Source organism: Zootoca vivipara, chromosome 4 (genome assembly GCF_965207765.1).
Source record: "Zootoca vivipara chromosome 4, rZooViv2.hap1.1, whole genome shotgun sequence".
NCBI classification, from domain to species: Eukaryota; Metazoa; Chordata; class Lepidosauria; order Squamata; family Lacertidae; genus Zootoca; species Zootoca vivipara.
The window spans coordinates 67,405,760-67,528,901 of NC_142587.1; the positions used below are offsets into that span (position 1 = coordinate 67,405,760).

General features: G+C 42.0%; 3 protein-coding genes and 1 long non-coding RNA gene across 8 annotated transcripts; 2 read left to right on the forward strand and 2 right to left on the reverse strand.

Annotated features, from left to right (window-relative positions):
• Positions 1 to 750: 750 nt before the first annotated feature.
• GUCA1C (guanylate cyclase activator 1C) lies at positions 751 to 45,238 on the forward strand. Of its 3 annotated transcripts, none has more exons than XM_088668986.1 (4): positions 751 to 954; positions 41,340 to 41,489; positions 43,162 to 43,249; positions 44,994 to 45,238. In XM_088668986.1, the coding sequence occupies exons 1-4, from the start codon at positions 751 to 753 to the stop codon at positions 45,122 to 45,124; spliced, it is 573 nt and encodes a 190-aa protein (XP_088525112.1). In that variant the 3' UTR covers positions 45,125 to 45,238. The 3 variants fall into 3 exon arrangements, with proteins under 3 accessions (XP_088525112.1, XP_034971774.1, XP_088525113.1); XM_035115883.2 differs by lacking the exon at positions 751 to 954 and adding an exon at positions 6,888 to 7,079; XM_088668987.1 differs by lacking the exon at positions 751 to 954 and adding an exon at positions 16,373 to 16,570.
• Positions 45,239 to 46,758: 1,520 nt separating this feature from the next.
• LOC148685982 (uncharacterized) lies at positions 46,759 to 53,043 on the reverse strand. 2 transcript variants are annotated; one of them, XR_015949856.1, is made up of 3 exons: positions 52,821 to 53,043; positions 49,448 to 49,608; positions 46,759 to 47,312 (listed from the first exon to the last, which is right to left on the reverse strand). It is a non-coding gene; the product is annotated as an uncharacterized LOC148685982 (long non-coding RNA). The 2 variants fall into 2 exon arrangements; XR_015949857.1 differs by lacking the exon at positions 52,821 to 53,043 and adding an exon at positions 51,886 to 52,053.
• Positions 53,044 to 53,237: 194 nt separating this feature from the next.
• Positions 53,238 to 76,896, forward strand: HJURP (Holliday junction recognition protein). 2 transcript variants are annotated; one of them, XM_035116661.3, is made up of 13 exons: positions 53,238 to 53,472; positions 54,870 to 54,936; positions 56,488 to 56,546; positions 59,470 to 59,497; positions 60,765 to 60,820; positions 63,757 to 63,811; positions 65,378 to 65,439; positions 66,173 to 66,283; positions 66,791 to 66,863; positions 70,153 to 71,699; positions 73,300 to 73,363; positions 75,197 to 75,284; positions 76,240 to 76,896. In XM_035116661.3, the coding sequence occupies exons 1-13, from the start codon at positions 53,341 to 53,343 to the stop codon at positions 76,343 to 76,345; spliced, it is 2,448 nt and encodes an 815-aa protein (XP_034972552.3). In that variant the 5' UTR covers positions 53,238 to 53,340; the 3' UTR covers positions 76,346 to 76,896. The 2 variants fall into 2 exon arrangements, with proteins under 2 accessions (XP_034972552.3, XP_060129666.2); XM_060273683.2 differs by having other exon boundaries at positions 70,156 to 71,699.
• Positions 76,897 to 80,129: 3,233 nt separating this feature from the next.
• TRAT1 (T cell receptor associated transmembrane adaptor 1) lies at positions 80,130 to 91,819 on the reverse strand. Its single transcript, XM_035115803.3, has 6 exons — positions 91,679 to 91,819; positions 85,075 to 85,191; positions 82,647 to 82,683; positions 82,109 to 82,179; positions 81,588 to 81,646; positions 80,130 to 80,500 (listed from the first exon to the last, which is right to left on the reverse strand). The coding sequence occupies exons 2-6, from the start codon at positions 85,187 to 85,189 to the stop codon at positions 80,237 to 80,239; spliced, it is 546 nt and encodes a 181-aa protein (XP_034971694.2). The 5' UTR covers positions 85,190 to 85,191; positions 91,679 to 91,819; the 3' UTR covers positions 80,130 to 80,236.
• Positions 91,820 to 123,142: the final 31,323 nt, after the last annotated feature.

Sequence of the window (123,142 nt, forward strand, 5' to 3'; positions counted from 1 at the left end):
TCAAGACCGGTGTTATGTGGTCTTGGCGGCTGCTCCCAGTCACCAGTCTAGCTGCCGCATTCTGGATTAGTTGTAGTTTCCGAGTCACCTTCAAAGTTAGCCCCACGTAGAGCGCATTGCAGTAGTCCAAGCGAGAGATAACTAGAGCATGCACCACTCTGGCGAGACAGTCTGCAGGCAGGTAGGGACTCAGCCTGCGTACCAGATGGAGCTGATAGACAGCTGCCCTGGACACAGAATTGACTTGCGCCTCCATGGACAGCTGTGAGTCCAAAATGACTCCTTCAGTGGCACAGTTACCCCATTCAGAACCAGGGAATCCTCCACACCTGCCCGCCTCCTGTCCCCCACGAACAGTACTTCTGTCTTGTCAGGATTCAACCTCAATCTGTTAGCCCGCATCCAACAACTCAGCAACATCTGCACACACACCGAAGACAGCTGGGATCATTGTACAATGCTCTGTACAAATACACAGAGACATGGTACTGCTGTATTCTGGTTGAGGAGAGACTGCCACCCACTGAGAAAACCTTTCTGTATTTAAACTGGGTACTGAAGGTAATCTGTCTAGGAAGTTATATATACATAGCCTATTTCTGCAGTAAGCTGTAAAGAGGTTTACGGTAGCTCGTTCTTTATATGACATGTTGGCGTTCGCATGGTAGCTATAAGCAAAGCAATTGCCACTGGGTAGTGAAATCACTTGGATGAAAATATACTAAAAACAAACAAACAAGGATACTTGGAATGTTGGACATTATGGGTGCCAATGGGTCTGCAGATGACATTGATGCTTTGGAAATTCACCACTGGTACATAAAGTTTATGAAGGAATGCCCATCTGGACAGCTCTGTCTACATGAATTTAAATCAGTGTTGGGTCTACAAGGACTCACTCCAGAAGCCAATAAGTATGTTGAGCAAGTCTTTCATACTTTTGATATGAATAAGGTAAGGCATAATTATCTTCTACATTCGCATTGTTCTCTCTGTTAGTACTTTGGCTATAAAAATCACCTTTAAACAACTTTGAATACGCTTCAAAATGTATCTCGGCATCATACCGTTTCATTGAATGCAATGCTTAGAAATGAAAGAAATACCAATTTATAGTCCATGTTCTTTTGAAAACCCAGCTTCTTACTTGACAATTGCATTTCTGTGGCTCCCTGGGGAATATGCTAGACATCAAGTACTTTCTAATCAAATCATTTAAACTCTGTTCAGTCATTCCTAGGAAACATACCCATGTGACAGAGAATGGATGTGGCTTATCATATGGAATATAAAAGTGGTGTTGGGTTTTTCTTCTGGAATTTTGCACCATGGTGTTGAATGACACATTTATTAGATTGCAAAAGAAAATCAGTTGTTATCAGTGGCTGGTGCACTTAGAATACACAGTAGTTTTCCAATTTTGTCTTAGTTTTTCACCAACGGTTCTATTGTTCCATTTTAAAGGCGATAAATTGAGGCAAAAGGGTAGGGATTTGCGTCGACGATACCCAACTAATTGTTCGCCTAATGTGGATTTAGCTGTCTAGCCTGTATTTGAAAGTCGGTGTAGTGGTTAGAGTGTTGGGCTAAGACTTGAGAGACACAGGTTCAAATACCCACTCTGTTGGGAAGCTCACCAGAGTACTCATCATTCTCTTTCCATCGCACTTAGTTCTCGGTGTTGTTAGGATAAAAAGAGGAAACCACTTCATGCTCCTTGGAAGGAGGATGGGATAAAAATAGTGTAACTTTTAGTGGGTTGATCAATAAACATTAAAGGTTTCATGAAAACCACACATGCTTTTCCAGTAAAAACAGACTAGCAATGTTTCAGACATTGCAGTCTTTATGTGTGCTCCCAGCATGTGTATTCCATAGTGACAGAGATACATCACATGCATATCTCGTATACACCATTGGCATGATCCAGTCCCCGCTTTGTGTCCTTCCAAAGCCTTCTGGGATGTGCTACTGCTGCTTTGCATGTTCCCTGCCACCAGGCCCACCCCTTTGCCTCAGCTGCCTTCCCACAAGGACAGCTCTCCAATCACAGAGGGATGCTGATGGGAAAGGAGGAGGAGGCCTGGAAACTCCTCTGCAAAACCTGATGAGAAGGGAGATGGAAAGAATACAAAGTGAGCCTGGATTGTGTCCAGTGTGTCCACGCTGCAGGCAAGCTGCAAAGGGCTCTAGTTCCCCGTGACTTGTACGCATAGTGTTTAAAAGGCATGTTTACATCTCATATGCTTAAGGCAAGGCAATCACTCCTTTTTTGGCCCATGGACCACCCTGAGCTTGAGCCAACCCTTTGGGAGTCATTTGCTAGTGGCCAAGAGTGGGCATGTCCACCCCACACTCATGCACATTCTCACATGCGAGGACACACACAGGCACAACCCAGCTCCTCTGCTGATCCATGTTCATCGTCCCCTCTCCACTTACTGAATGAACTATCTGATGACTGGAAAAGGAGCAACTGCATATCCTTCAAGGGACTTACTATTTTTGTGGCAATCACTAAAATTGAGGGAGGCTTGGGAAGCCACAAAAATGTAGGTGTGTGGTTGGGTTTGTACATGACTCAGGCCCTCAAACAGCGTTAGCTACCCCTATTCTTCGGGGCACACCACGGTTTTAATTTGATGACATGTATAACAGTGCTCCTAGAACTTTTAAGTTGGTCGGTACTTGAACATAACAAAAACCATTGCAAAATGACTAGAGTCACAGCAGTGGTAAGGAGGCACTAACAGCTGTCACATCACCTGAGCGTTCTTACATGCACTTTGGGTGGAAGAAAGTGGTGCACAGTTGAGGAAGTGATGAGAAACACGAGGAAGCAATAGTACAAATCATGTTCTCTAGTATTCTTTTCAACTCAATGAATAGTTATAGGGATGGTGCCCATCTCTAGCAAGCAGCTAGACCAGGCATCCCCAAACTGCAGCCCTCCAGATGTTTTGGCCTACAACTCCCATGATTCCTAGCTAACAGGACCAGTGGTCAGGGATGATGGGAATTGTAGTCCAAAACATCTGGAGGGCCGAGGTTTGGGGATGCCTGAACTAGACCTGGCAGACCTAAAACCTAGATCCATATTAACAGATTTTTCTCTGGTCAAAGATTGTAGTATATGCAAGGGGGTGGTGTTGGGACCTGGCAGCCTTGGGCAGGTGCAGGGCCTACTGCTGTTACCTGCTCTGGACTCCTAAAAAAATAATATGACCTTGCATTATGAGCATCGTCCAGTGGCTGCATCTAGCCACACTTTTAACCTCCAACAATGCCCATGCCCTGAGGCATTGTGGGAAACTCAAAAGCTGACTCGATCCAGCCACCTGGTGCTGCTTGGCATGCTGCTACCATTGACAGGTCAATCTGCCATGCCTTCTGATGAAGGGCAGAGGTCCACCAGAGGAAAGTTTTCCCCAACCAGGGAAAGGCTTCAATGGGTGACAGATTATCTGTCAGTTTCCATATGGAAGCTCAATGGACTCTTTTTAGCTATCAATGGCTACTAACTAGGATGACTATATGCTACCCTCCACTGTAGGAGGCAGTATGCTTCTGGAGAGGAGAGTATTGTTGAGCTTAGGTCCTACTGGTGGGTGTCCCATAGACATCTGGTTGGCCACTGTGAGAAACAGGATGCTGGATTAGATGGGGCCCTGGCCTGATCCAGCCGGCTCTTACATTCTCGTGAATTTCAGAGCAGTTTTGTTCTTCAGTGATGTATTTTCAGGCCCACAGGCAAAGAGACATCCCAGCGCTCCCTTGAATCTCACATACCAGGGAATGAATTTGGAAGCTTCTGCTTGGAAACGGAGCTGTGGCCTATTCAGAATTGTATAATCGAACAGGAGTAAAACCAAATTTCTTACATCTCAGAAGAGAATGCAGCTGTCATTCTCTCATTGGGGAATGCAACTAGCCCCGAAACTGCTTGCCTTCTGGTCTCATCTGTTGACCTCCAAAGGGCAACTGCTGCAACATTTAGATCGGGCATCCCCAAACTTCGGTCATCCAGATGTTTTGGACTACAATTCCCATCTTCCCTGACCACTGGTCCTGTTAGCTAGGGATCATGGGAGTTGTAGGCCAAAACATCTGGAGGGCCGCAGTTTGGGGATGCCTGAATTAGATATTAGGAAAATGAAGAGAAGGGGCTCTCCCTTCCCTCTGATAGACTGGTGTGATTATCAAGGGACAGGGTGAAGCTGTTCCTGTTGCTCAGGAGAACTCTTTGTACACCTTTTAAGGCCAAGCAAATCTTTTCTGCTGAAGAGTAAAGGGGCGTTTATTGGCGCCCAAGGCTCTGTATTATTAGTAATATTAGGCAGCCATCAAGACCCCAGCAGGATCTGCCACTAATGCCTTTTCTGGGGATGGAGGGAGGCATTGCTCCAATTGGCACCAAATAGCTAGGGCCGGAGCCCACCATTTTAATATCCCACAATGCTCCTGATCTAGTGCCATGCCAGGGCTTTGTGGGGAATTTAAATGGCAAGTTTCCTGATTCACGGGCCTATTTGAAATGTAGTTTGCAGTGTTGAACAAAGGGGGAATGTTCCAGAGAGAGAATAAAAAACTCGCTAAATTTGTGCAAGCCCATAAGCACCCTCATGCTACATTCTTATGTATATTCTTAGGTAAGACCCACTGTATTCAATGGAAGTTACATTAGGGTAAAATAGTGTGTGTTTGAATTATGGCCACAGGAGAAAGATGGAGAAGAAATGTGATGCAGGATTCCCCCGCCCCCTCAACATTGATGGACCATCCCAAAATGTACAGCACTGCACCTCAGTACAATCAACAGTGGCAGCCGTTTCAGCATAAATGAAGTATGCGGCTACTTCAGCATAATCTAGATTCTAAGGTTGCTGAATCATGAGGCCCATACAGCATCACCATTCATAACACTGATGATGGCACATCAAACACGCATCTACCCCCATACATATATTTGTTGGTACAGTGGCTCATAGATCAGGCAATCTGAGGGAATACAGATACTAGCTCATGAACCAAGAATATGTCTGCATGAGAGCAATTAATTTTGTTGTGAAAACCGCGAGCAGCCACCCCACCCACCCCCACCCCCATGCTTAGGGATATTTTGTGGTGCGGTGGCTCATAGATCAGGCAATCTGATGGCAAAATAATCATTAGCTCAATAACTGATAAGTGTAAATCTGGCACGAGGCCAATGAATTTTGTTGTGAAAACTGTGATCCAGATAAAATCAAATGAATCAGATAAAATTAATTCCATAAAGCTTAAAGATTGGGAGCCCTGCTGCGTCTTTCTTATTACCTCTTTGACAAATTAATGAATCCTCTTCCAAGAAGTTATATGCTTAATATCTTTTAAGGAATAGGAAGCTGCCTAAATAGAGGGAACTGAATAAGAGCCAAGTTTGAACTGAGGTGGAAGTGGCACAATAAACTACCCTCTTAGTAGCAAAGAAACCATTTGCAATGCAAGTTAAGGAAATAAAGGGCAGAATTCAATACAAGGTGTTCACTTTTAAGATCCAACAAACAATGCTATAGAGTAGAGCACGAGAGGCAGGAGGGCACCAAATTTTAGCATCAGTCCTGGAAATGGGATGCTAGATTAGATAGTTGGCGAAGCGCACTGAGACTCTTCCTCTGTTCTTTTGACACATGTTTGTAGGGATGTGCTGGTAGAGTTTGGTCCTTTGTATAACATAGAACACATCCCAGCATGTCTCAAATCTTGATAGGCTCCCACATTCTCCTAGAGCCCAGATTGTTCCAAGCACTGAATCACACCAAATTGAAATCCAGCCCCTGGCCAGGTGAACACTGCCAGCTGGGTTACAGGCTGTCAGCTACTCAGCTGGCCAAAAGCAAGGTCCCAGGACTGCCCTTCTCAGGACAGAATATATATTGGTGGAATCAGCACATGGGATACGAACTTAGGCATATTTAAGGAGAAGAAGGGATACTGTTAACACACGAGCTACAGTTATTGGGAGGCAAAGAGCACCGCTGGTTGCTAGCACATTTTACGGTCAGTGTTAGAAACAGATATGAAAGCTAGGAGCTACACCTTAAACTTAGGTTATGGACGCCACAATGGTGTGTCTAGGCACGATTTATTATAAGAAGAATACAAAGCTGAAAATGAATGAACTGCAGCTAAAATCTTATGTCCATTTTTCACATGGTCTAGTCCTCATCTGAAGACTGCAAAAAACAAAGTCATAGTTCCCCTTGCCTGCCCCCCTAATATTCTTATGAGGGACTCTTCTCCAGTCTTCAGGGAGTGGCTGAAAGTGGGGAGGCAGGGGAAAAAAACACCCTCCTTTTCTTCCAGCAGTGGCAGTTTTAATCTGAAATCTTTGCCTCAGTACTGCACCCTGAGCTCAGAATCTGCTCGCCTTAATGAAATTCTCTGTTGCAAAACACTCCTAGAACAATGGGAGTTTTTGAACACTGTTTACAGTGGGCACTTTCAGACCATCACTGGGGCAACCAGTTTTTTGTTCCCTGCCCATGCAAAACATTGCATAGGACATCTAATGGTAGATGGTATATCAGTTTCCTTTGAGCCTGAATGATGCCCCCTTTTGACAATGTACCAATTTCATAGAGAAGGACTACTGCTATTTTTGTAACTCGATGGGAGTGCACCTATCGATGAAATCCACCCATATTAAAATGGATTGCTGCAGGTAATCCCACTTGGCTTCTATTTTTACTCAGCCTACCTTTATAATGATCTGTAAGAGGTTTACAATAGCTATAGGGTTTGTAGTTTCTTTGTGTATCCCAGTTGGATGAGAGCCATTGATAGCGAGGGTAGATGCCTGTGTAGAAGCACTTGAGTGAGGAGAAGGACAAGCATCTTACAACAAGATGGGTGGCAATGAATCAATCGAGGAGATTGTTGCTATGGAAAACCATCACTGGTATGCAAAATTCATGAAAGAATGCCCGTCTGGACAACTCAGCATGTATGAATGCAAGAAACTCCTTGGACTTGATAACCCAACTGATCAGGCAAATACCTATGTTGAGACAGTGTTTAATATATTTGATTCAAATAAGGTAAGAATTATTTCTAGAGTACATTGTTTGTATTATATTGTGCATCACTTATATCTTATTTTTGAATTATTTTAAATTCTGAATAGCTCACATTTTATTCTTGATTCATATTCAGATTTACAATTTCTTTTAGCAATAACTGAAATAACCAGAGGCAGTAAAGAATCTGCGCCAGTTTAAAACTTTCTAAACATGGTGGCAGTAAACAAAATATTCTGCAGCATTTCTCCTGATATTTTGGGGTTTATGACTCATAGCATGCACTGACGTTTTATTTTGATAGCCATAGAATGGCATTTTTCAGCAACCATGCTGAAGATAAAGAAAATTCTCAAATGAAGGTAATTTAATAAAATGTTATCAGCATTTCTTAAAATAGTAATTTTCATTGTGTCTTCTCATTTTATACATATCCGTAAGAATATAAAAACAGCCCAGCTGGATCAGACCAAAGGCCCATCTCATCCAGCACCCTGTTCTTAAAGTGGGAAGCCAGATGCCTATCAGAAGGTCCCAAACAGGATTGGAGTGCAATAGCACTCTTCTCATTTGAGATTCCCAGTGACCGTGTTGGTAGAGCATAGATATTGTGGCTTGTAGCCACTGATAAGTCTTATCTTCCAGATCCCTTGTAAAGCCATCACTACCCCTTGTAACACATTCTATAGCTTAACAAAGTGCTGCTGCGTAGTGATAGGCTAATCTGTCAGTTTTGGATTCTAATTTCCCCCCATTCAAGTTCAGTTTTTCACATCTTTTTGTGAATTTTTGTTGTTGTTGTTGGGGGAAAAAAATCTTCATGAAAATTCATCAGAGTTGTTGGGTGAATTTCTCCTAATATAATGCATTTTGTATGTTATTTTTTTAAAGACTATTTTTAAGAATATCTGGGTTTTAGGCACACCTTGCCTAGTATATGCATATTTGTATACATGGTTTGGAGAAATGTACTGCAAAATTTGGAGAAGGGCACATTTTGAAGGGCAATTACATTTCAGTTTTTCTATGGTTTCAGGAAGCATAAATGAGGTAAACTGCTGTTAAATGTGAACTGAATCACATTTCCTCCACCGCCATCTCCAGCGCTATGGGAGTGCTTCCTTGAGTCTGTCCCAAGTCTTTCTCTACCCATATTCATTGGATGATTCCAGGCTCTAATATTATGAGAGAGGAAGAGAAACAATCTCTCTGTTCAACTTCTTCACTCCGGGCATAATTTTATGTTCCTCTATTATAGAAGCATAGGAAACTGCCCTATACAAAATCAGACAATTGGTCCATCTAGCTTAGCATTGTCTAGTTAACTGGCAGTGGTTTTCCAGAATTTCAGACTGGGGTCTGTCCTAGTCCTACCTAGAGATGGCTTGGGACTTCAGCATGCTATGGCAAACACTCCCCAGACATTTTCCTCATACCCTCTTTCTAAACTAAAAGAAGAGGACCAAATATTGTAACTCTTCCTTATAGGGAAGTTGCTCCAGATTTGCTTCCACATTTCTTTATATACGAGCTCAGTTTCTTTCCTAAAAACATGACTGCTTACAAAACTTAAAAGCAGCAGTGTCTTCCAGAAGCAGACACATAGAAATTGTAGGAACTGGAATCAAACAATATTTTTTAGAATAGGTAAAGGTAAAGGGACCCCTGACCATTAGGTCCAGTCGTGACCGACTCTGGGGTTGCGCGCTCATCTCGCATTATTGGCCGAGGGAGCCAGCGTATAGCTTCCAGGTCATGTGGCCAGCATGACAAGCCGCTTCTGGCAAACCAGAGCAGCACATGGAAACACCGTTTACCTTCCCGCTGTAGCGGTTCCTATTTATCTACTTGCTTTTTGACGTGCTTTCAAACTGCTAGGTTGGCAGGAGCTGGGACCAAGCAACGGGAGCTCACCCTGACACAGGGATTCGAACCGCCAACCTTCTGATCGGCAAGCCCTAGGCTCAGTGGTTTAACCACAGCGCCACCTGGGTCCATTTTTTAGAATAGCCATGCCTGTTTTGGTGAGGTATAAGATAGCAAACTGCAGTACTCGATCTTTGAAGATTCAGGGCCATGGACTGAGAGCTATGCAAAATAAATAGTTCCTGTGGGCTGTTTCCACAATTCCTATTCAATTTATGGAGTTTTATACATCCAGCAATTTGCAATCTGTTGCCTGTTTTTTTGTTTAGAAAATAATAGGAATGTATGCTGTGACTGACCTTTGCAGATTGTGTAATGCGAGAGGGCAAGCTTTAAAAGGCAACAGAATGACTTCATATGAAGCTTTAGTACTAGTAATCCATTCATTAAATGTCAAAACAACATAACATGTGACTTCTGTGATTGGATTGCCTGACTTTTAAAAAAGATCTTCCCAGGGGGCAGACACTGGGAAAAAGTGCTTAAACCTTCCCTGCCATTTTACTAATATGCATATCATGAAATAGTCATGATAAATAGGATAAATAGCTTTTGTGTGGGTTGCTATTGTGCTGAGGGACTAACAACAAGTTTGGAGGAGGAGATTTAGATCAACTACAGATTTGGCCTCCCTGTTCTAAATAATGAATCTACACTCAAAGTACCTGAAACTTACTTTTGGCATGGAAATTCTAATGAAAAACTCTTCTTAAAACGAGCTTCGTCAATAAGCTTTTCACAAACTCTTGCTTCTGACCTTCTCCAATCCTTGCACATAAATGACTGTACAATGTCTCAAGGGTAAGGTTAGTACCATCCTTTGCTTCAATCTTCAGTCCCCACCCCCCATAAAAGGACAGGACTCTTCGTTTCCTTTAGTTGGCTATTCAACCAAAGATGGACAAACTACCCCAGAAGAAGCACAGAGCAGTGGCTCTGTGAAGGGCAAAATATGGTATACAGTTTTAAAATAAATATCTACCATTATCTCTAACCTAAGGAGAAACATATAAAGCACCACTGGTGAACTGTCATGAATAGACATATCTCTCATGTTAGTATTATTGTGTTGTTAATAACAGCAACCTTCTCTTCACCAGAAAGGTTCCAGGGCAGGTATCAAATAGAGAAGGGCATTTCCTCAGCATAGGGCAAAAGTTGTGCAATGAGGGTGCCAAATGCATCTCTGTGGAGAGGGAATTCCTCAGCTCAGGGGCTGCCACAGAGAATTCCCTCTTGTGCAAGTCACTCCTTTCAAAACCCAAGGGTGGATGAACTACCAAGAAGGCTCCGTCTGCTGATTTCTACATGAAGGAAACTCAGGCTTGTTGCTGCCCCGCTGGAAGGAACTTGGAAGCACCCAACACCATTTTCAAGTAACTACAGGCACACACTGTAGTTAGTTTAGCTAAGGTTTTGTACAAACAAGCCGATTTCAAACAATGGTTTCCGACGCTGGCTTGTTCAAGTAAGCCATCGTTAAAATTAACCTCAGTTTCCAGTTTGGATTAAACCATCTATGGATAGTTAAGAAGCAAAACTAATGTTTCCAACTTTATCCATACGGCTACTCCAGAGCAATGACAGGGGAGTCCCACCCAACATGCTTTGACTCCAAATGAGATTTTCCATGTGAAGAATTTAAGAAGAAAACATGCACTTCTACAAGTATATTCTGAATTTAGGCATACTATGAATGGGGAAAGGGTTTGCTTGGTAGAGAAGCTTGTGTAGTTCCAGCTTTTTTCAATACTAGGCATAGCATTTTTCATTCGCCCAGGACACCTAGTGATGTTTTGTTAGATTCTATCGTCTTTATGCCTTCCTGTTTCCTACTGATTTAACATTTTAATATGGAGCTTTGTTAATGTGTTTTTACTGTATTTTATTCTTCTATTAACATAAACTACCCTAGGAGAATTTGACAGAAATGCCAGCATGAGATTTTACATGCACCTTCCTACATATGTAAAAATGTAAAAGCTGTTACTGAGCAGCCTCCATTGGAGGATTTGTAGTGTCACATCACAGTCCTGGATTTGAATAAAGCCAGGGTGGGGAAAGAGAGCGTAACAGAAGGCAGGTTTGGCAGGTTTTAAAATGAGAGTTTTAAATAACAGCAGAAGTTTGAATAAAGTAGGGATGGGTGGACACAGGGAATCTATGAAGATATGGCAGGCTTGGGTAAGGCTGGGTAAGGTGTAAAGGATTGGGGTTGGCAACTGAGGTGGCCAACATTATTTTTGCAAATATAACACACAGGAAAGAAACATAGTCAGCTGATATTCACACACAAAATTATTCCATCAATCTTGACTTCCACACATAAAATAGGTAGTCCTTATATCCAAACATGATTGATGACCATAAGCTACGTGTTCAAATTGTTTGTTCTTCCAAGCTTGAAGTATAAATCTCTTTGCAACCATAAGACGGACATTTTTGTTGTCCATCTGCTACGGTAGTCTCCACACCACAAGAATATAATTTGAGAGTGCATGAACATCCTCAAAGCATTGCTTTTTCTAAAACAGAGTCAATCTGAACAATAATTTCTGACCAGAAAAAGAACAGCACAGGACATGCCCAAATCATATGCTTCAAAGAGCAGAATTATATTGTCAGCTTCTCTCTGAACTAATCAATTTCTTCTTAAATACACACTGTGGAGTCCAGTATACCCAGAACATCCATTTTTGTTAAGTTGGTCTCCATTTTAAATAAAAAAAAATTAAATATAGACGCTAAAGCAACTTTCCATTGATTAGGCTGTATGGACCCCTCTAACTCCTTATTCCATTCATCTCTAAGAACCTGAACATCCAACTTAGAACATTCCAATAAACATTTATAAACAACTATTGTGGGTTTAGCTTTCTGCAAATATCCAATTATTTCCTCCAGCAATATATGAGATGCTGAGGCAACTAAAAGCTGATGATCCATAAATGGGCACTAATAGGTGCTGCAGTTGAAGATAATACCACTCAGCCCAAGCAGGTAAGTGGTACCTAAACAGCAGCATTGAAAAGAAATAAAATTATCCATCCCATCCAACCAACTAACCGATCAAAGGTACAAGGAGTTAATTTATCATGAGAATATTGGTCAAAATGCAACTGATGAGACATTATATGCCATGCCTCCCTAGCCACTGAAACTACAGGCGGAAAAGAAAAATTATAAGAGTTTGGATTTGATATCCCACCTTTCACTCCCTTTAAGGAGTCTCAAAGCGGCTAACAATCTCCTTTCCCTTCCTCCCCCACAACAAACACTCTGTGAGGTGAGTGAGGCTGAGAGACTTCAGAGAAGCGTGACTAGCCCAAGGTCACCCAGCAGCTGCATGTGGAGGAACGGGGAAGCGAACCCAGTTCACCAGATTACAAGTCCACCGTTCTTAACCACTACACCATGCTGGTCCTTTTCTTCTTATTTCTGTAGACCCTAACAACATCCATCCATAAAAGGGTGCCAAATACATCCTTACCAAAGTTTATACACATGAGGGTATTTGCAGACAAATGAGGCTCACCAAAAATTTGTACAAGGTAAAAAGTATGCTTCAAGGTATAAACAAAGACCTTAAAAATTAAATCCTTCCAATATTGACAACTAAAGCTTTTTTAAAAAGAGAGAGAGAGAGGTCTCCCAAGCAAGCCTCTGAAATGCCCCATGAAATTTGAGAAAAGACACTTGGGGCATTCATAAAGAAATATCATGAAGCACATATGATCCATGGACAAATATTCATCTTATTCAGCCTCACCCCAAATATGAAGTCCAAGAAACACCCATGTTTTCAAACAGCTTTCTCTGTCAAGCTATTTAGAATCAGTCTAATCATGGAGAAATGCCTCTTGGAAACAAAATATAGTCAAACCTTGGTTCCCGAACGTCTCCGTTTTGGAACGTTTCAGCTCCCGAACGACAAAAACCCGGAAGTGAATGCTCCGATTTTCGAACATTTTTCTGAAACCGAACATCTGACACTGCTTCCGCTTGAGTGCAGGAAGTTCCTGCAACCAGTTGGAAGCCACGCCTCAGTAGTCGAACCTTTTGGAAGCCAAACAGGCTTCCGAAGCGGATTACATTCGACAACCGAGGTTTAACTGTAACTTAATCTGTTATAATCTCTAAGTTTCAAAAAAAAATATATGCCAATTAGCATATAAACTAGATATATTAATTATGCCCCCTGACATTAATTCAAATGTTAAGCAATTAATTGTATAGCCAGAAATCACACAAAAATTATCAATTCTATTTAGTGCAGGTATGGATGATTTGGGCCTACTGATAAGTTACAACAATGAATCTGGATATCCACGGTGTTAGATTCCACTTGTTCATGCATGGAGCCATGAATCTCCATTCTTCCGAAGGCTCCAAACACAAATCAAAGATCAACGGAGAGGGAAGCCCTGACTCCTGCCTTTCTCTAAACCAGCCATGCTGAAGGGAATCCCATTTATCCTCACCTGTGATTGGGGAGACAGGTACAATATTATAATCCAATTAATAAATTCCTGAGGAAACCCAAATTATAAAAATAACTAGAAAGAAACAGCCAATATATTTTGTAAAATGCTGTTTCAGCATCGAGGGGGGTTGGGAATCAAAGCCGCATCATTTCTTTCACTCTTTAAAGCCACCGGATTTGCTACTAGTCTTAAATTATGTGCACCCTGACTTTGGCAAACAAAGCCCACCTGATATATCACAACCTGCAAGGTGCAAGCAAGGATTGCTAGTAACATCTTGGCATCTACATTAATTAAGGAGATTGACCTGTAATTTGCACTATTACCAGATTTGGGAATAGCAATATAAACATCATACAGTGAAGATGGCAGAGTACACATTATGTTAAAGGGAGGGGCAAAAAAGAGACTAAAAGAATTTTGTCCTGGAAGAGGGCATAGCTAGCAGTCCACACCAAAACAATTAGCTACTGGTCACTCCACCACTGCCAACCATACATACTAAAGGTTAATCCTGCATGAATGTAACACTCTCTGAGCTGAAAGTCCTTCCCTTTAGCTCAAGTGTGTAGAATCTCATTATCCTTCTGTGTTTTTCTATACAGTATAAGCAGCTTTGGGACCCACCGGGTGAAAAGCAGAGTGTTACTGTTTAAAGTATATTAATAGCTGTATATAGTTAGTTACTTAGCAATGGAGACAGTGCATCTGCATATATTCACTCTCATCTTTTTTTAATTGAATTGGCATATTGCAGGACCAAGCATTTGGGGCGGGGGGGGGGGGTTATAGGGCTAAGCCCTGGTGAGCCTTGCTCAGTGAACCTTTGCTTTAATAGCATGAGCAACCATGGGAATAGTACAGCCTCTAATTCAGGTTTCCCCTTCTTTCTGGATAAGCCCTCAACTTTTGTGACAATTAGTTTGGGGAACCAAATCAAGACATGATTTTATGGATCACCAGAGTATATGGGACCACTCAAACTAGGTACAGTCAGAGTTCCTTGAAAGATCTGCATGTATCCTACAGTACCGGTATTTCTGATCTCAATGGCAGAGATCCCTTTCCTTGCCCCCCAAAACAGCAAGGGATCAAATCAGCATCTCACTTCTCCTGAGCTTCTTCCAGATTGGAAAAGGCTCAATCAATATTTGATAAAGGGCATTATCAACATTTGCTGAGCACCAGTCTACACAGGGGTTGAATTCATAAACCCAAGCCAGCCGAAGACATTTTGCTGCCTGAGGCAAAGGAAAAGACTTTCACCCCAAATCTAAGTGGATGTAGGAAATCCATCCAATGGAAGCCCAAAGCAACTTATAAAACATGTGTGGTGAACTTTTTTCAGCCTGTGGGCCACATTTCCTTCTGTACAACCTTCCAAGGCCACATGACAGTGATGGGTGTGTACAGAAGCAGAAATGGGTGGTGCAACAAATACAAATTCTACTTTAGGCTCCGTTCTACATAGACTCCTTTTTATCCTCCAGCCAGATAAGCAAGAGACGTTAGCAGAGTTCAACAACACTTTTCAGCCAGGCACAAACACACAGCTGTCATGTTCTGGTGGGTGCCCTCAGGCGGTGGGGTTCCAATTCGCATAAGACTCTTACCAAAATACTCGCCAACGAGGACAGGGTTACAGATGCAACACAGTTCAGACAAATTAAGGTCAAGCACAGTGTATCGGTCTTGATCCAAAATCCAATCCAGACATAAGGTCAGGCAGGAATCCAAGGTCAATATCACACGGTGTTCAGGCAACATACAGGACAGTAAGCAGGGGACCAGACTCTGCAATGAGGAACCACAGGTCTCTGTTTCCAGCAACTCAAGAAGGAAGCATTATATACCCTTCCTGGGCCACAACCTAACCATAGCTGTTGGCAGAGAAAGGATTTTGGTGATTCCTTACTCATGAGGAGACACTTTACTCATGAACTATGTGATAACTCTGGGTTCATAACACACACTATGTTGCTGTTCTTTGGCTCACTGTTCTCAAGGACTGTGGCTCTACCTCCTTTGATAGCTCCAGTGTTCTTCAGCAGGTCTCATTCCCTGGGGTCTTCAAGGGGATCCTCAGCAGTGGGTCCAGGAGACCCTGGCTGCTGCTCCTCAACCTGTGGGGAGCCTTGTTCATCCTCTGAGGACTTTGTGTCTAGTATCAGGTCAGGACTAGGCATGGCATCAGGATGTGAACCAGGACCAGTGAGGGGTATGGCCTGGAGATTTTGGGGTAGCCAGGGAGAGTTCCAAGGACCAGACAGAGAGGCCCAGGGGGGCCTGCATTTGGCTCCCAGGCCTGATGTTTCCCACCTCTATTATAGTCCCTAGGGATGTATCATCTACCCAAAGTTGTTCTCAGCTTCGCCTTCTCAGTCTTTCCTTTATCACTTCCTCCCCGGTCACTACCAGCACGTGCTCATCACCCACTTGATCTTTTTCTTCTTAGTTACCGCATACGTGGGACCTATCATTCACGACTGCTTAGAGATTGGCTTTTTGCCAGGAATAGCTCCCAAGGTCCTGTGTACTTGTTTGAAAGCTTGGTAACCTTTTGGGGCAGGTGGGGTGGGGTGGTGAGATGCCTTCACTAAAATTGCAATGTGCCATATAAGAAGCCTTCTGACACAAACAGATTTTCTTTAAATGTATCCCGAGAGTGGATCTGTTTGCTGTAGATATGTTACAGGACTCTTCTGGTTTAAAACAGGGGGCTGAAGGTAATCTTACTTAAGTTTCTATTATTACTTAGCCTTTGTGCCCCCATCGTGTAAGAGGTTTAGACTAGTTGTCAGTACGTACAGGGTTTGTGTGTGTGTGGATAGAAGCCACTGAAGATGAGAAATGAGATAGATGAATAAAACACCGGAATTTAGGATACTTACTGTGTGCTACGCAATGGGCGTCAATGAATCATCACCTGCGGAAGATATCCTGAACCAAGAGGCCCACCACTGGTATACCAAATTTATGAAAGAGTGTCCATCGGGGCAACTGAGCCTGCATGAATTCAAGGCGCTTCTGGGTCTCACTGGTTTGAGTCCACAGGCAAATCATTATGTTGATCAAGTGTTCAACACATTTGACTTAAACAAGGTAAGCCCAATTTTATACCTTGCTGCTAGGGTAGCTACCATTTAAATGCACTCTGAAAACAGCAGAATAGCTCACAGGCCTATGCTGTGAAGATAGTATTTTGCTATGCTCATTCTGGCTGCCTCTAAAAGCATTCCTAATTATTGTCATCGTCTATTTATGTGGAAGCATTTAAAACATAGACATGCCAGATAGAATAGAATAGATGATAGATAGATAGATAGATAGATAGATAGATAGATAGATAGATAGATAGAGGTAGATGATAGATTGATAGATTGATAGATGATGGAAAAAAGAAAGAAGCCAGTTTGAAAATTATGTTAACCATATATATATTTATTTCCCCAGTTAACCATTATCTCAATTGCTGGCAGTTGCTTCTATAGTTTGAAAGCACTTTCAAAATACTCAAGAGTATATTAGCACAATTTCAACCCATAGAGATAGGAAGAGAATTATTATTTTTTTGCTGTCCAAAAAGGGAATTGAAGCACTGAGCAAATGCTGCATGACCTGCCCTAAGCCTTGCTGAATATCTAGAATCTTAAACCCTACTCCATTAAAATTAATGGGAACTTCACAATTGGCTTATAAAGAAACAGGATCGTCTAGTGTCTTTTATTCACAAAACTGAAATCCTATTTGAAGACCCCTTTTTTCTGTTTGTATTTCAATTCAGTCCCACTGGCTGTCAGGTCAATGCAATCTTCTATAAGATAATCAAATTTCTAACATGTCATTAAACCACGAGAAACTGTATTATTACTGAACATATACAGCATTTTCAATAAGCCTTCCACAAGCCATCCGTTTATTTTTATTTTTATTTTCTGCTTGTCTGCACTCATTGCAAGCTTTCTTTCCAATCAATAGTTATGGCATTGTTTACTCCCTATATAAAATATTAAAATGAAAATAAGTTATTCATTAAACACCACTGGCTTGAATTTCATAACATAGTACTGGAATAATAACAGCAACTTACCTGCCTTTAACAATAGGATTTCATAGAGGCACATATATGCAATGGGTGTCGTATATGTTAAGAAAATCAAACCCTTCTTTTCACCAGTCTATTGACTCCTAAGTCTGCTAAAATCAGAGGTTATATCTTGCTCATTGGTCATATACAGACTTGTATTCAATGGCGTCCAACTGCTGTTAGATGGCACTTTGATCCAGTCAAGGTTTCCATCGGTAGAATGGGAAGGGGGGTAATTTCTCCCCTGATTTTCCTCTTCCCCTTGAAGCCCCCCGAGGCCCCTAATGTGATCCAGAGGATTGGGATTGGAAGACCCTTCAGAGCAGCTTGGAAGGTGGTGTAGGAACGGCAAGGGGATCTCCCTCCCCAGACCTCTGCTGCTGGATCAAGTAGCTCTATCGGCATATTCTTATTCTTATTCTTATTCTTATTACTTCTTAGTCAACCTTCACTATGATGGCTCAGGGTGTGCTATAGCAATTTAAAAATACAATCTGAAAATCAGTTTTTATTTGTTATCGTGGTATGTATTTTAGGGTTTTATATTATAAACCACCCTGTGATCTTCGGGTGAAGAGTGGTATAGATTTCTTTTTTTAAAAAAACAATACCAAAATAGTAAGGTGGTCCTAAAAATATAGATCAGGTGTCAAAGACCAGGGTAAAGGGGTGTGTCTTCAGCATGTGACAGAAACTGCATCAGGAAGAAGGTACCAGGCATACCTTTGTGTTACGAGAATTCCACAAGGTCGGGACTGCCACTAAGTCTCAGGCTGCTCCCCTCCTGCTGATCTTAACAGCCAAGAGGATTGGTAGGGATAGAGACAGTCTTTGAGGCATTGGGGGTCTAAGCCCAGTATACCTGAAGGAACGTCTCCACCCCCATCGTTCAGCTTGAGGTCCAGCTTCTGGCGGTTCCCTCACTGCGAGAAGTGAGGTTACAGGGAACCAGGCAGAAGGCCTTCTTGGTAGTGGTGCCTGCCTTGTAGAACCCCCTCTCATCAGATGTCAAGGAAATAAGCAACTATCTGACTTTTAGAAGACATCTGATGGCCCCCCTGTTTAGGGAAGTTTTTAATGTCTGATGTTTTATCGCTTTTTTAACATTATTATTATTATTATTATTATTATTATTATTATTATTATCATTAATTCTGTTGGGAGCCGCCCAGAGTGGCTGGGGAAACCCAGTCAGATGGGCGGGGTAAAAATAAATTATTATTATTATTATTATTATTATTATTATTATTACTATTATTAGTCATTTAAGGCTTTACACACAAATGTGGGGAGCTTGAATTGGGCCCAGAAAAAAAGTGTGCATGAGTTGGATGCAACCCTTTCTACATTAATTAAGCAAGATACACACTGCACATTGACACTTTCCCCCACTATCATTCCCCATGCCTGTGTCTGCCCCACACCCCTGAAATTGGCTCAGAGGATCCCAGGAGAACCCCTAGAACAGCACTTTGGGAGAGGGGATGCGGATAGTTCCCTCAGAAGGCTGGTATGCTTGCACTAATAGAACATTTGTAATAGCACAATGCTGTATTCCACCTACTAGATTTTGCTACTCTGGATTTTATTTGTAAGTTTTAAATTGCCTTTAAATTTTCTCTTCCCGCTTCTCTGTTTAAAGTGATTACATATATACTGTATATATAGCAAATTCTAGTAAGAGATCACCTGTGTATCCAAGAGAACGGTCATGGTTTCAAGAGCTAGAGCAGTATGTGATGGTATTGTTGTTTTCCTCTATTCTGAAATGCAAATGGAAATAAAAAGCCATTGGAATAGCTTGAGTAGTCCTATAATTAATTCCCCAATCCTAAACAATTTAAAACAAGGAGCTATTGGAGGTTATGAAACAAAATGACTGCATAATGTGTTTTATTTAACATGGAACCCTGGGGCACCTAATGCCTCCCAAATTGAGCATTGCATTCAAGCTCACGATACACATTCACCTTTTACAATGGTTTAGGAGATTTCAAGAGTGATTCATCCCTGCCGTTCCTTCAGATTGGGGCAATCCATTTATCAGCATGTACCACTGCTTTACTGATGTTCCATGTGGTATTCCACCTCAATAACCATTTCAAAACAGCCATAATTTTTTATTGGCCTCCAGAATAAATTCAGAACAGAAGTGTAAGATATAGATCAAAATTAAATATGTAAGCAAATAAATCTGCACAAGAGCATATCCAAGCTGCCAATTCAGTTACTACACCAGGTGCACATGGTTAGCGCACTAAACCAAGAAGCCTAATGGCCAAATGCGTGATCTGGAAGATGGGAGATCCTTAGTTCAAATTTAATCCTGGCTAGAAACTCACTAAGGTTGTGTACACACTACAGTTTAATCTAGAATTGAAGGAGACTGGGTTCTTGTTTTTTCTACATGGTCCACACTCAATCCAGATCTGCTGCATATTTTTTGCTCCTGAAAAGTGCATCTTGAAAAACTGGTTTCACTCTGAAAATAAAAGCTCATCGCAGATTGAGTCTGCATTACCCTGCAGTGTGTCCAGTTGAAAACAGATGTAGCTGTATACCAAGATCACAATCACTACTTCCTTCTTCATTAACACACATAATTGTATTTGTATGCCACCTTTAGAAGTAAAATGATGCTCAAGGCTGCTTACAACATGAATTTTTTTTACATAATTACAAACATAACAAAATTAGTCATAAACAATCAATAGAACATCAAACCAAATTAATTTCCACATAAAGCATAAGATTTAAAATAAAGATACAAAAATTCAGTATCAATTTTTTTAAAAAAAAAAACCCTCCAGAAAACTCCTAAACAATACTCCAACACAAGATTCTGCTCAGCAGCCTCATCTTTTGTAGCTGGAGTCAATCAAGGCCCCACCCTCCCAGGCCAGGTGGGGAATGACCTACAATGCAGGGAGCAGGTCTTCTAGAACTCACGAACAAGATGGGGCATGTGCAGGAAGGAAAATGTGTGAATGACCTAGTCAAGGGGAGGGTTTTCAAATGCATATCAAGTAATCACACCCCTCCTTGTGGGTGATAGGATCTAGAATCAATCTAGATTGAAAGCAACATGTTGGGGCTAAGCATGAATGATTCCAGATTGAGAGAAAGACCTACATTTTTGTGCAGACAAAATGTAATCTGAACTTAACAATACTGCCTTAGTTTACACGATAGTTGTAAAGACTCTTGAGATAATGTTTGGGAAGTGCTTTGAGCACTTTGGAAAACTGTGATGGAGTGGAAGCGGGGCAGGTATGACTGACAGCTTGAACCAGCATTTGATTCACTGCTGTGCTCATCTGTAAGTTCAATTATAAAGTTGGGAAGAACCCGCTGAGAGTGCTCTTTATTGAACATCTGTGTTCATCCTTGACTTCTCTTGTCAATCTGTGCAAACACCCAGACAAGCTCATCCATAAAAAGTGGCATACCCTAGCTCTCTCTTTGTTTATCTTAAGTTGTTCCTGGTTTTCCATCAACCACTTAGGGAGCCAAACTAACTGTGCTGTTTTGCATCCTTACATTTCATGTGCTGGTGTTCTAAAATGCAGATACCACTAGCTGGGTACATGCCATGATCCCAGCAGTTACCAGAACACCGAGCTGGAAGCCACAGTGCTACCAGCTAAGGAACCAAACTAGGTTCCTGCCTCCGAGGTTGATGAATGTAGAGCATCTGAACACGAGGGTGGCAGACAGAAGCCCATTGGCCAGAGCACCAGTGATCCATGAACCTGAGCCAATACCCTCCCGTCTGTCTTCCCCCAAGCCTGAGAAGCCAAATGCCTCCCGGAGTCCCTCATCAGTCCAACAGTGCCAGGAGCATATCAGACAGGAGGCAATACAGCAAAGGAGCGGAGCCTTTCTTCAGGCCACAGGACTGGCCCCTTAAATAGACTCTGCTTCTCCATAAGGGGGCAGATCCTGAAAGGAATGGACTGAGATACAGAGATACAGAAGAGCTCTGTTACTTTCCAACCCATATCAGAGCAAGTTGTCCACTGGGAGCTCTCCATGGTGCTGGAATGACTGGCCTGCTTTGCTGCTCTACCTCATGGGCCCCCTACACAGGACCAGGACTGAGGTGATTAATGGGATCACAGCAGGCATGGAGAGAGAATCTGTTCAGAAAAAATGTTGCCTGCTTTTCTGAAGCTAATATTGGCTTGGAATCCCCCCCCCAATCAAATACCAGCTTCAGGAAAGAGATTTTCCTTAGGCCCACATGGGAGACTATAGTTAAATCCTCCTCCATGTCTATCACAATCACAATAACTACCACCCTCCAGCTGATACTATTTGCTTTTAAACAATTCTTGCACATTTATTGCAAAGACACGTTTAACTTCACATCTGCGTTGGCTCTCAGGGTGAGAGAAACAGAGGTTTCTATATGTTTATTGAAACTGACTACCTTGCTAATTGTACAATTGATGTACAGTGCTCCTCAGCAATTTCTTCACTTGTTTACCTTACGGGTCTGCATTTTCTGTTTATTTACATGCATGTCTGATTTTATGTCACTTTCCAATTTCCCCTGAAATAAGCCTCTTTCTCTTGAATAGGAACTTTGCATGCAGGTACTTAGATTCAGTAGCATTGTTTCGAAACGGGCAGAAAGCAGGCAGGCAAGCAAAGAAGGCATGATGCTGGTCACATGACAGCAATGGGACCAGCTCAGGATCCATGGGCTCCCAGGCCACCTCAGCCTTTTCCTGTCCCTAGTAAATCCCTTCAGGGCTTTTTGTAGGCTGCTGCCCAAAGGGTCCCAAGCAGTGGTACTCCTGCCTGCACACCCATTAGGTGGGCACAATAGGGAATTCCACACCAGTGGAGAGATGTTGGCATCATTTTGTGGGTGGAGGCTAGCAAAGACTGGTGGGCTGGGCAAAGGGACACCTCAACTCAACCCAAACTTCCTGCAGCCCAGTGCAAAGGGGCTTTGCATTGCAGCCAGAGTGTTCAGGGCATTTCCTATAGGTTACATATCTCAGTAATCTTTACAACAGTTCCAAGGTCCATGCGGCTGTCCATCTCATCAGAAAATGAGAAGTGAATGAAGTGATGGAGGACTCCCGTGCCATGCAGAAACATAATTTTGCAATAATTTAAATTGTGTGGGAAGCCTCCACGAATGCAGGAAGATCCCCGCTTCAGAAGTCACCCTTCAGCTCAGTGATGGAATTGCAATTTCAGGGCAGAACTAGCATGTTTATCACCACATCTCCCCATTACCTAGGGTTGCCATATTTCAAAAAGTAAAAACCAGGACACCCCGGCACCCACCAGCAAAATGTGGAATTTGCTGTTTAGAGGAACACTGTCTATTATCTTTCCCACATCACAGATGGAGGGCTGAAGATGAGAGAATAGCAGCATGTCAAAAGTAAGCTAGGAAGTTCATGACTATAGTGAGACTTGACCAGGAGACTTCCTTTTTAAAAAATTTCCAACACATTTTGCCACCTATAACTAAGACTGCAATCATATCTCCACCTACCGAGGAGTAAGCTGTTTTGAACTCAGTGGGACTTATTTCTGAGTAGACATGTACTGGATAGCACTGTAAGGTACATAATTATCCATTGCAGTTTAATACCCTTTCCTAGACCTAGAAGGAACCAGTTTCAGATCACTGCATAGATGAAAAGGAAACTGAAATACACAATAAACATTAATTTAGAAACTGTTATGTAGCACTCACAGAAACCAGAAAGCCATCTTAACAGAACACTTTCGAGTAACAATGCTTTCTCTATTTATTTCAATTAGCTTTCTGTTGTTTTGCTGCTTGAAGTCACTCTGGGGCAATTTCTGCTTAAATTACCTGCTGATTCCAATTAGAGGTGTTTAGCATGCTATTAAATGCCATGTACAGCTCATAAGCTGCACTGCCTACCACAAATAACAAGAGCAATAACAACTTTCTATGCTATCTTTTCTTCATATGGCTAACTTCACATGTACTAACACTTTGGGGCAATAAGGAAAGTTAAGTTGAAATTGATACTTGTGAAATTACAAACTTGCAGCTCCAGTATTTGCATAGTGTTTTTACTCTTATTAACAATTATAAGAGCAAACACACATTCAACAAAGGGTTTTCCCGGTTTATAATATTCAGATTGTGCTGAACCGTGTGCAGTATGTGTTAATACATTCAACACATTGCTACGGTAGTTCTTCTATTTTAGCCATGATGATTGGGGCTGATAGTTGTGTTCCAAAACATCTGAAGGGCATCAGGTTAACAAAGGCCAGGAAGGCTAAGGTTCGTATTTCACGTAAAGGGTTTGACCAGTCCAACATCAAAGGTTTATTCCATTGTATTCATTTTCTGCCATATTTCATCCATATGGTAATTGCCCTGAAACCCTCTGTTCTTTCTAGGCTATGGTTAAAATTCAGTCCCAAGGACCCCTCCAGACTAGTGTTTTGTGTTGTTGTGGTTTTTTGTTTTGGCAAGTCTATTCTGCAACATGGAAATAAGCATTAATGGTGGATTTATACAGGACAATCTACATATCATTGCATTTTCATAGTCCTGCAATGCTTCCACAGTGTCACCATATTATTACCGCCTGGAGGGGCACTTTGGCAATACAGTGTGACAAAAGCAGGAGGGGGGGAAACAATCGGAACATTTGTGGTTATAAAAAGTTACAGGATTTCAGCTGGAGGTTACAGGGCCTGCACTAATTCGAAATGAAGCAAAATGTCCTCTCTGAAACTCTGACAAGTGGTAGAGAAATCTTTAAAATAAGATAATGTAGAAATTATCGTATTTCATCCCTTGCCATTCTTCTCCTTTCGGCAAACTTCTATTCCTATCACTTTATATCCAGTGTCAAGGAAAGCTTCACCTAGGGAATTTCCACCTCTCCTTAGCTGTTGTTGTTGTTGTTTAGTCGTTTAGTCGTGTCCGACTCTTTGTGACCCCATGGACCATAGCACGCCAGGCACTCCTGTCTTGCACTGCCTCCCGCAGTTTGGTCAAACTCATGTTCGTAGCTTCAAGAACACTGTCCAACCACATTGTCCTCTGACGTCCCCTTCTCCTTGTGCCCTCAATCTTTCCCAACATCAGGGTCTTTTCCAAGGATTCTTCTCTTCTCATGAGGTGGCCAAAGTATTGGAGCCTCAGCTTCACGATCTGTCCTTCCAGGGAGCACTCAGGGCTGATTTCCTTAAGAATGGATAGGTTTGATCTTCTTGCAGTCCATGGGACTCTCAAGAGTCTCCTCCAGCACCACAATTCAAAAGCATCAATTCTTCGGCGATCAGCCTTCTTTATGGTCCAGCTCTCACTTCCATACATCACTACTGGGAAAACCATAGCTTTAACTATACGGACCTTTGTCGGCAAGGTGATGTCTCTGCTTTTTAAGATGCTGTCTAGGTTTGTCATTGCTTTTCTCCCAAGAAGCAGGCGTCTTTTAATTTCGTGACTGCTGTCACCATCTGCAGTGATCAAGGAGCCCAAGAAGGTGAAATCTCTCACTGCCTCCATTTCTTCCCCTTCTATTTGCCAGGAGGTGATGGGACCAGTGGCCATGATCTTGGTTTTTTTGATGTTGAGCTTCAGACCATATTTTGCGCTCTCCTCTTTCACCTCCTTAGCTGTACAGGTATATGATTCCTGCTGGAAAATGGGATGGCAACTATATTGGCTATTTCCTTGTCCCTTCTTCTTGTGTTTAACTGCATACATGCCCAGGGACAGAGAGCTACTGGTGCTCTGTTGTCTCGGTAGAGAAAGAGAAAAGAATATGAGCCACGGGGAAAATAACTATTCTTGCTTTTTGAGGCTTATGCAAAAGGAAATACAATCCCTAGGGGGTACTCCAATATACAGCTATGTTACAGGTTGTTTTTCCCTTTCTATTGATTTAAATACTGTATGTCTGCATTTATTAGAAAACTTTCTGCAGAGTCTGCACACAGAAGCCACTTGGTGTTTCTATTTCTGATTAGTTGTTATAGTTTAGATTTTGTGATGTTTCTTTTCTCCTTTGTTGAATTTTTGATTGGCTAGATTTGTTATGTAACTTCAGAAAATAACAAAAAGTAATAATAATAATAATAATAATAATAATAATAATAATAATAATAATAATAATAATGCAGTTCCTGCAGTGGTGCAGCTGAGGCTGGAGCTCAGAGCTAGAGTCTGTGGGAGCTAGAGTCTGTGGCCCTACAGCCCCCATCCTCTGAAAAAAAAAAATACCACCAGATTTTAGTGACAGCAGCAAACAAGTCCAGCATCAGCACTTGAGCCAACATGGGCATGCCAACTGACCCTAGTCACCACAGCATCCTCTCTTTCTATTCTTAAAAAAATTATAATCCAGGACTGCTGGCCGGTTAGGTAAATGGTGACAAGAGGCTTTGAAAATAATTATATTTTCCTGCAGCATAATAATGCTTCTTGACAAATACCATATATTCCGGAGTATAAGACAACTGGGTGTATAAGATGACCCCCAACTTTTCCAGTTAAAATATAGAGTTTGGGATATACTCACTGTATAAGAAATATGACCCGGCGTATAAGACGACCCCCGACTTTGGAGAAGATTTTCCTGGGTTTAAAAGTAGTCTTATACGCAGGAATGTAAAGTAATGTGCCTAGCATCAGGGCAGCAGAAGCAAACACCATTTTATTTCTTTAGTCATGACTGTGCTTGAACGGAGTTTAAAATGTGATGCTGAATACGCTCAGAGTTTTGTTTTAAAAAAATCAGGGGTGGCAAGCTGTTTTTTTGTTTTGTTTTGTTTTTGCTTTCACTAATCAGGACTGTAGAAACCTCTGTAAACACTGGAATAGCGAGAGAAATGTTAATTGTCTGCTACACAACGGTGAATACACATGGTGATCTAAAGGGCCTTTCTCATATGAGGGTCTAAAACTACCCAGCTGCACCATTGAGTTTATGTGCTTAAATCAACTTTCCCCACCCCACTTGGTGATCTTCAGATGTGGGTGGTTGGTCTTGCTGGCTCTGGCTGATGGGAATCATAGTCCAAAACATCAGGAGGGCACCAGGCTAGGAAGCATTATTTAAATAAAAGATATAGTCTGAACTGAGTAGGAAGTGACAAGCTTCAAGGGGCAGAAGGGAAAATCTAGCCTAGTGTTTTCTTTGCAAATTTGCTTTGGATCAAGAAGGGGAGACTTAGCATCAACAAACACTGAATGAATCAAACTGCTGCCCAACTCCACCACACCCCTTGGAGAACTTTTGTAGGAGTTGCCATGCCTCTCTGTAGCTGCAGCCCATGTCTGCAATCAGCCTCCATGTGTTAACATAAGTCTTCTAAATGAAGATATTTATCGCAGTTGGCATCTGTACTGGATTTGAATCGATTTTATGTCCGTGCTGTTGGTTTTAAATGGTATATATGGGCAATCGAACCATGCAGATCGTACTCAGAAGCAGTTTGTCTGAGACTGCAATCTTACGCACCCCTACCTGGAAGTAAGTTCCACTGAAATGGATAAGACCATGATGTTAGCGACACAGGGGCTGTTCACGTTGTGCTGTCCATATATACAAGGAGTCTGCCACATGTTCAGCTGTTTGTGTAAATGTACACCCTGGTGTACACCCAGTACACCTAGCTGGTGTACACCCAGTACACCTAGATTGGACTTCTCCAAAATGTGGACTAAAGAATCAGTGATGGCCAACTTGGAAAGCTTTAAAAGAGTATTAGAGGGCATAAGGCTAACAGTGGCTACTAACCCTAATGGTTCTGTTCTACCAACACTATCAGAGGCAGTATGTTTGTGAATGCCTGTTGCTGGGAATCACAAGTGAGGGGACTGCTGTTGTGCTCAGGTCCTGCTTTCAGGCTTCCCATAGGCATCTGGTTGGCCACTGTGAGAACAGGATGCTGGTCTAGATTGGCCATTGGCCAGATCCACTAGGCTCTTCATATGTTCTTACATGCGCTGGTGCACACATGCAGGAGATACCCATGTATGATCACAGGAAGTGCTCTACACATCAAATGAAGACTACAGAATGCAATTACCAGATGGTATTTGGCATTACAGCTATATCAGTTTCACATTAAGTGTAGAAAAGGAAATGAACATAAAAAGGTGCATTATGTTTCCAGGTATGGAACAAACATATTGGAAACCGTGGCACTTCTTTAAAGGGGATGAGCAGGATTTGGCAGTGTGATCATTTAGTTGTACAATAATCAATCCTTCTCAACAGGGAATTCTGGGAACTGTAGCTTCATGAGAGGATCAGGAGTCTTCTAACAACTCTCAGCACCCATAATAAACTACAGTTTGCAGGATTTTTTGTGGGAAGCCACGGCTGTTTAAAGTGGTATGATACTACTTTAAATGTATAGAGATGGGACCTTTGTCAGAGTGGGCTCAGTAACCTTTACAATGGCTTAACTGGATTATGTATGGGATCAGTTCAGTGTGAACCCTTCAGGTCTTTTCCTGGTCTGAAGTTTTGCTCTATTGATGCATTAGTTTTATTTTAGCGTCAGGGTTGTTGGCCACTATGGATTGTCCTCAGTCAAGACTTAGATAGGTAGATAGAAGCATTCTTTCTTTTGTTTCTTCCTGGTGGTTTCAATTCATTTATCCACCACACTGTATGATCTGGCTCTATATCAGCAAGTTGCTGAAGCATTAGCTGGCTCTGTAGGCTGACAGAAAGATGCAATCTCTCCTGAAAGAGAGCCAGGAAGCCAAGGAGGCACCAAGGACAGGACACAGCAGGGAACAGTTTTACAAGATTGGGGTGGGTGTTCAGGTAGGTTGGGATACCAACCCTCTCCCTGAAACAACTAGTGTCAATAAGGAAGAAGAGCAAGAAGAAAAATGGTTGTTTTGTTTTTTTCCTAAAACCCACCTAAAATTACCAAATCTAGGGGGACCTGGAGAGGGCTCAATAAAATGTTTGAGGGCCAAATATGTTGGCCACCCCTGTGCTACAGCTGTGGCTGATGGGAGTTGTAGTCCCAAGCAGCTGGAGGGCACCAGGTAGATGAAGGCTACTGAACACAACATGCTTCCTTCCCCCAGATACCACTTCTGATCCTTTTCTACCTCCTCCCAGTCACATTCTGATCTGTCTTCTCCTTTGCACCCACCTTTTGATACTCTTCTTCTTTTCTCCTCACTCCAACATGATGATGAGAATAAATTGGAGATCTGCACGGGCACAGGTCTGCAGTGTGTCTGTGAGCTTTTTATAGCAAACCACCATGCAGGCCTTCAATCTGTGCACAGATGACTACGTAGAAGAGGTTTGGGGTGGTACCTGCTGCCACCACCCCGATCTTCACCACTTTTCAAGGTTTTGCCTGCACAGGGGCCTGTACATAGATACCCAAACCTCTAAATTCCGTGTGCTCTATCTGTGGTGTCCATTTTTGCAGGGTACAGGTTATGTTTTCAAACCCTAAACATCTAAGGATGGATGCTCACCTCCTTGTATCTTTGGATCTTGAAACTATAGCTACATATTCACCATACATTTAAAATACATTTCTCCCCCCAAAAAAGAATCATGGGAACAGCAACACTTGCTCTGGGAGTGGTGAGCTACAGTTCCCAGGATTCTTTGGGGAGAAATAATATGCTTTAATTGTATGATATGTGCATAGCCTATGTCTCTATGGATTCATAGGCTATTGAAGACAAAGAGACAGATTGAAGACAGAGGACTTATACGTTCTGTCATAGTACGGAAGATGAGAACAACTGCTCATCTAGTTCTTTTTTTTAATAATGTATTTATTAAAGATTTTCTCAAACAACAAAACATACAAAAATACCAAACACACAAAGAAGATTACAAAACATAAAAAAGAATACAAAAAGAATACAAAAAAGAAAAAAATGCAAAAATGCAAAAAACAAAAATTCTAACTATAACCCTTATTTCCAATCTATTGACTTCCTCATTCCACCTCCTTCTGCGATTCTTTACATGTTCTCCGTAGTAAACTCTAAATCTTATATAAATTCTACTTATTACTTTAACTATACCTTAATTCTTTAATCTTTTATATCTTATCCTTTTATATTCTATCTAGATCTTACTTCTTAATTTAATTGCCCTTAACTTCTACCAATACTTATTTCACACCATTGTATTATCTACAACTTCTATTTTATCTCCCTCACTTCCACTAATTCTAATCTATTATACATTTATTCTTTAAATAAATTTTAAATTTCTTCCAATCTTCTTCCACTGCTACTTCACTCCGATCCCGAAGTCCCTCCCTTCCCCGAAAAACATTTCCCTGGGTGTCCCGACCAGTCCCTTAATACAATCCAGTTTCAGACCTTTTTAATCCATCCATCAATTAAAAACCAATAGATCTTTCATCCCACACCAACTCTCTTCCACTCCAACCCATGCTGCTCTCCCACCCTCCCATTCTGTTGTACAAATTCTTCAACACATCTCCTGCGCCTCTCATTTTTTGCACCTTCCATCCCCACAACTTGTCCATTGCATGGATGGTGCTCCCTTTCTGCTCATCTAGTTCTAATTCAGTCTGTCCCATCTCTTTACACCAGTGTCCTAGCTAAGGCCCTGCTAGAGGATATGATTCCATTCATAGTCAATTTCTCTCCTAAACAGGTGATGACATATGGGCACTGATCTTCCCTATGTCCAATTTATCATCCATCGTTTACCGTCTGTGTTAACACTTCAAACTACCATTTCTCCAGGATATTTGAAGCTACCACAGACACTGCTAAAAGGCATTTCACTACCTGCCCAATGCAGGTTGTTCTCTGCTAACTTCAGTGAGGTCAAGGAGTACCTCACCTTTGTCTGATGTATTTATTTTATTTAAGGCCCTTCTTCTAAGCCACCTTTCCAAATCTAAACATCTTCCCAAAACAGAATTCAAATTATCATTTAAAAAGGCTGTGTAAAACATTGAGGTTCGCAATTAAAATACGAGCAGTAAAACCATTTCATTTCACGCCAGCTACTGCATCGTAACCCCAGTTCACAACTACTGAAGGTCTACAGAAAAGCATGTTCCAGGCAAACTGAGGTTCTTGCATCCCAGCTCTCATGAGACTCCTCAGCTGGCTAGACTATGCCTTTAGTCTGGCTCTTTGTGAGCCAGGCCACCATTTCTGGAGCTCATTTTCCAGCAGTATTAGGAAGAAAAGAAGGCTTTTCACCCAAATACATCTTTGTGTTTATAGTGGAAACAGAGAGACTTCAGTTAAATTTCACATAGTACTGTATGTTCAATTTCCCTTTCGTTCTCATCCTTTGGTATATGTTTGTTGGGGGCACTTAATAATACTCAAGTGTACAATCTTCAGCACATTTAAATGCTATCAGAAACATTGGCATTAAAAGGCACATCTTTAACAGCACATTTGCCCAGCATTGTTTGCAATTAAAAATAACAATAATAACAATGCGGTTTTGTAATTTGGCAACAAAGCTAGATGCCCAGAGTCTTGCCATATCTAGGAATTGCAATCCTGTGGAATTTTTATATTCATTCCGATAATCTCATTTTTCAAATAAATTTGGTAATGAAAGGTGAGATTACTTTTTCTAAGCTGTCGGAATCCAGCCCTTGGCCAGACCTGATATTAACCTCTTCCCACTATCTTGCTGATGCTTCTTAAGAAGTGTTTTAAAAGGCAGAGGGGTTGGCTTAGTGGTCTAAGCTTTTGGTTAGAAATGCCCAGACTGCCTGGAAGACTGACAGGTTTATAAGCTTCATGAAGCTGTGACTTAGCTTTTCATCCTTTCACTGTAGATAAATGATATACGCTGCGATAATGGAGATCATTTAAAAAACAGTAGCCCTGCTGGGGTTTTTTAAGCAAGGTAACTGGGATGGCCAGAATTCTACTACAATACGCAGTCTATTTAATGATTATTTATTCTAGGGCTGCACTTAATATATGCTGGTTCCAATGTTAGCACATTTTTAGACTTGTTTTAACTTATATTAATCTATATTTTTATATTGTTCTCATCCACCCTAGGATCTTATGGTGAAGAGTGGGTAATAATAATAATAATAATAATAATAATAATAATAATAATAATAAACTTTTAATTAGTACTATTATATGTAGCTGATCAGAGTAGTAAACCGGCTGAACATTTGCATTCCAGGGAACACCTTTTTTGTTCCCTGGATGCTACCTAACCTATTTGTAGTGCTCATTTGAACCTTCTCCTTTCCTCCCAGAACCCTCAGCATCATTTGCCCACACTGTGATTTAATCTTGATTGTGGATTTGGTTTTATGAGCACCTGTGACTTTATCACATGTGGTTTCATGACATCAAATAACATCATGTGAGATCACAAGAGCCAACACCAGGTCCTGATGAGTCAGAGGACCATGAACAGGATTTGAGGGCAGTGCTAATCCATCGCTTGCCCATGTGGGCATATGGGAAGAAATAAGCGCTGTATCTAAAACAGGCATGAAGACTCTTTGGCCCTCCAAATGTTGCTGACCTGTCATGGACTGGCCAGATGCAGAGGTGTGGTGGGAGGCACCAGCTGGGGAACCCCCCAAAGGAACCTCCAGGAGAAGAAGGCTCAGAGCCAGGGGATTGGTGGTGGGAAGACGATGAGTGGTCAGAGGGAGAAGACTGGGAGGAGGATGAATTGGCAGCAGAAGATGCAACAGGGCTTAGTGAGCAGGAATAAGTTGGGGCAGAGAGCAGTCCTGATTCAGAGGCTGGAGAGGAGGTGGGGCAGGAGACAGAGTTGATACAGGCTGCTGAAGAATCCAAGGAGTCTCCCCTTCCTGGTGCGACCAGCTCCCCTTCCATCCTGGTCTCAGAACCCGAAGAGGTATGAAGAGATCAGAGCAAAGAGAGACAAGACAAAGGAGCCTCAGGTTGCTGGGGGAGGAATCTTAGAGAGCGGTGGGAAGGCAGAGACTTTCAGTCCTCACAACTGCCTCACTGGGGCAAGACCTACTGGAAAGAGTTGCTGTGATTACTAGGCCTGCACTGTCTTGGTTTCTTTGAATAAAGAGTTAATTTCACTGACACCGAGTGTTTTGCTGCGGACCTGCTCCGGACTGCAGCTCCTGACAACTACAACTTCCATCATCCCTAGTCATTGAGCCAAGCTTTCTGGGAGTTGTTGTTCAGCAGTTGGAGAGTCAAAGGTTCCCCACACCTGATCTCAAGAAAAACATCTCAAGATTCTTAAGCTCTGAGCAAGCAATTCTTTCTTTACAGGTGGGTATGGACTTTTATCTTATAAAACCTGAAGGCAAGAGCCTAAGGAGATCCTGTTCTGGTCTTTCCTGCCCCACCGCCCCCCTGCAGTGCTAAGAGCAGCTGTGAGTGGGCTGTTTACATTAGGGCCATGGGAAGAACCCCTTTCCCCACAAAAAAAATCACACCCGTCTTCTAAGCAGTCTCAGTGGGATCGCCTGTGCTGTGTATCAGTTTCGGTTAGGCCACCAGAAGGGAAAGAACTGCAGTTTGAACTGGGGATTATCAACCCTACTCTAAATATAAAAGGATAACAGCCTTGTTAAGCTTCCAGTGCTTGTTACCTAACCCTTGCATAATCTTCTAATCTCACATGTCCCATTTTGGTTTTTTTTATGGGCACAACTGCCTCTGAAGGCTGTGAAGAAGGACAGTGGGCTTTGAAGGACCGTGGCTGCAAGTAGTGGGGTTGTTCCTACCCAATTTTACATCCATTTTACAAGGGTTTCTTTCTACAAAAATCCCACTGATGGTCACAGAATGTGCACCCGAATGTGGCAGGGAAAGCGGTAGCTCTTTCTGGGATTGTCCTTTATACACACATCCTATGACATGTAGCATCCAATCCCAAGACCGTACATATTCCATGATGCTGCAGTCCTACTGCAGAAATGCACAACTAGCACAAGGTGCAAATATCTCGCCATCCTGGGAAGCTAGAAAAGGAAAGTTGATGCCTTCTTCCTCTTGCATGAAGAATTCTCCAACATAGACACCTCCTCTCTGCATATCTCCAAGCCCCCTGTATATGGATTGGATCATCCCTCGAGTTTTTAGCCCTCAAAGATGTAACAATAAGCTTGGAAGTCTATGGGCAATACTTGATGGAAGATCAGGATTCCATTCGGATGGCATGAAAGCCTTCTGAGCATATGGACATGTTGTTGCCACCTAGTGGTCAAAAGGCAGAATTTGGAGTTTCTGTCAGAATTCTGTAGTGACAGATTTGTTTGACTTTGTACTGTGGGCTTATCCACACTTCTACTCTCCTGCTGCTTCCCCAAATGGGGGAAACCATTGCCATTTGTTCTGATGCGGGCTTTCCCTTGGAAAGGAGCGAGTCAAGGGGGAAACTGCTTGACCCTATGCTTTTTAGGCACACCACAAGCAGAAGTGTGGATAAGCCCTGTGCCCCAAAATTATGATGTCTTTCTCTCTCCTTGTCATTCTCCATCAGGCTAGGGCTGATGGGAGCTGTAGTCTAAAAACATCTGGAAGGCGCCAGATTGGGGAAGGCTAGGGCAGCCTCTTGCCTGAAGGTTCCTGGAATGGAAGCCCCAGAAGAGGTCTCAGAGCATGGAAGGGATTGTTATCTTCATGAAACCACAACTGTAGAAATTCTCTGAACAGAGAACGTTGAATCAGATACAGTGGTACCTCTGGTTATGAATTCGTTCCGGAGGTCCGTTCTTAACCTGAAACCGTTCTTAACCTGAGGTACCAGTTTAGCTAATGGGGCCTCCCGCTCCCGCTGCGCCACTGGCGTGCAATTTCTTTTCTCATCCTGAGGTAAAGTTCTTAACCTGAGGTACTACTTCCGGGTTAGCGGAGTCTGTAACCCGAAGTGTTTGTAACCCGAGGTACCACTGTATAAAGATCTGGTGCTCAGGTATGTGCTTCAGGCCCTGCCCACTTATCTGCACATATTCTTCCCCTCCTCCTTTCTGTGTTTGCAATAACCATAGTTTGCCTCGGGCTCCCAACCATAGTTTCAAACCATGCTCCGAGATTGAGAAAAAAAAATGAATGGTATAAGACTGAGCTGCTTGTTTGTTTGTTACATGATTAAGGTCCTCTTGGACAAGCATACATCGTATTAGGAATTATTGTACTTCAAATGACTCCATTTTCTTTTCCTAATGTTTCTGTGATTATCTGCAACTTTTTTCTCCATTTTGGCACATCTGGGTGTTTATATAGGATGTTTTGATGCCATTTTACTATATGCCATTGGATGTCATGTTACCATACATGTCTAATAAAGTTTGGTAGTCTGTTTTCAAGGGTTGAGTTTTTTTCTCTTTTCTGGTCACTTTTTTGGTCTTCAAATTCGTGTACTGATGCATGCTTTCTGGCCCAGTGAGATCACCTTCCTCTCCTTAAATGTAATTATATAAAAGATAGACTTATATAGTGCACTTTTATAAATACCGACAAATCACCAGTAATGTCCTTCATGAATTTGGCTGAACCTCCTATTTAGCCAGGTATGTTAATAGCCTTGTAAGCCTAGGGCTTGCCGATCAGAAGGTTGGCGGTTCAATTCCCTGCGACGGGGTGAGCTCCCGTTGCTCGGTCCCAGCTCATGCCAACCTAGCACTTCGAAAGCATGTCAAAGTGCAAGTAGATAAATAGGTACCGCTCCGGCGGGAAGGTAAACAGCAGGCAGAGGGCCTTCTCGGTAGTGGCACCCTGTGGAATGCCCTCCCACTAGAGGTCAAAGAGAACAATTACCAGACCTTTAGAAGGCATCTCAAGGCAGCCCTGTTTAGGGAAGCTTTTAATGTTTGATGGATTTCTGTATTTTAGAATTTCTGTTTTTTTGGAAGCCGCCCAGAGTGGCTGGGGGAACCCGGCCAGATGGGCGGGGTATAAATAATAAATTATTATTATTATTATTATTATTATTATTATTATTATTATTATTATTCCATGCGCTGCTCTGGTTTCACCAGAAGCAGCTCAGTCATGCTGGCCACATGACCCGGAAAAACTGTCTGCGGACAAACGTCAGATCCCTCGGCCAGTAAAGCGAGATGAGCGTCGCAACCCCAGAGTCGTTCGAGACTGGACTTAACTGTCAGGGGTAATTTACCTTTTAAAGCACCAAATACTCTTTTTTTTACAATTACTGCACTGAAAATAGGTAGTTATAATTTGAATATACAGTTGTGAGATTCTGGAGAACTAATTTGTTTCAATGCCTTTGTCCAGAACCAGGTTTATCAGACTAATGAAGGAGGGCCAGGAAGGTTTGGAAGGCTATATAAAATGGGGGACATCCAGCATAGTGTAGGCCAGGAGCCACTTGTGCAATGCAGTTTTGGCTTCATCTCTCCACCGCCCCGCCCCCCCAGCCCTCTCACACTGGCAGAATTGCTAATGATTGTTGGGGGCCTCCAATTTTGAGGTTGAGGGGTTGCTACAAAGAGGAGAGCAGAAATCCCATTTCACAAGTTGGTGGACAGCATTGGGAGTCATCCTATGTATCGATAAACTTGTTGACATGCTACAGCTTAACGATCTTAGCAGAAAACTGCGAGTAATTATTCTCCAGGAAGAAATTGTTCAGCACCGTTTCCCATGTTTACCTATATCTATAGGGACAGACTTAATAGAACCTCAAAGATGTGGAGAAACCCTCAAACACACCTTTTCATTATAGTGAACTGAGCGGAAACATAGCGGAACCCAAATTATTCACATTTTTGTGGGTTTTTTTTATTTAAACCAAGAGGTGGCTTCCTTTTTTACATATCAAGAAGTGCTATTTGTTTTTGTCCATACTTTGAATTGTCCAATCCTGCACTAGTGCTCAGTGACAAATGAATTCTTTCCCCCATCTAACCCCTGCCCTTTTCTGTTTGGGCATTTATTCATTTCCAGCAATTTCTTGTTTGTTTTTGTCATGATGCTGGGTAATGACAAGAGTTGTTGCAAGTGTTGAGGTACAACTCAGCTTCGAACTGAAGACTGGTGGGGCTGAATGGGGAGAAGGCATATAGAGAAAGGAACCTCCAAGCTTCCTAGACTGCCCCTTTAACCTCTGTAACCTTCCCCAGGGATGGGCTTTGGTAACATGGCAAGCTGAACGAGAGTAAAATTTGGTGCCCTCCCTAATATTTCTTATTTTCACAATAATTCCTTTCAGTAGTTGCTTTTTATGGATTTCAGTAGATACACATATAAAAATAGGTTTAATAATAATACTAATATTTTGCGCTCCCTCAGCTTGGCACCCTGTGGGGGGGTGCACGGCCCTAAATCTCTCAGCTGTCTTCTCTCAGGTGTTGGACTGATACTCTCGGGGGTGGGGGGGGCATCCACTTCTTTCCCCCCTTTGGTTTCTAGGCACAGGTTCAAGGGCGTACCCACCATGCGGCAAGTTAGGGCAGCTGCCCTACTCTAGAAGCAGGGCTGGTGGGCAGAGGCGGAGCACAGCCCGGCGGAGCGCGAGTTCGCCATTCCCGCCGCACCGCGCCGCACCCTCCCTCCAGCTCCCCGGCGCGCCCTCAGGCAAGGCCAAGCGCGGCGGGGAACCAGGGAGCGCGGCGCGGTGGGCGGGAACGCCGAACTCGCGCTCCGCTGGGCTGGGCTCCGCCTCCGCCCACCAGCCCTGCTGCTAGGGAGGGGCACAGCCCGGCGGAGCGCGAGTTCGCCGTTCCCGCCCGCCGCGCTGCGCCCTCCCTCCAGCTCCCCGTCGCGCCCTCTGGCAAGGCCAAGCGTGGCGGGGAACCAGAGAGCGCGGCGCGGCGGGCAGGAACGCTGAACTCGCGCTCCGCTGGGCTGGGCTCCGCCTCCGCCCACCAGCCCTGCTGCTAGGGAGGGGCACAGCCCGGCGGAGCGCGAGTTCGCCGTTACCGCCCACCGCGCTGCGCCCTCCCTCCAGCTCCCCGTCGCGCCCTCTGGCAAGGCCAAGCGCGGCGGGGAACCAGAGAGCGCGGCGCGGCGGGCAGGAACGCTGAACTCGCGCTCCGCTGGGCTGGGCTCCGCCTCCGCCCACCAGCCCTGCTGCTAGGGAGGGGCACAGCCCGGCGGAGCGCGAGTTCGCTGTTCCCGCCCACTTTGTGGCCCCTCCCCTTCCATGCCTTGGCCCCTCCCCTTGCCCCCCCCTAGTTTTGATCCTGGGTACGCCCATGCACAGGTTAATGATTTCTAGGCATAGGCCCAAGTAGGGGTCTGTTTGGGGTTTTTGTCCTGATCCTTTCCCTGGGGAAACCCGCTGTTTACCACTGAACTGGAACAAACATCAATCAGGTTCCAAGTCTAAAGGGCTGTGACACAGAAAATTAAGCTAGCTTGTTTTCTCCTGCTCCAGAGGATAGGACCCAAACCAATGGGTTCAAATTAAAAGGAAGGATATTCTGACTAAATCTCAGGAAGTGGAATGTTAGTGGAATGGATTCCCTTGGAAGGTAGTGAACTTTTCCCTTTTTAAGCAGAAGTTGGATGGTGATCTGTCATGGATGCTTTAGGTGAAATTCCTGTATTGCAGAGGGTTGGACTAGATCTTCATGGGTTCTTCCAACTCTACAATTCTATGATTTTATGTGGCACAAATGGAATGAAGGGCTTGCTGATCTCATTTCTTATTCCACCCTTCTTCATCACCCCCTTGGGTTGAGGAAATATCTTTGTGTGTGTCTCCTGCTGAGAACAACAGGCATCCTCTTTAGATAGAACTAGGATCCACTTTATCACACTTGTATTTCCTTTAATAAATTCAGCTTTCTTATTTTCCAAACAGAGAGTCTAAGTGAGATTGCATCCATAAATAAAGTGTGCTCCTCCAGCAGAGATTCAGTGTTCAGTTCAGGCTTCTGCTGATGCATCCAAATTCCATCAGTAACAGCATCCTGTTTTGTTATGTAACATCTTACTAGTTTGGGCGCCTATTTTATGCCTCATTGTAGTGAAATTAGACACTTGTTCTGTCAACCCATCAAGGCGGCAGCGGGACACAGGTCTCATCCCTATGACTTTCCAGAGTTCCCCTGACACACGTGTTTTATTTTGGAAAGGGGAATTAAGTGTGAAAAGTGTACACAAAAGCAGGCCCTCTGTGCTGTGAGGAACCTTGGTCAAATGGAGTTCCCAGAAGTGTAGAGAGCAGAGGCTGGGAGGCAAAGTTGGCTGGTGTATGAAAGTTGCAGTAGGCTGGTGAATGTGGCTTCACTGCCCACTCCATGTGAACATATGAAGAAGGTTCCTCCAGAAATGAGAGAAACCTAAAGCAAAACTATATGGGGTCTGTGCTGAATGTAAACATCCTTCCTGGTCTTCTGAATCACTTAGTTCATTCAGCATAGCTTTTGAGCCCAAAATCAGCTGCCATCAAACATTTTGAAAAGAAATGAATCTGTCTTTAATAAGGATGGGTTTCATAGAATCGTTGAGTTGAAAGGGACCCCAAGGCTCATCTATAGTCTAACCCCCCTGCAATGCAGGAATCTCAACTAGATCATCCATGACAGATGGCCAGCCAACCTCTGCTTAAAAAACTCCAAGTCAATGCCATGCCATCTAGACTGTGTCACCTATGATGGACCCTGTCAACTGTGTGGACTGCTGAGGAGAATGTGTGGAAGGAAGTAGCAATGCATTGGAACTGTGGTGATCAACAGGGCTGAATCAAGCGCCCCACGTGGATGTACTGTCTAAGAAAGGTCTGCAGGTGGTCATAACATAAAGGCAAGGGTAGAGTCCACAGCAAAGTACACTGTCACTCACACAAATAATCCATAGGAAGCTACAGTGTTGCTTTACTTACTGCTTATCTGTTTTTAATGCTTATCACTTCTTTCCAATCATACTGCAACAATGACACGTGAGAGATTTGTAACTGTTTGTTGTTGGGGGTTTTTATTGTTCAGCAATTCACAAAATAAGAAAGAAGGCAATTGCTCAGTGAATGGAAAAGCGAGCAATGTATTTTAAACTGATATACTGGAGCAGTGATTTAACCCAGAATTTCAAGATCAGAAATAGGAAACCTGCCCTGCCTCCGTCCCCCAAATGTTGTTGGAACTTTGTTAGACCAATGGTCAGGGATGGTGGCTGAAAATGGTATCTCTGTGTCTGGATCCTCCACTACCATCCATTAGTAAAATCTCATTCAGCATACCACAGGGTGGAAGTTGTAGTTCAACAACATCTGGAGACATAGTCTGATCTAGATGGCATAGCCTGCTGGCCCCATCTGCCTTTTATTCTTTGTGGAACATGCTGCTCAAAGACATGAGTGAGATATCCAGTCCACACAAAACAGATGCTTTGGCATTTACTCACTTTCAGCCCTCTTAAAAATGCTGTTTCTTTTTGGCGTGATGATGTAACTGTTTCAAGCACTGGGGTGCGACTCAGCTGGTATTGAAGAATGATAGGGTGAGGAGATTCTCTGTCTGAAACTCTGGAGAACTGCTAGGCAATCCTGAGCTAGATGTACCAATGGTTTGCCTGCACCGTTGCAGGTAGTGCTGACCCAGGACACCAGCATAGGTCAGCCTAGGGTGAACACCTGGAATGGTGGAAAGCCAGGGACATGCTATGTCCACCACCCAGATGCCCCCCTGGACTCAGGCATGGGCACAACCCCTCGCAGGGAGGCACCTTCCTGTGTTCCATTCATATTGCCCACTGTGCATTCAGAGAGAGAGAGAGAGAGGGAGGGAGGGAGAGAGAGTGTCATAAAGCTATGTGGGGTAATCTTGCCCTCACTGCCAATGCATTCAATGGCCATGCCCCCTTGCCATCTGTGTGTCTGGATTCTCTGGAAAGCATGATGTACACACATAGCTCCTGATTGAGCCATGATCCCCTCTCCACGTAGGGCATCTCTACGTGCACCAAACATAAAAGCATATAGATCTTTTTCTCATGCACACCAAACACATGGGTGGGGGCAAGGCTTGACATGTGGCCTTGTGATACACAGCCACACCCATTAAGATATGTGTGCTCCCAACCTCTGCATAACAAGGTGAGGAAACACTGGTTGGTGACATCAGGACACAGGCTAAGGGACTTGACACAGGGCTGCCAATTTTGCAATGAACAGCTCTACTCCACGCAGTGGCATTTCTGCAGTTCATCTTTTTTTCTTTTTCAGACTCTATGGACACTCTGAAGCAGTAGTACAGAGAGAGAAATAATCCTTTATAAAATAAAAAAAATCAATGCAAATAAATAAAACAGAACTTTCTTTTTTTAAAAAAAGTCACAAAATATTGCAGGCATGGGGAAGATGCAGGAAATAGCATCGCTCATCGACAATGCCATCAGAAACTACATTTGACATGACGATGGCGATAGCAACAACTGTTTTTTCCCCTCGAAAATAAATGTTAATTCTTGGGGACAAAATATTGCAGTGTGATTGTTTAGGAAATGTGGTATCCCTCCAGTAGAACTGCCAGGTATCCGACTCCCAACAAATGAGTAACAATAGTGCATTTCTTGTGTGAAAAACCAATTGCCTATGAAGTCTCCAAGAACAAAAGTTTGATTGTTTATACAAGAAATAATCACTGAAGAGGAAAAGAGAGTATCTTAATGTCACCAGTAAGGACATGCCCTTATGTGTTAAAGCTTTTCTGTATGAACAGATATATTCACATTTTTTGAATGCCCTGGGGGGAATTTCAGTGTAAGATGCTATCAGTTAAGCTTGTATTCTCTTTGTAGCAGACCAGCCACTTATTAACATTATTGCCAGAATAAATTAAGGGATATACATGCTACAAACTGATCTTTCTTTCCTTCTTTAGGATGGGTTTATCGACTTCTTGGAATTTATAGCTGCAATAAATCTGGTTATACGAGGAAAAATTGACCAAAAATTGAAATGGTATTTTAAACTCTATGACGCTGATGGGAATGGAACTATTGACAAAAAAGAACTCTTAAGCATATTCACGGTAAGGGAATGGTATATGTTAGCATATATTTGCCATGAAGCGTTTTGTGGGAAATCAATTATTTAAACCTATTGATGTTTTGGCTGTAGTTCACTGCCTGTTTCAGTCATTATCTGGCTAGACGGTCACTCACGGCTTCTCTTTTGTTCCAGAAATCAATGGGAAAGGGGAACATGGGTCTGCAATGAGATCTCCCTGTCCCCAATGTGGTGAAAGAGAGGGAATTATACGAGGCTGGTGCCGGAACCTGGCATCCTTGGGTAGCTGTCAAGGCCCACTGCTGATACCCAAGCTAGGTGCCTCTGAACAAAGGTTCTGAACTGGCACTCTCAGCAGATCCATGTGGTTGGATTTAGTTTCCCACAATGGCCCTTCCTTAGCATGTCCCTGTATCAGCCTTCCCCAGCCTGGAGCCTACAACTCCCAACAGCCCCAGCCAGAACTGGGGCATTGTGAAAATGTCATAAGTACATTAAACTGAAAAAAGAGCTCCCTTCCACTTTTCCCTTCCATAAATTCTGATAAGTACATGAAGATTAGAGTGTAAAATGAGCCGCTGGATCAAGCCAATGACTCATCTTGTTCAGCATCCTGTTCTCACAGTGGCCGACCACATGTCTGTGGGAAGTCTAAGAGCTGGACAAGAGCAGCAGTGTTTGAAACTCTAGGGGCATTTTGCAACAGGGAATTTCATTAGCGCGAGCAGTTTCGGAGCTCTGGGAGCAGTACTGCATGTAAGATTTCAGAAAGAAGAAAAAACTGCAGAGGGGAAGGAAAGAAGGACCGTTTTTTGCCTCCCCACTTCCAGCTATCCTCTGAAGACTGGAGAAGAGTCCATCTTAAGAATATTAGGGGGTGGGCAGGGCAAGGAGTAGACCAGGAGAAAAATGAACATAATACTTTAGCTGCAGTTCATTCATTCTCAGCTTTGTATTCTTGTTATAAAAAAGCGTGCCTAGACATTCCGTTATTGCGCCCATAACCTAGGTTTAAGGTGCCATTTAGCTCCTAGCTTTCATATCTCTGTTTCTAACACTGATGCACAACAGTAGTGAAGATAGATAATAGTCAGTATGGCTATTAGCGTAAAGCCTGTTTTCCTGTGCAATGTGAGAAATACCTACTGTATAAATTTTTATGATGCTTAGGATTGTGTGTGTGTGTGTGTGTGTGTGCAGTGCTTTTTTCATACCCCTAAACTTTTTGTGAATCTAAGTTTGGCCTCATTAAGGGGCAGTATTTCAATGAGTAGGAAAATGAGAGTACCCCTAAACATTTTTTAATAGAAAAAAGCACTGTACATATGTATATATGTAAATGATGAGAAAAGTTGCTTAAGCTTCCACACCATGTACATACATATAAAATAATCCTTACTTTAAATGACATGGAATATTCTGAAAGAACAGATTCTCCAGGGCAGGATAAAAATGTAGCTGAGTTTAAGAATAATCACGTGTCCCGACAGGATCTTCAATGATATGCTAATTGGATCTATAATACTTTAGGTTCTGTTATATTAATTTAATTTACAATCCTCATTACTGAAGATTTCCTGGAGATTATGCCTGCTCCTGCCACCCACCCCTGCCTCAGATGCTGAGCGAACCAGCAGCCATAAATTCTATTCACATTATGACCTGCTGACATGTTTGCATTTTCATCCCTTCAGGCCATTCAAGCTATCAATGGCAACCAAGAATTAACTCCAGAAGAATTCACAAACATGGTATTCCAGAAGATAGATGTTAACAATGACGGTAAGATTATGTAATTTTTCAAGCGTGGGTCCAGTTTGGGGCAGCCAACCTCTCAATCACTTGGCGTCATGATGACAGCTGTGTCAGCAATTGGGTACAGTATATAAGCATTGTGAACCTCTTTCAGGACCCTGGTGGGTGGGTGGGTCATGTTTTGTAGTGTTAATGTAACTTCTGTTATTTTCTATAATTAAAACCAAGCTAAAGATTTATTTTGCGTTCTCTTAATTATGCACAGAACGTGTAGTCTCCTCAGCATGCTTTCTGCAGCGCAGCTACTCAGTTTAAACTTCATAACAGTGTAGGTGTTTCATGTCTGCTTTGGATCTAAGCCAAGTCTGACGCTGGCCTGCACTTTGCCTGCTACATCACACTAGTTCTTTCCATTCCACCTTATCTCTGCATGTGCAGCGCAGGATTCAGAAATGCATTAAATGCTCTTACCAAATCACCTGCACTGTACAAAGCAAAAGGAGTATCTGATGCAGTGGCTTTAGTATACCTGAAGGAGCGCCTCCACCTCCATCGTTCTGAGGTCCAGCACCAAGGGCCTTCTGGCGGTTCCCTCATTGCGAGAAGCCAAGTTGCAGGGAACTAGACAGAGGGCCTTCTCGGTAGTGGCGCCCGCCCTGTGGAACGCCCTCCCATCAGATGTCAAAGAGAAAAACAACTACCAGACTTTTAGAAGACATCTGAAGGCAGCCCTGTTTAGGGAGGCTTTTAATGTTTAATAGATCACTGTGTTTTATTTTTCTGTTGGAAGCCGCCCAGAGTGGCAGGGGAAACCCAGCCAGATGGGTGGGGTATAAATAATAAATTATTATTATTATAGTAAAAACATGCATTAAGGGGGATTTTAAAATACTACGTGGCAATGCAATGCAAATGGATTTTGATATTGTCATTTCATTATTCTTGTAGTCGCTCCAGCTGGTGATTATTGATGGAGTAAAAGCATGTTACTGTTATATTTAACATGTCTACTTTTAAAAAACTTTTATTTTTAAAAGGTGTACAATGCAATATAGACAATGGGCTTTTTATGCAACTCATATAATCAATTTATTTAACTAATTCTACACTCTAATATTAGAAATATCTGAAATTTAAAACCAGCCATTTCTCTTATTGACTTTTATGGGCAGCAAGGCTATTAAGTGAGCTTATCTTAAACCAAGAGAGTTAAGGTGATACTAGATGTAAGTTCTTTATAAATCATTTGCTGAACAGCAACTTAAATGCAATTCTAATTAAGCGGTATATAAATCGTCAAAACAAAAACAGAATTAAGATGACCTGAGTCTGTTTAATATGTTATGATGGGGAGGTAAGCCAAATCAAGGAGAACATCATAGATTCCCCAAAAGAAGCCAGGAGATTTGGAAGACAAGTGAGAATTCTATTAAACAGCTTAGCTTGACTAAACTTTGGTTCCTAGATTTGAATTGATAAGCATCTCCGACAACATAATAGCATTTTTTAAAACAACTGGGATATGCTGGTCTTGACCAGTTTCATTATGTAGTGCAGACATGCCCTTAAACTCGTGCATTGTCTTTGCCAAGTCCTATGAGAGCTTTAAAATGTTCCAGTAGCGTTTAATAATATTTTTCCTAAATTTGAGAGTTTCCTGCTCCATTGAAGAGCTTAGGGGTTAAAAGGTATGGTATTTTGAAATAGTTCTGATGATCTATAATTACCTATGTATATTCCTAAACACTTATGGTTTTTTTTTTTATTCAAGGGGAATTGAGTTTAGAAGAGTTCATCAACGGAGTGGAAAGCGATGAAAATCTCCTGGAAATGATTTCAAAGAGCTTTGACCTTTCCAATGTACTGAAAATTATACAAAGTGGGCGAAGACACAGCGTCTGAGACTTTTCATAACATAAATGGACCTTGTGACAAGGAACCTATTAAATTTCAGCACTGACTTTTACATTCCCCATCCACTGTTCAGGATACAAGAAGCTCCATGAGGAATTGTCACTTCAGCTCCATCTGTCATCTATTTTCCACGTTTTTCCTTCCCAGTGGATGTGGCAGCCACTGTGAGAGCACAACATTTGTCTACATGCATCACAAAAGCTATTTAGTGCAGCAAAAACAGACACAGTCTCTCATTGCTTGTAATGGGGGAATTAGCAAAACAGAACTATACAGAGGAAGAAGAAAAACCGGACATTTCCAGAAGATCCTGTGCTGATAAAATGCTCCTTTTAAGTACTGGTTGTTTAACTTGAAATTTACAACGTGGTGATAAACCACTCGATAGGATTGGCTTCCTTCTAGATCAATTAAGGATGAAGCATGGTTTGCATTAACTTAACATTTGCACTAATCAGTGCTTAAAATAGGAATGGATTATCTGGGAAACACCTCAATCAGCTTATGACTCCAAAGATAAATATCCACTTATGGAAGCTGCTTACCACTTTGGTATTATTATTACATCTGTAAGTTAATGTGACTTAGGGCTTTGATGTTTCAACAGTTTTGCCTTTTTCTTTTCTTTTTACCTTTATGATGCAGTTAGAAAAAAGGATTAACCTTTTTAGAGAAGCTTTACATTTGTCATGGAGTGACACCATTTCGGGGAAATAATTAAAACTTCAAAGCTTCAAAAACACTGGCTTCAGTGATCCAAGATTAATTCCATGACTTTAAAAGAGAATTTATGCCTATTTGATTCAACAGAAAGCCAGTTCACACAATTCCCACACCCTACAGTTTATTTTTTAAAAATACACAAGCTTAATACTCTTAATAATTAATGAGAAAGAGTTGATCACTCCGGGAGGGATGTATACATAAGGAGTTGCTTTGCTTACAACATCCCCTGTTCTTATTTGAGAGTCCTAAATGGGTTTCACCTGCCTCAAAGTCACCTTTGGAAATGGCAAAAATGCCTTTTGGACCACTTTCTCAGTTTGGAAGATCTCCCATCTCAGTCCTATCTCAGTTCATTGGCATCTGCTGACCTTAACTACCGGTACTATTCTAAACTTCCACCTCCCCTTCATTTTTGTGCTTGCAATGTTTGATTATGGGTTGTTTTTCTCCTGTCACATATACATCCTGGCCTCCAATCCAATAGCTTGATGTGACTTAGCTTGTTTCCTCATTCTAGCTTTCTAGTAATACAACAGAGATCTTTACCACCCCATGTAGGGAGCTTGATGTCATTCTTTAGTTGTGGAACGTGCATAGAACTCATGCCAGTGCATGTCACCTACACAGCCCAGCAGGAACCACTGCAGGTTGAAGTTCAGGCATAAGCTTGGGGCTTTGCAGTGCTGAAAGCAGGGATGGAAGCAAAACTTCTCCATTTATTCAAATTAATTTGAATACTTCTTTATGTATCCAAAGTCTCAATGTGTGTGATTTCAGATTTTACAGGATTATAATTATCATGTAAAACCAGGCTTGTTTCAAGTTAATGCTCATCCCAGAAAATACTTAGGGAAATAGTAATGAGGTGTAAAGAAAGTATACTGCGTTGATCTTGATTAAGCAGGAAACTGAAGGCTGTTTTATTTAATATGCTGAAGGAACATGTTCCTCTGGTCACGCTTCAAAGAGAAAGGGATGTCTAAAGCTGGTCAGCCTCACTTTCATCTACAGCAGGCATCCCCAAACTGCGACCCTCCAGATGTTTTGGCCTACAACTCCCATGATCCCCAGCTAAGAGGACCAGTGGTCAGGGATGATGGGGATTGTAGTCCAAAACATCTGGAGGGCTGAAGTTTGGGGATGCCTGATCTACAGCTTTGAGAAAAATGCATACTAAATAATGGCATAATAATAATGTGAAGTATTGTCAGGATAATGAAAAATATATAGCAGCAGGAAACAGGAAACAATAGAGGCATCATTTCAAATTTGGGCAAGACCAGCCCTAAGGGCGTACCTCTTAATGAAAATATTGCGGAGACCCAGCAACTATTTCCTCAGGTATCCTTTGTTGAAACTTTCCTTTGAATCCTAATAAGTGCTTGAATTCTGTTGCAAGTGAATGATGAACAAGGCTGGGCAAGCAATTTCCTCCAAAAGGTGATCAAACCTGAGCAATGAAAATGTTTTCAGTTTTGCTTAGCCTCTGTGGATAGGTGCACATGAAATGCACCACATCATCTGTAATTATTTTACCAGTGGTTTGATCGATATAGCAGACAGCCAAACTATGCAATGTATCACTTGGTATTATAAGCAGAGCTGACATTATAGCTTTGGCATTTAGATTATTTTATGATTTCCACCCACCCTCTAAAAAACCTGCAATAATGAATGGGAACTTCAACTTATCCAACATAGGTACAGTAATATATTACGGTCTGTCTCAGTATTTTTTAATAACTGAAGGACAAATTCAATGTAGAAAGGAAGGATTAAATAAACGGAATATTCCCCTGAAGTGAAGTGAATGGAGACAGTGCAGCAGCAGAGTCTACTAGGTTACATCCCTTCTGAGAAAGGTTTTGAGCTTTCCAGAGTCCTTTTAGGGTTGAAAATGTTAGTTTTGATTCCAATGATGATTTGCAGAGCACCAGTTTTGTAAGTGAGCCAACTGATATGAATAAAATGAATTTCTGTTATTTCTTGGCTCTTAAAAATCCACTGAAAACTCAAATGGGGAGAGACAGGGTTACCTGGTCAAGATAGATTTATTTTTTTATTTGAATCATGTTTACACCACTTTTGGGGTTTGTGGGCTTTCAAACTGGCCTACAGCCGGCAACCATTTTGTATGCGTCCAACTGACGCATGACCGCCAACAGGGCAGAATGGGGGGGGAATGGAGGCACGGACAGAAAGGTGGCTAGGAATGGGACTCTGATGCAAAATGGTTGCTGCCTGTACAAAATGCTGAAATAATAGCAGTCATAATAATAATAATAATAATAATAATAATAATAATAATAATAATAATAATTTTATTATTTATACCCTGCCCATCTGGCTGAGTTTCCCCAGCCACTCTGGGCAGCTCCCAACAGAATATTAAAAACAGGATGAAACATCAGACATTAAAAATGTCCCTAAACAGGGCTGCCTTCAGATGACTTTTAAAAGTAAGATAATTGTTTATTTCCTTAACATCTGATGGGAGGGCGTTTCAGAGGGCAGGTGCCACTACCGACAAGGCCCTCTGCCTGGTTCCCTGTAACCTCACTTCTGGCAGTGGGGAAACCGCCAGAAGGCCCTCAGTGCTGGACCTCAATGTCTGGGCTGAACGACGGGGGTGGAGACACTCCTTCAGGTATACTGATATATAAATATCAGAATAAGGTCACAGGAGGCAGAGGAGACATTGGAAAAAACTGATAATCCCATCAGTTAGAATTAAACATCCTAAAAAACCTAAACAACAACAACAATAATGTAAAAAGTGTTTCTGAAAATGTAACAGAGAATAAATGAAGATGCTCCCCTGAGGACACACCCATTCTAGTCCATTGGTGTGTCAGGCAAGCCATTTCTATATTTGCTTTTATAGCCTAGTAAGTTAAAGCAGGGAAATTTCTCCTCCTCTGAAGGAGTATGATTTTCAGTGCATACTCCTTCATAGCTGATGAGATTCTCAGTTTTCAATGCACAGGCATAACTCAGATCATGAAAAGCCTCAGTCCAAACTTTGAGACTTCATTTTTTACCAAGTAGTCCTTTTCCAGATTGCAAACTCCAAATGTAGATTAATAGTGGGCTAACACCCCAGTTCTATACATTCTTATCTGGGAGTAAATTGAATTCAATAGGACTTACATTACTTCCAAGTAGATATGTATAGGATTTAATTGTGAAAGGGCTGGGAAACACTTATTAGAAGACTTCATTGAGCAAATCTGTCGCTTCATAGCATTGCTCTCAAAGTATATACTTTGTTTTTATATTTTTTATATTTTTATGTCACTATTTTATGTTTGGAGCAACTGAAACAGGTGTAAAGGGTGGCATTTTGTTTCATACATCCTTATGCTTCATTGTGGTTATAAGCATAACTGAGTGAGAAATGAGCTTATTATACTCTATATGATATTTTACTAATTGAGGGTGCCAGTAAAGTTATCTTAATTGTAAATTACAAGTGCAGGAGGGGAAAGGGAGAGGAATATCAACACTGGATAAAAAAGTACATTGACTAACCAAGCAATCCTATGCATGTCTTGCTCAGGTTTCATAAAGTTCCATTGGACTTACTCTCATGTAAAGGTGTATAGGATTGCAGCCTTAATGTAAGATGGGTTCCTGCAGATCAGCCAACATCACCAATGTTTCTCCTCTTGTTTCCTTAAGCACACATCTCTTAACAATCTGCACAGATCGAATCCTATGCTCTTGACATTTAATGGCGTCCATTGCTAAAAAAAATCACAGAAAAAGACAAAAAAACCATTTTTTTCAAATGGCAATTAATTATATCAGTCAAAGACTCACATTTTACATAAAACTATTTCAAACGATTTAAGAGTTGATGATGTTCTGCAAAGTCTCTAGAAGAGGCAACTTCTTTTTCTGGTAATAACCAAAAAGTTATAACTTGAGAAGAAAGCAGTCTTGTATTTAATAGCTTTCTCAACTGCCATAGGCACTTGGGATAGTGAGTGGGCTGGTGAAGGAGGGATGAATCACACATCTTTGATTTCTATGGTAGCTGTAGATGAAGGGAAACCCCTTCTACCAAGGCCAGAATAGAAATGTGGCAGGTGGCTGAGGACTGAGGGATTGTTCCAGGATGCATTTTCCATGCTTGTCCTCCTTTGTGGCCAGCATGGAAATGTGGGCTTGAAAAGGAACCCACAAAAAACAGTACTCACTGTTGTGGGCTTATCTATGAGGCTGAAAAAAGAATAAAGCAAATGGGAAGGATTAACAAGCCTTGGAGATAAAAAAAATCATCTTAGAGGTTGTTATCGATTATTATTTTATTCTATGCTCTGACAGCATTTGCACATGCTATTTTAACCCTGTGGGATTATTTTGGCCCTCTTTATGTATCTACATATTTTGTGCTGATGTTGCATTTTATCTGATTTGATATTTCACTGCATTGTTTGATTTGTGTTTTCATTTTTTGTTGTACATCACCCAGAGGACTAGGTTTATAGACAACTGATACACTGTATGTAAATAATAATAGTAAAATTGTACACTAATCTTGTTCTACATATTGACTTTCTAGTAACACTTCAAAGAGACCAATGGTATTTTAAAATAATTTAACAACTGTGATAAACTCTATAGACACTTGTTGTTGTTTAGTCGTTTAGTCGTGTCCGACTCTTCGTGACCCCATGGACCAGAGCACGCCAGGCACTCCTGTCTTGCACTGCCTCCCGCAGTTTGGTCAAACTCATGTTGGTAGCTTCGAGAACACTGTCCAACCATCTTGTCCTCTGTCGTCCCCTTCTCCTAGTGCCCTCAATCTTTCCCAACATCAGGGTCTTTTCCAAGGATTCTTCTCTTCTCATGAGGTGGCCAAAGTATTGGAGCCTCAGCTTCACGATCTGTCCTTCCAGGGAGCACTCAGGGCTGATTTCCTTAAGAATGGATAGGTTTGATCTTCTTGCAGTCCATGGGACTCTCAAGAGTCTCCTCCAGCACCATAATTCAAAAGCATCAATTCTTCGGCGATCAGCCTTCTTTATGGTCCAACTCTCACTTCCATACATCACTACTGGGAAAACCATAGCTTTAACTATACGGACCTTTGTCGGCAAGGTGATGTCTCTGCTTTTTAAGATGCTGTCTAGGTTTGTCATTGCTTTTCTCCCAAGAAGCAGGCGTCTTTTAATTTCGTGACTGCTGTCACCATCTGCAGTGATCAAGGAGCCCAAGAAAGTAAAATCTCTCACTGCCTCCATTTCTTCCCCTTCTATTTGCCAGGAGGTGATGGGACCAGTGGCCATGATCTTGGTTTTTTTGATGTTGAGCTTCAGACCATATTTTGCGCTCTCCTCTTTCACCCTCATTAAAAGGTTCTTTAATTCCTCCTCGCTTTCTGCCATCAAGGTTGTGTCATCTGCATATCTGAGGTTGTTGATATTTCTTCCAGCAATCTTAATTCCGGCTTGGGATTCATCTAGTCCAGCCTTTCGCATGATGAATTCTGCATATAAGTTAAATAAGCAGGGAGACAATATACAACCTTGTCGTACTCCTTTCCCAATTTTGAACCAATCAGTTGTTCCATATCCATATCCAGTTCTAACTCTATAGACACTATGGTTTCTTATTACTGGTGCCTGAGTTGTTTGTCCCTTTGATACATACAAAAAGAGCTCCACCTTTTTGACTTGAAACATTACATTTAGGGGAAACACATTGTTTCTCAGCTAAAAACTATACTACAGCAAATTAAGCAGTAAGGTAAAGGTAAAGGGACCCCTGACCATTAGGTCCAGTTGTGACCGATTCTGGGGTTGTGGCGCTCATCTCGCATTATTGGCCGAGGGAGCCAGCGCACAGCTTCCAGGTCATGTGGCCAGCATGACAAAGCCGCTTCTGGCGAACCAGAGCAGCACACAGAAACGCCGTTTACCTTCCCGCTGGAGCGGTACCTATTTATCTACTTGCACTTTGACGTGCTTTTGAACTGCTAGGTTGGCAGGAGCTGGGACCAAGCAACGGGAACTCACCCTGTCACAGGGATTCGAACCGCCGACCTTCTGATCGGCAAGCCCTAGGCTCTGTGGTTTAACCCACAGCGCCACCCGCAGTAGAAACATACAAAAATGAGTTTGGCTCTACAGTAGTTCAGTTTCCTTGGTGTTTTCGAATTCTTCATTTCAGTTCCAGTTCAGGCACTAAATTTAACAATAAAAGACTGTTAATTGGTTCAGCCACTCCGATTTCATGTTGCACCATATGGAGAGTTAAACATGCTTCTCCACCCCTGATGACATCTGGTGCAATTTGAAAACATTTTGCAACAAGCATAATCTAATCTAAGGAAGTCGACGTGACACCTTCTGTCATCTGAATATGATAATCTGCAGATTTAAACTCACCACGTAACATCCCCCCCTTTTGTTTTCGCTTTTATGCTTTAATGCTTAAGCCTAACACCCAGCTTGATCGATGTTCATGAACTCAAAAGCTTGCTCAATTCTTTTCCATTCTTTATTTGTTAATTAAAACAACTGTAAAATACTTGAACTTTTGAATATGCAGATCAGGTAAGAAAAAACCCCTCTTAAACAGAACAAAAACAAAATAATTAAACGTGAATCAAACACAATGAAGACTTTTCCAAATAACAGACTCAATAAAAAATATCTGCAGCAGTCATTCCCTGATATAATCAGCAGTTGGCATCTTTCGAAAGCTTTATGAAAGCAAACTACCATTGCCTTGCACTGAAAGATGATAGAGCAATTCCAATCCGGCAGTTTATGCCACAATAAATGCGTGAGCTTCCAAAGTGCCACAAGACTCTTGGATTTTTATGTATATAGTCCATAGGAACAGCTAACTTCGAACGGGCAAAACTAATCCACCATTGGGCGTCTCCTTACATCTCCCTTATTTTGTTTCAACAAAATATTTCTGCTTCTCCTGTTCGCACTCTTACGGTTTGCGTTGCTATGCTGGCCCGTGTTCCCTAAGATCTCCTGCGTGTTCCGACTTTCGCGCTCAGCGAAGAGCTTGTTACAGGTAGGTAGCCGTGTTGGTCTGAGTCGAAGCAAAATAAAAAAATTCCTTCAGTAGCACCTTAAAGACCAACTAAGTTTTTATTTTGGTATGCATGCACACGAAAGCTCATACCAAAATAAAAACTTAGTTGGTCTTTAAGGTGCTACTGAAGAAACGAAGAACTTGTTTGAGTTTCTAACAAGAGCTAGGGAGGCGGGATCAGGGGTGGGGGGGCGGCAGCCTAACGGGAGCCAGCCAATCAACTCAAAACTGCTCCTCGGGGCTCTCCGATTGGCCAGCATCTACCAATCCGGCGACGGCAAGCTGAAGCGCACTCTCGCGGGACTAGCGCAGCGGCAAATTTGAATCGGGTTGAAGGAGTTGCCCAACTGGAAGCGACCAATCCTCGGCCTTGGGCCAAGGCAACGGCCACGATGAGGAGAGCGAGGTAGGCAGGGATGGAGAGCGAGGCCGCGGACCTGTGGCGAAGAGGAGCGCCAGGAGGCGGCGGCGGCAGCACAGCCATGGAGCGCCGCCTCAGGAGAAGCACCCTCCGCTTCAACTCCGCCATGAGCAGCGTTGTGGAAAAGGTGAGCTCGGCGCGGCGCCAAGGGCTCCAGGGGCGGCTTCGGCGAGCAGGACGGGACGAGGGTCGCAGGCCTTTTCCGGAGGGTAGTGGCCCCGGGCGGGATCTGCTCGGGGCTCCTCCTCGGCCGGTCATTTGTGCGGGAGATAATTAATAAATGCAATTGAAATGTCAAAATTCGGCCTTCCTTCCAGCAGGGTTCCTTGCACTCTTAATGACTAGCTTTAATCTGTCTCAGACAAGCTATAGCTAAGGCCCCATTCTCTTGGGGGCTCCCCCCAAAATTAAAGGAAAATAAAACTGGATGTACATTTCCAAAATATAAGATAAAAAATTAAACCTACATACAGCAACAGTTTTTGTGTTATGTGGGCTCCTATTTGTTATGTGCAAATGACTAGTAGGTCCATAAATTACCATATAGCATATATTCAACACAAAAAACAGCGACAACCTAAATATCATCAAACTTAAATCCGGTCCTGTCTGTCTGTCTTGTCTGTTTGTTTCAGCCAAATTTGGACACACTGTCTTAATGTAAAAATCATTAAGGCAGTGTGTCCAAATTTGGCTGAAACAGACAGACAGACAGGGCCGGATTTAAGTTTGATGAGATGTTGTTTTTTATCATGTGTTTTATAACTTCATTTTATTCTGTGAACTACCTTGAGATCCCTGGGTATAGGGCGGTATAATAATAATAATAATAATAATAATAATAATAATAATAATAATACGTAATGTTTCCAAGCACAATTCAAAGTGTTGGTGCTGACCTTTAAAGCCCTAAATGGCCTTGGTCCAGTATACCTGAAGGAGCGTCTCCACCCCTATCATTCTGCCCGGACACTGAGGTCCAGTGCCAAGGGCCTTCTGGCGGTTCCCTCGTTGTGAGAAGTCAAGTTGCAGGAAACCAGGCAGAGGGCCTTTTCAGTAGTGGCGCCCACCCTGTAGAACGCCCTCCCATCAGATGTCAAAGAGAAAAACAGCTATCAGATTTTTAGAAGACATCTGAAGGCAGCCCTGTTTAGAGAGGCTTTTAATCTTTAATCGATTATTTTATTCTTCTGTGGGAAGCCGCCCAGAGTGGCTGGGGAAACCCAGTCCGATGGGCGGGGTATAAATAATAAATTATTATTATTATTATTATTATTATTATTATTATTATTATTATTATTTATAAATGTTCCATCACAGATGTGTCATGTAACATGTAGTTGGGGCCTGTGTACTGCCAACTACCGTAGATAGGAGTGAGTTAACTTGCAAGTATGCGAATTAGTAGTTTGAATGGAGGTTTAATAATGCATGAGTTTTACCCCCCTCCCCCCAAAAAGCTTTTATTATAATATCTAGCATTGTAGTCTTATGTTAAAATGGTGTGTGTTTCTTTTAATCCAGTACAACCTCCCCATTTATGGTGATGTGGTCGTTTCTATCAGATCATTGACTTATGATACACCAGAAGGTAAGATTGCTTTTATCTAGTTTGCTTTTATAAAAAACATAGTACAGTGGTACCTCAACTTCCGAATGCCTCGACTTCCAAAGTCCGCTAACCCGGAAGTCTTTTTGTCGCGTGTGTGTTCTTTGCATGCCCAGAAGCGCACAATCTTGCTTTACGCATGCACAAAATGGACGCTTCAACTTCCGAAGAGCGCCGCGGAACGGATTGCCTTCGTGAGTCGAGGTACCACTGTACAGTCGTACCTCGGGTTACGAACACCTTGGGTTACGAACTCCGCAAACCCAGAAGTATTTTCGCCCCTCGCGCGTTCTGCGCATGTGCGGAAATTGCACTTTGCGCATGAGCAAAATGGCGCTTCGGGTTACAACCATTTCGGGTTACAAACTGCGTCCCGGAACGGATCGTGTTCATAACCCGAGGTACCACTGTATAGAGACTTTTTGAAACCTATGTGGATCAAACTTTATTGAATCAAAGACTGGTTGGAAACCTTGAGGTTTGTTGTAACAGTGTGACTATACAGTACATAACAGTGATAGGACTTGCATGCCATAAGTCATGGTTAACTGTTTACCATGAATAAGCAAATTGCTCTCATTTTGCTTTTCCCCTAGCACAAGTGAGATTGCCAAAATCTTTGCCTAGCATTGTTTCAGAATTGGGGGTTCTGGTTTGTTTCACTGTAAACAAATGACTACCTGAAGCCAATAAGAAACCGTGGCTTCAAACTGTGGTTTGCGTGGAGCAAAATAGATTATGATCTGGTTCAAAACAAACTTGTTTCAGATATAACACTAGGCTAAGAATCGTGGTTTGTTGCTTTGTGCTGGAGAGAATCCGTGGCAAAGCAGGAGCGATTTGTCAACAGAAACTGTTTTGTGGATTGTTACTCTTAAGTATCACTGTATTTCTGTGAATTTTATTTCTGAGCTGGCTTTTTAAAATCCGCTTCCCAACCTAGCAGTTCGAAACACATCAAAGTGCAAGTAGATAAATAGGTGTCGCTCCTGCGGGAAGGTAAACAGCGTTTTGGTACGCTGCTCTGGTTCGCCAGAAGTGGCTCAGTCATGCTGGCCACATGACCTGGAAGCTGTCTGCAGACAAACGCCGGCTCCCTCGGCCAGTAAAGCGAGATGAGTGCTGCAACCCCAGAGTCGTCCGTGACTGGACTTAATGGTCAGGGGTATCTTTACCTTTACCCAACCATGTATATACAGGTATGGATGTACAACCCAGTATATCTCTTCATTCATTTGATGAAGTGGACTGTAATCTATGAAGAAGAGGAGGAGTTTGGATTTGATATCCTGCTTTATCACTACCCAAAGGAGTCTCAAAGCGGCTAACATTCTCCTTTCCCTTCCTCCTCCACAACAAACACTCTGTGAGCAGAGTGCATGTGGAGGAGCGGAGACCCGAACCCGGTTCCCCAGATTACGAGTCTACCGCTTACTATGCTTACTGTAAAAGATTAACATTACTCTGTTTATCACAAATGACAAATTCTTATGCATGTGGCATTTATTGTAGAAATTATTGTATCATTTCTAGGGTCAAAGGTTTGGGGAGAAGAGCAACAGAGAAGCACCAAAATTATAGATAGCTCTCAGGTACTTTAAATGCATAACTTGTAATGACTGTATTTTGATGTTTTCTAAGTTATTGTGACAAATTAAAAATCTTGAAATCTCTCTGGGAGACTGGATGCATAGCTATAACAGTAGTATTTTTAAACAATGTTTCTGTGGCAACTTGAATGGGGGAAAAGCCATAGATTCTCTTCAGGGTTTATGAACTTAAGTTGGAGAATATTACTTTCTCTCATTTAGTTTTCTCTTTTCCTTAAATTTCAGACCATTGGTAAAGCTGATACCAAAATGAGCACACCCAAATAGCTCAATGAAATTTGTTTTCATTGTTATACATTGCTCTAATCCAGGGGTGTCAAACTCAAATTCATCGGGGGCCGCATCAGCAGTTTGGTCACCCTCAAAGGGCCGGCTGTATCTGTAGGACTATGTGTCCACTCTTTATTATCATAAATTATTGTCACTGCATTCAATTATTACTGTTTTTTGTAATAATGTAAGTAATAACTAGCTCTGAAAGCAGAAACATAGTCAGAATAATGGCAAGTAGATTTTCAAATGTACAATTATTGTACTATTTATGTATTGAAAAGATCTATTAGAAATACAGATCATAGCAACAATAAAAATACCACAGCGCTAGCCCTTTCCTCAAAACACAGTCAGTTCCCATCTGCCAGCAGGGAGGGAGCCCATCTAGCTTCCCTAGGCAGGGAGTTCCAAAGTTCTCTGGGAGGACTAGAGACCTTTTTAAAAAAATGAAAGCTCAGCGTCTGGGGTTGGGGAAGAGGTTGGGTTGGGGCAGCCATGGAAGGAGGCTCCTCTTCACGGGGGTCTGTCTGTGGCTGCTCAAGAGGGAGGCTTGGAGAGAGGGGATGTATTTGGACAGCAGGTTTCAGAGCTCCAGCAGGTGCCCCTAGCAAAAGGGTTGCCCTTTGGCTTGATGGGGACGGCTTTGTCTTGCAGGGGATGAAAGACCCACAAGGTGCACACACACACAAACCTGCATCGGTCATCTAACCCAACCCCCTGCAATGCAGGAATCCTGGCAGCTTTTCCCTGGCAGCAACTCCAGGCAGGGCTGAAAGCTGGAGAGCTGTTGCTGCCAACCAGTGTTGGCTCCACTGAGGGAGATGGGCTGTCCCAGGATCTGGCAGGCTCCTCTATGCCTCATCTTTGGGAACAGACATGGCATGTCCTGTCTGGCCAGCTGACACCTAGAGCCTGCCTGTGGCGCTCTGGATCGCCTCCCTGGGCTCCCAGCCAGGTAGGGGCTGAAGGGCTCCTTGGGGGGCTGAAGAGCTGAAGCAGGAGCCTTGGGGGTCCTGTTAGGGGCTGGGGTGGTGGGGCAAGTGTTTCCTTGCAAAGGTGGCCCTTCAAAGGTGCAGGGGAGAGGAGGGGCTGAGAGGGAAAGAGAGAGAGAGGAAGGGAGGGGGTGAGAGGGAAATAGCGAGTGAGAGGGAGGGAGGGAGGGAACAGTTAGCCAGCGGGGAAAGCGAACGGCAGGCACGCCCGATCAACTGCACAGGCACTTCACAGAAATTACTCGGAAGTCGCCCTCCTCCTGCACGTGCTTGCTTGTCCTGAGGACATGGGGCTTCCTGAGCGTTGTCCCTGCACAAGTTGGCAGCGCCGAGCTCTGCCGCGGGACAAATAAAGGGGGTGAGAGGCTGTGCCTTCTCTGTCCTGAGCCCCAAAGCCAACCGCGAGGACCTCGCCCGCCCTTTGCCGCTTCCTTCTTGAGGCAAACAGTTCCAGTTCCTCTCTCTGCCCTTCCCTTAGTGCCGCCGCCGCCCCCGCACTCCAAGCGGCTTCCTCATGGCACTCACCTCCCGCTGCCTCAGAGCAAGGCTCAGAGCCGGGCACGCTTGCTAACAGCAGATTAGCAGCGCCACTAGCCAATGGGGCCTCGGATTCAACTTTGTGCCTTTCCTCCGGAAGCGGCGCCCAGGCCGCCCATGTGACCGCGCGGGCGAGCGGCCACCCAGCGGCGAGCGGCGGGCCACAGCACGAGGTCTGGCGGGCCGGATTAGGCCCCCGGGCCTTGTCTCTGACACCCGTGCTCTAATCAATGGAGAAATTTGACTGATGAAAACAAAGCTTTTGTGGTCTTACCTGCAATCTGAAATGCTGTTGGGGTGATTTAAATTGGTGATACCAGTCTTCAGAACAAGATTCTCACATTTTGTCTTAATTATCCCTCCGGACGTACAGGAAGATAATTCACTTGATACAGTGCAGATGTATCAAATTCAATGTACTAAGACAGGGGTTTCCAAACTACGGTAGTCCACGGACCACCAGTGGCTCATGAGCTTCGTTCAAGTAGCTTTCAGTGTGTGTGCAAAGAACACTTACAATTTGAATTCTATGGGATTCATATTTGAGTTCTGTGGAATTCATTTTGTAATACAATAACATCCAATAGAAGAAATAAAGCAAAAAAATAAATAAAATTTATGCAGCATCTAGCACAGCACATTACAGGTGCTATAGAAAGCAGAATTATATTTAATTATATTTACACCAAGTCTTTCAGCAATTTTCAAGTGATCCATGGGGAAAGTAGCTTGAGAACCACTGTAACTAAGACATATGAAAACTGTTAACTTTGTCCCTAATTATTTTGCCCTGTGACTTGAGTTTGGCAATGTGTGTAGAAATTGCATATCAAAATATTTCAAGTATTAGAATTATTGGCAGATCATGCTGCCTGCCTTCCCTGAGTCTGTCGGTAATTAACCAAATGAAAATCTTGATCGGTACCCTTCATGTTTCCAGACCAATAGGCAGACATAAGCAATTTTACAATATGCTTATTTCTGAATGGGAGGATCTTTTAAAGAAAAAAATGCATTCTTTTGAAAATGAAAGCACTGGGTGCCTTTTTTTGTACAAGAAATAATTTGTATGCACTGAAATTTTCCTGCTTTTCATATTACAGAGTAATGTACCATTTCAGGAAAACACGGGTAAGGGACATCTTAGAACTTTCTGCAATACTTGTATGTTTAAATTGTGTAAAGATTTACCTTTAACGGTTCTTAATGGTGAAAGAAAAAGATCAATTAAAAATCTGAGACAGTATTTCCTTCTAGAGTTGGCTCTTAAACAATAACTGCTTGCAAATATAATAGTCAGTTTTTATGAAAGAAGGTTAATTTGGCTTACGATACATGATTTTGTTCTTTTTGGTACTAAATCCACAGATAATCTTGCTGTAATTTTGATTTAAATAAGCTATTGCAAAGGAAAAAATACCATATAAAATTGGCTATTTTTATTGGATATATGTTTAGCTTTATCAGAGTACTGTGTTTCTTCATATGAATGCATTTGTATCATTTTTTTTTAAAAAAGCCTGCTTTTTACTTGAAAAGACTTTATGAGCCTTATATGTTATAAAGCAGAATCTAATTGTTCATTCTTGCAAGGTATTCATGAAATGTTCACTTGAGCTTAATTCTTCAGTTGTTATGGGATTGCTTTTTAAATGAATTTAATGGCTTACCCAAATATGTTTGTATTACAAGCAACTAGCAAAAGCCTGCAAGTAACCTGTTCCGCCCCATCCCACCCAAGTCTTCCCCCTTTTGTGATGTTTTGGGATCCCAGTTTGGCGTGATTCATGCATTTGTGGTCGCGCACAAATAGAACACACATAAATGGGGGGGGGGGTTGCCTGTAATTATTCTGAAAAGTGTCTTTGGGTGCAATGCATTTCATTAGAAGAACTGACCTTCCTCCCTTTAAGACCTGCCACTTGCCAGATCATTAATTCCTAAGGATATTGTGTTAAGCATCAACTTCATGGGACTTGAAGGCAGTTGCTTTGATATATACTCTAGTGTTGGTGTGATAGTATCATGCCTACTTTTATTTAACTGCCTATGAGAACTAATTAAATATATATTTGACTTTTTGTTGCACATATGTAAGTGCAAGATCTAGATTTCAAAAATTTGCATTGCGCTTGTATAGCAAAACTGAGTCTTGTGCCACAACCAACCATTTCCAGGATCACATGAGTCATTTCCCAATTCAGTGCAGTCACTACGATAGAGGTACAGCCAGGTTTAAATGGAGATTTCTCCATAGAATTTGTAAAGTGGGGCAAGCGTTCTCAGATGGAAAAGCCAAGTGGCTACCTTTGGCTATGTTGACTGATTATAACCTGTCAGTGAAGAGAGATCTGTTATCTTCAGTTTTATAATTTCAATGAATTATTTTTCAATTAAGAAATTGAGGGGCAGCTGGCCTCTGACTCTGAAAATGAGAACTACGAGGAGTATCAGGTATGTAGGATCCATGATGGCAGTCAACCAGAATAGTTATCCATCTACTTTTTTCTGGAGTTGTATTTGAAAGGGGTCTGTTCTGGGATCCTGTTCATGGGCATATTGAGGAAATGGTGCAGTCACTGAAGGAAGAGTGCAGAGAAAGTGCCTGGCTGATGTTGATAGGCAGGGAGTTTCAAAGTGTAGGCGCTGCCACACTAAAATACTGGTTGTGGTACGTGCAACAGTGCCAGTTCCATAGCTCAAACCAGTCTAGCAAGTATTTTTTGTAAACCACTTGGAAGTGTTTTACAATCAAACAGTTTATAATTTTTATGAAATATATACAGTGGTACCTAAGTTCTCGAACGTAATTCATTCCGGAAGACCGTTCGAGTTCTGAAACGTTCAGCAACTGAGGCGCAAATGGCTGTCCGCAAATGCAATTGAGAAAACTGAAAAACACAGTGGAAGTCGTTCAACTTCCCAGGCGCATTCGGAAATGGAAGCATTTACTTCTGGTCTTTCGGCGTTCAGGTTCTGAAATGTTCATCAATGGAGATGGTCGAGAACTAACGTACCACTGTATTGGGCCAAGGTGATCCTACAAGTAAATGTGCCAAGCTATTAAAGGTTTTATATACAGTACTGATAGCAACGCCTTCGACTTGACCTGGTGTCAAATGGGCAACCAGTGCAGATCTCTGACCAGAACGGTTACATGCTTACAAGGTTTTTCGCTTCTTTTGGCAACAGTACTGCAGCACTCGGGACCCAGGTGGCGCTGTGGTTAAACCACTGAGCCTAGGGCTTGCTGATCAGAAGGTCGGCGGTTCGAATCCCTGTGACGGGGTGAGCTCCCGTTGCTTGGTCCCAGCTCCTGCCAACCTAGCAGTTCGAAAGCACGTCAAAATGCAAGTAGATAAATAGGAACCGCTACAGCGGGAAGGTAAACAGCGTTTCCATGTGCTGCTCTGGTTTGCCAGAAGCGGCTTTGTCATGCTGGCCACATGACCTGGAAGCTATACGCCGGCTCCCTCTGCCAATAATGCGAGATGAGCGCGCAACCCCAAAGTCGGTCACGACTGGACCTAATGGTCATGGGTCCCTTTACCTTTTACTGCAGCACTCAGAACTGAATGTAGCAAAAGAGAAGGCTTACACTGAAGTACAGTGGAACCTCGGTTTATGAACACCTCGGTTTATGAATTTTCGGTTTATGAACGCCGCAGACCCATCTGGAACGGATTAATTAATTTTCCATTACTTTCAATGGGAAAGTTCGCTTCAGTTTATGAACAGACTTCCGGAACCAATTACACCCATGCTTCAGTTTATGAACGCTTCAGTTTAAGTACTCCGCGGACCCGTCTGGAACAGATTAATCCACTTTCCATTATTTTCAATAGGAAAGTTCGCTTCAGTTTATGAACGCTTCAGTTTATGAACAGACTTCCGGAACCAATTACACCCATGCTTCAGTTTATGAACGCTTCAGTTTAAGTACTCCGCGGACCCGTCTGGAACAGATTAATCCACTTTCCATTATTTTCAATAGGAAAGTTCGCTTCAGTTTATGAACGCTTCAGTTTATGAACAGACTTCCGGAACCAATTGTGTTCATAAACCAAGGTACCACTGTAATTCAGTGTTGAAGTCACCAGTATCTGAACTACTGTGGTCAAGCTCTCCCAGTCCTCAAACAGTCACTGAGGCTACCTGGGCATCAAGTAACAAAGCTGGATCCAGCACCCCCCAACCCTGTCCAGGGCAGACCATGGGAACCATTCACTCACAGTGGATTACGAGGATTCAAGATCAGTTTTTCCCCCTCATCCATCCCACCATTGCATCCAGACACTGGTCTATGGTTCACACAGCCTCTCCTGATTCAGTTATTATGCAGAAATAGAGCTCCATGTCATCAGTGTACTGATAGTACCGAAACTCCTAATGACGGTTCTCAGCAACTTCATGTAGATATGAACCTTCATCCAACATGGGATGGGGAGAATAACTTTAACAAGTTTAAGGGGTGTACTTTCCATCCCAATGTGATTTCCAATGTAGGGCAGGGTGGCACTGCAACCCTATAAAATATTGTGTGGTGTCAGAAGTGTGCTTAACAATACCCAAACGCTCAGAGCTGTAGGGCGCTTTTCTAACCCTATTATGAAATGTGCAAGAAAACTGTCCTTGCTTAGAGAAATGCCCCCAAACAATATTATATAGCTTTTGCCAATTTATTGGCACTTCCTTTGCAATCTTGAATAGCCTCACACCCTGTAAAATTCCTGAAAATGGCTTCTGCTAAAGCTGTGTGCTTCTGCATTTAGAATTTGCCTGAAACTTACAGTATTGCATGAATCCTTTATCTGCTGGATCACAGTGGCCAACCAGATATGCCTGTGGGAAACCTACGGGATTCAAACACCAGACCACTCCCCACTCCTGTGGTTTCCAGCAACTGGTATTCAGAAGCATTGCTCCTTCCAACTGTGAAGGCAAAACATAGCCATCATGGCTAGTAACCATCAATAGCCCTCTTCTCCATCAGAAGGAGATTAATCTTCCCATCCCGTAAGTTTATTTTTTTTGTTAGTAGCAGGAAAAGTGTACAAATAATTGCAGGTAATATTAAATTGCCTGTGCATTGAGAAGGTGATGGGGGCAGGCAAATGTGTAGTATATATTTAAAAATGCTTGCCTAAGTCTTTTGAAGCAACATATGTCTTGTACAGTTAGATTGTTAACAGCCATAGCCATCGCAGATTTATGTGGAGTGATGCTAGCATTTGATCGAATATTTAAATCAAGTAAATATGTAAGTTTGGTAGAATGAAGATCCATTACATCCCCATACGTTGACTCTAATATTAAAGTTGATTTTCTAGCCCAAATTTAGCTAATACAGAGCTGTTGTTTTTTTGTTTTGTTTTTTTGCTATTATTAAGTCACCTAATGAAGAACAGTCCATGGTCTCATGTAGAAAGAGCCTACTTGATACAGGTAAGGCAGGCTTGGCGGAAAAGCATGCAATTTATTTATAGGACTAATCTAAGCTGTCTTGGATGTGGATGACAATTGAGAGAGATGATCACATGCATTTTAAAATTATTATATGCCACTGAGCAATGATTGTTCTGCTTTATTTCTTTCCAATTTCCAGGGGGGGGAGAGAATCTATAGTCTTTTACATAAATTTGTACATTAAGGTTGTGACATGCACCTTATTTGAAATATGATTTCTCATTTTCTTTTGAGCATGACTCCTTTCTTGTTCAAACAGTTGAACCCTTCATCAAAAGTTTTCTTCTGTAAGTGAGATAGCTAATATAGCTGTAACCAAATTGGGGGACTGCTTGGACTTATCAAAGTCAGTAACTTAAGGAGCAATATCAACTACAGTGGAACCTCGGTTTATGAACACCTCGGTTTATGAATTTTCGGTTTATGAACGCCGTGGACCCATCTGGAACGGATTAATTCACTTTCCATTACTTTTAATGGGAAAGTTCGCTTCAGTTTATGAACGCTTCAGTTTATGAACAGACTTCCGGAACCAATTACACCCATGTTTCAGTTTATGAACGCTTCAGTTTAAGTACTCCGCGGACCCGTCTGGAACGGATTAATCCACTTTCCATTACTTTCAATGGGAAAGTTCGCTTCAGTTTATGAACGGTTACTCCGCGGACCGTCTGGAACAGATTAATCCACTTTCCATTACTTTCAATGGGAAAGTTCGCTTCAGTTTATGAACGCTTCAGTTTATGAACAGACTTCCAGAACCAATTGTGTTCATAAACCGAGGTACCACTGTACTTGTTTTATCATTTGCTGAATCCTGTATTGTTGCCACACTGTAGCCCCTTCTGCACTCTTATTAGTATCATTAATTTTGCTCTCCTTTGGGTAACTATAATTGCAAAGGAAAAACAAGATTACACCCCTAACTTTGACCCAGCAGTTTTTCTGCATGCCATATTCATTAGACGCCTTCTGGATGGGAAAGAAAGAACAACACTTTTAATTCCAACATTTCTCATTCCTATTAAACAGTTTGTTAAACAGTTACCTATCAAGAGGTGAGAGTAATGAAATGGCTTTGGGACAATATATAGCTTCACAATCTCTTCCTTCAGATGTTGCCCATGTGAAGTGGGCTGGAGCAGGGAAGGGGGTTGTGACGTGCAGTTTGCCCCTTTCCCCAGAGTTGTGCGACTCCTTCATAGTGCCTACAGAAGCATAACTTCTACAGTGGGGACATTGTGCGTGAGACTCCCTGTGTGATTTAAATTCATGGGCAGTCGGGGTTATAAATTGCATGAGCCTACAGCTACTTTCACCACACTTGCCTGCTTCATCCAAGTAACACCCAAAGAGAGGTCTCCTAGCAATGAGGGGAATAATAAACCCAGTGAAATTTGTCAGTCTTTGGAAACAGATTATTGCATAGTTCCTTGCCTTGAGGTTTTGTGCCGAGGTTAATTTTTTTACACATTTCTTTTATCAAAGAAATTGGAAGCGATCTTATAATTGAGATATGTTTTGTTTTTTAACTTTGAATTGTAGGTCACAAAAGCGATGTTGAGTCGGCGTCCATTAAAAGACGTTTGGAAAATTTGCATATCAAGGTGAATGAGAATTTTTGTTACAGTATTTGAGCATTTGAAAAATTAGAATATTTGTCTTAGGAGAGACGATTAGGAAGACGATTGGCAGGAAACAAGGAATATGAGGAGTGGCTCTGAACTCGAAACTTCCCTGAGTTCTGCCAAAAGTTTTCTGAATATTCCATAGGCTCTGTCTGTGTTTATGAAACTATAGCCATGAGTTCTGGTTTGCTCTTACTTACTTTTCAAAAGCTGTGATTCCCTTCCAAATTCTTGATCACAGTGTACTAATGTGGCTGTTTGAGTGAATAGTATATGAAAAGCCTTTCTCTTCCTCATAGCAGGGACTGCAGTCATTATTGTGGGTTTCTTCTAGTTTAAGAGAGAAGAGAAAATATTGGTCATTGCCATGTACAGCAAGTGGTACCTATGGAAATCAAGCAGGAATAATAATTATAATTATAATAATTTGCTTGATGTTAATACAGACAAGCAAATATGGCATAATAGGCATTACTAAAACCTGGCAGGATGAGACAAATGGAATGTGCAACCTGCTCAAAAAGGCTTTGTCACATATGGATTTAGAAACAAAGCCTTAAAGGCAAAACCCTCAACAACTTAAGAATGAGAGTAGACTACATTGTTTGTGTGTACTTATCCTTGTTGGTTCAACATAAAAAACAACACACTTGGGTGGAAGGCCCACGCCACAACTTGTTTCAACTTCTATTCACTCTTTTTTTAACAAAAGGACGATACCTCTCTTGTATACTTTTCTGGAACACCTGCAAAGAATAAATACCAAGTCAAAATGGATGTTCTGTTGGATAATAGTGTCTACTTTGCTCCAAAATCACTTACGGTAACTGTTCAGCTGATTGTATTGAAATCTTTAAACATAGCTAGTAATGCAAGTCCAGATTTCTATGTGCAGTTCAGTTTTCCTGTCTTCTCCATTTATTATTATTTTCTCTTGGAGGTACATTATCTGTACACATTCCCAGTGTTTCTATTGAAATGGATTGAAATGGATGGGGAAGACTTAAACGTAATGTCTACTGTACTGACACCCTAATAGCCATAAATCAGGTTAATTTTTATTGAGATGGGATTTTGTTCTTGCTGTGTGTGCTTTGGTCACATTGGGCTGGCGCATAATAAATGGGGTATAAAAATGCAACTGCTACATAATATTTTAAGTTTGAATATATTATTTGGCAGTCATACTCAATTTAGAAAGCATCAAACTATAGTACATAGGATGTATATCTCAAGTAGTGTTTAATTGCTTAGTCATTCAAGGCTTGTGTCTTTCTGCAAATCTTTATGTTCTGTTTACTAACTATCTACCTTTGGGATTTTGGCTTAGGTTACAAGACCCAAAGCAAAGAGTGTTTACCAGTGGTCTCCTTTGCAAAAGCTGGGAGGTGAATCCTTGAGTGGTGAGCATCATGACAAATCCTAAATGTTTTACTGAAAAATAGTGTTTAAAGGAGAAGTAAATGGTTTACTTGCATAAGAAGGCTGGCACAACAAAGTTTACAATCTAGTAAGCACAAATGCTAGCTCTGATTGGCTGGCTCGGCACTGTAATGCTAAGCATTCCTTATAAGACCTAATTAATTGGTGTTTTTAGAAACTTTGTTATCTGAATTGGAAATGAGCTACATATGAGTCTAGGTCTATCTCTTGAGTTTTTTTCTGGAGTATACAAAGACCAACTGGACCAGCATGTACTTACTTGCTATGGCTCCTTTGACAAACAGTGGCTGTAACAGCATATCTGTTTAGCTAGCTCTAGCCTGCTCCCTTGCATCTGCTATGAAAAGGCCTTGTAAGGACCGCAACATCTCCTCCCTCCCAACCCAACACCACCATTCTTTTTTTCAGCTGGACCTTCAGTGCTGCAAGAGCAACTGCTCAGGACCTGAGTAGTTCAGCGTTCTGCTGGAAGCCATGGAGGGCTTTTAATCTTGTGCCATGGCCTATCATAGCACTTTACCTACCTGTCAGAGCACTGGTCCAGCTAGCACATGTCTATGCTTATTGGCAGTAGTTCTTCATGGTTTCTGGCTCGAGTATTTCCCACCTCTGAACATAAGAAGAGCCTGCTGGATCAGGCCCGTGGCCCATCCAGTCCAACATCCCGTTCTCACAGTAGTCAACCAGATGCCTGTGGGAAACCAGCAAGCTGAACATGAGCGCAAGAGCACTCTCCCCTCCTGTGGTTTCCTGCATCTGGAATCCAAAGCATTGCTGACTCCGTTAATAGTCCTCTTCTCCATCCTCTTTTAAAGCCATCCAAGTTGGTGACCATCACTGCCTCCTAGGAGAGTGAGCACTGTTGGACTGTGCACTGCAAAGCGTATATTCTACCACTGACCTGTGGTCCCTCCTGACCCTACAGTAACTCCATCCTGTCCAGAGTCTTGGCATTTGCTCACAAGCATGGAAGTATCTGGCGTGTCTCCCCCAACCCCTGTATAACACTCTGGTAGCTGATATGAGTCCACTGTCAGAACTTGTTTTCCTTTAGTAGTTCATTTTCAGTACAGTGGAACCTCGGGTTATGTACCATCCTCCTTACGAACGCATAGGGTTACGAGCTCTGCTAACCCGGAAGTAGGTAGCAAACTTTGCCCCGGGATGCAAGCGGATGTCACGCGCCAGCAGCATGCCTCATTAGCGTAAGCACGGCTCAGGTTAAGAACGGTTTGGGGTTAAGAATGGACCTCCGAAATGAATTGAGTTCGTAAAAGGAGGTACCATTGTAGCTAGATTCTACTGTAGCATGCTGTATTGTTTAAGTCAGCTGCAAACAATTTTTATAAGGATAGCACTCTAGATCATTTTAAATGAACATGCGTACAGGTGTATGGTAATAAACCTGTACTTTACAACACCCTGAAGTATCATTATGAACAGATTAACAGGTAACAGGTGTCTAGTACTCTCTATCAGCTGTAGTAAATTGAATGCTGCTTTATGTCAAAGGATGTCATATTTTCTCGTTCTGTCTTACAAAGCAATTTGTTCCATGTTCCTCCTAGCTATATGTAGTTAAATTACATAGGTTGACATTAATTTGAGGCAACGTGGTGCAATGGCTTAAGCTGCATTTAGATGTATGATATGTAGCTTCAGATTCCCATTTAGCTTTGAAATTTATTGGATAGCTTTGGACAAATGACAGTTTTTCGACCAAATTTATTCTTTGAGGATAAGCAAAATGAGGATTCTAAATTTCTAAAAAAAAATTAACTTAAAAATGTTTTACTGTAGTTTGATTTTTTGTTAGTTATTGGATGGATTTGAAGAATGAATGCAGCAATTCAGCCTAATTAAAGAACTGTGCATATCTATATACATAGAATCTTTACTGAAGTTTCTACATTGCTGGAGAAAATTCTGTGTCATTTAACCGTTGTGTGCGTAGAGATGTCCCTGTGATATTGATATTGTTAGAGATTTCAAAGTGCATGCATGCAGAAAGTCAGCTATCCACTTCTGACAATTAACTATTGGCTGAAAGCCAAGGCCTGATCTCTCTGTGTATGGTGACAAGAGCCTTAGTAACAACCTTCTGATTGGGTAAGAAGTTCCTAAAAGATAAGCTCTGTGGTATTGTGGAAAAAAGACTGTTTTTGTAACAGGTGGTTGTGAGAGAAAGGAAATGATTTATTTTATTTCATTTATTTTATGAAGTTTGTGCATAGTAACTTCTGGATACTGTTTGTCCAATAAATACTGTATATAGTTATCCTGGTGAAGTTGTCTATTCCTGCATCCAGACGTCTAGTCATTGCTCTACAGCCAGAAGCTTCTGAAAAACCTGCGTGTACTCTGCTGTGTCCAGGTTTACGTTATTCCTGACACTAAATACTAATAGATATGAGTGGGAATGTGAGTTTATGTAGGAGCTCTCAGCTTATTAGACTGCATGACGTCCTTTGGATCAGAGTTGGGGGTCTTTTAAAGGGGTTAACAATAAGTTGTTTTATTTCTTTACTTGCATACTTGCAAAATCATATAAAATATATCTATGTCTTAAAACAAAAACGATATAATGGGGCGATGATACAATAAAAAATACATTAAGGAAACAAATATATAAATGGGTAATCTCACAAAAATATATATACGGTGGTACCTCGGGTTACAGGCGCTTTGGGTTACAAACTCTGCTAACCAGGAAGTGGTTGCTCCAGGTTAAGAACTTTGCCCCAGGATAAGAACAGAAATCGCGCACCAGCAGCGGGAGGGCCCATTAGCGAAAGCACGCCTCGGGTTAAGAACGGACCTCTGGAATGAATTAAGTTCTTAACCTGAGATACCACTGTATATAATTTTCATAAGATAGCTTTCTGAAATAGTCTTAAGTTGGTGCCTGAAGCTATGTAGACTTGATTTCACTAGGTAGAGAGTGCCAGTATCTTCATTAAATATCATATTGGTATGCATTGCCTCGTTATCAAGTGAAATTATAAATTGCTGCTACAAAATTTAATTTAAAAGTAATCATGGCAATGATTGTTTCTTAAAACACATAGAAAATATCTGATTGCACAATGGGAACTGAGAAAATCCTAGATAATTTAAAAATGTGGTTAGTGCCTTCTTATTTTAAATTTCTTTTCTTACATTGTAGCTTGTTTGGAACATCATTAGCAATAGTCTTAATGTTAAAAAAGAGTAAGTATTAGTACTTATACTTCCCTTTATTTGGTCTAGTAGGTCACCATGATGTGGTCCTGAGGAAGCAAACAGAATCTATAAATGGGCATACTGCATCATCATCATCTCTGCAGCTGTCCAACTCTGCTGCTCCAGGCTCAGACAATATGACAATTGTGCCTAAAAATCAGTCTCTTGGGGATGGAAATGAAACTGTTTGCAGTAGCTTTTTAGAAATGTACGAGTCTGCAGATGAGCATTGTTCTTGGAATAACGTAACAATAGTAGACTTGTATCCAGGAATGGTGAAGGCACTTAGCAGATTGTTCCATAAAGAATCCCGCAAAGCTTCTTCTAATTCATTCATCAAACGGTACAGATATGCCTATTGGCACCCTAAGAAAACAAACCTTAATACCAGCACATACAGAGTAAGGAAGTCCAGACAATTAAAACAGAAGTCTTGCTTGACAATTACAGAAGATAATTCTAAGGGATATCAATTGCCCATGGCAAATAATGGGCAAACTAGTCCTTCGTATGATGGCAATCATGAAATGCAATGCTCAATGAACCAGGTAACTAAAGTAGTATCTTCCATAGACCGTAATCCAGATAGTGTGGAAATGGATGCTTCTGGCATTGTAGAAGATCATTCATACACAGAGAATGCCGGACTAAATGGCATGGAGACCACCATTTTTCCTAGAGATCTTTCTACAGAAGAAACATTTCTGGTCAGAACTGCATCTTATATCCCTTCATTGTCAAACTTTGGAAGAAAGGCTCAAACATTTGAAGATTACTCTTCAGTTTGCACTGTAGATAAAGGAACAACATTTAATCTAGCCGGAGATTATAAAACTGAGATGAGCACTAGCACAGTCAATGCTACATCATGTTTAAGCTTGTCTTTGAATAGAAGCATAAGCTCTGTCTTGCAAAATAACAAGTCTTCTCCAGTAAAAACTTCAAATAGATTACCTGGGAATCATGAAATTAAAACATTCAACAAAGCTGTTTCGCTGCAGCGAAGTCATTCATTTTCATCACTTCCTGTTAATCACAGTCCCATCAAAACTCACCAGAAATGTGATGATGCCTTCCAAAAAATGTATAAGGAGCTTTGTTGTTCAAAGATTCGAAAACCATTTAAGTGCTCAACTATATGCACAAGTCCTAGGAAGTCTTCAGAACTGTGCAAGTTTGGTTTTAAAAGTCTTTCTTCAAATTTTAATCAGAAGCGTAAAAATATGATTGAGAGTATATATCAGAAATTGTGTTCTGAAGGGCTTCCAAAACTTCCTACATTTATGCGTGCTGCAAACTTTAAAAACTATGAAGGAATCCCAATGTCTGACACAGTGAATGCCCTAGTTAATTCTCCTGTAAGAACTTTACCTGCAGTTGCCAGAATTAAAAGAGCAGCAACCTTCTGCATTGAAGACCCTCAGACTTCACCATTGAAAAGATTAAAAAATATATCTGAGAACTCACCTGATCGAATAAGTCAGAAGCTACCTTACTGGAAAAACAATCTTCAGAAAACTGACATGACTTTCACACTGCATACTCCTAATGGCAACAATTGGACCTCAAACATGGTAAGTAAACTATTGACTTTGAAATACAGTATATGAAAAAGTACTCCAAACTGAAAGACACTTTAGTATCCCCTCAGTGACAAGATTCCTGAAGTAGATAATATGTAAATTTCCAGGACTTGTTTCAAGTAAGCTTGCATAGGATTGGGCTAGAAGTCTTATTATACGTGTCCCCCATCCCACTCTTTCTTGAGTGAATTATGGTACTAGTGCCATTCAGCCCGTTTAATAAACGGGCGCTAGAACATTCAGCCTTTTTCGGTGGCAGCGGCGCGTGGGGGGCTTTTATTCCTTGTCTAATTGATTGTTCCTCCCCCCATCCCTTTGATCCTTAATTTATCCCTAATTTTCTCCACCACCACCCGTTCCCAAACCCCAAGCCAAAGTCCCCCCCCTTTTTTTACCTTTACAGCTCAGGCTCGGCTGGGGGGTGCGGGGGGCATTTCTTTCTTTACCCCCTCCGAAGCTTGTGTTTGGAGTGCAGATCCCTCCCCACCCTGTTTTCGCGCACTTTTTGGCCTGCCGTTTGGTTCCTAATTTTCCCCGTCAATAGCGCTGCTGCTGCCAGGGCCCAGTGGCCGAATTCTGGCTCCTGGATGGCCCGGGCGGCTGCTCCGGGGTGTACGCCCAGTTTTTCAGGGGGGTGGGGGTGGCTCCCGCTACTTTTGTTGGCCTCCGCTGCTGTTTTTCAGTCGCCTGCTGCGTCTGGGAGGGAGCTTTGCCGTCCGGGGGGCTTGCGCCCACCCCGGCGCTTTCTGAGGGTCCCACGGTTGGCGCTGAGCATTCGGTGGCCTCCCCGCGCCTTTCCTGGCCGTTCCGGCCCAGCGGGGGTCTCCCGGTTGCTTGCGCTGTTTGGGCCTTAATTTCGGGCCTGTTAGTGAGGAGAAGCCGGGGCCTCAATTTTTTGGTCGTCCCGGCTTCCTCCTCAGGCCCTTGGGCACGTTGAGAGAGGGCCTGCCCTGCTTAGGGGCCTTGTTACCTGCTCCTGCCTTCCACTGGTGGCCTGCTTTATCTTGCGCTGCTTGGGCCTCCATTTTGGGCCTGTTGGTGAGGAGAGGCTGGGGCCTCGATTTTTGGTCATCCCGGCTTCCTCCTCAGGCCCTTGGGCACGTTGAGAGAGGGCCTGCCCTGCTTAGGGGCCTTGCTGCCTGCTCCTGCCTTCCACCTGGTGGCCTCTGTTTTAACTGCTTATTGAGCCAGTGCAGGGCAGAGGGGTGGGGGTGGGGTGGGGAGAGCGCATGTGTGTGCGTGCGTGCAGTCTCTGCGTCCAATCCCTGTGTCCCTGGGGCACATGCTCAGTAGCACGGAAAATGGGACACAGGGAATCTGGATGCAGAGACATAGGGACTTTATTATATAGATACAACAGCATCATTTTGCATCTTTGTAACTGAACAGAATGTTTATGATGCAGGGGAGGGTAAAAGTAGTATTCAGGTTTTCCCAATCTTCTGAAAAATATGCCCACAGTTACCACAACTACAAAGCAAGCAAACTGAGACAGAAAAGAAGCTCCTTGACATTGATTAAAATAATCCCTGGATGATAATCCATATTGTAAAACTGCATCATTTTTAATATTTCAACATTTTATTTTCAGGATTCTGGGTTTTGTCGTTCTTCAAATCGCACCTTTCTGGCTGTTCCAAGTACTTGTATAAAAGGTAGGTAGAAAATGGAACCTAAATCTAGACATGCATACGTGTCAAACTTAATCATTGACTTACTGAATTGTTATGCAGTTGGCCAAGCAAACAGGAGATTTCCAGATTTGAAAAAGAAGTTTTTGTTGAGCTAAGCAAAAAAACCTCTTGTATTCCAGTCAGTATTCCACTGCGTGTATTTTCATCTGGTTGGCTTGTTTGTAGCCCTTTAGTTCAGTTCAGTTCAGTGTGTTATTCCCAAAGATGTCCTACTTGTGGCAGGGTTGTTTTTTAAAACTAGTGGCTAGAGCATTGTGTGAAAAGAAGGACGAACACTAAGAGTTTATTCACAGTTACCTTTTGTCCTGCTCTTTCCAGGCATAGTTCTGCACTTAAAACGCCATGTTTGGGTGTGGGTCCCTCCCCCATGGAAACCCACTCCTTAGCACTCAAACAGAGCAAACATCTGTTTGGGTTTCCAAGGATTGCTGTTTACTCCAATTGAGCTTTAAAGAGTGGGTTTTTGCAAAAAAAAATATTTGGAGCAAAAGCGGGGGGGGGCACTCAGACACAGTGCTTTAAAGCACGGACTTTGGGGGAAAACAGGAAAGGTAAGTGAATAAGTCTTAAGGCTGCAATCCTAACCTCAGTTCCCTGTGAGTAAGTCCCATTGAATGGAATCAGACTTGCTTATTAGACATGATTAGGAGTGTACTGTAAAACTAAATGTTCTATTTATGTCACATCTTACACAAGCAACAGCATGAGAACTGTGATAGAACACTTAAAAGTGCTACATGGACTCTTAAACATTTGCAGGCACATCCCAGAAATTGCAAGTTCCTTCTCCACTCATTCTAAAGGAAGAAGCAGTAATTTTTAATGTTTGAGTGATGCTCGCATCTGCAGTGATTATTATCTGGCTTTGTCTGCTTTTAATTTGGGTATTGGTTCTGAAGTTCTTAAATTAAAAAATGAGGAAGCTGAGATATACAGAAGCATTTTGCTTGTACACACACCTTTGCTCCTCTCTTCATTCATGCTGCACTTAAATCAGGAAATCTCATATTAACCATTGTTAATTTTGCTCCCAGCTTTGGAGCAAGGTAGGATATCAAATCAGTTTCAGTTTGGTGTCATACCTGGTTTGTTTCAAAGCTGGTGAGGACAGTTTTCCAATTTCAGCAAAACAGGCAACAGTAGCCCATTAGACACTTGATGATTTCATTGGTGTGTGTGGCATGAATAGGCCACCTGCATGAGCAAAAGGGTTGTGTATGTTTTGATATTTATTGACTTAACAAGCTGAAATATGATCGTCCAAAGGTTTGAGATTAAAATCCAAAGAAATATTTCCATGGCTTCATTGTGTTTGGTAGAAGGACATGAATTTAGTTTTAAAAGGCTATTAATTTTTGAACGCACATGTTCAAGATTTTAAAAATACCAAGTTTTTTTAAAAAAATATTGTAATTCACTTTTATTTATTCACCCTGCTAAGATTTAAAGTATTTTGTTAACTTTGTTTGTGTTAAATATGTATTCTGTAGTTGACCTCCTTTGTAATGTTTTATTTTTAAATCTTTAAGATAATATTTTAGTTTTCTGTTAATTATGTTGGTTTGACTGTATACTCTATATTTCACTTTCTTCAGTTTGTTTTATTGATGTTTTAATATTCTATAAACCGCTTTGACGTTTTTCTTGAAAATATAAAGCGGTATAGAAATGAAATAATAATAATAATGCTCCTTAGATGTGTCCTCTATGAGGTAGTTTGGTTTTCTTGTTCTGGCTTTTTATCATTTCCATGCAAATTTCCTGCTTTACTTACTGCATCTAATCTCATCACAGAATCCAGAATTACAAGTGTGGATGAAAACATTCCCATGTTTGTGGAAAATAGCGATTCCATAAGAAAATCACAGAACTATACCTCACCGTTAAGTATCACCTGAATTCCTTTTTAGTATCCCTTTGCCATATTTCTCTGTGAAAGTATATGATGAGGAGAACCAATAATGGTTTCCTATAAGCTACACCTAAGATGAGTTGAATAGAATGGCAAAGCTTTGACTTGCACTGTAACTTGTCTTAAAATCTACTTTGCACATTGGTGCTTTATGTGACTAGCATCTAACTGACCACTTATTGGTTGTTAATAACTTTCGGATGTTGGACATGAATGTGTTAAATTTGCTCCTTTCAAATTTGCTAGGTGAAATTTGGTAGTCCTGTCCTGAAGGTAGTGTGGTTTCGTGTAGCATTCATTGGTATTATAATAGATAGCATATTGTCAAGTTGGCTTAATACATTCTTCTCTCCCCTTTGCAGTGCTGCTTCCTTTTTGAGAAATACAGACTTGGCAGTAGTGTGCCAAATATTGGGGAGCACAACTTTTTTGTATTTGACTCGGGGATGACTGAAGAGTTACTTTATATTGGTGTTTTATTGCATTAGTCGGGAGTCATCTCCAAATGGTTAATGCTTTTCTAGAGACAATAGATGCTGTCTACCGCAGTGAAAATAATGCCATTACTGAGAGAGATTCTGAAATTGCCGCACCTATAGCATCCTTTTGAGCTTGCAGCACTTTGTTGAGTTTAAAATTAGTAACTTTAATATGAAGTCTCTTTACTTATTGCACTCTTTTTATGTGATATACAGTGGATTATAGTTTGTACAGATTTATCTGAAACGCCATGAATATTCACCAATGTGTTATGCAAGGAGTTGGAGATTGAGGAAAATGTGTTGCTGTTTTGTATTATTATTTATTTCCATTGAAACAGCAAAAAATATCCTAGTCTTTGGGAAGTATTTGTTTGCTGCCAGTTCATTTTACTGCACATTTCTAGCACTATTTTGAACAGACAAGATCCTCTTTCCTTTTTCAGGGTTTCCAGAAAGCTCAGCTATCATGATGGGAGAACCAGAAGAAGAAATGCTTATGTGGAAGAACTTCTGTGTGAAGACTATGAAAGTTCATTTCTGGACGACTAAAGGGGAAATTCATGATTTTTAAGGGAAAAGCTGTTTGACTGAATGCAAAAGTTTCCTTCCATTTATGAAAAGAACTTGAATCTAGTGGACCTTTCATGAATGGAAGCGAGGGAATTTCACCAATTATGCTTTTCCCTATGTTATCCACCAGTACCACCCCCACCACATCTGTTCCAGATGTTCCTTCAAACTTTGAAGCAGAATTCAGGAGGGTGCAGGAATCTCCAGAGGGAAGCGCCCTGTTCCATGATTCTTACCCTAATTCAGAATCCAACCCATTACAGATACGTTTTGCCATATGAGAGCTACATATCCTTTAAGGAGCTGATTAAGCATCTGTTTCTGGAATTCAGTTAATTCTGGATGTTTTCATCTAGGGGCCAAAGTATCATCTGTCTTAAGGGAAAGCACTGTTCCTTCTTGAACAGTGTTTTTGTTTTCTGCAGGTGTAATTTCAGCTATTTATTGTGTTTTGCATGTCTTTTAATGTATATATCTACTAGTACTTGGCTCTTATATTGCCTAATAAACCTTTATATGTGTTGTGTGAATTTTGTTACATTCCATTAGCGGATTCACTTTTATAGCTCTTTGTTTCCTTTTTGTTAATAAGCAGCCTTTTTAGTCACCAACATCCTAGCTGGGAAGAAATATGTTAAGGATTGCAGCTTTTATCTTGCAGTCCTATTTCTTAACTTTCTAGAAATACAGAAAGTAGTGGTCATGAAAGTAGAGATAGAACTTTCATCCTACCATATCCATTTCAATTTTGCATCCAGCTGCTGCTGCTTTGCATGTAGGCCCAGGGAGGAACAATTTCCCAGCAGAGAAATGACAAGACAAGGTGGGTGCTGAATCTTCTGTTTTTATGCATGCACAGTCATTTTTTGCTCCAGCAGAGCTTCCTTACCCATTTCTACCGCAAAGCCAAATCTGGCACTAGTGGTTATTATGAATTACAAATGGGGAATTCTTTGGGTTCATAGCTTACCTTTAGGAATGTGTATGTTTATTGATCTTAGTGCCTTAGCTATCAGTTTCCCCTTGATAATACCGAATAAATTATTCTAGCCTATTTTACAGAGATAATGGGTAATACATTGGACATTTGAGGAATGCCTTATAAACAGTAAGCAGTATTCAATAAGAGCATATAATGGCACATACCAGTCATAGCTGCCAAGTTATCCCTTTTTTAAAGGGATTTTCCCTTATGCTGAATAGGCTTCCTCGCGAGAAAAGGGAAAACTTGGCAGCTATGATACCAGTGCTTTGGGACAGCAGTATATTACAATGATAATATGGCAGCTTGCCATCAGATATATCTATACTTCCATCATTTAAGATGCCTTTCAAAATTTCTGCTGTGGGACTTAGTGAAATGTTTTGACCTGGCACTCTTAGATAAAATCCTAGAGACCTTTTCAGACAGGGCTTTGATGAAAGGTATCACTCTATGATTGCTGTAAAGCAGGCATCCCCAAACTTTGGCCCTCCAGATGTTTTGGACTACAATTCCCATCTTTCCCAACCACTGGTCCTGTTAGCTAGGGATCATGGGAGTTGTGGGCCAAAACATATGGAGGGCCGCAGTTTGGGGATGCCAGCTGTAAAGAATGTATTTATTTACATATAAATGGCTGATTTCTCCTGCTGTTTGAAAGTTGCACTTCACTCCCACATTAAAAAATAAATTAAAATAGGATGGGGGGTGGGGGAGCTGATTGTAATAAGGATTTTTGTTGTTCTGCCCCATTCTGGATTCCCCTGGTGGCAGGGTGTGTGTGGGAGGGGTAGGATTTTAAAGTAAAGGGTAGTAAAATGAAAAGGATTAAAGAATTAGGAGGAAGGAAAATTGCTAAAGAGGAGAATAAATTGGAAATCAGAAGGGAGGGAGTCCAAAAGACGATGATTAGCAAATTGGGGTTAAAATTATAAGTGTAGTGTTATTGAGTTGAAATGTTTGTTGTGGTATTGTATGTTTTTGTTGTCTTGTTTTTGTATCTGTGTGTTTTATATAAACTGAATAATTTTTTTTTAATAAATAAATAAATTAAGATGCCTGGCTGTAGTTTTTACAGTGCATCCAGTTGAGTGCAGACTTATCCTGAACTACTTATGGAGACACGCTTGGTAGCACAGAAATTTGGCACGCTAAGGGCTGCCAGATGGCCTAGCAATATATATTAGCATTTGTGCAGTTCTACAGATCAAGCATGAATTAACAACAATGTTAAGTTTTTAATTTACTTGATTAGGTCATTAGGTGAGGATAACTTTGAATAAACATTTTGGCAAAGGGGACAAAATTGGAGCAAATGTCATCTGTAAATATTTATCATTAAACTAACAAAAGATGTCTTGGTATATAAAAGGCTAGTAGAAGATGTGTCAGGTCATCAAGGCACAAACCTAAATCAACCGGCCTTTTTTTCCAACAGCCTGCACTTAAATGCCACTCACCAATTTCAATGGCGTTAAATTTGCTTAACTGCAACTCTTTTTTCAGTACTGGACTTAAAAAATCTTTTTAAAATTTATTACAAGGCACAGCCTTAGACTAAGCTAAGTGAGTATATCTGGGGAATAATAAGGAGTAGATTATAAAACAGACTACAGTACTGTGTAAAAAGAGAGTCATAATTCAAATACCTAGAAGAATGTCAAATTCTTCCTTGGAGATTTATTTTTACACCTCATTTACCCCTTTCTTTCCAGACAATTGAATTCAGATGCACAAGACATTACACACTCGTTGAGCAATGGGGAGCGGCTCTAGCAGTACTTATCAGCAGGAAACAAAACATATGTGGACATTAAATCTGCTCGTTGAACAAGTGTAAATTAGGTGAACCAAAGTTGTTAACATTATTCACTAATTAGCCCTAAATATCACACCATGTTACTAGACACACAATATGCATGGTGTTGCTAAATGTACAATGTGGCAAATCCTAAATACATAATAGATGGACAAGGTTCACGTTGAAAAGTTAACAACACTTTAGTCTTTCCAGTATGAGACCTAAGGCAGGCATAGGCAAACTCCAGCCCTCCACATGTTTGGGACTACAATTCCCACCATCCCTGACCACTGGTCCTGTTAGCTAGGGATAATGGGAATTGTAGTTGCAAACATCTGGGGGGGGGCAGAGTTTGCCTATGCCTGACCTAAGGGCTTCCTTCTATGGACTAGTGCTCTAGCTACATAGCTATGTGCCCTGGCTTGTACATACACGTTTATGGGAAAGGGGTCAGCTCTGAAACAGTATGAGGGGAGAAAAGGAATTTCCTGTGTGAATCAGGCTTACCTACATAAGCACCCAGTCAGACGGAGTTTCAGTTCAGTCAAGTCTTCCATTAAGAAGTTGATACGATCTAGCAGTCCGACAGTTTTCTGGGTCATGTGGCCAGCATGACTAAACCACTTCTGGCACAAGGAGGACTGGGATGAGTGCCAGAGTGCACGGAAACGCCATTTACTTTCCCGTCGCAGTGGTACCTACCGTATTTATCTACTTGCACTGGTATGCTTTCGAACTGCTAGGTTGGCAGGAGGCGGGACAGCAACGGGAGCTCAACCTGTCGCGGGGATTTGAACCGCCGACCTTCCAATCAGCAAGCCCAAGAGGCTCAGTTGTTTAGACCATAGCGTCATCCTGTCCCTATACACACACACACACACACAGTATATTATTTCTCAGTTGACAATCTACTTGGCAATGGACCCTGCTAGGCCAAGGTCAGAAAATGTAGAGCTATTACTGAACAAACATCCTTCCTATTTAGCTACAGGTAATTAGTTTCTAAGCTACCTGGTATCAACCCAGTTGTTCAGTTGTTTTCCAAGAAATTTATCAGCTACAATAACTCAGCTGGGCCAAATTCCTACTAAAAATTGGCATCATTCATAGTGTGAATTAACCCAAATAGTCTGTGGGGATCCTCATGAGTTGGATCCTCAGACAGTTCATTCTCAGCGTTCAGTTGTTCACTGTTGAGGTAAATGCAGGTGTCAGAGGGCAAGTTGCTGCTTCTGGTCAGTTGGTCTTCATCCACTTCCAAGGTAGGATATTTCTTTTTTCGAGGGTTTTTGTGTTTCCTCCTGACACTGTGATCTAAGGAAGCATAGCACATCTGACGCTCAGCTGTCTGCTAGAAGAAGGCAAAGAATAAGTAATTCATATTAGTTAGTAATGGGGTTGTAGTTATTTTTAAAAGAACCTATGAGGCTGCAGTATGTGGGGTTTATTACACAGATTATAAGGCCAGCGCTTCTGTCCGCTTTTCTAACTTACACGCTGCACACGCCTGTTCTGTGACCGACATGTCATTGACACTTGTCATTCCTCCATGCCTTTCCTTTCCCTCTGCTTTCCGCCATTCTTCTAGGCTTTGCCTAGAATGGATTTCTGTGCCGAAACACCGGCACATTTTCTCGTCAGGGAAAAGGTACACACCTTGCAATGGGCAGGTAGCACAGTGCATGCCAGTATGCCACTTCACAGCTCGTCACATGAGTGGCTGTGGCATGAACATGTGAAAAAGGCTGAGAAATCACCGCACAAAACTCCCAGGTTAAGGGGGCTGCAAATGGATTTTTCCAGAATCACCTAAAGCAGAAATGAGCGGTAAACTTGCTCTATACTCCCATTAGTTTCTCGGAAGTGGCTTTTACGTCATGTGAAAGCTCAAATATAATGTGCAAAATAAGAGTTAGGGAAAGAAAACAGAATAAACTCTAGCGTGAATAGAGTCATTGTTTATTTGTCTTTCTCTTAGGTTTGCAACAAATTAAAATAACCACTTTGTATAGTGCCATGCACACTAATGGTGCTTAATAACTGTGTATAAAGACTTTAAGTGTAAATGCAATAACTGGAGTATAAGGAGAAAATGTATTGGGGCTATTCAGTGAACTTTTGCAGAAGCACTAGCAGAAGACGACTTGAAGTGCAGCACCTTAAGGCATCTGGGTTAGGTGCAAATAGTGGGCCTTAGAAAGGCTGTGGAAAGAGCTTTGTGCAAACATAAAGGCTGGTTTGCAGGGAGAGGAAGGGACTTTTATTAAATAACATTTTTCCTAGAGATCAGAAGAGGCCTTCTGCTAGTAGAAGGGCACCAAGCTGACAACGGAGAAGGGAAGAGTATCAGAACATATGATTCTGGCATTTACATTCACACAAACAGCTCAGATGCAGAATGTCAACCTTCTCTAGAAAGGAAGTCTCCGTAGTAATACCTGTACTTCATTGGCAGATGTGTGAGGGTGGGCATTCATTTGTTCATAGCAGCTTTCATCTGGAGATGGTATGAAACAGAACATCATTTAAAAGAGCTGAGGAATGCTACCAATGATTTAAATATCCTGCGCTGAGCTGTAGCAAATTAATTAGAATCTGCAGTATGGCCGTTTTAAACATGTCATAAAATATGAATATACATTTAGAATATTCCCTGGGCTGTTAAAATAACATGATAGAAATGTGCCCAGTTATCAGCATTTAAATTCTGGGGAGGGGCTGGGGACTTGTAAAATCTTCAAATCTAAATTTTCTGTGTATATTTTATACGACTGTGCCTCTGAACATTGTGCCCAGCTATGTTGGATTGTATTCATCTGTGCTAAACATACTTAGATCTGCAACAGTCTGTTCCTTTTCAATAAAAATAAAAAATATTCAAATCTTTGCTTACTCTCACAGGAAATGCTTTGACATATTATCCTAAATGCAGAAGGCAGACGTCTTAAACGCAACTTACTTAGTATGTCTTGATGGTGATGATTCAGGTTGTCATAAACAGGGCATTCTTCAGTATAGAACTCACCAGAGCTGTAAAAGAAATTATAGCTATAATGTATGCCAGGATGCAAGAGAGTCTGGTTGTGCTACAGCTGCTAGAGGTCTGTTTGGCAGTCATGAGGAGGTGATGGCCTTTTTGGTGGTGGTGCCCGATCTATGGAATCACTCCCTCCACCTCACTAAATTAGACGAGCACCAACATTAAGGTCCTTTTGTCAAATAAAAAAACCCATGCTTTCACGCTATTGCTAATCCTTCATTTTCAGTAGGTTGGCTATTGATGTTAACCCTGGTCAAGGTTTCAGGGGCATTTTATATGTGACAGTTTCAATGCCAATCTTGCATTTTAAAAGTTGTTCAGAGTCATGTGAATGATGTGAAAAGCTGTACAGAAATGTCTTAAATAAATATTTGTATTTATATGTAATCAAGATAACCTTCCATACCAGCCCAATCACTTTTCACCCATAAAAAAGGAAATAAAACATTTGCCATACCTTGGGTCGTATTGCTGATAGTCTTCATATATTTTATCTGGAAAGTATTTTGAGCAAATTAGGAAAGCATTTCACACCTTCACGTAACTCATCTTCTAGAAAGCTGTTTTATTATTTTAAATCTTTCCTGACTTACACCTTTCCGGTCAGTAATTAGGTGCAGCAGCCTAAATTTAACAGCTCAGGTTTAGATGTTATCCCCTTAACCAGTTCAGTTAACCCACATTTTTGTACATATTCTTGGTGTCTAAGCAAGACTGCAGTGAAAGAGTGCAAGAGAAAAGCTTTTTTAAAACCGCCTTTAAGATCCCAAATTAAGTGATCAAAATATATAGTAAAACCAGAACTGAGGATATCTAGTATGTGCAAAGTAACTCAATAGAAAATTAACCCAATCATCCTTGGTTGAACTCTTCCACAGGCGAACAGCTACAGTAGACTCCAGCATCCCTCTAATTCTATTACAGTGGTACCTCGCAAGACGAATGCCCTGCAAGACGAATTTTTCGCAAGACGAATGCGTCTTGCGATCTGATGGTGACTCACAAGACGCATTCCCATAGGAATGCATTGAAGTTTAATTAATGTGTTCCTATAGTCAAAAAAGAAATTTCAATGCATTCCAATGGGAAACCGCGATTCGCAAGACGAATTTTTTGCAAAATGAATTGACTCGTGGAACGAATTAAATTCGTCTTGCGAGGCACCACTGTATCTACAAAAATAAAATAGCAGTTCCTATAATTTACAAAGCACGTTTTTCCAGCCTGTTTTGCCTACAGAATTTACCTTTTCTCATTTACAGTGGCAGTAGTGCAGCTCTTTGTGATCATGTCCTGATTAATTTCAGACTAATTCCAGACTTCCACTTCCACACAGAAAGCAGGCTTAGATTTTTTTTTTTTAAAGGGTAAATGATCCCTGGATGGTTAAGTCCAGTCAAAGGTGACTATGGGGTGCGGCGCTAATCTCACTTCAGGCTGAGGGAGCCGGCATTTGTTCACAGACAGCTTTCCTGGCCATGTGGCCAGCATGACTAAACTGCTACTGGTGCACGGAGAACAGTGACAAGTGCCAGAGCGCATGGAATGCCGTTTACCTTCCTGCTGCAGCAGTACCTATTTATCTACTTTCGCTGGTGTGCTTTCGAACTGCTAGGTTGGCAGAAGTTGGGACAGAGCAACGGGAGCTCACCCCGTCGCATGGATTCAAACCTACGACCTTCCGATTGGTAAGCCCAAGAGGCTCAGTGGTTTAGACCACAGCGCCACCTGCTTCTCTTCCACACAGGAAGCGGACTTACACAGAAACAAGAATATGGGTCCCTGAAACCCAGTATACTCCACAGTCGACTATGATTGGCAACAACAAAGTCACGTACACGCCAAATATCACAGAGTCACTTAAAACACAGCAAAGTCATAGAATTGTAGAGTTGGAAGGGACCAGGGAGTCATCTAGTCCAACCCCCCTGAAAATTAAATTTGTGACCTTCTGCATACAAAGCATGTGTTCTAGCCCTGAGCTCCCATTACACCTCACATTATTGAAAACTTACTATGGCATTTTTAACGTGTATTATTTTTGTACTGTATATGAATTGCAAACTGATCAATCTAAACACGGATGACATTTACTTAAGAAAAAATAGCATTTAACTTTCCTCAGATCTAGCCTAATTCCTTGGCACTGAAAGGAAATGCCGAATAAATATTTGTGCTTTTATGTAACACTGGTACCCTCCCCATTACTATATCGGATAACTGAAGCTTTGGTCACATTAGGGAGGAAACCATTTTACAGGGTTCTAGTAACTATTTTATTTATTTTACGATATTTATATACACTTGATTGTTGTAAAGCCTCAAAGTGGGCTATAAAAAGAATAATACAATTAAGGGGGGGGAGGGACAGTTAAAACCAACTGAACATATTTAAAACATAATTAAAATGAATGATAAGCTATAAACCAGATTAGACACATATCAGCATTCTACATGTCTAGCTATGTTTTTCCTGAACGAAAAAAGGTTTTTAGCAGGCACCCAAAAGAGTACAGAGAAGGCACCTGCCTGGTATCAACAGGCAGGAAGTTCGAAAGTGTGAGTGTTGCCATGCCAACAGATCAACTTCTTGCAAATGTGGAACGAGCATCATATAGTGGTTGAGAGGACATATATGGGGGTAAGGCAATCTCACAAGTAAACTGGTCCCAAGCTGCTAAGGAAATTATATACGTACTACTAATAACACCTTGAACTTGGCTTGGTTGCAGATCAGCAAACCAGCACAGGTCTCTGAGCAAAGGGATTGTATGCTGTCAGGATATCACTCCTGTTAGCAATCATACGACAGCATTTTGCACCAACTGCCTCTTCTGGGTGAAGCACAAGGCTCCCATAAGCCAAAAAAATCTACTGCCTCTTACCTTTCCTTTTCTTTTCCTTCAAGTAGTACGATACATTCTTCGCCAAGGACATAATCATAATTGTCGTTACAAAACCCAGAGGTACCCAGCAAGAGATACATTGAAAACCGTCCATTTCTATAATAAATTTTTTTACACAAATTAAAAAAACAACAACAGTTTTACACACACACACACACACACACTTCATAGTTATTGTGACTTTCGGTATTGGATCAGATTGTTACAATTAATGTTTGATGTTTTATTATGTTTTTATATGTTAGAAGCCACCCAGAGTGGCTTGGGCAACCAGGAGGAGGATTGAAAATAAACACACACACCATTGGTGTGATCTGTCCACCTGTGCCTCCCACCCCCCACTCCATCCTGGTCTTTGTACCTATAATTGTGGGGTGTGCTATAAACTTTATAACCTCTTACCACTGGAAATCCTGTTCAACAGCACATTCAGTCACCCACCCTGGCTTCTGAGGTTTTTACAGGCCCTGACCACACCCTTTCATGTTTATTTTCATGAGCGTTAAAGGCTAGAAACATGCTCTATTTTTAGAAGAAGAAAAAGATGGTGTGGGTAGGCCGTGGCTCATTACGCACTCGAGTCAAGACCAACTTTGGTCTTTGTGCAATGCAACTACAGAATAGTGGAATGCACAGAGCCCTCTGGTTCTCTTTTCAAGGGACTTCCCTTGGGGAAAGAACAACACATCTTTGCTGCACAAATAACATATGTAATTGTCTCACTTCCAGGACACAGGAGGAAGGAGTTGGTCCATCTATCTCAGTACTGTCTACCCTGGCTGGCAGTGGTGTGTCCACCTTTCCTAGGCCTACCTAGAGATGACATGGCTTAAAGCTGCAGCCTTCTGCATGCAAAGCATCAGTTAGACCACTGAGCTACAGGCAAAGGGCTGGGGATAGGATCTATCTGTGGCAGAAAAATGGCACAGGCTGAAAGGGTTGGGGAGGAAATCCTTTCCCCTGCGCGGTGCACAGGTCTTAAGTCTTCCACTTTCGTTTCCAGCCTCTCTTGCCCCCATTTTGTACAATGAATCCAGGAACAAAATGAAAGAAACGAACGGCCATTTCAGACCAAGCTTCCCTTGAACACCTGTGTTTTCAGACGCATGGTGCTTAGCAGGGGCAGTTGGTGCCCATTGGAGCTGGCTGGGTTTCTAGGAAGTCATGGGGTGTGGCTAATGAGGACTTGGAGGTAGGGCCATTTGTTTTGATTTTTTTCTCCATCTTCCTCCCTTGCACATATAGTGTGGATACTTGCAGCACCTAACTTAACTGAAAACTGTCTGTCGTAGTGTCGTTGGTTCAGAAGGGGCTCATACTGACACAGTTGTTTCTCTGCTGGGAAACAAGGTGTGCAGCCTCCACCTGTTCTGTTTCTCTCCCTTTGCAAAGTAGCAGCAGATACTTAAACACTGCAGTTTTATCAGTACTTAGCACTTAAGTGTCTTAAATTGGTTCAGAAGGGCTCCCTGCAGTCTCAGTTGTAAGCTCCACTGAATTCCATAGGGATTGCTCCCTGAGAAGCATGTGCAGTACAGAACTGCAACCTGAATTAATTAGTATCTCCACCTGTTCTTGTTTGGTGTCAGTTTCCAAGTGGGCAGCTATGTTAACCTGTTGCAGCAGGAATAGCAAATTATTTTTATGGCACCTTAAAGTTTAACGAATTGGTTATGACATATGGTTTTGTGGAACAGAGTCCACTGCATGAGATGCATTAAGAGTTAACCTAAGCTGGCAGGAACATATAGGTTATGAAAGGAGTGAGGTCGAAGGGAAATAAAATGCAAAATATACAGCTATTTTGTGAGGATGCCGTAGGGCTTGAATAGACCTGAAGAGATATTTAGGTCAGCATGTTATGGAAGCTGTAATTAACAAGATGTCTATTATATCTGACATAATGCTGTCCATCCTGTAGAACAAGTGCAGATCAGGTGTTAACATACAAAGCCCACAACAACTTGTGCCCAGGAAAACTTGAGGGCCTATCGAGTGAGCCCTTTTAATCCAGCTCAGTTGCTGAGAACATCTGGAGGAATGTTTGTTATTTGTTCCCCATGTTCTAGAACAGGCTTCCTCAACCTCGGCCCTCCAGATGTTTTGAGACTACAATTCCCATCATCCCTGACCACTGGTCCTGCTAGCTAGGGATCATGGGAGTTGTAGGCCAAAAACATCTGGAGGGCCGAGGTTGAGGAAGCCTGTTCTAGAAGCCTAGCTGGCTTCAACAAGAAGTGGGGTATTTAGTATGTGCATACACTGCCCAGCTTAAAATGCAGCTAGGCTATTCTTTTTCTCTGTTTGGAACAAAACTGGTTTGGTGCTTTTTTCAAGCAAGAACTTGCTGGAACTCAGTTCCAGCACCTCTCAGGTGGGCACCGTGGCAATTATAAGAGAAACAAGGGAAGCGTTCATGGTGAGTTCTGGCACCTATTTTTCTAGAACAGGGGTTCCCAACAAAATTTTCTCGAGGACCCCTCATCGAGCCGCTATTGTGACAAGGACCCCCATTAATTCCTAATCCTAAAATTAAAAAGTGAGAGCCAAATTAAGAGTATTTTTATATTTTATATTTATATGTTTTTTACAGTTCTTCCTCTTCATCTGTAGGCCTTTGTCATTTTAACGAACCACTTTTTAACCAACGGTCCATTTTTAACTACGCGAACTGTAGCTTCCGCGAAAAACAACGCTTTGTTTACAAACACTACTGTTTTGCAAAGAGGCAGCGCGCGCCAGGGAGGAGGGAGGGGAATGGAGAAGACAGGGTACCTGCGCAGTAGCGCACAAATGAAGCTGACGCGCGCAAAGCATCTTGGGGAGGTGAGCGATAGTAGAATGCGCGCGCTGCCTCTTTGCAAAACAGTAGTGTTTGTAAAGCGCCACCTAACAGCATACAGCAGAACTACTGCCTCTATCTAATTCTAGTTTTGCGCTAGACTCTGCTCATGCAGGAAGCGGCCAAAACAAAAAATCTGTTATCATACGAAATTTATTTAATATATTTTTTATTCTAATAGCATCTTGCGGACCCCTCTGGCATAGCTCGCGGACCCCTGGGGGTCCCCGGACCACCTGTTGGGAACCACTGTTCTAGAAAAATAGCACTGGGGAAAACCATCCAAATGCAGTATTTCATAAGAAACCACGGGATAGATATGGCTATTGTATGAACAACTGCCTCCAAGACAAACAGGGAGCAACTGGATGCAGAAGAAACAGGAGTGTTTGCAGCAGTTTCCACTGGCATCTTTCAGGCAGCTCATGAAAACTTTTCTATGCCTCTACAACTGTTTACACTTTCCTGATAAGCCAGTCATTGTTTTAATGGTGTTTTATTGTCCTTGTACATATTGTTCTAAACTGCATTATACCAAGTTGAAGGTCCAACTGTCTTCTCACCCCGTAGCAACGCTCCTGCTCTGGAGGGTAAGACCCAAAACAATGGATTCAAGTTACAAGAAAGGAGATTCCAACTAAACATCTGGAAGAACTTTCTGTCAGTAAGAGCTGTTCAACAGTGATGCACACTCCCTCCGGAGGTTGTGGAGTCTCCTTTCTTGGAGGTTTTTAAAGCAGAGGCTGGATGACCATCTGTCATGGATGCTTAAATTGAAATTCCTGCATTGCAGGGGGTTGGACTAGATCAGGGTGGTCCAACACACGGGGGGGGGGTGGCCCTCAAGGCCATTTTTGGTGACCCTTGGCAACATCCAGAACTTCTTGTAGTGGCAACTGGTTTCTTTTTGTTGTTGCTTTGAGGCGCACACGAAAACAAAGCAGCAAAGGCGCTTGTCATGTCTCCCTCAGCCCCTCTGAGGCCAAACAGGCCAGCACTTCCCTTCCCATCCTCTAACCTCACCCAGGGTTGCTCTGTGTATATATAGGCAACAACAAAATAATCATACCAATAACACTATATTAATGTAAGGGAAGTATTTCACCCACACTGGAACTGGGCAAGTGGATACCTCCGTGTTTATATTTATGGCTGCAACCTTGTGCAGAGTGCATTTACCTGGGAGTAAGTCTCAGTGAACGTCACAGTGTTTTCTTATAAGTAGGCCTGCATAAGGCTTGCACTGCATTTTGACCTGAACAGGGCTTAATTCCAGGTCATTGTGCACAGAGTTGTGAACCTGTTCTGTGGCTTGCAACCCAGCAACCTGATTCAGTGCATAATTACTCAGGAGTAGGTCAAGCTACTCCTGTTGTCTAACACTGGTTGTCTAAGGGGTGTGTAACTGATAGAAAGTACCACCTTGTTTAAGAACCAAAGTATTAAGTGGCAACAGCTGTGCAACAACTGAGAAAGAACTGAAGTGAAATAGCATTTTAATCTGAAGTATCCTATGTTTTACTCACTTGTGCCATAAACTTCCTTTGATTAATAAAATCTTTATTGTTTATTTGATCAAATCCTGCCTGAGACCTCAAATTATTAAGTTTCCCCTCACACAAGTCCCCCACAAGATAATCTGGGATAGTTTGTAGGAATTCATGGAATTGGTGTTCTGTGAGGTAGGTGCGCTATATTTAAGTGAGGACAGGCCCAACGGTCCCAGGGGGGAAAGTGCCGTTGCACCGTCGCAGTAGGCTTCTATATAACTGAAAACTGGATCATCACTTTATGATAAAACGGAAGGAATTTGTGTAGCTTGACGATGAAATTAGTGGGATAGTTTTTGGAACAACCTGTTATTCCAAATTGAATAGAATCACTGTTACCGTCTCTTCAGGAAAGGTTGGGTTGCAGTAGCTCTTCAATACGTCTTGTAGTTTAATTTTAAAATTGCACACAGGGAAGAATTCGAAAAAGCTTTACCGGTGTTTCTTTCATAGTGTATGCTTTGACAACTGCAAGATTTCTCCTCCACTACAATATCAGAAGCACTAGATCCCCAATTTACTTTAAATCTAGCTATCCTCCACACCAACTCACCAATTAAGACCTTGATACCCAAGGACTGCTTATGAAATTATATATCTGTATCAATAATGCAAAGTGGAAAGGAGATAGAAAATGGCTCACACTGAACACCTTAGTAATGCTGAGTTGGATGTCAGTAGGTGATGCACCTCTTGCAAAAGATATTGGGACTCTTTTAATTGCCTCAACTTTTAATGTTAAATCCACAGTAATTTTCTTTTCACTTCCCTACACCCGTTTTCAAAATGTGATCCAGGAAATAGAATGTTAGAACAGTCCAACAAATGGAGACGGCAAGAACTGGACTGTTCTTTTATTTCAATAAATGATTATGTAGGAGTCTTCATTCACTGATCCCACACCTCCAGACTATATTTGTATGTGTGCATGGGACTTTCTCATTGCAATCACTTTACCCACAGCCTTAAACAAACACACCTCAATATATATATACATTTTGCCCAAAGCATTCAGGTGCTGGAAGTAACTATGAACACCTCTCTTGTTCTCTTACAATGGCAAAGGTGCTGGAACTAAGTTCCGGCTGAAAAAAAGGCCTGCTAGAACCTAATAAAATTAAAATGAGTGTGAGCAACTCAAGCTAAATACACTGCTATGTTCAGCATATTGCGTCAGAAACAGGTGGCATGCGAACTTTAGGATGAAGACTGCTTACACGTTACTGACTTTAAACAGAGAGGTCATATTTTTCTCAATTCAGAATGAAGCTGGATCGGTGGGAAACACATCAAAGAGTATTTCATAAGATATGGATTGTGGCGTAAGGTTGTGTGTACATGACGCCCCAAGCCAGCAGTGGCAGCACACTGGATTCAGTATATATGGAAGTGTGCACATAGCTAAGAGTCTTTTAACTGCCTGCTTAAGAAAAAGATTAGGAGATCCAAGCATTCAGGGACCTCAGTCCTTTGAATGAAAAGATTATAGTTTATTTTCTACCCACTACATACCAGGCAAACGAAAGTAGAATCTGCGTAATACAGCACCTATAATTTTACCTTTACCTAAAAACAAAGAAAACATTTTCTCCAAACCCTCAGCAGTATAAATAAGTTCCTGTAGCAGTGACCCTTACCAAAAGGAAATCCATTAAGGTAGGCATCCTATGCCCACTTAGAGACTCTGTGGGATTTCCTTCTGGGAGTAAACATGCATACAGTAATTTCTTCCTGCAAGTTACTGAACAATATAAAATTGGTGTAAACAAAGTAATCACCTTGATGACCTTTCAGGATAGGCTTGAACATCTTACAAAGGGTCTGAATCTCTGGAAAGGTATCTTTAAACAGCAGTTAATCAGAACACAGTTAATTGGGTTTTTTAATATTCAAGCTGCGTGGCTTCAGAGGGTAAAAGGCACAGGATAAAAAGCAGCAGTCCCTTAGATCAGGTAGCAATTATAAAGCACAAGCATTAATTGTACCTAACGAATATTAATGGAATTGTTCCTCCACCTAATTTGAGATTATCTAAGGTTTATGAAGGTGACAATAATGACTAGTCATCAGAATAATTAATGCAAGTGTTGAAGCATCGGGTAACTTACCAGAAGATTTGTAACCTCCTACAAAAATAATTAGCCTAAATTAGCATGCCCAAAATTACCAGTAATGAGGATAAGGTACGTACCTTTCAATTTCCTGCCGTTCGCAAATTGAGCACTTTCACTCAAATAGGAAACAAAAACAGTTTCAGAGTTGAGATAACTTTGCAGATTCTGTGGGATGTGTTTACTTGGCCCAATTTTAAGTCAGTATATGGGCACCTGAAGCGCAAGTCTAAATCTTTGTAGATGCAAACAGGAAACGGAGTAGACACCAAGGCTTCTTCTCTAACAACCACGGGACGTGGGCTACGATTCCCCTCTCTTCATTGTTTTCTTAAGAAAGAAAAGATAAGGTGTTCAAGTGATGCATTTAAAGTGTGACAGTGAGAGCCCTCCACCTCCAATCGAAGCACTCTTGAGTGGAGCCTCTGATGAAGGATTCACATAGAACAGGGGTCCCCAGACTTACCGCGCAGTGGGCCGGTGCCCGCCACGCCGACTGCGCGGCGGGCCGGAGGGCAGGGGAGTGCGCGCGCAGCGGGCCGGAGGGCGGGGGAGTGCGCGCCCGTGCGCATGCGCACACGCACACGGGCGGGGGGGAAATCGCCGAAAATCGCTTGTGCGCATGCGTATGGGCCTCCCCCGACCCGGAAGTGCATCGAAAATGACCTCTTCTGGGTCGGGAGAGGCCCATACGCATGCGCAAAATGGATTTTCGGCGATTTTTTGCCGATTTTTCTGATCGTCGCTGCGCCGCGCGCCGTAAGAGCGGGCGGCGGCAGCGGGCGGCGGGGGTCGTCGCGGGCCGGATTGGGAGGCCGATTGGGCCGCATCCGGCCCGGGGGCCGTAGTTTGGGGACCCCTGACATAGAACATGCATTGCATTGTGGGGAATCACTTTTTTTCTGTCATTAAGACAACAATAATACTCATTTAATGCAGCCTCTCCTAATTTCTGAATCCAATTTCAAATTGTGGATCTTGACAAGCCACGAGGCAGAAATACAGTGAGAGGCTTTCCCACCATCATTATGATGATGAATGAGTAGAAGGGGAAATGGAAATAGTTGCATATAGTGCAGGTGGGTGGGTGGGTATGTTATGCACAGGGCAGTCTTGAGCAGGTCACGGGCCCTGGCACTGAGGGGCAGAGATCGCTCCGGCGCCCCCGCCCTCGCAGGGTGCAGCATGGTTTCTGTGCGGCTTTGCCACGCGGTGCCCTGCCTACCGGCCCGGCGCCCTGGCACACCGCACCACCGGGGGTCTACCTAGACCCGGCCCTGGTTATGCATATTTATACACTGCACATGAGACACCCTCTACTCCCTTCCCTGGTTTTGCTGAACAGGTTGGATCCACAAATGTTTCTTTTCTCCCCCCCCCAATTTCTTTCCCTGTCAGCAAATGGTCTTGATTTATGGGCTACTACTAAAACGCAGGTGGCGCTGTGGGTCTAGGACTTGTTGATCAGAAGGTCAGCGGTTCGAATCCCTGTGACGGGGTGAGCTCCCGTTGCTCAGTCCCAGCTCCTGCCAACCTAGCAGTTCGAAAGCATGTCAAAGTGCAAGTAGATAAATAGGGACCGCTACAGCAGGAAGGTAAACGGCATTTCCGTGTGCTGCTCTGGTTCACCAGAAGCGGCTTTGTCATGCTTGCCACATGACCTGGAAGCTATACGCCGGCTCCCTCGGCCAATAATGCGAGATGAGCGCACAACCCCAGAGTCGGACACGACTGGACCTAATGGTCAGGGGTCCCTTTACCTTTTACTAAAATGAGGCTGCTTTTAAAGCTGTATTGTAAACTGTATTTTAAGCCGTGTTTCAATTGTGTTTTTTTTTCTATTACGTTTTATTGTAATTTATATTTGGTGTTAGTCACCCTGAGCCCGGTGCTGACCAGGGAGGGCGGTGTAAATAAAAATTATTATTATTATTAACGAATGGCAGCCTCTGATTGGCCAGGAGGGAGAGTTTAAAAGGAGAGAATTTGAAGAGAAACAGTTAGTTGTGGGAGTTGAGAGGGTTGGAATTGAGGTTGGAGAGGTTGGGAGATAGGTAGGGAAACAGGTTAGGAGACAGGTTGAGGTATAAAGAGTGAATGGGAGAAAGAGTTGGTTCTGGGGGAGGTGGGGAGAAACAACTTCCGCTCTGAGCATATTGTGATGGACAGAGTGTGGTGTCCTGTATGAGGAATAGACCGGAATTTTACTGGGAGTCAGAGACTGAGCCAAGAGCTGGAAAGGAACAGCCTACTTGGGACTAAAATCTTGTCTGGAGGGGAGAGATTCTTCCAAGGAAAAGAAGAAACTCCCAGACCTAGTGAAGGGAGGGGGTGTGGAGAGCCCTTTGGTCTATTACTTAAAGTACCTCAGGAGCAGGATTGTTAAAGGGGGTGGATAACTGAAAGAAAGTATCACCATATGAAGGAACCAAACCTTTAACGCAAAAACTGAGGATGAATTAAAGTGAAATCACACTGTATTCCTGAAGTAACCTAAGCTGAATCCATTTGTGTTATTTACTATCTTGCCTTAAATAAATCTTTATTGTTTATTTAAAGAAAACCGGTCTGAGACTCCAACTTACTAGTTACCCCCTCACAAAGATTCCCCTGCAGGATACTCTGGGCTAACATTTCAAGGGGAAAGGGAAAGAGACCTTCGGGTAAATGGTTGTTCAGTGAGGTGGGGGGCAATTTATCTAAGTGAGAGCGGGCCCAACGGCATAAGAGGAAAAAGTGCTGTTGTGCCTGTCCCAGCTGGGTCCCAAAGTGGAAGGGAAACGTGCAGACTTTTGCTTTTTCTTCAAAGTAGTGAATAACCGGAAGAAGAAAGCAAAGACATGCACTTGGGGAGGATCCATAGTTCAGTGGCACATGACTTGCATGCAAAAGATGCTAGGTTCACTCTCCAGCATCGCCAGATAGGGCTGGGGGGAAAAACCTGTCTGAAACTTGGGACAGCCACAGTCAGGACTGGCAGCAAGGAGTAGGTCAGGAAATGAGAGGAAGCGCTCCTTCAGATAGTTGGGGTCCAAGTCATTTAGGACTTTTTATACCCCCCAAAAAAGGAACAGATTAATCCACTTTCCATTACTTTCAATGGGAAAGTTCGCTTCAGTTTATGAACGCTTCAGTTTATGAACAGACTTCCGGAACCAATTGTGTTCATAAACCGAGGTACCACTGTACTAATATGCCTGATAGTATGTCCCATTGAAATCAATAGGATTTACTTCTAAAAAGGCATGTATGCGATTGTTCTGTACATAATTATTAACTTTTTCTTATAGCTTTCTCATTAACTAAAAGGTTACTCCCAATTTATTGGGCAGAAGATTTTTGTTTTCCTTTATATTAAAAAAATTACTTTTAATACAAATACCTATAAAAAGTGTGGGAAGTGTCACCTTAAGAGAGACGTGCCCTTCTACCTCACGCAAGAGGAAATGTGTCTTTTTAAGATTATGCCTGCGATGACAAATGAGTGTCTCATCTAAAAAAAACAAAGGATGTTGTCTCCTTCAGAAATGTTGTTGGTACAGTGGACGCTTGGGTTCTGAACATGATCCGTGCGGGAGGCAAGTTCGCAACCCGCAGTGTTTGCAAACCCGAGGTATGACTGTATGTGGGGTTTTATGCAAATTTAATCAATAAACTTACTCAGGGTGACATTCCAACTGAATCATGCACAGAGCAGAGCCATTGTAACCGATGGGCATCAGAAATTGATGTTTATTAGTTTCAATAGATCTATTTTGAGTCTGACTAACCTTGTATATCACCCTTAATTAGCATGCAATCCTAAAAATAAACCATGGCCTTGGTTTTAAATAGCATTTAACTGTATTTGAAGACAAAGGTGTCTCTCTTGAAACCATTACTTTCATACTCTCACCAGCTACTGAAAGCCATAGACTTCCTGGGGAGAAACCACTATGTTTTTTCCAGAACTTTGAGTGACACTTTCAGACAGGGGCCTCTAAGAAGTTCTGCACACAGATATTTTCCATTGAAAGAAATCCTGCCTGCCTTCTGTCTTGTGAGACTTTGGTTGTACTGGTGATGCAATGGAGTTAAACAAGTTCACATTTGATAACACAAAAGCATGTATTGCATTAACCGAAGCATAGACTGACCGCTTCTATAGGCCATATAAGAATAACCCTGTATTGGGGACGGTTGTTTAGGGCAGATGTGGGGGAAAAGGAGATTGGGATTTATTGGTAGGAGATTAGAGGTAGGTCTACTTTCCTGTTGTGGTAAAATATTGTCCCCGTCAGACCTCTCGATAACCTTCAGAGAGAAGAGGCAACACTATTCAAAAACAATACATTCAATTTATACAGGAAGGATAATTCAGATCACCAAGTAACACGACTTAAACAAACAAGTGAGTAAGTAACTAACGTGTAGTAATAGCACAGCAAGTGATCGTGAATGCAGTTCCTACAGTGGTATTTATTGGAATAAAATATCATTTGTGATTAGTGGTTAATAATTTTTCTCTCTGATAATGTCTGAACCGTCAGTTGACAATATTCATATATTTGCAACTAATATATTTACAGCACATTTCTTTGTGTGTTTACTCAGAAGTTTGTGATGGGGGAGAAATTCCATTTTCACTCAAAACTGAATTTATCAAATTTGCACTTTCTGAAATAACTTGAGAACAGAAACCCTGCCATCCTCAAATTCACATTTATCTGAATGTTGTAATGTAGTTCTCCAACCAGTGTTCACAAAAATGTATGTATCATGGGAAAGTGTGCATAAATATGAACCTATTTGTGAAAGAAATACAAAAGTGCATTATACGGGGGAAATTGCTTGCAAAAATGTGTACAGTTGTCAAAACAGCATGTAAAATTGTGTTTATGATGATAAATTCACACTCAAATGCTGAGGATTTTTCATGAGGATCTTTTTTTTAAAAAAAAGCAAATTGTTGTAGAAGGTAGAAAACTGAATTCAAAATGGTAAAAAAGAGAGAGAGGAACAGAGAACCATATTTACCCAGAAGTAAGGCCCTTTGGGCTCAATGGACTTGCTCACAAGCAAATATGTATGGGATTGCAGCCTGAAGCTTGTACTGATCTCTCTACAGGGCTTGCTCATATCATTCTTGCCCTTAAGTCAGTCAATTCGTATCTCTTTTTCTCAACCCCTGGATTGAACACTCTTTATCAGCCATGGTGCACTGACAGAGCTTCAGATGGGATGCTGACCCGGCTTCTTATCAGGAGCACAATGATGGGGCAGGCCAGCAAATCCCCCTGCAGCCCTGCCAGCCTCAAGGCCTGTGAGTTTTGTCAGAACTGGGGGGGGGGGAGAAACAGCAGCTGTGGCTTATTAACTGACTTTTGCCCCAGAGATCACTATTTAAGGATTGCTGCCCACCCCATAACAGGCTGCTTACTACCAGTGGGCTGCTCCAAAGGGGGAATTCTCCTTTGGGACTGCTACCTCAGTGTCTTCATGAGGGTGAGGGTACCAGCCTCTTTCCTTTCCGCATTTGTTTTGCTCTGTTACTCTTGTGAAAAAGCAGGTGGGGGGGTTATTTATTTTTGCTATGGTTGCTTGTAGGCAATGATTTATGCCAGTCTGTGCAAGAGCCTGGGTCTGCTGGGTGAAGGGCTCTAAATCCAGAGTTTGTTGGTACAGAGTTTAGGCACAGAGTGGGGCTCTCTTTATGCAAGAGGCTGAGGGGGAATGAGGGCTGCCCCAGGTGAGAGAGAGCGCACTGTTTTGAAGTGAATTGGTTATTCAGGTAGTTTTTTTGTCTTGTTTTCTCTATCCTAACACTCCTATTCACTTCAGTTTAGCTATAGTTGCACCAGGATGTGATGTGACTTATGTTATTGAGCATTCATCCTGGTTTCCAGTTGGGCATTTACACATCCAAACTTTCCAATGCACTTTGCTATCCCTTTCGCAGCTATAGAATGTCCACTTTTTAAAAACAGATTTGTTGTGTATTCATGATGATTTGTGCTCCTGGTAGGATCAGGGTGGTAATATATAAGTCACACTTTCAATAGCATGCCTGCAAAAGGTTGAGGGTGGACATGTTGGGAAATTCCATTCCACCTTAAGGAGCAGACATGTGAGATTGTTACATGCCACATGTCTGTTTACGTTCCAGCACAGATTGCTGGGTACTTCCGTTGTGTACAGCTTTTGTTTTTGAGACTCTCTCTGAGGAGACGAAGGAAAGACGACATGTTATCTTTGTCCTGATTTATGCTTAATAAATCTGCTTGTTATTATGCTTTCACAAGGCTCCTCACGCTGCTTCTGTTCGGGCAGCCCACTCTGCTAATATAGTGTACTCAAACTTTTGAAGCCTTGGTCGCTGGCTTATGTCGCGCCAGAGATCGGGGGATCGTCCAGCATGTTGGCTGGAAGGGCATGATCCAGCTGGGGGCTAGCCAGCTGGCCTCTCGACCCCCTCTGGATGTTGACAGGACATACCGCTTTGTTTCCAATTGGTGCATGCCCCCAATTTCATGCTGAAAACCTTTAACTTTCCATACCACAAATGTTCTGGGAGGGGTGTTAGTCCTTTTGCAGTGCTAAAGCAGAAGAACACAAGGTTAAGCTTCCAGATGGCATGCTGTAACAGTGATGGTCCAGTATAAATTCACCACAAAGGCGCTATTACTGCATAAATGGCATGTTGCAGAATGTGTCTGCAAAAACTCCCATCTGGAGGAACCCCTAAAATTCTTGTACATGTTTTAATCCCTCCCATGAAATACTGCCAGCCTGTAAGTACCATGACTGGTGCTGAGCCTTGCAACGATTGGCCAGAGGTCTTTTACAGCCATGTTAGTTGGAGATTGTGGGAACTGAACTTAGGATCTTTGCATGTAAAGTATGTGCTCTACCAGTGAGCTATGGGCTCTCTCACCATCAGCTCTAGACTGGCCATTGGTCACCTGCTGATGTTCTGTTTGATACACAGCTATTGAAGGCATACAGGAACTCTTCCAAAAATAAATGTGGCAACCCCTGCTGCATTAGTTGGATATTGATGTTATCGTGTTTGATTACCAAGTCGAAGTACCTAACAATCTATATTTTTAAGCAGCGGCATCGACTATAATGTCTGGTTAACACACTTTTTAGATACTAATATGAAACTCCACGCTGTGCTGACTTGTAGTGATTTGAGGTTTGTGACAAAGGTTTTGCACCTACAAAAGGCTTTTTGTGTGTGGCTGGAAGTGCTTCACAAGCTCAAATCAATAACTCATTCCTGTGATGTACCTGGTATTTCATTCAGAACCTGCAGTTCCTTTGGATGCTGTAGAAACATAAGAAGCAGTTAATCAGTAGCAATGTACCACACTGTTTGCAACAACATATTGTCTGAAGTGAGAAGTATATTGATACAGTAATGCCAAGTATTTGAATACATCTATGTGGTATATAGGGACCCAGGTGGCGCTGTGGTTAAACCACTGAGCCTAGGGCTTGCTGATCAGAAGGTCGGCGGTTCGAATCCCTGTGATGGGGTGAGCTCCCGTTGCTTGGTCCCAGCTCCTGCCAACCTAGCAGTTCGAAAGCACGTCAAAATGCAAGTAGATAAATAGGAACCGCTACAGCGGGAAGGTAAACGGCGTTTCCATGTGCTGCTCTGGTTTGCCAGAAGCGGCTTTGTCATGCTGGCCACATGACCTGGAAGCTATACGCCGGCTCCCTCGGCCAATAATGCAAGATGAGCGCGCAACCCCAGAGTCGGTCACGACTGGACCTAATGGTCAGGGGTCCCTTTACCTTTACCTTATGTGGTATATAATTAGTAATTGTTGGAAGGTGGCTTGGATGGCAGAATTAGAAGTTTTATATTGACCAAACAAATTGTGCTGCCACCTTTTTCCTAATCCTTTACTGGAGATGGTGCCTTTTCAGGGGTAGTGCTGCAATTCTGGAACACCCTCCCTGGGGAAATTCGCCATGCATCCTCTCTACCCTTTTGAGTCAGGCTCTTGCAACTGGTGTCTCTTAGGCTATATTTGTTCACCAATGTGTGTTTTGATACTGAGTATCTGTGGATATAGTTATTGCTTTATTATTATCTTTCATTTTTTGAGAGCCCAGTTGGAAACGGAACAGAAAATTCTAATATAAAATGTTAAATGGTGCAATTTTGCTCCCGCACACCAATTGAACTTTGTTAGTTACAGTATAGGCACAAGTAGATTTTATTAGTTCTAGCAAAGAAGTTGAGAAAATAAGTATGAATGGAGAAAACCATATCACTAAAGCTGAGGACAGGAGTATTCCTCTCATTGAAAACACCAGCTTCAAAGCAGATGTTTGCTTCAAGATTGCAGCTGGGGAAGAAGGGTTCAGTATTCTGCTACCTGCTGCAGTCTCAATAGCCATCAGCCCCACCCCACTGTCGATGCCACATGCATTTCTTAAAAAAGAAGAAGCAAGCTGCACATTAAATGCAAAACTTATTTAACACCATACCTACTTTGGTCTTCAAGGTATTCAAAAGAACCGATTAGAAAATGCTTCTCTTCCTGCTGCCTCTCAGTGTTGGCATTTCCTGATGGGGTTAGTTTTGGAAGTGGAGAACCAATGGAATGACCCCAGAGTCCAGCCACCAAGATGCGCATCTGCCGGCATCTGCCAAGTCACCAGCTAAGGGGCCAGACGGATTCAAGACTCTTGAGCCTGTACCTAGCAATAGAGAGACCATTGAGCCTGAAGCTGACACAGACAGGGGCCCACAAAACAGCCTCCCACAGCACCAGCGACTCAGGACCTTCATGGGCAACTTTTCCTGAGCTCGAGGGACCGAATGCCCCCTCCAATACCTCAATAGTCTAGTGTCACAGACAAAAGTCCCTGGAATGTAGGAGCACTTCTCTTCGGGCCAAAGGGTTGCCCTTTAAGAAGTGAAGTTCTCCACTAGCAGCTGGAGCCTGGGAGATGATGTTGGGAGGGGGGGAAGGAGAGCCTTTTTAAAAAATGGCTTGGTTTGCTTTGCTTTTGGCATTTGGGGGGGGGCAAGTTGCTCATGTGGGGTCTCTGGTTCAGCAATGCCTGACCCTGGATGCCCAGGCAATGCATGCTACCATCCGCACTGCTCTAAAAATCAAAGCAAACTAGATGTTGCACTGTTCTGCTGGGAACCAAATATTGTATTTCACTGTTCAGTCAAATTATTTTTTTCATTTCTTCCTTTTTTGGAAACAAAAAAGTCTGAAATCTCATGAAATGTTGGATATTGAAGCAATTATGTTGGGTTGGCTGATCTATTGGGCTGACTCCATTAAGAACTGCTTCTATTTGTGGTTATATGTGCTCACTCTCTTTTCTATTGACTTTGCACTGCAAACTGCCTATACATTTAAATGTAGATGTGAATGAGGTTAGTCGTGCATCATCACAGTCCATTTTGGCATTTCTGATCAAATTGCTTTTCTGCTTCAAAGTCTATACGGCTTTGAACACAAATAGGCCAAGGGCTAGATAAAGGCTGCCCTGTGTTTGGAGATGGCTAATAGTGGTTTTCATTGTTCGTTGGCTTTTACCAGATGTTCAGGAAGTGTGTCATTCCAACCTTTTTTCAATCTCTTGTGTTGCAGGCTCTCTTCTAGGTGACTTCTCATTCTACAAACAGCCCTAGATTCCTCAGCCTCCAGCTCAGTTATTAAGGCAGCTACCTCTTTTACCCAAAGGATTTGACATCTACATGGCAGGCTGACCTTAAATAGCTTTGGCTTTCCCTATCGCTGAATCTCCATGGCAGTGGAAACCAGATGAGTTTTGAACTGTCGTGTAGTGTTAAAAGCACAGGAGCACTGACAGAAAAAAGGAATTGCCCACCAAATCATTCTTTCTAGCTAATGGACATTTATCCTTTGCTTTGCCAAAGAAGGCAATGTTAGCAACTGGGTAAAATTTGTTTAACATGACACAGACACACGACAGCGCATACCTGGAGAGGCTTGTTGTGATGTGGATTAATATAATAATACCTTTATTGTCAATGTACAACCTGTGAATGAAATTAACCAAGCCTCCCCCGCCCCCACACACAAACACTCAAGCTAATTGCACTCTGTGTGCTTGTCACACAAGATTTGAGACTATTGTAACTTTTTACACAGTTTCACAAACAGACAGAAATCAACAGGGGTAGCTTTTGCTATCACTGCATTTGCCAGGCAAAGGTCCTGCATGTTAATTTCTACCTGTTTCACCGTGGCTAAAGGTTGTGTAAGAGCCTCTATCATGCAAACTAGTGATCGCTGTATTTCACAGCTCAAGGATCTTCAGCTGGAGTTTATTCTTTTTTTTTCTTTTAAAGGAAAGCCAATCTTTATCACTGGATTTTCTGCTCTTTGTCAAGCACGGTGAAGCTGTGTGGCAGACCAAGTGAAATAATTAAGGAGATAAGTACAAAGGGCATGAGCAAAGGGCATCTGCCTTCATTTATACCCCTTCCCTGCCAGTGGTGTTACAACGTCCTGGGTGACCTATTTTCTTAACCTCAGTTGCCCATCTTGATGCTAAGCAAATTTAAACCTTCATTATTCTTCATTGAAATGATTTAGGGTAACATCTCCAAATCATTGCTCTTTAATCTTAACTTAGCCTCTCAATTGTATAATCTATTTGGACTGCTGGAAGCAAGTGTGACAGACATCTATATTTAACCGTTGTCATTCTCCGCACGATATGAGGCTTGGGGATTTTTACCTCCCCAGCTGCTTATTTTGTCCATGAATACGGAGTGCAATCTGAGACTGGGGGTGTGCTTTTCCTAGGGCATGTTTCTCTGTGCGAGCCCATTAAAACGAACAGGGGCTTCTGACGCGCACAATTTGTGCAGCTTCCACTTATGGGGCTTGCCTTTGATAATATCCTATGTGATATTTCCCCCTTCTAAATGACATGGCAGCATAGGAGCAGATTCCTAACTATATAAGCATTAGCTTGGTTTAAGTTGTAGTGAACTAATCGGAGTTGGCAAATTATTTCCGAAAACGAAAGGAAAGCAAACTATGTCTTATAAAGGAAAATGCAGGAGTAGCTGTCTTTTTAAAAAAAAATTAAAGGTGGGTGTAGAATTAATTTTAGACAGCAAGGAATATTATTGAAAGATCTATATAAAAATGTGCCTGCATGGGGGAAGGGCGGGTGTTTGCTTTGCGTTGTGCATCCCCTTCTAGTACTCCCTGTACAATCTTAAGTCACAATTCATTATAAAGAAACAAATTGGCTTTGGGTAACCGGATTAAGAAAAGCACCATAGAATGCCTGTTTGGCTCAGGGGGATTGGTAACAGGATACAAATAGCCTTTCACCTCACTGGCTTGAACATGGCTTAGGCTGTTAATAACTGAATGTCATTGCTATTGAAGGGAAATGAAGGCGTATTCCTGTGGATTTTCCCAACCATGGACAGGTCTGGAATAGTTTGCAGTCACTGCAGAAGACGCTATTTAAAAATACTTTTAAAAAAAAATCTGTTTGGTTTTTGTACATATATCGAAACATAGAAGGCACAATATAACAAACATCAATAATAATAAACATTTGACCCATCCTTCCCTTTCCCTAAAGTGGTAACAAGGTGAATGATACAACGTTCTTTCTAAAATACTGTTCTGTAGTTGAACAACTATCACTTTAAGTAGATGTATCTACAGTATCCATAGTCTGTCACTTTGCTTGTTCTGGATGTATGTAACTTGGTAAAACTAAGGCTAGTAATCATGTAAAAAGCTTATTATATACACTGATGAGAGATATTTGGCAACAAGAGTCAACTGCTTGTTTTTATTTTTCCAAGTATTGGGGATCCCCTCCCCCACCCTGACTCGCTAGCAAAAATAAGTTTTAAGATGGTGTCAACTGGTCCATAAAAGTTTTGTAAAGACACACCATGTATCTGGAGCTGCTGATTTAAAGGGCTTTCAGTTTTTACAGTTTCTTTATACCCTGTTTCTCATATTTTAAGACATACCCATAAAATAAGCCATAGCAGGATTTTTAAGCATTCAAGGAATATAAGCCATACCCCGAAAATAAGACATAGTGATAGGCGCAGCAGCAATGCCGGCCGCGGCAGGAGGAGGAGGAAAAAAATAAGACATCCCTTGAAAATAAGTCATAGTGTGTTTTTTTGAGGAAAAAATAAATATAAGACATGTCTTATAATATGAGAAAGACGGTAGTAAAAGGAGATATTTCTGGAGTTAATTTTGGAATATTTAGGCCACCAAATTAAAAAGAGTGGACCTGCCTTTTAGATTAACACTTATGGGGTTAATTAACTAGTAATCTAGAGTTTTTATTGCCAAATTAATGGCATTTTTGTTTTGAGTATTGCATTGATTCTTTTATTTTGGGTATTGTTAATTATTCTCATTCTCTTCTCTTGCATAGTAATTTACTGTTGACCCTTTTGCTTGCAGTGGATTTGTGTTTCTTTTCACATTCCTCATTTTTGGGTGATGGTAGAAGTAACAGCATTTTCTCTTTTGATTCTTTTATGTTTGCTATTTAAAATTCCACTAACCATGGCTTTGAAAGTCTCCCAAATTAAAGCAGAAGAGTATGAACCATAATCATCTAATTCAACAAATTTGGGAAGCTATTTTTGTAGTTCAGAGGGTGGTTGTACTTTGGAGAAGGCATGAGCCAGGCCTCCATAAGGGAAGGGGGCAGTATTTCACTTCCCATTGGTAATACTAATTCCCCAGGGGCATGGTCAAAGATATTGATGGTTTCAATTTCTGAGGAGCGAAGCAGTGGGCTCCCCTGCCCCGTACTACCAGATAATAATAATTCCTGCTCTCCTCTCCCTCCAAAATAATAACAATCCTCAAATCACTGACAGACCCACAGAAAACTCTGAATCAGATGCAGCAGGGACAAGTCAGAGGAAACCTGGTGGGCCCCCCCCTCCTCCCAGAAACATTTCAAGGAGGTGGGATTAATCACTGTCAAGTTATATATCCATGTTAAGCAGCCCTGTTGGGTTCAGAATATGTTTTCCTTTCCCATAAAGTCTGTCTTGCGTTTTTTCCCCTTCCTCTTTTCAGCTTGAGCTGCCAGGAATGGTTATCTGGAACTGTTTCTTCTTTACTGTATTTCCTGGTATTTCAATTCAGGCTGTTAATTGAGTACTTTTTTTAGCTTTGTTGTTGATTTGGTTATGATGTTGTGGCTTACTCATAATTTAAAAGGGTAGCCCCAATTATACGGAACTCCAGGTGCAGTTAGCACCAGGGAATAAGCTCAGAACTCTCATCTCTGTTGCAAAGTCCTTGGAGAGAGATCCTGAAAAAGAATTGATGTGTGAGAGGAAGGCCTCTTGAAAGTTTTGCTCCCCAAAGTCCTCCGACAACTCTGTGGCCCTAATGTTAAAGGATCTCTCACAGTCTGAATGTCTTCCATTCGAATTTTTTATTCTGCTTGTGATCGTTGAAGGGATCTTAAGGATGCTTTGTACTGAAGGCTCTGGACAAAGACTTCATTTTTGGTACTCTGCGTTTCAGTTAGAGTTTTGTCGGAGTTAGTTAGCAATATCCTTTCTCAGAAGGAAAAGAGCTATGGACCAGTCTTGGACCAATCCTGAGCCAGTTGTTTGCAGATCTGGACCCACTAGTTCAGTTGTTGTAATTCTTCTTGTTCATCAGACTTGTCTCTCTGTTCCCACTTTGTGAGATCCTGGCCAGCACTGTTGCTTTCTGTGGGCCTGGTGACACTGGCAAGGTTGCTGAAGGAGGAGAAGGTGAAATCCACGAGTTGAGCAGACCAGGTTTGTTTTTCTTTCTTCTATGAGGCATACCCCATCTGAGGCTCTTGTTTTTGAGAATTTAATTTGCATTTAAACAACAGTATATGGTTGGCAAATTAAGCAGCTATCTTATTTGATGATGTCACCCCCTGCCACCCCGAAAAAATACTTTCCATGTAATGAATTTGTTCCATTGGATGGAGACAGCAAGAAAGCACTTTCGTTACAGGGATACAGTACCGTCCTATTACTCAAGCCACGTTACAGTAAGCCCACAACTGACAGGGGGTTATGTTCCAGAGATTGCACCTAAAGCAAAAATTGTGTATAGTCCTCCCCCTTCCCCAGTGTTTCACCAAAGGCAAAATGGTTTTTTTCTATTAGGTTTTTTATTTTATCTCTCTGAACCAAATGCAAACACAATGAAGAAAGGCTGGAATTTACTGAGCAGCAGGCTTATCTTACACAAGGATAGAATAGATGAACATACGGAACAAGTGGCATTCTCTCGTCTGGGTGTGAGCCCCAGGGATGTAGCAGCAGAGTAGACCTCAGTCTGGCCAGGCTATGCCTACATCTGTTCAAACATGCATCAGAGCACCCTATTTCTCTGATAAACATGGCAAGGATTTTTATATCATTGTCTGCCCCAAGTCATGAGGCTAAATTGCTAAGCTACTTTTACCTGGCTCGGGGGGGGGGGAGGTGTCTCTGTTGAAGGCCAGCAAGGCTGAACCTGATGTAAACTGCCAACTAAAACCAGTTGGACACAGCACAGTATGTGCAGATACACAGGAAGCTCCTTGGCTGCAAAGCGTTGGCAAGTAGAATGGACGCAGGAACTCACTGCCACTATATACAACTTTATTTACAGCAGTCTCCAGACTATATACAAACTTCAGTCTTTGGAAAAACAATAAACAGTACAAATCCTTTCCTCTCACTACTCTCTCTATACAACCTTCTCCAACCACTATCAACCCACATGGAGTCATGATTGTGCCTGCCTTTATTGGCCCCTCAACCAATCACCAGGTTGTTACTAAATCTATCTCCAGGCAGATTAGAGTTTGTCTTGACCTACTTTTTCTTGGCTGTAAGCCAACTCTTAATTGCTCAATGTGAGTAGCTGCAGAATCACATGTAGACACTAAAAACCCAACAGTCTCATGATCTATGCTAGCAGGCAAGCAAAGAAATTGATCTACAGCTGTAGATTGCGAGCAATTGAGTCAGCAGCAGTCGGCAAGCATTAGAATCACTACTGCTGAGCTGAGAACTGTAAAGTCCTGCTTCCATATGGTCATATGAAGGGTTAATTGTGCAAGGCCTCCTTGGGTTAACCATTTATTTTCTGAATTTCTACTACACCCAGCTAGTGTCCAATGCCATGGGCAGCTGGAGAAAGGTCTTCATGAATGTTCCAGATCTTAGGTGATATGACAGCCCATTGACAAGCTATACAGTGCTTTCCTTCCAGGCCACAATGTGTTAATGACTTCTTTCCCATGTTTGGATTTCTCACTGCTATATGAGGAATGCAGGCAAAGCTGTTCCCTTCCTCAGCTGAATGCAATGATTTCTTATATTTATTTTTTTATATATAATTGTTTGATGGCCATGCAGTCCCTTGGAGAACACCTTGTCCACTATGTGAGAAATGGGTTTTGTAGTGATGATGATGATGATGAATTGGCCAAGGGTGAGTATAGCATTGTAAGCATAAAACAGATTTTCATTTGTCTTGAAAAATCCCAAAATTGTAACAGTGAATGTTCCAGAGCACTTGCACTAGGATTTAGTGAAGGGGTGTGGTAGGCATAAATAGTGAGGAACTGAATACACAAAGCAATGTTTCATTTTCAAGAGGCTATAGAAATATCACATTCCCACACTCCACAGTCTACACAATCTGGGACCATATTTTCAAACTGTAACAAGCAAAGGAGATATACGCCACAGATTTTCTTTGTAATACAGGTGGTTATTAAATAAGGTAGAAGTTCCTCAACAACTTGAACTATTTTGGTTCATCTCTTCTACCTTGGGATAAAAGTTTTCTGAGTTATGCAGGAAATTTGAATGGCATGTGTTTTAATGTGAATGCCATTCCCATTAAAGTATTGCGGAATTTATGAATTTCCATGATTTTTTCTTAGAATATGCAGTTGTCTTTTATTAAGGAGGACAAGCAGCAATTTATTTGAAACAAACCTTTTTTTTAATTTAAAAAAACCATAATAGAAATAAATATAAAATGAGAAACAAAAATAGCCATAGGGATTCTTCACACCACCTAAGGAGTCTTTTGAGTTTTAGACTGAGAGCATTCCATGTCTTCACTGCCTTCATCTTTTCTTTCAAGCCAGGATGGTTTTTCTTCAATAGCTTCTATAAAGGTCTTCAGCCTTTGGTTTTCCTCCAGAAGTCACTGATACCAAGAGCAAGCTGTAATAGATCCTCCACTGGGGTCACCAGAGTTCTGTCCAGCCATCAGCAAGATGCATACCTGTGGAATTCTCAGTGCGACATTTGCATGGACGATGTTTCAAGTTCTGCTACTTATCATTAAGAATCAAGCAGGAGTAGAAAACAAAGAAATTCATTTGAACAAGCTTTCTTTGGGACATTGAGTACTAGTGCCATTGAGCAGTCGATTGTGTGACGTGAGGAATAGAGGGTGAGCCCTCCCCACCCTTCAAAGTGGGATCTGAACACCTTCAGGCTCAACTTGCAGCAGGAGCTACATCCCATAGCCAGCCAAGGCAACCAGGTAATTGATGCTCTGCCCCTCCTACAAAGAGGGCTAGTGTGATGACTTCTGATCAAAGCTGCTTCTGCCTCTTTGGGGCTTCAGTAGCCCAAATGCTATGGGAAAGTAAGGACGTTCAGGCCAAATTGCATGCTTTATCCCAAAATGATAAAGGGATGAAGATAGGAATTAAGCAAGAGTGAGCTGAGTTAGTTCGGGTTACCCAAGGCATAGAAGATCTGATGTTGCATGATCGGTGGGACATTTTCTCAGGTTGGAGTCCAATGATGAAAAATATTCTGAATCTAGTATGATGTTCTTTTTGATTTCTGTAGCAATTTCATTTGTATTAGTAAGCCTTTTGTATGTCAGAACTCAAAAACTGTATGCAAAAAATATAGCATGTTAAAAACTGAAGTAAAAGAGTGCCAGGGCATGGAGGCAAATTGTACATACCAAAGGGGTGGAATATAGGGGGGACCCATTGCGGAAGAATTTTGTATTTCGAGGAGATAGCTTCATTGGTTTGTACGATTTGCCTTCCTTGCTTATTGGTGCATCCTGAAGGGATTAACCCTTTAGGACTCTCAAGGGTTTTTTTTTTTTTTTGCTTTATTGTCTTGATTTGTCGCTTGTGTTCAGGATAAGTATTGGCCAGGATGTGGGACAACCCATATCTGGGCCATCTGAAGGCTGAATTGCCTGCCAGCAGTAGTATAGCTGCAGGATTAATTATTGTTGCTTATTATTTATTCAACTTATACACCGCCCTATACCCGGAGGTCTCGGGGCGGTTCGCAACAAGACCACAACATATAAAATCAAACCAAAAGCAGTAACCCAATAACACCCCCCCCCCAAAGTCACATTCTAAAATGGTGTTGGGTGTCAATAAGATCAACCAAAGGCCTGGTTAAAAAGGAACGTTTTTGCATGGCACCTAAAGGTGTATAATGAAGGTGCCAGGTGAACTTCCCTGGGGAGAGCATTCCCCAGATGGGGAGCCACTGCAGAGACGGCCCGTTCTCGTGTTGCCACCCTGTGGACCTCTTGAGGAGGAGGCACACAAAGGGTCCGGGTAGGTTCATATGGGAAGAGGCAGTCCTTGAGCTATTGCGTTCCTGAGCCGTTTAAGGCTTTATAGGTCACTTTGAATTGGGCCCAGAAACTAATTGGTAGCCAGTGCAGTCAGACCAGAATCGGTGTAATATGCTCAGACTATCTTGCAACCTGGCCGCTGAATTCTGCACTAGCTGAAGTTTCCAAACTGTCTTCAGAGGCAGCCCTATGTATAATGCATTGCAGTAATCTAACCTTGAAGTTACCAGAGCATAACCAACCACAAAACAGACGTGGCGAGCTGATAATTGTCTCAAAATTGCATAATTATTATATACTAGTGTCATTCACGGGCGCAAGAACATTTGGCCTTTTGCGGCGGCGGCACGTGGGGGGGGGCGGCTGGCCCGTCCCACGGCCGCCGCTTCGTCGGGGTGCTCCGCTGAGCCCAGCTGGCCAGCGGGCGCCTAGGAGAAAGCCGCGATTCGGTCTCTTTCTGGGGCGGCAGCGCGTGGGGGGGACGGCCCCTCCCATGGCCGCCGCGTCAGGGCACTCCGCTGAGCCCAGCTGGCCAGCGGGTGCCCAGGAGAAGGCCGCGATTCTTCTGAGGACTGCGAGGGAAACGGTAGGCAGAGGGGGGTGGGGAGAGCGTGTGTGTGTGTGTGTGTGTGTGTGCGTCAAGTCTCTGCGTCCAATCCCTGTGTCCGTGGGGCACATGCACAGTAGCGCAAACCCAGGGACACAGGGAATACTGGACACAGAGACACTTGCACTTTATTATATAGGATAAACTAAACCAAAACTAAGATGTCAATGTTTCCAAATTCAAATCAAGTCCCTTGCTCACATAGAGCAGTGTTTCCCAACCTTGTGCCTCCAGCTGTTTTCGGACTACAATTCCCACCATTCCTGACCACTGGTCTTGCTAGCTAGGGATGATGGGAATTGTAGTCTCAAAACATCTGGAGGCACAAGGTTGGGAAACACTGACATAGAGTACTGTAGGATGTTCAAAGGTATGCAAGAGTTCATTCCAACGATAATGCTTGTAGTACTGCTAGTCCATGAAGTAAGAAAGTAATTATCAAAGGTGTACAGCACATATTGTAGAGTCCGGCGAAAGTTCTGTAATCCCGCCAATCCAACAAATGCAGTTGAAATTCTCACAAAGAGGCACACAATCCAGGGACAAGGTTATCCGGATTATAGTCCTTGTTTCGCCAGATTAGCTTCATCAGCAAACAGGTATACTATGTGTTGCAAAGAGATATAAGACAGTTTTTTTGTAACCCATCTATACAATTTTACATTCTGTTAACTAATAAAAAGGTTATATGTATACATACCAGTAAGGGTCAGAGTAAGGAAACAGACCAGCACAAGATAAGGATTCAAATCACAAACATCATATAAAACAAGCTATATATAGGTCATATTGTTAGAGTCACAGGTGTTATCAATTCAGACCTTTTTAAAAACACATTTAAAGGAGAAAGAGGCAAGCAATAATAAATGTACAACAGACAAAATAATAATATGACTCTAGAGAAGGAAGAACGGACCATGAAGTGGAGCTTACTGTTTCTTGCAGGTCATATAGACTCCAGTTATACAAAACAGTTATAATCTATATCGGTATTTAATCCAGCAGGGTGCATAGATGGGTTACAAAAAACGGTCTTATATCTTATATCTGTTTTGTGGTTGAGTACATTTATCCGTGATCTTGGTTTCTATTGTGTGTTACCAGAGCATAGACAACAGTTAGGCTATTCCTTTTTTTAAAAAGCTTCTTACTGAGTTTTAAGTTTATCATTCATATTCCATTCATTCTTTAACATATATTGTACACATATACGGTCCAAACAGTAACAATATTTCTTCACAAGTGACTTTCCAACCACCTCATTCCAGCTTCTTACATCTTCCCTCTCTTTTCAACTGTGTTGTTTTTTCTTATTACCCTTCTACTACATAATCTACCTTATCTACCTGTTCTTTAAATAGCAAAATTTAGTCAAAACATATCAAGGATTTTACCTGAGAGCAATGTTTTCCCAGATACTCTTTAACACATTCCAACTCCTTTTTAAGTTTTGGGTTTGGTTGGTTCCTAATTGCCTCTGTCATTTTTGCTAATTCCAAATACTCACACAGTATGGTTTGCCATTCTTCCTTTGTTGGTGTCCTTATCCCCCTTCCAAGTTTTTCCCATTAAAATTTTTGCTGCTGTTGTAGCATATAGGAACACCATTTTTTTTTAATCATTTGAAATATCGATTCTCATAATGCCTAGAAGAAAGGCTTCAGGTTTCTTCTCAAATGTTTATCTGAACATTTTTTAAAATTCTTCATAGACAGTATTCCAGATTTCTAAAATTTTTGTCACAACCCCACCACATGTGGTACATTGTTCCTTCCCTTGGTTACACCTCCAGCATACATTTTACTTTGATTTATATATTTTGGCCAATTTGCTGGGGGTCATGTACCACCTGTATAGCATTTTCATGAAGTTTTCTTTTATTGTGTAGCAAGCTGTAAATTTTAAATCTTTTTGCCATAATCGTTCCCAATCCTCCATCTTTTGCCCATTTAATTATCACTTCTTTGATCTCTTCATCCTTGACCTCCCAGTCCAGCAGGAGTTTTAGGTTTTGGATAGTGTTTCCTTTCTGTTTTTTAGTAATTCTTTATATAGCTTTGATGTTTGGTTTCTCAAACCCAATTTTCCTGTCTATTTTTAAGACATCATTTAATTGGTGGTATTGTAGCCGATCCGTACAATGTCTGATTTCTTAAAAAAAAAGTTAGTTTGAGTTGGTTATGCTCTTTCTCAAGAATTTCTTTATAAGTTCCCCAATTTGTTTTCATTATTCTTTCTCTTTACTGAGAAAGCCTCTAAAGGTGACAGCCACCAAGGTGTCGTTGGTTCCAGCAAATTTTTATATCTGTCCCACACTGTATATAGAGATTTTCAAATTATATGATTTAGAAATTCCCTATGTACTTTAACTTTATTATAGCCTAAATAGGTGTGCCACCCATATCTGTTGTCCCATTCTTCTATGTCCAATATATCAGTATTTTGCAGTCATCCATTCTTTTAACCAACACAGACATGAGGCCTCATAATAAAGCTTTAGATATGGTAATGCAAAAATGCCTCTTTCCTTAATATCCGTTAATAGTATTTTATATTTAATTCGTGGTTTCTTCCCTTGCCAATTAGTTTGGATAACTGCCAATCCTTAAAACTGTTGGGTGATAACATTGAGGCCTGGTGCCTCCCCCCCCAACTCAGCATCACCCAGGATTCGTTCCTCTGGTCTCCCGTCACACTGATGTGGCCCATATCCAGGGACATGAGCACACGACAAGCAGAGTTCAAAACAGAAGCTCAGCCTTGAAGAGTAACATCTAAGCCTAATTTATTGCAAATTAAATCAAATATAACAGAACAAAGAAAACATGGCTCCTCTCTGTCTTTCTTCCTCGGAGAGAGCTGCAAAAGCTATACAGAGGGGAAACAGCGTATCTCAATTTCCTCTCACAAGACTCCAACAATCAGTGCTAGAATGTAAACACATGTGACATGTAACAATCCCACACACATCTGCAGCATGGGAGGAATGGAATTCCCAACAAAAATATCCAATCCTCCCTACAATTGGGATCATCTGAAATAGAAATAACATTTTGGTAGCACATTAGTTACAACATATAGAGCACAACAGGCTGAATGGTAATGTTTGTAACAAATTTTACTGGTTACTTCCTAACATACGAATCTAGTCCAGGATGTACACCAGGGGTCCCCAAACTAAGGCCCGGGGTCAGATGCGGCCCAATCACCTTCTAAATCCTGCCCGTGGATGGTCCGGGAATCAGCATGTTTTTACATGAGTAGAATGTGTCCTTTTATTTAAAATGCATCTCTGAGTTATTTGTGGGGCCTGCCTGGTGTTTTTACATGAGTAGAATGTGTCCTTTTATTTAAAATGCTTCTCTGGGTTATTTGTGGGGCATAGGAATTTGTTCATATTTTTTTAAAAAATATAGTCCACCCCCCAAGGTCTGAGGGACAGTGGACCGGCCCCCTGCTGAAAAAGTTTGCTGACCCCTGATGTACACTATATACAATCCTTAAGCAAGGTATATATCCTATTTAATTAAATCCAATGCAGATATATTTCTTCCTTTCTTAATACATTCTTGTTTGAGTTCATATATTACACAGTCCTCAAATGTGGTTAAGGAAAGGTCCACAGAATATCATGGACGATACAACTGATGAGGTTGGCTAGCATTGGTGGCAGACACAGGCAGGCTGGCTCAGGCAGCTGGGTTGAGTAGAACAAGGTTTCCGGATATTTCCTTGTTTCACCCTGAAGGGCTTCCTCAGCTGTTAATAGTTCTATATAATATAAATATAAACACTTGATAATACAATGATTAATATTTGACATGTAGAAATTACAAATAATAAATCTGTTATATCAGGACTAAAAAATAGAGTTCATACATTATCAAGCTTTAGAAGAGAGTTTGTACATACCATTGAAGTGTGTAACAGATTATGTAATAATAATAATAATAATAATAATAATAATTTATTATTTATACCCCGCCCATCTGGCCGGGTACCCCCAGCCTCTCTGGGCGGCTTCCATGTAAGCAATGATTATTGGACGATTCTCAATAGTAATGGCCAATGAGTCCCAATACAGCTTTAATAAGCAAAACCATGTGATGAGACAGGTGTAGATAATTAACCTATATGCAGTCTTAAAGGAATATGACCACAATGGTGTGTCATAGGCAGAGCTCTTATATAGTATATATTTCACATAGCTTGTATGGGATATGTCATTATAAGAAGCAGGTATAGTCCAAATCAGTATTTAAACCTCAAGGATGAAGAGTGTTGAGTAAGAAAACAAATCTGCCTCCCTTCTGTGTAAGGACTCTTCCTGCATTTTCAGGAGGTCCGTGATAGGTCCAAAGTACAAAAAATGTCAGGTCATCCCCAGTGTGAGATTTTTGGATGAAATGGGATACCAGAGGAGCATCCAAAATTCTATTTCTGATCCTAGAATGATGCTCCGATATCCTAGTTCTGATTGGTCTTGTGGTTTGTCCCACATATAAACCACATGTGCATTTTATTACATATACAGTGTGTGCAGTAGCACATGTAGCAAATGATCATATGGTGCATTTAAAACCCTCACTGTTGGTGAGCTCTTTTACTGGAAGTGCGTATCTGCATGCAACGCAGTGTCCGCACTTGAAAAAAACCTCTCAGGGATGTTATTAAAGTCTGTTGTTGTGGTATGGGTTTTAGATCGGTGTGTACCAGTATATCTCAAAGGGATCTAGTGCATTGTTTCCCAAAGAGTGGAGGGACCTCACAACCAGGAATCTCATTTAAGATATGCCAATGGCGTTTCAATATTCTCTCAATGTCTCTCGTCATGTGATTAAATTCTAAGGAAGAATGGATTCTCTTGGTTCTCATGGATGTCAGTCCGGGTTTTTAAAAGTGTAGATCTATCCTTAGTTTTAGTTCTCTGTATGGCTGCGGACACCACCGTACGTGGGTAACAACGTTCTATAAGTGCGGTTACCAACTTGTAGGAAGTAACCAGTAAAGAAATTTGTTACAAACATTACCATTCAGCCTATTGCGCTCTATGTGGTGTAGTGATTAAGAGCGGTAGTCTCATAATCTGGTGAACTGAGATAACTTCCCCACTCCTCCACATGCAGCTGCTGGGTGACCTTGGGATAGTCACACTTCTTTGAAGTCTCTCAGCCTCTCCTCACAGAGGGTTTGTTGTGGGGGAGGAAGGGAAAGGAGATTGTTAGCCGCTTTGAGACTCCTTCGGGTAGTGATAAAGCGGGATATCAAATCCAAACTCTTCTTCTTCTCTTCTATATGTTGTAACTATTGCATCTGCGTAACAAGGTATTGTATTTGTTTTGGCTCCTGTTTATTAGCCTAGCTCATCTTGCAAGTGATGTAACATCCTTATACCATCCCAATAATGGCTTCTGGAACAGGAGAGATAATAGAATCATAGAGTTGGAAGAGACCACAAGGGCCATCCAGTCCAACCCCCTGCCAAGCAGGAAATACCATCAAAGCATTATTGGCATATGCCTGTCAAGCCTTTGCTTAAAGACCTCCAAAGGAGGAGACTCCACCACACTCCTTGGTAGCAAATTCCACTGTCGAACAGCTCTTACTGTCAGGAAGTTCTTCCTAATGTTTAGGTGGAATCTAATATGCTAGCCATCACATAGCCACGCTATATAAATCTCCTGATGGGGTCTAATCTTTTGAGCTTGGAGAGGGCTGTGTACTAGCCTGCTTTAGTCTCTCTGTTCACATTCCTTGGAGCTCCCAAAAACTGAATGGAAAAGTATTTTATCTTGTTTGTGCTCTGTTGTTATGCTTTAAGACTGTTTCACTGCCTTTTATTCTGTATTCAAGCTTGCTGCTTAATAAAAGCACAGAACGACTCTCCACTAGTGTTATCGCCCCTGAATCCGAAAGAACTATTGCATTTTGCAAAACAGCGAATGGCCATGTATTCACAGGCTTCATCCTGCAGACTATATACCAGTTCACTGCTTCAAGAAATATTTCTGATTTGCATATCTGTTCTTGAGTTATGATGCAGATTATATCAATCTTGCTGTCAAGCTAAAAGATGCCCTCTATTCACATTATTAAGCCCTTGTGACAAGGGAACCATTACTTGAAATGGAAAGGTAATAAAAACTTCAACGCTCTGATATGAAGCTGATCTACTTTGTAATAATGTTTTGAGCAGAACTCCATTCATCAAGGGTTCTGGCTGAGATTGGGTTGTTTTCTAAATAGTAATTCTAAGTCGTTTTAGACTTAGAACCCAAAATCTGCATGAGGGTGTTAAAAAAGAAGAGAATTATGTGGCGGAAGCTAGATACAAATCGGAAACAGGAAACCAGTACTGAAAGTCAGCTATTGTAGTACATGTTGGTGTGTTCCAGTTAACCCATTGTTGAATGGATTAGAAACAATTGCTTGTGAGCACAAAATAGTCATATTTCTACAAGTGAAAAACATTTGATCAAATACAGAGATGAGCAAAACCGTTGTTATGTTCTCAAAAGTGTTGACACAGGGTAAAATGATTTTATCCTTTTTCCTACCAGTGGCCAAATTGACTGAATGTTATGCAAGAGCTGATATCACACTGAGCATGTTTAAAGAGGCCCAGCCCCAGTATTAGAAACTGAGATATGAAAGCTAGGAGCTAAAAGGCACCTTAAACCTAGGTTATGAGTGCAACAATGGAATGTCGAGGCGTGCTTTCTTTATAACAAATACAAAGCTGAAAATGAATGAACTGCAGCTAAAATATTATGTTCATTTTTCACATAGTATAGTCCTTCCTCTGCCCATCCCCCCAATATCCTTAAGAGGGTCTCTTCTCCAGTCTTCAGAGAGTAGCTGGAAGCGGGGAGGCAGAAAAAGGTCTTGCTTCCCTTCCACTCTGCAGTTTTAATCTGAAATTTTGTTTTTTCCTATTGCAAAATGCACCTAGAACAATGGGACTTTTGAACAGTGCTCATCCCAGCTATTAAAAAGGGACAAAAGAGACTTCTGAAGAAACTTGGTAGTCATGGGATAAGAGGATAAGTTAGAAAAACAAAGTAGAGGAATAGAGTTCAAAATAGATGGAAACTAACAATTAACTTCCATCTATTTTGAACTCTATTCCTCTATCTACTACTAGTCCTCCATGCATCTGTATTGAGAGTTATGCTACTGAATTTATTCACAAATGATCCAAAATTAGGCGTAAACATCAGATTAGTTGGGGCTGGAGTTTCTACAAAATCATGAAACCACAAATCAACAAGGAAGACGCCAAAAGCAATCTCTAATCTGTGTAAATTAAGTACAACTGGATGAACACGGTGATGAAAAATACTAATCCCAGTTGGATTATTGTAATCTGTTGTACATGGGGATGCCTTTGTAATGCTAAAAATAATTCTGCAATTAGTGCAGCTGCCAGAATTATAACCAATAAAGCCTGATGGGGTCGCATACTAAAACATCAGTTCTGAAAGCTGCCACTGGCTGCCTATTTGTGCTTTCGAGCCCAATTCATGGTGCTGGAACTGAACAACTGGCCATAGTTGTTGTCACAATCGCAAAAATAAAAATATAAATTGATGTCTCCGAGCTATTTTTAAGGAACATCGGCAAAAACAACACTACTGACATGGGTTGCCATACTGTATGCCAGATTTTCCTGGATACTTTTGCCAATTTCTGCCCAGACACTGCTTCCAACTGTGATATTCCCGATATACTTCCAGGAAATATCAGCTGTATGGCAACCCTATATACGGTGGCATATGCACTTCCCACTCCTGGTTTGCAAAGTGATGTACACATAACATTGGTCACAATATATCCTGTCATTTTTGGGAATACTACGCTTTTATATATTTCCCCTTGAAACCAGCTTTGATGTGAATTGAGCAAATGAACAGTTTAGCTGCATTTTAAGGCAGTAATGTGTATACAGTCTGTATTTGAGTCTTGTATATATGTCCTCCAGCTTGCACCACACATCTGTTCTAGGGGATTGGGTGCTAGTGGTTGGCCTCCCTAAGGCATTATCTGTCTGAATTAAAGCATTTGAAATCTCTGCATAAGCAATCTGTGCCACTCTATGCTCCATTTCATGGGTACATTCTTTTTTTTAAATCTGTATAGTCAGAGATCACATTGTGAGTACACAGCAATTACAATGTTTGGGTTATAGAAAGCCTTTTAATTAGGAACATCGCCCAGATATGACATCTTTCCAATTTGCCTTGCACAACCATTATACATAAAGTATTGCATATTATATGTACACAAAAGGCTTTCAGTGCTAATGCGCTAGCTAATTAGGTAATGGATCTAATGAGCATTTGCACAATCAGTCATCAGCAGGACTGTGGTGGTTTGTTATCTTACTTGGCTGTGGACATTAATATTAGGAAAGGATGATCCAACTGTAAAATAAAAGGTTTTTTTTTTACAAAAAAAGTAAAATAAAAGGTAAAGGGACCCCTGACCATTAGGTCCAGTCGTGACCGACTCTGGGGTTGCAGCGCTCATCTTGCATTATTGGCTGAGGGAGCCAGCGTACAGCTTCCAGGTCATGTGGCCAGCATGACAAATCCACTTCTGGCGAACCAGAGCAGCGCATGGAAACAGCGTTTACCTTCCCGCTTGGAGCGGTACCTATTTATCTACTTGCACTTTGACGTGCTTTCGAACTGCTAGGTTGGCAGGAGCTGGGACTCAGCAACGGGAGCTCACCCCAGCGCAGGGATTTGAACCTCCGACCTTCTGATCAGCAAGCCCTAGGCTCTGTTGTTTAACCCACAGCACCACCTGCGTCCCCAACTGTAAAATAGTGCTGTGTAAATTGTCTTTTTTTAAAAAAAGTTTATCAACTACTAAGGGTGTTCCCTGGAGTACAAGATTTGGTTCACACAATTCTGCACTTTATAAAATAGCCAATTCAGAGGCAGCTTAATTGGTCTCCTTCATTCCTCTCAACACTTTCACTATTAGGGATTTTTAAATTCATTTTTATGCTTTAACTTTTTTCCTATTGATGGAAGTGGATGAAATTTGCAGGCACAGTAGCTCCTTCAGAGTGGATAAAGCCTTCCCAATCATAGGCATTTTTACTGTGTGTGGTGGACACTTCTAAAATGTGATTATTATTTTCCATAAAGGAAACAGTGTGATGCACCAGAAATAAAAGAAAAAGAAAGTTAATGCTATTTTAGGGTGCATCAACAGAAGCATAGTGTCCAGATGAAGGGAAGTAATAGCCCCACTCTATTCTGCCTTGGTCAGACCACACCTGGAGTACTGTGCCCAGTTCAATATTGACAAGCTGGAATCTGTGCTGAGGATGGCGACCAAGAACATGGAATTGTAGAGTTGGAAGGGACTCCGAGGGTAAATCTAGTCCAACCCCCTGCAGTGCAGGTGTCTCAGCTAAAGGATCCATGACAGATGGCCATCCAACCTCTGCTTAAAAACCTCTAAGAAAGGAGAGTCCACAACCATTCGAGGGAGATGATCAATGAAAGCAAGCCTTATGAGGAATGGTTGAGAGAGCTGGGGCTGTTTAGCCTGGAGAAGAGAAAACTGAGAAGTGATAAGATGTTGTTTAGGTGTTTAGTCGTGTCCGGCTCTTCGTGACCCCATGGACCAGAGCACGCCAGGCACTCCTGTGATATAATAGCCATCTTCAAATATCTGAAGGGCTGGTGGATGATGGAACAAACTTGTTTTCTGCTGTTCCAGAGGTTGGGACACGGACCAATGGATTTAAAATTCCAAGGAAGTAGATTCTGATTAAACATTTAGAGGAACTTTCTGGCAGTAAGAGCTGCCTGACAGTGGAATGGACTACAGCAGAATGTGATGGACTCACTTCCAGTGGAGATTTCTAAACAGAGTTTGGGTGGCCATATGTCAGGGGTTCTTTAGATGTGCTTCCTGTATTGCAGGGGGTTGGACCTGCAACCCAAGTGAGAAGGGTAAGGTAGTAAGTGATTGGGAAAATCACTGTCGGAAACCCTGGGGAACTATTGTCATTCAAGAAGCAACTATACTGATCTAAATGTTGCAAATAATATGACCTGGTATATGGCAGGTCCTTTGCTGAGTGAATAGTAAGCAAACACACTTTCCACAATACTCTGGTTCTTCTGAGTCAGGCATCCCCAAACTGCGGCCCTCCAGATGTTTTGGCCTACAACTCCCATGATCCCTAGCTAACAGGACCAGTGGCCGGGGAAGATGGGAATTGTAGTCCAAAACATCTGGAGGGCAGAAGTTGGGGGGATGCCTGTTCTGAGTGAATATATGATGCCCATTTACAAGAAAGATGGCCATCAGGGTCACATACAAGAGACAAATGCCCCAAGCCACAGTATGAAGGGACCTTGAATTCCATTGAAATGAATGGGACCAGTTAGCTATGATGATGTCCCCTGATGTCAGCAGCCATCAACTTTGAGTGCTCAGAGGTACGGTAAGCCTCACTGATTCTGATGGGACTATTTCCCATGTGAATTTGCATGACAGCAGCATTTCTCTGGTCCAGGTTCACGGTTTAAGCAAGCTGTGTCTGTGTGCTTTTGGACTGGATCTTTCCTATTATTCCTTCCCCTCTCTGTATCATATAATTCATTTTAAATCTCACAGGCTTCAGATTCAGCAGCAGCTAGCTGCAGTTAGAAACAAATTTGTCTTTCTGATAGCTGAAAAATAAGCCTTAATTAGATAGCAATATATGTTCCCATGGGGCTGTTACAGAAGCACTCCTGATGTTATCTCAGCAAGAGCATTATTTCATCAGTACTGCTTACTTGCTTTGGTAAACATCCGATCAAAGAGTGAAATGAGTGATGGGAAACTCAGTGTACGGGAAGAAGCAAAGATCACCAGTGTTGAAGCAATGATTCTTCAACATCAACTTCGTTGGACTGCTCATGTTATGCGGATGCCTGATGATCGCCGTCCAAAGCAACTACTTTATTCCGAACTTAAAAATGGAAAGTGTAATGCTGGTGGTCTACAAAAGAGGGTTAAAGACTGTCTCAAAGCAAATCTTTAAAAATGTAGTATAAACACTGACAACTGGGAAACACTGGCCTGCGAGCGCTCTAGTTGGAGAACAGCCTTTACCAAAGGTGTAGTGGACTTTGAAGATGCTCGAACACAGGACGCAAGGGAGAAACATGCTAAGAGGAAGACATGCTTGGCAAATCCACACTGTGATCAACTCCCGCCTGGAAACCAATGTCCCCACTGTGGAAGGACATGTGGATCCAGAATTTGCCTCCACAGTCACTTACGGACCCACTGTTAAAACCGTGTTTATGGAAGACAATCTTACTCAGATATGAGTGATCGCCAAAGAAGAAGACTGCTCCTTGTTCTTTTTCAGAAAGGGGATGTGGGAATTTGAAAATGGCACTACAAAGGCAACATGTCTACAATCTGCAGCATGCCATGAATGATTGTCCACTAGTGTTTAGTACTGGACCACACTCTTGATGTGGGCCTTAATCCTGCTTCCTGTTCTAAATGAGCCTAGTAATTGAGAACCAACCCAGCATTTTGGTCTAAGGATCCCATCAGTCCCAGCCAGCAATCCCATTCATTGTGGGAAGATGCACTGATGAGCCTCGCTGTTGCCAGAAGATAACAAGTTTCTAAATCACCGTCTACTCCTTTCCCTTCTTCTACCTGGGGCAGCAAAGTAATTCAGGAGGTAAGCATGCTGTGCAGACAGATAGCTTATAAATATGGAGCATTATATTAAGAGGTTCTCTAGAATTTGAAGAATGTCCTTTTGCCCTGCACACCAGGAGACAGCTCCGCCCAATACCCTGAACGGAACATATGGTTATGAACTCTACTGCTCAACACAGACCAACTTTTGATATTAAGATTTTAGTGGGTGAAAACGAAATATCAGCCACATTTTTTTTGCACATTTCCTTGAAGTGAATTGCTTGTTTATTCATGCACCAACAATTATGCCATTATTCATCGCTCAGGCATTGCTTCCAAATTCTCCATCAAGCATACATGAGTATCGTGGCACAAAATCCTATTAGCAATATATAAATCAAATGATTGCAGTACTTGCCCAATACGTAACAGTATATAAGGAGCTAGAAGCATATCACTGAGTGGCTTTGATTTCTTTATCCACTGGAGGAAAGGAACGTTTAAAAACTGATATTGTTGCTTCCCGTGCTTTTGCATTGGGCAGAGTTACAGTGCCATCTAGAGGTTTCAAGAGGCTATAATCAACACCACCAACAGCGCATGAGGGTGTAGAAAACAACAAGCAGTGGGTTTCAGATATTGTGAAGGGTGAAAGGAGGCAATTCATCTAAAGGTGAGATGTATGCAAGATAAACACTGTCAATTCACAACAGCAGCCTCCTAGCCTTGTTGAGCTAAGCTGCACTCTGTAGAAGAATAACTCCGTTATAGAAGAACTTCAACATGTACCGGTAGGTCAGTGGTGGAGTGCCCTGGAAGACTGAGATATATCTCCACCGCTTGAAAGATAAGCCTGTTGCAGGAGGTGGGTGGTCTTGTCCTGAAGTTCTGAAAGGGAGAATGCGGTCAAAACCATTTCACTCCATGTCTTGGATTTTTCTTGGAAGGAAGAATATGGCACACGATTCCAAAAGATTCTCATTCGCAAAGTCTGGGTTGAATGGCAGCCACCTCTCAGCCACCCTAGGTCCCCTGCCATTTGAGGAAGCCTGTTCCCATGTACCACAGAGTATACCCCCCCCCCTTGCAGGAAACTAGCATATTCCCTTTTGGAGCAATCCAATATCCCTGGACTAAACAGTCCATAAACTGAACCAAGCTCTCAGAAGAATCTTACTCTTGAGTAGCAGCCCTTCTTCCTTGTACCACATCGAACATTGTACTACCCTATAATCTCTATTGAAAAAATAAGTGAAATTATGCAGCTGATATTATAATCAACAGTTTGTACCAACCGTCTGTTTAAACAAAGCCTAGAAAATATGCATTCCCATTGAAGTAAAATGCAACAGCCCATAACAGTAAAGTACAATTCCTTCCTCGTGACAAAAATCCTATCTCATTGGGTGGTGGTGGTGGGGAGACTCAGCAAGGGATATATCATGTACATGCCTGCTCCTGAGGGACATTCCAGAATAATGTATCAAACAATGATTATTTTGTATAGAACAGTCCTGATATTCTGACAGGGACAGGGGGGGGGGGCAGTGGTAACTGTTTGAGTGACACTTTGTGTTACAAAAGATCACGAACAAGCAGGCTTTCTGAGCAAGGAAGGCAATTTGGTGGATCGT

What these genes read in the sequence shown, in the direction of transcription:
- GUCA1C (XM_088668986.1), top strand. Translation starts at nt 751, where the DNA reads ATGTTGGACATTATGGGTGCCAATGGGTCTGCAGATGACATTGATGCT. An exon ending in AACTCTTAAGCATATTCACG is followed by an intron (nt 41,490 to 43,161) that starts GTAAGGGAATGG and finishes TCATCCCTTCAG; the next exon opens with GCCATTCAAGCTATCAATGG. An exon ending in GATAGATGTTAACAATGACG is followed by an intron (nt 43,250 to 44,993) that starts GTAAGATTATGT and finishes TTTTTATTCAAG; the next exon opens with GGGAATTGAGTTTAGAAGAG.
- HJURP (XM_035116661.3), top strand. Translation starts at nt 53,341, where the DNA reads ATGGAGAGCGAGGCCGCGGACCTGTGGCGAAGAGGAGCGCCAGGAGGC. An exon ending in AAATTATAGATAGCTCTCAG is followed by an intron (nt 56,547 to 59,469) that starts GTACTTTAAATG and finishes TTCATATTACAG; the next exon opens with AGTAATGTACCATTTCAGGA. An exon ending in TGGAAAATTTGCATATCAAG is followed by an intron (nt 65,440 to 66,172) that starts GTGAATGAGAAT and finishes TTTTAACAAAAG; the next exon opens with GACGATACCTCTCTTGTATA.
- TRAT1 (XM_035115803.3), bottom strand. Translation starts at nt 85,189, where the DNA reads ATGGACGGTTTTCAATGTATCTCTTGCTGGGTACCTCTGGGTTTTGTA. An exon ending in GAAGGAAAAGAAAAGGAAAG is followed by an intron (nt 82,684 to 85,074) that starts GTAAGAGGCAGT and finishes AATACTTTCCAG; the next exon opens with ATAAAATATATGAAGACTAT. An exon ending in CATCTGCCAATGAAGTACAG is followed by an intron (nt 80,501 to 81,587) that starts GTATTACTACGG and finishes GCCTTCTTCTAG; the next exon opens with CAGACAGCTGAGCGTCAGAT.